Source organism: Dipodomys merriami, unplaced genomic scaffold (genome assembly GCF_024711535.1).
Source record: "Dipodomys merriami isolate MVZ:Mamm:240054 unplaced genomic scaffold, mDipMer1.0.p SCAF_9, whole genome shotgun sequence".
Classification (NCBI taxonomy): domain Eukaryota; kingdom Metazoa; phylum Chordata; class Mammalia; order Rodentia; family Heteromyidae; genus Dipodomys; species Dipodomys merriami.
The window spans coordinates 61287586-61431764 of NW_027206512.1; the positions used below are offsets into that span (position 1 = coordinate 61287586).

At 40.0% G+C, this 144179-nt stretch overlaps 1 long non-coding RNA gene and 1 pseudogene across 1 annotated transcript; both read right to left on the reverse strand.

Annotated features, from left to right (window-relative positions):
- LOC138821084 (pre-mRNA-splicing factor SLU7 pseudogene) overlaps positions 1-1141 on the reverse strand; it is a 1457-nt pseudogene extending 316 nt beyond the window's left edge.
- A 28088-nt stretch (positions 1142-29229) lies between these two features.
- On the reverse strand, positions 29230-80634 carry LOC138820878 (uncharacterized). The gene is made up of 3 exons (XR_011370006.1): positions 80525-80634; positions 31974-32051; positions 29230-29311 (listed from the first exon to the last, which is right to left on the reverse strand). It is a non-coding gene; the product is annotated as an uncharacterized lncRNA (long non-coding RNA).
- Positions 80635-144179: the final 63545 nt, after the last annotated feature.

Here is a 144179-nt window from a genome sequence, read left to right on the forward strand (position 1 = left end):
TCGGGATTGCACTTAAGGTGCTTTTTCTTTCTGCTCTTGTCTCCCTTCAGGTTTTCTTGGTGCATATCCACAAGCATCCGTAGTTTCTTCCCCGACTCTCCTCCAGTCTCCTCATTCATCCTACACACTACTCAGAGCAGTCTCCTTCCCCTCTTCTTTAGTGCAACAGAAATACTTGACAAATGAGTGACAGCATTTGTATCCCCAACAGCCTTCTTTCCAGTAGGATCCAGAGCTGTGCGTGTGGTTGTGGATCTTCACATCTTCCTTGTATATGGAGCAGGCCATGGCCCGCTCCTGACCCCTGACGACAACCCCGTGCCTCAAATATTCCATGTCTGGGCTTCCATCAGGACCAAGAGCATCTCGGCTGGAGGATCCTCCAGGTGATCCTGGCCACCGTACTTCTGCAGGATGCTTGCTTTCTGCTGTTCTCTTCCTTTTTAACTTGGAAGGACTTACACAAAAGTTCTAGCTTCATTGGGATGGCCTGCAGGTGCCCCTCTGAGCCTTTGCCATAGGCCCCCCAGGCAAACACCCATGCCTGAGCCATGGCAATGGGATCTCCAGTGTACTGAATGAAGTTATCTCTCGCATAACTCACTTCATCTGGGCGCTTCCCCGCATTGGCATTAGGATTCTCCCTCATCGCTCGGGTGTTTGGACCATAGTAGGAAGAATCTGGATCTCAGTTTCTCAAATATTTCGCCGTATCCTCTTGAATCCGCGCCGTATCCTCTCAAATCCTCAGTTTCCGGATTGTCATTCGTCTCTTAAGACTCAACATTCCGCCCAGGCCCGTTGCTAGGGTCTGCGGGTTTATCTTCATCCTCATCTTCACCGCTGTGATCTTGATCCACGTGAGAGTCTGGCTCCTTTGCTCCCCCCACCGGTGTCTTGGGGAACGAGCTTGTCCCACTGGTTCTCCCGAGGCCGGATCTTCTCGACGTTTCTGGGCTTTCAGCATTCGTTTGGCCAGGCCCACAGTTTTCACGTGTTCCTCCGGATGGTAGCCATGGAGTGGGGTCCCTCCCCCCCCCGGCGTGGCCCGGCCTGTGTCCGCCCATGCCGACCGCATGGTGCACGGGCTTCCTGTGTGTTACAGCGGCCAAAGGGGCCAGGGTGGCCGGCCGGCTCTGCCTCACCCCGCGGACAGGAAGAACCCGCCCTCGACTTCCGCTGGCCTGCCCCGCGACTTCCGCTTCCCCTTCCGGGAGGGCGGGCCCTGGTGGGCGCAGGGCGTGGCTGGCTCCACCTTGAATCCCGGCTGCTCAGGGGCTGAGATCGGAGGATGGAGGGCCCCAGATCCCCAGACAGCTGGGACAGGATCGTCCACGCCAAGCAGCCGGAAGTGGTACTGTGCTCAAGTGGTAGGGTGCTAGCCTTGAGCAAACCGGCTTAGGGCCAGTGCCCAGGCCCTGATTGCAAGTTCTCAGACAGACAGACAGACAGACAGACAGACAGTGCAAGGAGTTTCCCATAGGGAGCCCTGGGTCAGCCGTGCTCTGGCTGAGAGCAGCCCTGGGGACCGCAGGGACCCTGGGGCAGCCGACCCAACTCACCTACACAAGGCTGGCTCTGCAGAAATCCAGAAACTTCCCCTCCCGCCTCGCACCCACAGATCTCTCAGGCTTCAAGTGCCAGCCCCAGGGAGGAAATTGACGAGTACTGTTCAGTTGTTTGAGCCCCCCTCCTTTAATAAAAACCAGTTGTATAAAATAGGGGATCCACATGCACAAGAATCAAAGATATCTTGATCTTTGAGATCTCTCATCCCCGGGGAAAATGTGATTCCTATCATATGAAATAGTATAACAAAATAAGAACTTCTCACACACGGAGACTCCTGGACAGTTGGGAGGTATCTGAAAGGAGCCGGTTGGTTGGCTTATATGCGTTATCTTGTATGGCCTTCTAGGATTCTGCAAATCGAACATTAGTCCCCCACTTTGTACAGGTGAGAAGAAGGCAAATCATATTGCTTGAGTGTTAAAGTGTTAAGGGCTTGCATGGTGGACACAGGATTAAAGAAATAATTCTGTCAAAATATAAAACTTGGGCTGTCCTTGCAGGACTGACTCCCCAGGTGCATCGAAGCACCAGACACATCCTCACCTGCTTGCCTGCAGGCCCGCATTACATATTCCTCCCTGAGCTCAGCCCAGAAAGTCCCCATCACCCTACGCAGAGCATTCCACTCTGGGCCTGAACAAGGACACCACCCTGGACCCTCAAGAGACCAGCGCTCACGTTTTATTTTCTTTTTCCTTGTCAAAACCTACATAGACCCTCCCCAAATCCAGTCCCTTGCACAACCTCCCCTTGGGGAGGTCTGTGCCCCTCCCTGGCAATGAACAGTCCTAACCTGTACAAGTCCAGCCTGTTCCTTGTCCTTTCTCCTCCATTTTCTTAACAGTCCTAAATAGAGCATGCTATTGGTTGTTCAGAACATTCATTCTTGCTGTATATATTACTGTGGTAATAGTGTATGATAAAGAATATACTATATTCTATGGTAGTTCTTAGTCTTTAACCTAAGTACTGTCCTAGTCAGGGTGTTCACTGGGTGCAACTTCTGAACCAGCCCTTCTGGGGTACAGAAGGTTGTGCAGTTGTATCAAGAATTGCAGTGATACCAATGCCTTAGAGGCTGCTGGTCAGGTGACCTCATTTGAGGTGTAAAGGCTTAGAGCATGTCATCCCAACACAGAAGTAGACTCTTAGCTCTTTTAGATACAGTGCTTGAGAGTATTTGCATTAAATAGCAAAAGTGAGTTCTCAGGATCTATGAGTTTGGGGTCATTGTTAATGACAGTGTCTAAATTTATATCCCCAGGAGGCACATTTAATTTCACTTTACTGAACCTATCAACAGAGTTTCAATGGCTGTCTACAAAAATATTCATAGCTGACATTTGTCAGGTGCTTTATACCTTAAATGTCTTTTCATGTGTGATCTTATTCAGTTCTCACAAAATGTGTGAATAAAACTAAGAAGGCACCATTGCTAATGTGATTTTAAGGTAATAGAGGATTAAGGTTAAGAGACATAAGGTGCCATGTAGCTCACTGCTCTGTGACATGGACTGTATTAAGATATTAGGTTGTTCTGACTTTAAATATCACACCAAGGCATAATTTGCAAGTCCTTCACATTAGCAGCCTAGTGCCTTCTGAGGTGGTAAAGAAAAAAATGCTGAATTCCTACCTCCAAAGTTCTGGGAATTTGCTGGGTCTGTGTGTGTGTGTGTGTGTGTGTGTGTGTGTGTGTGTGTGTGTGTGTGTGTGTGTGTGTGTGTGTGTGTGTGTGTGTGTGTGTGTGTGTGTGTGTGTGTCCTTGTTGATATTTCAGTTTGATTGCTGCCTTTTTGTTTATATGGTATTCATTCTCTGTTCATGTCTGCTGTGTCCAGGTTTTTCTTATTGTAAGAGTACCAGTCCTATGGGTTGGGCTCATCCTTTCCCAGGATGATCCCATCTCATCTAATTACATCTACAACAACCTTGTTGCCACCGTATAAGGCCACATTCTGATTATAGCAGGTTAGGACTTCAACAGGAGAATGTTGAGGGAACACAGTTCCACTCCTAGCAGCATATCCCCGGGCTAGCAAGTACATCAGTACACCTAGGTGAATCATCACCCACAATGGAAAGACCATTTCCAGTGAGTCTTGACCATTCCAGAGAATGAGACAAGATCCCTGGGTCTGCCACAACAGCTCTGGCCAGAGTTATTGACTACCCTCATTATCTGTGGGCTATGAGCAAATCTAGGAAAGATGAAAAACTCAAGAATTTTCTTTGCATCAAGAGGACTGTTTTGTCAAAATTAGAAAAACAGTCCCTAAATCTGTTCTGACAACAGTCAATGGACATTTCTTGTAAAGCATAAAAGGAGAAATCAAAGTTAGAAATCAAAGTTACTATCAGGGAAAATTTGAGCACTCTTAATGTGACAATCTGAAATCTAAAATGTTCCCCAATCCAGAAATATCTAAGTTGCCAAAGGAAAATTCTACACTTGAGGTCACATGACAATGGAACTCAAACTTTGGGTGAACTAAATATAGTGAAGAAAGTGGTTTTCCACTAGGTACATAGGAGTGTGAACGGCACACTAATTTTGTTCTTAGATTGATTCTCATTTCTAAGATACCCTGTTAGGCACAGGTGAATATTCCAAACTTAAAAAGAAACTCCAAATCTTAAATACTTCTTGTAACACTTGGGAAACTTGTCAGATCAGGAATACTCCATTTGCAATGCTATTTCTGTTATCATTTCTAGAGTTAAAAGTTAACCCATTTCAAAGTCTAGCCTTAGTTTATAAAACTTACTAGTATTAAATAACATTATCTTTGATTCTGTTTTTGGCAAAATATCATAATAATATTTATTTTTGGATATTTATAAAAATACCCGAACATTTGCTAATGTATTAATGTTTGCATAAAATAGGACACTAAGTGTTTAAAAACCAACTCCAATGTGAAACAAGAAATAATAATTGTGATTATTGTATTTTAAAATCTAGGTAACCTTACTTTTGCACTGGAAGATTAAAGCACATCTTTGGTTAGACTAAAGTAAACTGAGTCCTTGTTTACCGGCCTGGGTATGTCTTTCGGGGGCAGGTCATCATTTTAATTGACAGAGGGGTGTGCTGATCTGTCAAGAGGATTTGTTTAAACTCCTCTGGACTGTCTCAGAACTTACTGTGCAATGTGTGAAAACAACTCTTTCTCAGTTAGGAGAATGACATCTTTGGGGAGTTGTCTTTGAAAGGATGCAGTCACAATATTCACACCCTGAATAGGGATTATCTCACAAGATAAATAGCTATGGCTTGGTTCAGACAGAAAAGCATTTTGACAAGGTCAAAGACTCTCTTCTTGTTCCTGAGGCTCCCGTTCCCTGGGACACATAGGTTCCTTGTCTGAGTGTAACAGCTAAGGGACTGGAGGAGAGACAACTCATTAATTTTGTCAATAGCCAATTCCTTTCCATCTCAGCTTTTATAGACTGTCTTGAGCAAAAAAAAATGAGCTCTTCTGTATTTTCTTATTCCAGTCTCAGAGTGATTTAAATATGGACCTTTCTATTTTCAGCTAATTCCTTTCTCTTTGTATGACATGCACAGACCCTTTGAATCATCCCCCTCTTTTTCCTCCCAATGTCTAATCATTTTTCTTCCCAGCTTGGAGCATCACCTATAATCAAATCAGTTATAGATCTCCCTCACCCTCAGCACAGTGTCCTTTCTTGCCTTTTTGCAGTTCTTATTTGTTTCTTCTTGATTGACAGCTCTCTCCTCAGTCTCTGCCTGCATCCTTATACATTTCCCCCACCCCTCATCCCAGAAGAGGATGGAGAGTGTCCAGCCCATGACCCATCCATACCATCATGTGGCCCCAGCAGCAGACGTTACAAGAACACCTAGCATTCCATTCTGCTGAGTTTAGAGAGATGTCAACAGGATCTTTTATTTTCATTAACACAATTCTCTAGGTAAAGATTTTTGCTTTGACAGAAAGATACAAGAGAAAGAATAGCGAAGGTGAGTGTGGAGGTTAGGATGATAAATGTGAATACCCTCTGTAGGACACTGGGGGAGACATTATAGGTAGAAGTGAGCACAGATTCCTGTGGGACACAATGAGCAACCCAGAGCTAAACCAAAAGACAGGAGTCAGAATCTCTGCTTTGGATTCAGGCATCAGCTGCATGTTTAACTTTTCATTATGTATGAAATAGAGTTCCCTATTTAAAGACTCCGGTACCCCTCCCAGCAACTTGATGGAATGATTTTGCTCCAGTTTTGTAGAGAAGGGGCCTTATGTCCCACATAATTAAATTATGTGGCCCAGTTTGCGAGAGGTGAACTGAATGTTGTGTCCTCTCTGCCGTCCTAGTATCAGAAAGTATAAGCAGTCAGCAGTTGAGAAGAATCTCCTGGTTTCTCGCAAAAGCTTGTCAGACTTTTTGCTGACATATTGAGACTTTTGTTTGTTGTTCATGGTCTGAAGTGTTTCAAGAAATCTGTAGTTGAATTAGCTAAACTTGAATCATGTTCTTGAGAGAAATGAAGAAGAGTGATCATTTATGATGAGATATTCATATCAATCTGGCATTCTCTGTCTCTCTGTGTATCTCTCTCTGTCTCTGTCTCTCTCTGTCTCTCTCTGTCTCTCTCTGTCTCTGTTTCTGTCTCTCTCTCTCTGTCTCTCTCTGTCTTTCTCTCTCTGTCTCTCTCTGTCTCTCTCTCTCTTTGTCTCTCTCTGTCTCTCTCTGTCTCTCTCTGTCTCTCTGTCTCTGTCTCTGTCTCTGTCTCTGTCTCTGTCTCTGTCTCTGTCTCTGTCTCTGTCTCTCTCTCTCTCTCTCTCTCTCTCTCTCTCTCTCTCTCTCTCTCTCTCTCTCTCTCTCTCTCTCTCTCTCGGGGTACCAGAGTTTGAACACACAGGGCCTTATCTGCCAAGGATGCCTGCAAACCTTCTAGCTCTCTTCTCTTCCTGAATTACAGATCCAGGGAACATGTTCTTAACTATAGAAACTGGTTTACTGTGGGTCAGATCTTAAGGTCAGATATTATTGCAATTTTTGGAAGTACAAATGTTTGCTCACATGTAGACAAGTCTGTAGAAACCCATGCATATGTTTAGACCAACTTCATCCAATAAGCTTTTCTAGTTTCAATAATTCTTTTTTTTCCTTTACTAGAACAGGGAAGTTTGATATAAAGTTTCATAAATTGTTTAAATAGGGATATAGATTGACCCATTGCAACAATGAGATGTACAAGACGCTATGTCAAAAAACGAACTTTACAATTTAAGTGGGGGGGGATAAGGAGGCATAGGTGTGGAGGTGGGAGGGAAGGGATGCTAGGGGAAAAACAAAGGAGGAGGCAACAATGCTGGATACGAAATGTACTCACTGCCTTACCCATGTAACTGTAACCCCTTTGTACAGCATTTTCACAATAAAAAACTTAATTAAAAAACTTCAGTACACTATTCAATCATATTCTTTCCTGCTGATGATTGCAATATTTTCTTTTTTAGATATAATTCCCTTTTTGACATATATTGCTGTACAAGTTGGGGTTCTATTGTGATACTTTCATATCTGCATGCAAATTTACCCATCCTATTACTTTCCTTCATCCTCCTCCCCTTCTTAAAATATTTTAACAGTTTTCGTTATTCAAATATCATATTTGCATGTGAAATACTCTGACTATATGCATCCTCATTCACTCTCTCCATTTGCCACCCTCTCTAGTGCCACCCCAACAGAATCTACTACATATTCTTGTCCTTCATTTTCTTCAGAGCGCTTTAATTGTACACAGGGATTTCACCGTGATATTTCACAAATGCAGGTATTATGCTTCGAATCAGCCCTCTCTGTTACTCTCTCTATTCAAGTTCCTTTCACACTTCTATGTTTCAACAGCTTTCTGTAAGATCCTTCATGCCATCTGCATGCATACACATTTATTATTACTCACTCTTCAACATTCTAATATCCTCTCCCCTTTGTTCCACATCTATCATAAATCAAGCCATATTACAATCACATCCTATACACACACACACACACACACACACACACACACACACACACACACACACACATGCATATACTTCTGTATGGATATATCTTTTGGTGCTAGATGCTTTATATAAGAGAAAACATGTGGCCTTCTACACTTAGCTTATTTGACACAGAGACCTACAGATCCATGTATTTTCCTGCAAATGTCATAATTTCATTCTTCTTTATGGTTAAGTAATTCATAACTCTGTGTGTGTGTGTGTGTGTGTGTGTGTGTGTGTGTGTGTGTGTGTGTGTGTGTGTGTGTACTGGATTCATTGATCCATTCATTAGTTGTAGGATATCTAGGCCTTTAAATTGGCAGCTGTGAATAATGCTTCAAGAACACAGTTTGCAGATGTCTCTATTATATCCTGTTATATTATCTTCTTGAGCATCAATTTCTAAAAAGAGACTTACTAAAACATCCAGAGAAAATCAGAAGCCTCCACTTCGCTTGCTGAGAGAGAAGGTCCAGACTGTGCATATGTTATTCTGTCACTTAATAAGTATGTATTGTTTGCCTGTATAGCTCAAGCATTATTCTATGTTTTCAGAATACAAGAAAGAACATTAGGCATAGCCTTATAATCCAAAAAAGCAAGACAGATAACAAAACACTGACCTAGTGAATATATCCCACGTATTAGGGAATAATGTACAGGTTGAAAGAAAGGACAGGTTGACCAAGATCAGCAAAGCTGGGGTGTGAAGCTTTCTTCCCAGTTTGAAACAAGTAGTCTGGATAATCTGTCCTGAGATGCTAAGTGCTGTCTTGAAGCTCATTTGAATTAAGATGCTTGGGAACAAACAGTTCCTCTCATAAGGAAGGGTGAACTGAGTCAAACCTAAGAGGCACAGATCTGGGTTGAGAAATGGATTCTGAGAGGAAACCAATTAATGGACAAGTGGCTGGAATGGTAGCACAGAAGGAGTTGGTCATATAAAAAGTATAAATAAGCACATTGAAATGGAAAAAGTGAAGTCAAAAGTAGAAAAAGGAGCCAGGTGTTGGTGGCTCATACCTATAATCCTAGCTACTCAGGAAGCTGAGATCTGAGGACCATGGCTCAAAGCCAACCTGGGCAGGAAAGTCCATGAGACTCTTATCTCCAATTAACCACCAGAAAAGCAGAAGTGTCGCTATAGCTTAAGTGGTAGAGCACTAGCCTTGAGCTGAAGAGCTCAGGGATAGCACCCAGGCCCAGAGTTCAGGCCCCATCACTGACAAAAAAGAATATAAAAAGGAGTCAAAGGCAACTATGTATGTACTTCTTGAGGAACAGTAACAAGTTCCATGGCTAAAAAGAAACCTGGTGATTCTATGTGTTCCTATTTTGGGGAGCAATAGTAAGAACTGACTGACTTACTGACTTTTACTTTCTTAGGTAGGTACCCCAGACCTTTTAGCTTTAGTTTGTCTTTCAGATAGAGTATTGTGCATATTTTATGGGTTGGACTTGAACTATGACCCACAACCTTCCTACCTCACCCTTCCAAGTAGTTGGATCACAGGCATGCGCTGCCACATCTGTGTTGTTCTCCTATGATAGCGTCTTGCAAACTGATTTCCCAGGCAGATCTCCAACTGTGTTCTCCCCATCCTCTCTTTGTCACCTGACTGTATTTGTCTGTAAGAAAGGACTACAAACAAAGGCTGGAACAGACACTTTCCCTCAGTCATGGAGGCTGCAGGTGTAAAGTTAAGGTGTTGTCAGCTTCGGGCTCTTCCCAGGCCTCCTTGACCTTGATGACAGCCCTCTTTTTGGTGTCCTCACATCCTCACCCTTAGTGTACTCTGGGTATCAGTATTTCCTTTCCCTCCAGCACAGTTGATCTTGCCTATAATTTGGGCATTCCAAAGAGATGGTGGAGATCAGGGTTTGAGGGCCAGACCAGGAAGAAAGTAGAAAAGACCCTACCTCAATCAATAAGTTAGCTATGGTGACACCCAACTGTAATTCCAACTTTACAGAAGGTATAATAGGAGGCTCACTAGCTAAAAATTTACTCAAGCTAAACAGGCTGAGATAAAGTCACTTGGGTAGTAAAGTTATTGGCTAGCAAGCATAAGGCCCGGAATTCAAATCCCAGTGGCATCAAAAAAAATCATCCTCATGAGGATGTAGCTCCCTGTCATAACTCCCATTTTACTTATTCATGTTTGTAAGGCCCTTATCTCCAAATACAGTCACATTCAGAACCTTGACCCAAACTATGGCCATGAAGGGATGGATATATTTTAGTCTCTTGACACTGTTTTAAATAGTAACAAATGAGACAATCCATTGTCTGGTTCAGATGTTAATCAATAGCAAAATAAGCACAGAGACCATAATTTTAATTGAACGAAGCCAGAATCACAAAGGCAATTGTCACACATTTTCTCTCATATGCAGAATCTAGATTTTTTTTAAATCACATGAAAATAGAAGAGAGATTATTTGAGAAGAGGAATAAAACCAGTGGAAATGGTGAGATGGGCAAGAGAGGAAAATGAGAGACAAACATGAAAAAAAGAAAGTCATGAACATGTGACAATGTCACAGTGAAAACTGTTACTTTATACTGCTATATTATTATATCATTATATTATATGAGAATATTATATTAATATTCTGACAGTCTTTTTATTGAAAAATATGCAAATGATATGGACTACAGAAATAAGAGGGACAGGAAAGAGAAGATGAGGAGGTAGAGGATAAGAAAGTAAAGGAGGACGAAGAACAGCCCATTATCTAGAAGAACAGATTTAGAAGCAGAAGCAATGGCTTGACCATTTACTTCTTCTTCTAGTAGAAATACTATGATTTCCATTTTCATATAAACACACAGCCAAGGCTCAAAGTACGTAGTTGAATATAATTAAAGAATGCTGATTTTTCTTGCAGGATAGCAAAACTGAACTGAAGTGGTAGTAAAATTCTTGAACTCTCTAGCTCAGTAGTGCTATAATTATTTACTGAGCACTTGAGGTAAACCACCAGCATAGTTGGTATAAAATATCAGGAAAACAGGATCCCTAAAGACTGTGTAGAGCGGTGAGAAACTTGGACATTTAAATGGAGGAACCATGCTCAGACTTGGAGGATACAAGGTTCTTGGAATGCTAAGAGGGATCAGAGTAAATTAGCAGCATCCTGGTTGCTAAAAAAAGAGCTCTGGCTCCTGCCTGTGTTGCTGTGCTATTATTAGAGTTCCCTCTCATTCTCATTGTGTCTCAGTATGGATAATAAATGATGTGTCCCCTTAGCTCAGATGTGTCCCATCCCATAGCATGACTCATGACCATTGGCTGGTGTGGGGCTCACTGAAAGGAATAATTATGCACCTTCTGACTTAGCACCCTGTTACTGCTTACATTAGAGGAGGAGATAGAGCAATTTGATGTCCCCTGATTCCTAAATGGGCAAGGTTCTTTGGTTATCTGTGACGTATCTGCGAACAGACTCTTCTATGTCTAAAGATTGAGTCAGGAAGAATTACCTTCTCAGGAATGTCTCTCGCATGAAATACAGTGAAAGCATGGGTTATACCATGGGGGAGGGACACACAAAGCAACATCGAAATCATCTTATAAATATGTTAGAAACCATTGCATGAAAGGAAAAAAAACAAAAAAACATTTGCATACTTATCTTGGGGTTCAGGGGTGGGGGGAGGACCAGGAAGGGGAAGGGGGGAGTATGGGAAGGGATGGGAAGGGGAAACAAAGAAGAGGCAACAATGCTTGATAAGAAATGTACTCGTTATCTTGCCCATGTAATTGTAACCCCTTTGTATGGTATTCTCACAATAAAATAAAAAAGAGAAGACAGAACTGACAACCACACATCCCTAGTGTAAAATGGGATGAGAAAAATTCGTATTTTTATGTACAAAGTAGGTTTAATACCTAAGACAAAAGTAATTTTCTTCATTTCTGTTTTAAAAATGCTTGTATTCATGGAGTCAGAATGATCAGGTGTAAAACTGGCCACAGCACTTACCGTTTGTATTGAGCATTTTTAAAACTGTCCAAATCTCAATTTCCTCACAAGTAAAATGTGGATAATATAGCACCTAACATTTCTTTTTTTTGGGGGGGGGGTCCAGTCATGGGGCCTGAACTCTGGCCTGGGCGCTGTCCCTCAGCTCTTCAGCTCAAGGCTAGCGCTCTACCACTTGAGCCACAGCGCCACTTCCGGCTTTTTGCTTTTTGCTTATGTGGTGCTGAGGAATCGAACCCAGGGCCTCAGGCATGCAAGGCAAGCACTCTACCACTGAGCCACCTTCCCAGCCCCACATTTCTTTTTTTTTATTATGAAAATACTGTACAGAGGGGTAACAATCACATGGGCAAGATCATGAGTACATTTTTTATCAAGAATTGTAGCCTCCTCCTTTGTTTCCCCTTCCCATCCCTTTCCATCCTCCCCCCACCCCCCAGCACCTAATAGTTCTTATAACATCAAAAGTAAATGAGATAATTTACTTGTCTAAGAAAATAAAGCCTGACACAAAAAATAAAAAAAGGAATGTCTCCCGTGTCCTCTTGTAGTCCCCTCTCTTTGCAAGTTCAAAGATTTATAATGCTGGCTGTAGGAACTAATTGCAACATTTTCTCCTCCTCAGGATCACACTATCGATTGTAAATTTTACCAAAACTTGTGCGATTGTGGGGGAGGGTCGTCACCCATGCAGTTTTCACTCTTGTACTCATTACACTCACTTGTCTGTTCCTATCCATTGACTTTAAAATAAGCAAATGTTATTAATTTCATGACATCAGTTGTACTGATAAAATACATGTCCTTTTTCTCTTACTCATTGGGGTTCTTTTCGTTGTAAAGCAAGAAGTTCTACTGCTATGTTTCAAATGTCTCACACACACACACACACACAATATCCTAATTTTATTATTTCAAACATGCGGAACAGCATGAGATGGTCTGACTTCCATAAGTACTGTAGTCAAACATATTTTAAGTAGGTTCCCAGAGGAAACTGTTTTGGTTTCCCCTTCTTTCCTTTTTATTTTGTTTTGAAAAGAATTCTTTGCTTATTTACACTTCCTGAGAAAATCATTAGCATTTTGTATTTTTCTTTATTGGGGGTAGGCTTTTCTTCCTCCCTGAGAATTATTTTACATCTGAAAGGATATTGTTTCATTATTCCTCAATGAATAATGAGAAAGACTTCAGGAAAGCCTTCCCCTTTAGTCCTGCTCCCTCCCTTCCTTCCCAACCCACAAATGCATAGAACCTGTGACTGGAGGCCAAGGAGTTACTGGTGCATTTCATTTCTGACTTTTTATTCCAGAATAAGAGCTATTTCTTCCTGTCATGGCTTCAAAAGATGGCCATTGTCTTCGACTCCAAACACCAACATGGCAACTTTTATTAAAGTACCATTCTTGAAGTGGATGTAATTGAATATGTAAATTGGATTTACACACTCCAGTTTTGAGAACCGTGACTATAAACAGTCTAAATCTCACAAAATTATGCAGGGCTGTACATACAAAGCATCTCTCGCTGAGTCTTTGAAAATAAGATCACACTTCTTCAGGATTTACCGCACAGTCCACTCTACCCTGGATAGTGTGAACAAATCATTGTCATTGTCATTGAGCTTAGCTATCTATCTACCTATCTATCCATCTAGCTATCTATTAATGTATGTATATATGTATATAAATAGAAAATATAAATATACAATGTCCACAGGATTTGGTCTTCTTCCTAATAAGACAGGAGTATTTTTTGCAGGTAATGTATTTACAGAGTGTTTAAAATGTGATGCAAATGAGAGCCCTACACTTTTCTCCCATTGGTGTTGTACTCTGTATAAATCACACCCTTTTGGCATTTGCATGGATACAACAAGAACATACCATGCGGCACAAATAACCTCATTTCCATAAAACAGCCTTTTAAAATTAGAAAATGTATAATTCATTTGGGGTGGCTATTACTGCTTTGGGGAGGGATTTAGACTTGTATTTAAATGCAAATAGCAGCATTTTTTTCTCCTCTCAGTTACACATAGGAAGCACAAAATTTAGAAACTCCAAGCTCTACCATTATTTTTAACTATGACGTCCAAATTGTAATAACGGCAACAAAATATATTTTGTTTGGGCCATTACTGCTTGCAGCCGACTTTTCTCATCTTAAATTTGGCTCTCCACACTCCTCAGGGAGCCTGACCACTTTCCACATGAGCAAACTGAGGCCCAAGTTGAATGATTTCTCAGCTTCACACTTCAGGAGGCCACAGAGTCGGGATATGGACACTGATAGGAAGACAGACTAGACAGTGTAGTCATCTGAACATGCTCAGTACTGAGTACTGAGGTCATCAGAAAAGGGTTAGAAATGAGAAAAGACAGAAGAAGAATTGAGAAAGGCAAGCAACGTGGTGGCAAACTCTCAGACAGAGATATTCTCCTTTCTTCCTTTTCCTTTTCCAGGCTCTTTTTTTTTTTCCAGTTCCAAACAATGAGGGAGTATAAGGAAGCAGACACTTGTGATCGTCCATGACCCTAGAATCCCTTCTAACTAGGCTGTTGTTTCTCTCTTATTTGGGAAGGTTCTTTATCTTGTGCTCATCTAGGTCATGGAACCTGTCTGGAAGCCCTTCCTGAAAGACGAAGCTCATGTCTGAGGCAAAAGCTCTAGCCCCACAAAGGAGCCTTGTTCCTGGCTCCTGGCTCTTGGCACATCCTCTGAAGTTCGCATTAATCCTCGCACCAGTTCCTCACTAGCCTCCTTCTTCCTTCCCTTGGACAATTCTTCAAGACTACATTAATGCAGGAGTTCTCTGGGAAGCCTTTCCTAAGAGAACTTCCATCACCAACCATTCTAGATAATACCATCACTTTCTAAGCCCAGTTATTCAGTGAACACTAAATTGATCTCATCTTCTGCTTCATACCAGCATTTCCCATTGGGCTAGAGCTCTAGACACAAGGCTCCCTCCTTCTGCATCTGTATATCTCCAATTGCTGTCACCTAAAGCAACATACAGCAAGAGTTATGTAACCATTTGTTGAACCCCATGTCTGCTGGTATTACTTGCATGACTTTGAACACTCAGTGAACTTGTGCAGGTTTCAGCTTGCTTCTCTGAATAATGGAGCTGTAGTACAGATAGAATTCAGAATACACACACTAGTAAAGGGTATATGCCCAGGACATAAGATGACCTCAAGAAATGACAGATACTATGGTCACAATTGCTAATGATAAATTAATAAATGCTAGTTTCAATAGTAGACAAGCCTTCCTCCAACTTTCCAGGCTCTGGGTATTACTGGAGAAATCCACTAAAATCCTTTCTGTGAAACATGTCTCTTGACTCCAGACCTAATCAGTTCACTGTTACCAGGATAGAACCAGGACTGAACCACACGGTTACCCAGGATATCAACCAGAACCATGCAGTTCTTAGTGTTAACATTCTGTAGCCAGCCACTTCTCTAGGTTTTCTTTTGATTGGAAATGCGACAGAGTGATCAGTACTTTCCTAGAGAGTGCATGGACTCTCCAAGTCAACTTTTCCCTGATTCTGCTTTTCACCTTGACCAATAAGGAAATTGGCGGGGAGGGGGGGGGGATAGAATCTTATTTCCTTACAATTCAAACTTGACATCCTCAAGGGATGGATGAGCTGCATCAGGGACTGGGGAATGTTTGGTGTAGGTGAGGGGATGGAAAAGCCTCCAGATTCAAGAATGAGGACTGACAGCAGAAATACCTCTGGCAACAAGAGGTTTCCTTTCTCTGCAACTTCTCTCATCTTCTAAAACCTAAGGAGCAGGAAGCTGTATGATCATCACATGTGCCTACTCTGGTCTCAGGCCCGTGTGGGGGTGACACTAGTGACAGGTACATTTGCAGTGGGTGAGCCAAGACCTGGAGCCAAGACTATCCGGGTGGAAGCTGCCACCACCACCACCATTTAAATATCCCTCAAAAAGATTCCAGGTTTTGTATTCTGCGAAAAGCTAATGGAAACAATAGTTGTGCAAGGTACATTTGTACTCAGGAGAGTTTTCAGGTTGGCTGGGCCCTGACTTTTCCCACAGAGCACAAAACTCTGAATATACTTGAAATTCTGCGCTTGATCTATATCAAAAAGTACCAACATTTTCTTCTTTTAAGCGCTTGGTTTCCAGAACATGTTCTGTACCCTCATTTCCTGTAACCTCTCCCTCCGGAGCCCAGATCAAAGCCACATCTCATCTCAGAGCTCCAACCGCCAGAAAAGCGAGCCAAAAGCGCATCTACCGAGGACTCATTCGGGATTTGTATTCTTTCGTTGGGCTGCTGGTATCCTGTGCTAGAAAGAAGGGGAAAGAGGGACTGCTTCCATGTCTGGAATTGCTAATTCTCATGATTATGCAGTTATTCAAAACAAAGAAGAGCATATAGATTGCATTTCTGAGTATCTTTTCTTTGCCAGGCATTGTTCTCAAAGCTTTACAGACATTCAGTATGAGGACTTCACTAGTTACAGGCTATTTCTTACCTTCAGATTAAGGAAATAAGTTTTAATGAGGAATATATATTTATAACCAAGCTGCACAAAAAGCAGTGATGGGTTTAAGTTTACATACACAGAAAATTAATTTTTTTTCATTCCATGTTCAGTGAGATTTACAAAAGTTGAGGAGAAATTGATGACCTCAATGAAGACCAAAGCTTGAGCCGGGTCTTGTGTTGCATATCTGTAATCTGAGCTCCTTAGCAGGTAAAGATCAGCAGGAATAAACTTTGCTAGAGTCCATCTCAACCAATAACCCAAATGAGGTCCATGACTGTTATCCTAGCTACATGGGAGGCGAAAGTTAAAAAAAACTAAAGCATACAGTAAAAGGTTGGATGTGTGGCTAAAGAGGCAGAGCCCCTGCCTAGCAAGTACGAAGCCATAGTACTACGAGAGAGAGAGAGAGAGAGAGAGAGAGAGAGAGAGAGAGAGAGAGAGAGAGTAAAATTTTCTCCTATTCATTCTATAGGTGTTGTAAAAGTGTATAGCTCATTTTTATTACATTTGATACTGCCACAGACTTTTGAAAGTTTAAATACTTTAATACATCTTTAACCACAGATCATCCAAATGCCCTGAGTCGCAGCAGACTGCAGACTCAACCAGCTATATTCATGTACATATTTACCCAACAGATGGAGGCATTCTGCTGTGATTCCTGACAGCCTTGCTCAGCCCAAACAGCACTTGGCACTGGAGGTTGCCTGGTCCAGAATGGTGACCCTGAGCCAGGGCCTGGGCCATTCAGTGGCAAAACACTGGCTCAGGAGCAGCTAGCTGAAGTGCGCAGTGTTGAAGTATTCTCACTGCCCTATGCTCTTTGCCTCTTGTCTCCTCCTGATGAGATTGGATGGATATTGTCTCCTCCTCTGCCCTCTCTCCATCTGCTCTCAGGCAGCAAAATGTGGCTCCCACTTTTGACTACTTGCAGAGGAATTGCTAAAGGACACTTGACAAACATGAAACATTGTAGTGAGCAAGCACCAAGTTCAGAAATCATTCAGTAAAGGAAATCCCATTATTCTCTCCATTTGCAGAAATGAAAGCATGAACAGCACCCCCCCCACCCACACACACAAGATAACAGTTAGTCAATGATAGGCTCAGAACTATAAACCAAACTTGACACCATTACATAGTCTTGAAAGCAGGAGGACAGAATTCAAGAAAGAAAAGCAAAGGAGACAGTGTGTCACAGAACTAATTGGAATTTCAGAATTAAGTTCTCATTCTTCTATCAAGTTACCTTCAAAAATGCATAAAAAGGCCAAGGACATTCAAATGTGTGATTACTAATTCCTGCTATGCTCAGTAGATATTACGTATTAATTATTGTGATTTATAACATTAACAAAACATAATGTGTAATAAAAAATGTATACTAATATATAAATATATTTTACATATTAAATATAAATACATAAAGGTGTGTAATTTACCATATATCAGATAAAATCTAGATATAAATGTATGTTCTTATTATATAACATTACAATCATGTATTGTTTTACAATCATAGATAAAGTGTCATCTATGATTATTTTTAAATCCTAAATGCTCAACATTTATTTTTAGGCAAAATCCCAATGTTTCTCTACCATCAAAATTCTGTTAAAATCCTATACAACCCCATTGCTTTTACTTGGGCATCATGCAAACATCTGTTTGCACTTTTCAATTTTCTTCTTTCCTTCTGACTATAGTACTATCACGTAGGAGCAATGCCAATTTAGGAGCATCCATCCAGAAAATACCATGGTGATGTCTGACTTTCCAATGAAAGCAGGGTTCACACTATTCCTGTGAATTAGTGACACGGGAGCCTGGTTGATGTTTCTCACACACACACACACACATGGGCAGGAAAGAGGCTCAATGCAACTAGGGTGTTGTCTTTGGGTTATTGAAAGAAAGCTATGACTAATTAGCCATCACTGCTCTAAGGTGGATACTTCTGGTTCAGCTCACCTTCCTTCTTCCTAGAAAGAAGGAGCCATACTGAGCTCCTCGCTTGGAGGAGTGCTGGGGTAATCAAAGTAGCCTAGTAGTACTCATCCATGGTCTGTGTCTCTTCTTTTCTTGTCCACGTATGAATGGTAATCGTTCCATTTTGGAGCATCCCAGAGGTATGCCAAAGCCACTTTCTGGGACAGAGATTGGATTTCATCAAGGTTGAGGTGGATGACTCAGAAGGATTTTTGACACATCCATTAGCCTTACTAAGTCTCAACTTCCTTCTTCGTGACTCGGTATCAAGTGCATAATCCATAGTTGTTTTGGAGTATTTGATGAGGTCATGCTGACAGTTACCTCAAGGTGATGTAGCTTCAGTATGACTGTCACTCCCCTACCCCCCCCCCAAAAAAATGAGTAGTAATGGCTTATGTCTAAAGCATAACCAGGAGAAATAAGGTGATATTAGGCACTGCCAATGTAAATGACTGAGCAGGAAAAGGTCAGTGAGAGTGATGGTTAGAGCTTGGGCCATTCAGTTAGCTCCAAGGATCAGATGTTAAAAGTTGTGCTGACCAGCAGACTGGAGAACAAAGGGTAACTGAAGTATACAGAAGTGAAGAGCGCAGGATCATGGGCTATGAAACAAAACAAAATCCCAAACCCAACACCAAGAAGCCTATGAAGAAAGAACCAGTCTCGGTGGGTAATAAACACAGAAAAACAGATTGATGCTCAAGATTTTAAAGGAGCGTCCTAATTTGATGACGCTTTACAAACCAAAGGACGGCTTTCCTGCCCACAAGTTTCCCTTACAGGGTTTAATCACACATCTGCATATTACACTTAGGCAAATGGAACCTTAGCTCAGCAAAAAGTTTCATGAATAGCCGAACATAGATCAAAATGGATATGAATCATCTTTTATCATTGACCCACATTAATCTGCTGAGAAGGCTCTAAATAATTCAAAGGTAATTTTCCTGGGACCAAGTTCAATGAGCCAAGTGCTCTGTCCTATCTTAATGTCTACTCATTTTGTCTACTCAAGAACACAACTAGCAATTGTACCATTTCTTTCCTCCATCATTAATGTCCCCTTTCATTCTGGATCAGACTGATTGAAATTGCACATGATGTATTTTTCCATTAGAAAAACCTTCCTTAATTCTTCATCTTAACCTCTAGTGATGACTGTGACTTTTGTCCTCTATTGCAGTTAAATTCTTCAAAGAATGGTCACCATTTGTTCTCTCAAAACTCTTTCTCAAGCAATTTTTTTTCCTGATTCATTCAGTCAGATTTTCCATGTTTCTTCTTCATTTATAATTCATCTGTCTGTCTTGTCTTTTTCCACTTGATCTTGACACCAGATCTCCCCCTGTTTCTGGTATAGTTTCCTTCTTTGACTTCCTGGACTATGCATCCTCCTGATTTCTTTCAGAGTAGGCTTTTTTGCAATTGTTTCCTTATTCTTCCTCATCCCTAAGACCACTAAAATGTCTTGAATTTCCATCACACAGACATCTTTTCCAGGCAATAATATCCAAAATGCATGGGGTCATGTATAATCCCAGTGCTGGCAAATCTCAGTTGCCCATCTCCCCCCAGGATCACTCTTGGACACTAACGTGGAGGTCCAACTGCTATTTGACATCTCCAACTGGAGGCTGAAGGGACACTTCAGAAACTGTTTTCCCACAATGCACTCCACTTCTGCCAACTCAAAGGTCTCCATTGCAGTGGTGATGTGATTTCTCCACGTGGCCAAGATGAACACTTTAGAGCCTTTCGTGACTCTCTTCCCTCCCTCTTCAGATACCATGCAATCTACTAGAAGCTCTTGTTCATTTCCTTTCTTCACACCATTTCTCACCAATTCTTCTCTGTGACGCAAGAAACTGTGCTATCTATTCAAATTACTGCATTAACTCAATAATTGGGAATCACTTCATTTCACAGAAGAACCAGGAATATATGTTAGAAAGAAGAGATATTCTCAAAACAGGTAAATCAGGTCACACTATTCTATAGCATGAAGACTTTATGCTTTTTGCAGTATAAAAACCAAATCACATAGACTGGCCTGTGTGCACTTCCATGAAACGAACTGGCCTCCTCGCTTCTGACCTTCACCATCCTTCCCTTGCTTTTCTAGCTGTTACTGTGCTGTGGACGCTGAAATAATGCTGTTGATTGACATGTTCTTTATTCTCCGCGCTCCTCCAGGAGGGCGGTCCTTCCCAAGCTGTCATGGCTGCCTTTTCACCGGCATCTTTCCTCGATGGCACACAACTTCCCATGCACCTTGGCAAAAACAGATGCAGCATTCCACACCCTTGCACTCACCTCCACCCTTCCATGCTGTTGTTTCTATGTATAGGCATATTTCCACTTCTCCTTGTTCATTTCTGTGAACTACTACATGATAAATTCGATGAAAGAGGAATCCCCACACACATTCACTTTTGCTCTCTTGAACTGACCATGAGCCCACAATAAGACCGGTGCTTCAAATCACATCCAGTGACCTGGAAGCTACAGAGAAGGAAACCTGCAAGTGTGGCCTGTTTCCCAGAGAATCTTGGCTATTATCAAGCACTGAGCAGAGATAAGACCCTTGGAACTAACAAGCCCAAAACTCTCTTACCTTTTTCTATCAACTTTTCTTGCTGGTGCATTCCATTAGCCAAACCCAACAGAAAACCAGAGGGTGTCCACTGGTGCCCATGATTCACAAGAGGTTAATCAAGGAGGATACTTATTAGAACAGACATGGTGAGCCACAAATCCAGGGCGGGCATACAGGATGCAGCGAGTACTCACAAAATAATCGGCAAAGCAGAATGGTAAGCACTTTAATGATACATTGCTTTGTGTTTTCTTCATCTGAATGAATTATAGATATTCCTCTGGTGATGAAGAGAACTTGGGGGAAAAGACCTTTAGATGGAGAAGAGTGTTGGTTTTAATTATTCTCACCAATGACTGTCACAGTAGAGGATGTGTATTTGATCTGGAACATCTGTTCTGAAAGGTATTCTCAGAGCTTGTCTATGTGCATGAAGTGGAACAGCTGAAGAATGATTGGCATTGGAGGTGTGCAGTGCACGTGGACAGAGAAGGACTGGGGAGAGGGAGGTCTTCCCTGGAGTCCTGCTGGGCAGAACATCTCTAGGTCAAAGTCTGGGCATCTCTCCAGACAACATCAGCCTCCAGAAGGGAGAATCTCCCAGCCTCTGTTTGCCTTGTAATCAGAGCCATCTGGAACCCTGGCCCCCAGCAGTCTGTAGCTGGTTGTGGGTGGTAACCGATATTTTACGACCCTGACTGAGTTTTAACAAGATGTTTCTGATCCCACCAGACAGTAGTATGCTACCATAAACTATATCCTAAAGCAATTTAAATGTATGTATTAAACCAAAACTTAGCCTTTCTCCCACCTTACGTTTCCTTTATTTAACAGCTTTGAATAAATCCAAATGGCCTACAATTATTGGGTGCCAGTTAACCTTCACTGACTTAATATCTGCTTAAACAAAGAAATCAACAGTTAAGTGGCCATTTCTAAGGATATCTTTTGAAAGTGATAGCTATGGATACATATCATCAACACTCAAGGACTTTGGATTGTCTAAATCTTTATTGAATGAGAAAAATTACAGTAACTTGAAAAGAAGAGCAATTGATAATAATGTGTTCCCATTCACATTTTTTTTCACTAAATGTTGCATAGATTTTAAGTGTTGCTCCCTCAGTGCTTATTATTGAACGCTGTGAATGCATGTGTAGAACAGGGTAAACTGCAAGACATGGGTAAGCTGTAGAAGTGTTCAGGCCTCTTTTCCCATGTTTAAAAGGAGCATAATAATCTGGGCACTAGGGGCTCACGCCTGTAATCCTAGCTACTCAGGGGGCTGAGATCTGAGGATAAGAGTTCAAAGCCACCTGGGCAGGAAAGTCCATAAGACTCTTACCTCCAATAAACCACCAGAAAAGTGGAAGTGGCACTGTGGCTCAAGTGGTAGAGTGGTAGGTTTGAGCTGATGACCTTAAGAACAGTGCCCAGGCCTAGAGTTCAAGTCCCATGACTGAAAAGAAAAAAAAAAAAACAAGGAGCACAATAACACTACCTCTTGGTACACTGTCACAAGAGAATGATATAGGTGAACATCTGAATGCTTAGACTAATGATGAAATGGAATAAGCTATATATAAATGCTTATATATTTAATTTTTCAATCTCTCAGCATTCACCTCATACCTGTTTCCCATTGATTCTGCTAAGTTTTGTTTAAAATTTAGTAATGGATTTTGAGACTAACACAGTACTTTTATGAGGATGCTAATATTCCTGCCATATGATTTGCTTTCCTTTCAGATATTTTCATTATATTTTACTTACGAATAACTTAGGCCATGTTATAATCAATAGAAAATAATGCCCTCCAACCTGCAAGCAAAGAGAAAGCTGCACACCACTGTCTTTGAACATGTGAGGAAAGTCAAATCTTGAGACAGGGAGATGGTCCTGAATTATGCAGGTGTGCCAAACCTAAAGGGGGAGACATTTTCCAAGCTGTTGTCAGAATGAGACTGTGCTAGGATGCTCAGAAAGATGTAGTCCCACTTTCTTAGAAGGTGGAGAAAGGCAGCCATGAGTCAAGACATGTGGGCAGTCTCTCAGTGACTATGCAGGTAAGGAAACTCCATCTTCTCCAGAGCCCGCAGAGGTATTAGGATTTTAGTTCAGTGAGTCCCTGGACAGTTTGTGAAACATAAGTCAAAGATACTAAGTATTGTATTACTCTAATTTACCACATCTGTGGTGATTTTTTGGTACTATCAAAAACAAAACACAATGAACCTCATATCACTAGTTTGTCAAGGTATTTTCATTTCATGTCATGTTTCCAGCAGTACTTGTACAGTTCTGTGAACTGAGGTTTATTAAGCAATGTCTTGTGATCTTTTAAATAATAAGTGTGTCCGATCCAAATTTCATCTGCCCTTATAAATGTGATAAAGAGACATTCCATGGAATAATCAGAACAGGATGGGCTTTGGAGTTTGTGACATCTGGACTTAAATTTGTCAGAGTCACAAAATAGTTAGATTTTTTTTTTCACCGTGAGCTGTAACCATATAATAACGGCAATGTACATATAGAACAAGATAGATTTGTTACTTTTCTGAAACTCAAATGTAATAGATTGACTGTATCTTATCTGGCAGTTCTACCTGGATGGAGTACTAGCTGTCACACATAAAAGTGGTCCCCAGACAAGTTACTCTCAAAGTTGTTAATGTCCTGCGACGCCTTTCCAGTGATTTAATGATAAGTATGACAGGGGAATAAGAATGCTCCAGATAGCTAAAGTAACTCCCTGTGTATAAGTAATGATCGAAAGTAATTCTCTAACCACATCATACGTCAGAATCGCCCAGAAACTTTGTGATTATTCAGACTCCTGGTTTCATCCCAAGAGATTCTGAGTCAGTAGCATTGGAAGATTCAGAAGGTTTTTAATATGCATTTTAAGTGATTTGTATGAAGAATCTGTGACTCATACTTCAGATTCCTGCATTAGTGCTATGACCTGTGATAGTGCTAAGCAAAACTCAATACATTCTTCTTGGGTACACCTGCTATAAAAGTTCATTTAATATACTTTCCAAAAGCAGATTCATCTTATTTTGTCTCTTCTTCTTCTTCCTCTTCTTCTTCTTCTTCTTCTTCTTCTTCTTCTTCTTCTTCTTCTTCTTCTTCTTCTTCTTCTTCTTCCTCTTCCTCTTCCTCTTCCTCTTCCTCTTCCTCTTCCTCTTCCTCTTCCTCTTCCTCTTCCTCTTCCTCTTCCTCTTCTTCTTCTTCTTCTTCTTCTTCTTCTTCTTCTTCTTCTTCTTCTTCTTCTTCTACTTCTTCTTCTTCTTCTTCTTCTTCTTCTTCTTCTTCTTCTTCTTCTTCTTCTTCTTCTTCTTCTTCTTCTTCTTCTTCTTCTTCTTCTTCTTCTTCTTCTTCTTCTTCTTCTCTCTCCTCCTGTTTCCCTTCTCCCCCACTTCCTTAATCCTGTAATTTTTTTTATTAGATTTCTATTTCTATTTCTATCTTCTTCTTCTTCCTTCAATTTCCACCATTACCCTGAAAGCTTTCTTAATTTTTTTAGTTGTTTTGAGTCACAACTCACACTTCTATCTTCCCATAGGAGCAAGAAGGAACTTTCTACATGATGTCAAATGAAACATCATCTTCAATTGCTCCTCCTGATTTTGTGATTATCAATCCTGCCTTCCTGATGTGTCCTGAGTTTTGTGGTTTCTCACTGGCAAAAGGAAGTAAGGATAGTTATTTTTTCTGCTTAATCACTCTAATGAGCTGAAAGTTTGGTATATATGCCTCCATTGTCCAATATAATGTCGTATCTCCATACTTATTTCTCATTAGATCTCTGAAATTTCAAAAAAAATATTCATAGCCAAAGTAGACACGCTCAGCTTTGTGTTTCTTTGAGACTTGGTCCAAAGTATTTTCTATAGCACAGCCCATCACTACACATGACAAAGCAGGTACAGATCCTCTGTCCAAAACTTTGTGACTCCCTCCCCCTCCCCACACACACCTAACCACAGCTCAACTCTCCCTGGAAGCTCCCTGTGGAGTAGCTGTCATGACCTATTTGCATTCGCTGAATGACTGTCACCTTATAGAAAACACTGAGCAGGAAGAGAGACTTTGTCCTCCTCTTCCTTGATTCTTGGCACCCTCTCTCTCACAATTCCTGCTTGGAAGGACATGAATCCTAGTAAGCAGGCATCAGGCCTCCGATCCCAGGGCCACCTGGGGTTTGTCTGAATGGCCTGGGCCCACTGGGCTTGAGAGTCAGGAAATTGCTGACTGCTGGGTCAACCAGGCCATTTGTGGAAAAATAGCTCACATTGTTCACACGATGGGGAATAATATCCACAAATAACCTAATGCTTCTTGAGAGAACAATAGTAGCACAAATTACCCACTTCCCCAGCCTCTACCCTGCCAGACTGGGCGTCCCATGGTGTGCGAAGACTAAAGTGTTTCAATGGCTGCAAGGAATAAGTAACAAGTGGAACAGCACACAGTCTTGGATGCGTGGCTTCAGCCTCCCCATCAGCTTAGGCTGATGTGCCCTGGGCCTGGGCAAGGCAGAGACTTTGGATTTACAAACATGAGTCTTGCTTGTCAGGTGTAAGTGTGTCGTGTATTAACCCACCTTGAGGTGGTATGATCAGAGTGCACTGTAGTAGGTGTAACACAGGGTCTTTGGTTTGTAACCAAGAACTATGCGATCTTGAGGGGTGCATTTCCATTACTCCTGGTGAAGAAACACCGTGGTTCTCCGGACTCCGTCAGGATGGCCCACACGTGACTGAATGTCTATAGGTATGTGAGACAAGAGGTGACTTTTACTGACACGTGACATTTACTGACACCCTAAGGAAAGCGAGGCTGGATAGCACAGGCACAGGTACTGCTGATCTACTCAAAAACTACAGTGCACTTACAGTGAACCTCTGGTTTAGTCATTTTGCAAGAACTAGAAGTGTGTCAGCCAGTGTTCATGCCAGCTGAGGTGGCTTCCTTGTCACTAGGAGAGCGCCCTGCAAAGAGAAAGGGCTTTTTTCAATGGTCATGTAGGAGTGGTGCAGGCTATTGATAGTTTTGCAGTGAATGGGATGGTGGGGGATGTTTAGAGGAGAGATACCGATCTCCACCCCAGAGGAGATGAATCTTGAGACAGGGAACTCTAGGCAAACAGGCAGCTCAGCTCACATTGAAGTGTGGTTTATTCCCTGCATTGAGGATTTACTTCAATTCCACATTTTAATGATCTCAAATAAGTAATGTCGACCTCGCCAGATGGCTGCTATAAAGTGTGTGACATTTTCATTAGTCATTAAGGTTTTCTCCAAACCTTTCTATTGTAGAAATTTTATGGGCTGGTTGTGAACAGAGATAGGATTATTGGACAGGGCCTGACCTATATTGGTAATAAGACAGGCTGATCTCAGTTTTCTTCTTTGTGGAATAGTAATGTGATTGGGACATTCTTGCTAAATATTACATGGGACAGGCTCTACACACTTCTTATAAAGGAGATAGGATGCTAAGGTTTTTTTGTTTGTTGCATTATTATTTGCTGTTTCATTTTATATCATTCTTATTGCATCCCCAGAGATAAGAATTCAAACACTGAAGAAGATGGCTACCATTTTTAGTGACAGTCTGAATGTCTTGTTGCACCAGAAGATAGATCTAGTAAGAATCTGGTATCGATAAGTGACTTCACTGTGACTCATCAGGTAACTCTCAGAGAAAGCAGGAGAAAAGACGTTGGCTTAACAACTTCATCAAAACAGTCAGGGACCTGTCCACAATTCCTATCCCTTTTCGCTGACCACCTGGCTCAGGCAAACCAGGCCGGATAAGCAATGACCAAGTGTCAGAAGAACCAACATATCAATCATCCAATCCTTGCATTACACTGAGTTCCTAATGGAAGGCTGACCCCAAGGTTCTCAGAGGGGCGCGTGGCAATCACCCTTTCTCAGTCTGGCCATCCTCAGAAACTATAACAAGTAAGGGTAGTAAGATGTCACATTGTTCTTTTAATCAGGTGAGTGTGAATCTCTTTAAGGAGTAACACAATCTGAGCTTCCTGTTGAAAAACTCCTATTCAAGTCCTTAGTTCAATTATCAGTCAACATGTAACAAAGTTGTACTATTACCATCATGTGACATTTACATGAAACAGCTTAGAAAGCCACAGAAGCAACACACAAGAACAAGAGACAAATGCAAAAAAGTTCACTAGTTCAACTACTTTTTAAGTGTCCAGTTCTAGATACTGGTGAAATAGTTTCACAGTTCTATAGGGTCTTGTATATGTGGAAAGAATAAGTAAGACAAGAAAGGAGTTTACAGAATTACAAGTTACAGGGTTTACTTTCTACTGAATTGGATAGAGGACAGAAATAAATTATAAATTCAGATAGGGATGAGATATGCAAAGACACAAACACCAGAACAAAATGATAAGGAGATCATGTTGGGGAAATTTGTTTTATAAATGACTGACAAAGAAGGTCTCTGAGGATGTGCTAATCCCAAAATTACACAACAGAAAGCTCTGTAGAAGCCAGCATCTTGAGGATTCACAGAACAACAACAACAAAAATTATAAAGCTCTGGAGACTGAAATGTTCTAGAAGTAATAAAGGGACAATATAACTGAAGATGACTGAGAAATGTTTGAAGAAAAAATAAGACAATCAAACAAGATAGGCTAACGGATGAGCACACGGGGCTTTTGAAAAGGGTAAGAGTTGGTATAATTTGTGAAGGTGCTGAAAACTTTTGGAAGTTTGTAGAATGGCGTGACGTGGTCTGATTTCCACGAGCAAAAGATTACTGTGATTGTGTGGTGAGGCTGCCACGTTGTGGTACCACCAACCAGGATCTCAAAGGATGGATTTTTTTTTGCACAGTTCTGGAAGCAGAAGATCTCAGAATAGGCTGCTAGCGACTTCTCCCGCCTCAGCTAGAGGTGCTTCTCTTCTCCCTAAGTCTTCACATGGTCTTCCTTTTGTGCACCTGTGTCTTCACTGACTTTCTGTAAGGGCCCTATGAGTTAAGGAACATACTGGAGAACTCGATTCATTACCTCAATAGTCACTTTAAGACAGCCACATTCAGAAGAAGTAGGAAGTTATCCTTTTAATATGTTTTGCAGGGACATAATTCAACCTGCAACAATTGCTCCTGCTATTGTAGAGAGAATAATCGGGTTCAGGAGGCACTGGTCAGGGGCTATTTTAACTTTGTAAGTATAAGATAATAAGATCTTCAATGAGATAGGAGCAAAAAAAGTGGTTAAAAGTGGTCAAATTAGTGCTATATTTTGAAGATTTCATTAATAAAACATACTCATAGATAGTGCAATGCAGGGAAAATAGAACAGTTGAGTTGATAGTGTCAGCATTTACCGATATGTGGAAGTCTAGAAAAAGAATTTTGAAACATAATGGTTATAAATTTTCATTTTGGACATGGTAAGTTTGATATGGTTATTACAGGTCAATGGGAGATACTGAACTGGAAATCAACAGAAAATGCCAGAGTTCAAGTTGCTGTAAGTCTCTAGCATACAAGGTCTGTGAGGCTCTGGACTTGGATACAGACCCCCAAGATGAAAATCTAGATAAAAAGAGGGGATGGCCACAGCTCTGTAGAATCTTTCAGGGAGAAACAAGAAAAGAGAATAAGAAAACAGGAACAAAGCAAAGATGACAGAGAAGATGGAGGAAGGGAGAGAGCAAGGGACCTTGAAGCCAAGTGAGGAAAAATTTAAAGAAAGGATTGCAAGTGTATAATACTGAGAAGCTGCTGACATTGTAATTCCAAAGAGAGCTGGTGACTTGACCTTTGAATCTGGCATGATGGAGATTGTTAGCGACCTTTAAAGATCGGCTTCAAACAACAGTGGGAGTGAGAAGAAAAAAAAAGAGAGGTTGGCAAATGAGAAAATGAATTAAGCAAATAAATTTGTTGAAGACCTTTGCTATAAAACAAGGCAGAGCGATGGGGCAGCCATTGGAGAAAGTTGTAAATGGCAAATAAAAAGTTTAGGGAGTACTTTGCTTTTGAAGGTGAGATATACTAAAACATGTTAACAACTTATTAAGAATCAAATAACAACAACAACAAACCTTAACTGAAAATTCAAATGGAAGCTGAGGGACAAGTATTAGTTTCTGGTCAGATGAAGGACAGCTCATATCCTGATGAAGGTATGGGATATGAAATGTATGGACAACTTCATGCAGGCTGAAACTTAACCACATGTATAGATAAGAGTACATGTGGTTTAAAAAAAATTCCTTTCTAGGTGTAAATAGAACACTCCAAATTTCTCAAAGTCAGTGTACAGAACTCATAAGTAGCTAATAATTAGCAACTTGTACAACCTAAGAATTAGTTCTTAGAAGATATTGACCTCTCTCTGTTGTTCTAAAAATTGTCCATCAGTTCCTTTCTTTGTCAGCTACATTTTATTTTAGCTATAAATCTTCCTGGTAGGATTTTATTGTGAAGAAAATAATGAAAGCTTACCAATGCCAGCCACCATTTGAAGACTATAGTCAAAATCTCCAGAGACCAGGGTAAAATGGTCATGGTGAACTATGAACAGCCCTGGAAAAGACAGTAAGGAGAAGTCCCTAAGAGAAAGCCTTTGATGCTGACCCTGTCCTGAAACACAGTTCTTGAGGAATTCACTTGGTAATGAGCACAAATATTCTTTTGAAAAGACCCCATGCTTTAGAGGAAAAGACCAGTGTGTAGATCCAGCTCAGCCTTCCTAATCTACAGGTCAATGATTTAGACTGTCCCTGAGTGAATTTCCACCAGCAAATATCAGGAGGAGGTGCTTGCAAATTAAAAACATCCCTAAATAGAAGTTTGGGCCAAACCTAGTGCTCAAAGTTCATTTCTTTTGAATATCTTTATCTGTTTTACATTAATTATCCTTTGACCCATTACCAGATTGGTTAAGAAACCACTTCAGAAGGTGCTTAACTGAACTTCAGATCAGTAGTTTCAAGATACTCTGAGTGATATATTAATTAGGTAAGTATTCCTATCTTCCAAGAATTTATCACATTCAGGCAATAAGTGCTTGCAAATTAAAAACATCCCTAAATAGAAGTTTGGGCCAAACGTAGTGCTCAAAGTTCATTTCTTTTGAATATCTGTATCTGTTTTACATTAATTATCATTTGACCCATTACCAGATTGGTTAAGAAACCACTTCAGAAGGTGCTTAACTGAATTTCAGATTGGTAGTTTCATGATACTCTGAGTGATATATTAATTAGGTAAGTATTCCTATCTTCCAAGAATTTATTACATTCAGGCAATAAGTTGATGATGGGTAACTATATATTCATTGTAACCACACTGAGGTTCTGGTACAGATAATGCCATTATCATAGCATTTTCCTGTACACAGGCTGTAGGAGAGAAACTGCATTACTTCTGCTCTCAGTCAATTGTATAGAAGATATTTTGGGGATAGAAATTCCTATTAATTAGTCTATCATGATATATGTGAGATGAGGGTCTCTCTGCTTGCATAGAAATAATGTAACCAGAACTCCCAAGTCTGATGTTTCTCTCTAGGAAGAGTCCATTTCACAGTCTTAGGTTTTCAAATATACTTGTCCTATCTACCTTATACACTGTCCTTTCTTTTCATTCTTTAATAGATAAAAACATAACAAAGAATCTCAGAAAAACATACATTAAGCCATTCAGCATTTTCTTGGTGCTGAGGTATAGTGGTATCAAAGAGAATAGAAACATGTCCCTTCTCTCTTTGATGCTATATACTAAAGGAAAAGGTAGATTTCCTTAACAACTAAACATAAAATCCATAGAATTAAATAGATATGGCAAAATATAAGGAGAGGTGGGCTTTAGGAAGCTTTTATATAATTCCAAACCTGATAAGTTTCCACTGTGGCAACAACCAACCAACCAACCACTTTCTGCAGCATATATCCACTGTAGAGCTTCACTTTATTCATCAGTTTATTTATACACAGTCATGTCTGTTTGGGTGCTTCTCAGCTACAACATCATAGTTAAGTAGATGTGAGAGAGGACGAAAGAGTCGCAAAGCCACCACAGTTTACTGTGTGGTTCTTCCATGTTCCTGGCCCCTATATAATATCTGGACACAGTACAACCAGAGCTTTACAACCACTTACATCATTGAAGCCATTTGTGACTACTAGGTGCAAGGAATTCCAAATGAAAAAATGAAAAAAACTAGGTATTTTCAGAAACCTGGAAGTTAGCATTAGTAGTGCGCCCCAGAGTGAGTAAATTTTGCAGCCAAATGTCATCAACTAGAGCATGCATTCTTTCTTCTTCCTGGTACCCCTTGATGGTGGCCTATTTTCCTTAGTCCAGCATGGAGATCCAGTTCTTCCCTGATTGCATATGAAATAATGAGTGATGTCTAGATGGGAAACTTCCCAAGTATCCACTTTAAGAATAAGACACAGAGGCCAGGTGCCAGTGGCTCATGCTTGTAATCCTAGCTACTCAGGAGGCTGAGATCTGAGTATCACAATTCAAAGCCAGCCTGGGCAGGAAAGTGTGTGAGACCCTTATCTCCAATAAACCACTAGAAAACTGGAAGTGCAACTGTGGCTTAAGTGATAGAGCACTAGCCTTGAGCTGAAGAGCTGAGGGACAGTGCCCAGGCCCAGAGTTCAAGTCCCATGACAGACAAAAAAAAAAAAAAGACTAAGACACAGAGTATGTACAGAGTATTACTACAGAAGGATATTCTTAGGAGAGGATCACAAAGGCACAATAACTGTATGCATGAGATCATATAAAATATTTATTGAAATGAACTCATAGAAATGGAAAATAGAGTTGTTTTTTTTTGTTGCTGTTTTTGTTTTCTTTTCTTTGTGTCTTGTTTGTTCATCAGTCTATCTTTGGGAGAATAAGGGTGCAAAGAAATGGAGGGACAAAAGGTGAACAAATGCAGCAGTGGTACTCACTGATACTGTTGAAAATGAAAGATACAACTTGTATGTGAAGATGGGAGGGAAAAACTGGAAGAGAACAAGGGAGGGGGTGATATTTTCTAAAAAGAAATGTACTCTATCTGACTTAGGTAACTATAACCCCTCTGTAAATCACCTTTACAATAACAATAAATATTTGTTTTTAATGAATGAGAGAAACCTTCCCAGATCCCAACCTAATCTGTTATTGCTTGTGGAGTCATTGGCCAGCACTGTGCAATACATCCATTCTTAAACCAATCACTTACCAGAAAGATAAGATCAGCAGGACTGGGATAATGGAATTCTGATTCTCTCCCTGAGGCTGAACAAAGATCCTCTTTCCTCTGAAAGAGAAGATAACCCCCAGGAGATAAAAATCAGGAGACTCTTTTCTAAATGAGAACAAAAACAGTATGGACTAGTATAAATGATAACATAGAATACCAATACTATGTAGTACAATCTGTTGAGGTAGTAATACACAGACTTTTATTCTTTTAAAACTATTAGAGAAATGTATTCACTACCTTACTATATACCCATAACCCCCTGTTCATCACCTTTAAAATAAATAAATAAATAGAAGAATGGGGCTAACATTCAAATACAAGTTGAACAAATAATAAAATGTAAGCTCCAACAGCATTGAAATATTTTTTGTCTTTTTGTTCCCAGTAACATCAGAGAAATTAAGACTAACTATTGTTTCAACAGTTCTTTCACCTTTGGTTTACCTAGTAAGTTTCTAAGGGAATTTCATATTCATTGAAAACAGGAAGAAGGAAAAGAGAAGTTTAACAAAGCCTGTCTTGATTTTGAAAAGTAGGCCCTCAAGCCAGGCACAGGTGGCTCACACTTATAATCCTAGCTACTCAGGAGGCTGAGATCTGAGGATTGCAGTTCAAAGCTAGCCGGTGCAGTAAAGTCTGTGAGACTCTTATCTCAAATAAACCTCTAGAAAACTGGAAGTGGTGCTGTGGCTCAAGTGGTAGAGTGTTATGAAGAGCTGAGGGACAGCACCCAGGCCCAGAGTTCAAGTCCCACAACTGGCAAAAAAAAAAAAAAAAAAAAAAAAAAGGAAAGAAAAGTAGGCCCTCAAAATTTCAAGAAGCAGCAAGGGGAGTGTAATTGAAAGGCCTTTAAACAAATCCATAATGCAATGCAGACTTCGGCCTTAATTAGCTCAACCCACACCCAAGATAAAGAGAAAAGAGCACAGGCAAAACAAAGTTCTTAGTGAGAATGATAATCTAGCTATGGTGTTCCCCAGGCCAGTTAGATCCTTTTGAATCAGGACAGATATCATCCACAACTACCTAAAAGGAGTATTAATTTCTTATGATGGTTTCTTATTTATTCTTCTACTGTGAACAGCTTAGGAAAAGCACAATACCACCCCCCTCCATATAAAGAAACAATTACAAATGAACTATTTTCAATGGTATTTGCCTTGGCTAGCCAGCTCTGTGCCGTTTGTGTACAGAGTAAAGAATTAAATAATTCAACAACGTGAAAGCTTTTACTGCACATTTTCACCATCTGTGAGATATTGAACTAGGCCTGAGGATAAAGGGGTGAACAAAGAGACATGCTCCTTAACCTTAGGAAGCTCAGAACACAGCATGAAGCAAAGGTGCTTGGGGAGTTTCTTCTGGTAAAGGTTAGGGCAGAGCAACCGGGAAGCTGGCCAAGGTAAAAAGGGTGGAGGAGTGAGTCAGGCAGGCAGAGCCTGGCACTCCAGCTCAGAAAGGGGAGCAGGAGTCTCAACACATGTACTCTGCATCTGTATTTGGAGTCAGGAAACTCAGAGATGAGACTCAGCTTCTTCATTCACTCACTCATGCATCGTTTCTCTGAGGCACCTAAGTTATTCTTTGATTTATTTGTGGTACCAGGGTTTGAACTTTAGATCTTGGACTTGCTGGACAAGTATTCTAACATTTGAGCCACTTGCTCAGCTCAAACTTAATTTTGTTTTGATGCTTCTGATAAGCAAACTCTGAAACAAGCATTCAAAAATATTGCTAGGTAAGAATGACTCCTTTTGCATGAAAACATGTTAGTAGGATAATACCTTTAACATGAGGTGTGTGAGAAAAACTTTTTGGGTCACTACAGCAAAAGTAAGTGAGAAAATAGTATTAAGTCTGCCAGGAAGAACAGCCCCTCCTTCTTGTCTCTTCCTGAAGGACAGCAAGTAACCTTACTAGAAATCACCTGCCTGAAAACAGTAATCACCTGTCAATCACCTGACTGAGTCAGCAAAGGACCCCAGGCTCTGAGGTCACTTCCTGAACCACCCCATCCAACTTCCCTCAGAGAAGTGAAAGATTCCCCAGGCTCTGAGATCACTTCTGCATCCGCTGTGGACCTGCCTCCTGCCTTTTCCTATATGATCCGGCTCAACACAAATCCCTTCCTCTTTTTCCTTCCCTGCTCTCTCCTGCAGGCCTCCATCTTGTGGAGGTCAGCAGTTTGCTCTCCCTCTCTCCCCCCATAAACTCTTTTCTGCCTGAACCACATGCCAGTCTCCTTTCAGCGAACCTTATAAATAGATCATAGCTTTAAATTTTCATGAGAAACTTCTTCCCCCAACTCTGTATCTTTGTATGTTATTGCTTATATAATTTAATTCACAGGATACAGTGAAGGTCAAATTTGAGGAAATTGCTCATTGTAAGATTGAAACTTAATAGTCTGACTGGTAGAACCCAGTGCATTCATTAATAACAAGTACTTCTTGTTAGGTCTGCTGGAAGAACATCCCCCTGAAACATAATCACCTGACTGTCAATCACCTGACTGGGTATCAGCAAAAGGACCCCAGGCTCTGAGGTCACTTCCTCACTCTCTCTGGTCATGTCTCCTTCAGACAGTGAGATCCCCAGGCCCCGAGACCATTTCTACATCCACTGCAGCCACACCTCCTCCTGGTCCCCCACTATCTAATCTCTCTCCACCATGAATTCTCTATCTGCACGCCTACATCTGGTGTACACTGGTGGTTTGGGTCTCCTAAAAATCTCTCTTCTGCCTGAACCATGAGAAGGTCTCCTTTCTACAACCTTTACACTATTTATGAGAAGAAGAACTGAAAAAGCTGGCTATGGAGACAATGATGGGAAAAATATATTCATTTGCCTCAATGGCCCTGGAAGTCCCAGACTGAAGACAAATGTTAAATAAATGTAAATAATATGTGAAGAGCTTGAAGGAGACATAATCTCTCTAGGTCTCGATTTCTATATTTATAAAGAAAAGAGAGTAAGCAAAATGCACTCTTTAATCAACCCTGAGGTTCAAAGTGCAGCGTTAATTAGTCTATGGAGACAAATCTGCTCAAAGCAAAGTGGATGAAAGGCAGATGGTGACATGAAGCATCAGAGAGAGGGAGAGAATGCTAGGAAACACATGGTAGAGCCAGGATCCTCTGTTACAGCCCCACAAAGTCCACAGAAGGGAGACAGAGAAGAGAAATGGTAGAAATCTCCACCAACATCCTATTTGGAGAGCTCTACAAGCCAGAGGAATTTTGGAGTCATTCTTTGTACCACCTAATACCATGGATGAAAAAATCACAGGAAAAACTGAGAAAGAGTTTAACACACCTATGATACATGGTAAACCAGTTGGACGTGAATCCTAAGAATGACAATCTAGAGAGCTTTGTCAACCCCTTGTTTTCCAGAAATGCGGTTTTGGTGAGTCAGAAAGGTCATTCTGCAGCTCAAGCAACACTTCACTGTAAGTAAATGTGCAAATAAGCCTTAATCTTCATCCTGAGAACTGGAAACTTAGCCCAGAGAGATGGATGTGTTCGTTCAATGAATAATGTATGCACTCAACAAATACTGGAAAAGGGAAGGGTTTTGGAGAAGAAATAAGAGAACACTAGATTATTCCTGGAACAGGGGACAACCTGTATGACCTAAAAGAAATGTCATTAGTACAGAGAATTCTGAACTGAGTTTTTCTCCTGAGATATAATTCTACCCAGTAAGGGCCAAAACATCTGTATTGTTTTGCTGTGGCCTTCTTCTCAGTAGTTTTCTCTGGACTCTTGAGTTGGTTTTTTTTTCTGCTAAATCTGGGAACCATTGGTTAGCATTTTTCTTTACTATTGAGTCTGGAGATTGTGTGAGAATTCCTCACTTTATTTACATTGCTCATTCAATAGCACTAGTTAGCACAAAAACAGGGGCCTAAAATGTTGATTTTACTTAGGAAACTGGGGCCCAGTGTTCCCAAATTAGTTACTCCCTGAAACATATGTCCTAAGCATAGAAGATAGGAAAGCTGTCAACATGACATGGTATAGTAAAAGCTCTGCTGCTCATTACAGTGCTGTTGATTACAAAGAAATAAGTTATTTTAAAACTGGATGAATAACACAAACTCAAAAACTATCACATGCAAGCCATCTCTAATTACAAAAAAAAGCACACAATCCCATTTAAAGCTAACCTAATTCCAGTGATTTAACAGAATTGAAAACCCAGAGGTAGTATGAGCTGAACATTTAATACTGTAAATATTATGTATTTTTCTAAGTCCATAAGGTTCTTGAGGTAAATATTATTTTATTAACTTCTGTGTGGAAGATCAATAACTTGATAACTGCATTAAAGGATTTATTTACAAGAAGGAAAAAATATACCTTTGTTATATTAAACCTGCAATACCAATTGGGTATGAATGAGTCTGTGGGAAGGATTTTGATGCTGTCCCCAGGGGGAGAATGCCAGAAAACAATGAGTCTAAACACCACTGAATGGAAATCTTCACTAAGCTACTTGCTGGTGTTTGTAGAAATTCCATAATACCACTTAGCGAGCGGCCTCAGTTTCTTCATTTCTCAAATGAGGACAATACTTCCCTTAAGGAAACACAGTAAAGATGAAATGGGTCATATTTAATACTTTCAGCTGTTTAACAGGAGCTTGGTCTCTGGCATGGAATCCCATTGGCAGCAATATCATCAAAATCCTCTCCAGCTTCATTCTGTGAAAAGCAATGGTTTGATTATCTACTCAGCTCCTAAAAGGAGATTGTACTTAAACAAATCACCAATGACTTTTGAGCTCTAGATTTTCCTCTCTGTATAAAGAACAAAAGATGTAAAGGAAACAAATGGATATTATAATTTCAATGACCTCAATTATCTTCTGAGGTTCATTATTATATAATTTAGGTGTGTGTGTCCCTGTTTTCACATGTGAAATGTATTGGATGGGGAGGGAAAAGAAGAGGGGGAAGAAGAAGGAGGACAGAGAGAGGGGGAAGAGAGAGAGAGAGCACACATACTGTGCTTTATGGAGGTCCAGATTCCCTTTCACATCAGAGAAAATTATTTCTGACAGGAACTGGACTGGTTAGCTTATCTCTGGAGGTGGAAAGACATAGTGTTGATAAATGTCTTGAAAAATACCTAAGTACATTATAGCCAAAAAGGGCAGGAAGACAGCATATAGGAACAGTCCTAGATGAGATATAATGCTTAAATAAGAGAGTAAATAAGGATGAAATAGTGGAAGGAATACACACACTCATATACAAATACATATATATACATATATATATATATATATATGGAGAGAGAGAAAGAGAGATTATACATAAATAAAAGTAGAGATTCAAAATGCTAGAGAAGCCTGGAAATAATTACCCAATTTGTCCTACCCAAACATTAGCAGAGACTTCTCAGATAGAAACTTCAGGACAAGAGGGAATGGAAGTTGTAAAGCAGGATGAGTTGTGTAAAATTCTAATTTAGTTACTGGTTATATATTCCCAGTTTCAAGTCTTCCAATGAAATCTTCTTCATCAGCTTTATGCAGAGCTGAAAGTTAGACAGTTAAGAAAGCTGGTTAAACTATGGAACACACACACACAAATATCATAAAACTATCTAATAAAATTAGGCAAGGGTACAGTCATGGATGGGTGTGAGGCGGGAGAGTTCAGGGTTTAAGTCTATTCCCAGCCGTGGATGAGGGAGGTCAGGTGTAAGTGTACTCTTCCCAATGATCCAGGAACCCTAAATGAAAACAGTTCCTCACCAGGAACCACTGCCTGAGAAGTAGAAGAGCCTGTAGGGGCAGCAGTGAGGATCCCATGGCTAGCTCTTGATGCCTCTCATCAGCTCTGCCCACTGTGTGACAGGTAGGTCTGCCCTGTGACCACAGGTCTCCATTCAAGTATGTGAATCAGATCCATACGACTGCAGACATCTTGAGTTGTCACTACCATAATTGCCCCAGAGTAACCCCAGTGGGTTTTCTTTATAATTTCTGCTGCACAAATTATAAGTGGATAAGACCATTAGAGAGACATGTGACACTTTACCCTGGATCCTGGAGCCACAAATGTGTGTGACTCTTGGACATTAAGACAAACTAGACACATTCTGGCGTGGATGAAGTCACTTCTGTTCTAACCAAAATATACCCTTCTTTCTCACCCAAACTATCTCAAGAATAAGTACTCAATGCATTGCTATCTGCGATTCTGGATCTAGCTGCCTCTTTCCTTCTGCCTCCCCCAAGTCCCAGGGCTACTTCTTATATGCAAGGAGTGGATTCTTGAGAATTACATGGTTGAGGGAAGCCAATGGTCTGGCTTTGTGACCAGAAAGAAGAGGAGCTGATAATGTTCCAATAGCAGATTGCCCAGGGTAGAAGGAGGTTGTGAGGAAAAGTTCAGAAAGGCTGTGCATAGAATCAGGTGAGGAAATGTCTTTTATGCCGGGCATCTTATCTAATCAGGGAGTCCTCCATGTATGTAAAAGCGACGGAAAGCATAAAAGGAGATTGGCTTACAACTAAGAATACTCAAGCAAAAATTTCACAAAATAAATAGGAAAGATATTGAAACCAAAGGATGTTTGGTTGATTGATTTAAGATACCCTCCTTGAATAGCCCATAGAGGTTCAATAAAACCATAGAAGATGAAGTTAGAATACGTCTTTCTCAATCACAAATGAAATGCTTCATTAGGTTTTCAGGAGAACCAGAGAGAACTTCATTTTCTCCTCAGTCCTGTAAGTTTCCATCCCTGCACCTGTCTTTGGTGAATTATGCCAGATTATTTGATTACGTCCTCCTTCCCCTGCAATGGAATCACTAGGCAGGAACTGTTTCTGGCCTACCAAACCTACAGAGCAGTGCAATTAACACTAATTGACTAATTAATATGAAATGATTAATGTCAATATTATTGAGTTGCAATTAATATCTGCTAAACATATTGTATAGACTGGAAGTCTAAAATGGTGACTAAGTAAGCTCATTAGATGTGAACCTGTAACAGACTTCCTAAGCTGGGAAGATACAGTAAGACTATTTCATTCTGTTCAGTTTTGCTCCATTAACAATGGCTGTTATCAAAAAGGCAAACAATAATAGGGGCTAATTAGGGTGAAAAGAAAAAGGGACACTTAGACACTGCTGTGGGAATGCAACTTGGCAAGATCAGTGTACAACTCCCCTCCCCCCCCAATTAAAATCAATACTACCATATGATCCAAAAATCTCACAAACAATTGTACATTCATTAGAAACAATATCACTATATCAAGACATCTGTATATTCACATTTATTGTAGCATATTCAGAGTAGACAAGACATGAAGTCAACAAAGTATCAAATAATGAATGGATGAAGAAAATATGGTACCTACGTACAATGGAATACTATTCAGTCATTAAAAGGAACAAAGTCCTGTCTTTTAAGACTATGTGAATGCAACTGAAAATCATTAAGTATGTCCAAAAAAATCACAATACCTCCATCAAGATGAATGATTTGTACGTTTTCTATGTACTAGCTAAAATTGTTATTTAAATTTAAAAATAATACTTGAAATAGTGTAATAAATAGCTAAGTCTAAAGCCACTATACTATGAAGGCCTAGCTAAACCAAGAGATTTCTGAAGATAGCACAGCAAATGTCAGAACAAATTTAAAATACAATGCTTTCATGCCTGCAGTGTTACAAACTAGTAAGAATGACATGGACAAGTTGGACATTTGCATACTTACTGTTAAAAACTGTATTATTGATTACTTCTCCCATGGGAACCATCACTGCACCATTCTCATCAGGCAGTGTAACATGGTGATTCTTCCTTAAACAATGCTACAAGTCTACCATGGAATACAAATATGGAAAGTATGTTCCAAAAAGAAGGACAGATTAACATGCAGCAGCTTAGCAAGCTTGACTAAACTAAATTAGTACTGCTTCTTTATTCTCAATCACAAAATTGAGGAAGCCCATGAATATCGAGAAATAAATGCAGATATTTCTGGATCCCTCTAATAAGGTTCTGGAAGAAGTTCAATATTTTGCAAGTTCAAAGAATATACAACAGTAATTTTTATTTTACTTAGAAAACTATCATGATTTTCAAAAGAGAATGATTTAATACAAAATTCAGAAGTTACAAGGAAATCAACCCTTACAATGTATTATGTCCATATGTATCAAAGATCTATTTGCTTATTCTTTGCATTTTTTGCTTTTTATCTTGAGATTGCTATTTCTAGAGATTGATCTTAAGGAAATAATCATGCCTGAATAATATGCACCTATAAAAATGCTAAATTTGTGTGTGCAGACATAACTCTATGTGTATATACATGTGCATACGTGATGTGTGTGCATGTGTATGTGTGTGTGTGTGTGTGTGTGTGTGTGTGTGTGTGTGTGTGTGTGTGTGTGTGCTGTTGCAAGAGCTAGAATTCAGGGCCTGGGAATGTCCCTGAGCTAATGCTTTACTACTTGAAGCACAGCTACAGTTGCAGCTTTTTGGTGGTTAACCTGGCATAAGAGTATCACAGTTTTCCTGCCCTGGCTGGCTTCAAACCTTGATCCTCATTTTTCAGCATCCTGATTATCTAGGATTAGAGGCATGAGTCACTGGTGCCTAACATATATACAATTCTTATCTTCATAAATATGCATTCCTATGATAAAACTACTGAAGCTGTATTATATACGAGCATGCAGGAATGCCCATGACGAGTCTCTAAGAACAATATTGAAAAGCTATTCCCACAGAACGAAATCTAAAATAACATACACGGGGACAGAGGGCTAGGCTTTGTTCAAAGTAGTACTGGAGTTTTAATCTCATTTCAGATATAATTACATCTCAAAGTTCTTAAAGACTGAGGCAATTCTGTAATTTAGAGAAACAAAGACCCTTCTTTGCTCGATTCCTCTCCTGGTGTGGATAACAATAAAGCGGGAAAGACGGTGCTTTTAAACAAACATTGACACGGCAACATGGTTGGGAGCAAATGTGGAGAAAATTACAGCAAAGGGAGTTGTGTTGAGTGGAGGAATGAGCTCCATGTGCAGAGCCCCCATCTCCTCATTTGAAAAGTGAGTAGGGTTGGCACTTTTCAATGATATTTAGTCTACAGAAACTTTTAAAATTATTCTTTATTCATAGAACACAAAAGGCATGTCATGTAAAGCAATTCATACTTTTGATGTATAAATACTCATTTAATCAAGGTTACAAAGAAACATTTTTCTTAGGATTATAGCTTAATCGGCACAGCATTGAATAAAGGGAAATCATGAGAAGAGAGGTTTAATCTGACCTATGACTAGCTCCTATGTCGTGACGCTCACTGCTGGGTGACATTCTGTGTTTGTAAGATGATGGCTTTTGTTAAAGACAGATTATCACCCAAAACAAGAATTTCTGTCTTCATATTTTCTGTCTTCTTATCTTCTTACATTAATTTTGAAATATGTATAAACATGCATATGTATATAAACATGTATGTGTCTCTTTCTATATATATATATATATTTACAAGAAAAAATATTTTTACTAATGATGTTTTTTTCTGCTAAATTCTACAAAGAACTCTTGGAAAGCAGCTGAACCGGGACAGGTTTGCAATGCTGCTTTTCAAAATCCCTAATTTCCTTTCCATTCTAAAATCGCAGGAGGCAGAGCCTAGAAAAAATTTTAAAGATCTTGAGTTCCTAAGTGGAAAATTCTATTCACTGGTCAGAGGGATTTATCTTTTCATGCATGTAGACCTGAGCCTTTCCAAGCAAATCTATCAGAAAGCAAATGTTTATTGAGACCGCACAAAGTGCAAATCCTATTCTCTATTTGGGGCTATAAAGTGTGACAACTAGAACTTGGTTCTCAGGGTATACACCCCCTAGGGAAATAATCCCATAACTGTATAATCACAGATTGAAGGAAGGATTATGAAGAGAATACTAAAAGGAACTGGAAGAATGTACAGCAGGGAAACAAAGGTCCCCTCTAGAGTTTAGAGGAGAGTTGTTTGTTTAAGCTGAGCTAGGAAGGACAGAATAGCCAGGCATTCCTTCTACCCTGGGTCGGCTGGTCTACCTGAGGGTTGTCACAAACAGCTTGCTTTAGGGAACTTCCTGTCTAGCCTTCTGCCTGCAATGCTGTGAACCAGAAATACATGCATACGTGTGTGTGTGTGTGTGTGTGTGTGTGTGCGCGCGCGCGCACACACACACTTGACTCTATTCCCCTTTCAAATGATGATTTCCCAACAGGCATCCCTCTGTAGGATGTAGGATGTCTGTCTGCAAAAAGGTGTTCTGTGGCACCAAATCCGTGACACTCTAAAATGTATTTTAACCTTCTTTTTTTTCCTGTTATCTGTGATTTTCTTACAGGAATTTTTTCTGCTTTCTAAAAAAGATGGGTATACTCAATGTATTGAGAAGAGTTTGAATATAAAATAAAATTATGCCACCTAATTAAATTGAATTAATTAATTGTACTGAGTTATGGTAAATGCATAATTGTTTTAATTTATGATGTTCAAGGTTCAAATGCTGCTTCAATGATTAGAGGATATTATATTACATTTATTATATATTATAGGTCAAGCAGGGGTAGTTAGCTACTTTGGAGACCATGCAATAGAGTGACAAGGAAGTGAAAGGACAGAACAAAAAGTCAGAAAGACAAGAGAGACAAAGACAGAAAACCACAGAGGGAGAAAGCCGTAAGCCAATACTTTCATTAGGTCCATGGGTTTATCATAAGTAATTTTAATTCTTAAGAGCTCCAGGCACTTACTTATTGTGGTGGTCAGAATATGTTGCATCCCTGTAATGTCTATGAGGGTCAGCGGAGCTAGTCGATAAGGCTGCATATCGGCAGCATACAGCTATGCTACAGGGAGTTGGTCACTAAGAGAAAATTGTAGAAAGCAAAGATATTGGAACCAGCCACATTAAGGAAGAGGAAAGAATACAGAAGAAGAAACTATGATGAGTGGCTGAGAGTGTTTCCAATAAATAAAAAAAAAGAATCACCTTATATTCAAAACAATTGCTGAGGAACAGGTATTCACTACCAGCAGTTAAAACCATACCCAGAGGATAAGTTATAGCATTAAATAAATGTGTTAAAAGGAAAAGAGTTAAAATCAATTATCTTTATTTTCATATAAATAAAACGAAAGTAAATATATTGATACAATCAGGCTGGGCCTATAGCCCAATGTAAAGTGCTTGCCTAGCGTACAAGAATCTTATTATCTCCAGCGTCAAATAAAGAGAAAAAAAGACAGATGGGAGAGGGGAGGAGATGAGAGAGAGAGGCAGAAACAGAGACAGGAAAACAGAGGCAGAGGTAGAGATACAGGAAGAGACAGAAAAAGAGAAAGAAGGACACAGAAAGACAGAGAAAGAGACTCAGAAAAAGCAAAAGTTATTTTCTGGAAAATACCAGTAACACTGATAAATTCATGGTGAACATTATCAAAATGGAACAAAAGAACCAAAGGTTCCACAATTAACAATATCAAGATTTTTAAGAATGTCTATTACAGCTTCTGACCATAATAAAGAAATATTGTGAAAAAATTTAAATAAATATTTAAATTTAATTTTTTAAAATCAAATATAAAAAAACTTTAAGTCAATAAAGTCAATGCCTTGAGGAAAATAATTTCCTTTCCAAACTATTAAGATGGAAAAACGAAAAACAGAAAAATCCATGGGTCCCTACATATGTTAAGGAAAGTGTAAAGTAAAATAAAACCTGTATACAAAGCTCTTGCACTTGATGTTCAATTAAGCATTTGAGAAAGAATTAACACCAATCTTACACAATGCTTCCCACTTCAATGTGAGAGATAGAGTATGACTGTAAATCTACTCACCAATCCTAATCCATATCCCCGCACCTTGACATACATATTTTAGTTTAGAACTCACAGAACTCTTATGGGGTCCAGAGACTTTGTGGATATAACTGAAGAAGAGATCTTGAGATAGGAAGGGTTACCTTGAGATTATCGAGGAGTTCAACTTGCTCAGAAACGTTTCCATGGTAGACAGAAAGAAGGGATACCGGAGAGCCAATCAGAAAAGAAATGGACAATGGAGACCACCAACCAAAGGAGGTGAGCAGTTCTGGGAGCTTGGGAAGACAAGAAAAAAAGACCATCCCAAATGTTAGGCCAGATCAAGCAGATGAAAGGAAAGGAAGAAGACAGAAGCGTGAACAGATCGGAGCAGCCTCAAAGCATCGCTGAAGAGAGGTACCAAGTAACAATGACCAGAGTCAGAGATACAGGACCAGGGAGGGAAAGGGGCCTGAGGTCTAAGAATAGTAAAACAAGGAAGATGTTAGGTTGTACAATCGAGCAGCTTCCCCAGACAGTCCCACCAGGGGCAATGTGCTCTTCCAGAAAGGGCTGAGGACCCAGGGGGTGGGGTGGGTCAGTGGGCCATGAAGGCAGTGTGGGCTTATGAGAACAATGCAGTTGCCTATCATTGGAGACCCTTGGTGGGGCATCAAACGTTGAAGGGTAATATGGTATTTTCCAGCTACTACCTGCTGACATGGGGTCTGTGTGGGGTAGAGGAGAGAAGAAAAGGGGAGGGAGTTTTGTGGGTCTCAGGTCATTCTTGGGAAGAGAATTTTGCAAGTTCTCAATCTCACTCCATCCAAGGTCCAGTGGGCGAGATTGCTGGGAAGAACCTTGCCTTAATCTGGTCTAGGGCTGCTGCAGGAGAAATGGCTATTATTTGATCAGCCTGGAATCTTTGGACAAAATTAGCAAAACATGGAAGAAATGATAGAATTAGTAAGATATGGGTAGTAGCCAATTGGGGATGCCCAGGTCCAGATAGCCTTCTGTTGATTGAGCTTTTACTTTTGAGGCTACATCTCATAGTCATTGGGTGCTATCCCTGACTAGATTGCAACTGTTAGTAAAGAAAGCAGGGGTATCTGTGGGTCTGGCTGTACTGGGGGCAAGGTCTTCACTCTCGGGGACAGTCCATTTTCTAGTGTCCCCATGCACCACAAAGTGGTCAAGGGTCAAGGAGGGGGACATGGTTTATTTAGCTCTTGCCCAGTCTCCATCTTTGCCCCAATAGAAGCAGGCACCAGGAGGAAAGGGTGAGCCAGAGGTCTCAAATGCGCATGTCCTGGCATATGGTGATCTATTTGGGGCCTGCACGGAAGACGATATCTCTCATTCTCTTTTTCTGCCATTTCATCCTGATGGTTAAAGATGTTGATCTTGTGGACTAGGCTTACCCCTTGTCACTCATGTGAGGTTTTAGATCAACATTGTCATTCTACAACACAAAAGAATTGTATTAGGTCAATATTTTTCAAATAACAAGATAGCATATTAGGTGAACATGTTATTTTATATTTATGACCACATATACATTTTTATTTTCCAGAATCAGGTGAGCGATGCTGGTATTTCAGGTAAAAATGCATCTTAAATTTTCTTTTAAAAACATCTTCAGTTTATGTAGATACAGTGTGTGCTCTGATATGACTAAAATTGTAATGGTGGTACAGGATAAACTTAAGTTTAGAAAACAGTGAGATTAAGTCAAACATCTTGTTTCTCTCCACTTATCCAATCAGTAATCAATTTACTCATTCATTTATTCATTCATTAAATCTATGAATATTTATGAGTATTTTCACATGCAAGACTACAAATAAGAGCACACTAGGAACAAAATAATTAAAGCAATACAGTCCCTGACCTGAAATACCCTTGAGTCCAACAGGAAAGAAAAACACAAGTTTAGAATTTGAACAGGGCTTTATATGTGGTTCTGCCAACTTCTACTTTTAGAATTTCCCATTTCTCCTGAAATTCATCCTTTTCATAAGCTTCCAGAATAATCAATTTAAAACACAAGATTTCACATAACATTTCTCTTTTTAAAGTAGTTCTTGACAATGTTCTCAAGACAAATCCATGCCACCATCTCTTTTGGAAACATTCACAGGCACACAACCATGCATATCCATTGAATGATGACCTGCGGTTGTTTCTATGCTCCAAGGCAGAAAGAAATAGTTGGAAGAGATGTTTGAAGAGACATTGGATGAGAAATATTGGCTACCTGATCTTTAATAGCAAAAACAAGTCTTTCCTATAGAATCCTCCTTGTGATCAACTGAGATTACAATGTCTTATTGTCCAATAGGCATACTTTAATCTCGCATCTTATATGTTTCACTGAATTTCCATAACCTGAAAACTAGACCTGCCAAGAGCTTCCTTCCTGTTCTGTGTGGACGATTTTGACTCAACTCTTAACATACAAATGGAGTGAACTTCCTCTGAGAAGCTCCCACCGAGGTTTTAAAGCACAGACACTATGATTTCATCATTTTTGGTTTCACAATAACCTGTGCCCACTCATCATGTAACATCACTCCCATATAACAATACAATACTACTTTGGCTACAATGATATAGTCATTGGAAAAATAACAGGAAAAAAATTGAAGAAAAAAATAAGAGATGAAAACCAAAAATCACCTTAAATAATATAACTGAGAAATGTTTTCCACTAGCACTGCATGGCATCATTTGTCCAGCATCACAGATTATATATGTGTGTATATGTGTATGTATATGTAAAAGAGCAAATAAAAGTAATTTTTCCAAAGTGCAAATGAATAACCATTATATTTTAATTAAAAGTATTACTTATTATTTTGTCCATGGTTAGCCAAATTTAGGGAAGAAAAACAGAAGTGAAGGTGCATCAGACAAGGGCTTTATATCTAAAATATACTTAGAGAGCAAAAAATTAAACCTCCCAAAAACAAATCTGCCAAGAAACAACAACCCAATTAATAACATCGGCTGAAGACTTAAAGAGAGACTTCTCCAAAGAAGAAGTTAAGAATGGCCAATAGACACATAACGAGAGATACTCAACATCTCTGGACATAAAGGAAATGCAAAACAGAGCAACATTGAGATCGCACCTCATTCCAGTTAGCATTCATTAGTCTTAAAAGATCATTTTCCACTGGGCACCAGTATAATCCTAACTGCTAAGGATACTGAAATCTGAGGATCACAGTTCAAAGCCAGCATGGGCAGGAAAGTCTGTGAGATTCTTTGATTAACTACCACAAAGCTAGAAGTAGAACTGTGGTTCAAGTGATACAGTACTAGTCTTGAGCAAAAAACTCAGAGACAGTGGACAGGATTTGTGTTCAAGCCCCAGAACCAGCACACATATGCACACACACACACACACACACACAAAGTGATCGTTTTCCATTTTAAAGTTGATTATCAAATACTAAAAGAGTTTAGGGTGTCTATTCTGGGGTCAAGACGGCCACTCAAAATTTCTGTGTGAAAACTTTACCTCTTGATACCTCAGGATGGGATTCTCTTTCTAGACTGGGCCATAAAAAGTGACTGAGTGAAAATCCACTCTTCTTGTTTAGTGCTCTATTGGACAAATGCCCAGGAGTGGAATTTCAAGTTCATAAGGAAGCTCCATGCTTAGTTTTTTGAGAAAACTCCATGCTGTTTTCCAGAGTGGTTGAACAAGCTTACATTCCTATCAACAGTACCCTTTGGTCATGTCCCTACCAGCATTTATTACTGTTAATTTTCTTGATATTGACCATTCTAACTGAAGTGAAGTAGAAACTCAGTGATGTTCTGATTTGCATTTCCTTTATGGCCAGAGATGTTAAACATTTCTTCATGTGTCCAATATCCATTTTTATTCTTCTGCAGAGAAGTCTCTCTTTAAATCATTAACCCACTAATTAATCATGGTGTTGTTCCCTTGGGGGTTGATTTTTGAAGGTTTGGGGGATTTATCCAATAAAGCACAAACAAGGCTGCACTAAAGCTACTAAAACAACTATGTCCATTTCAGCATTATTTACCATAGCCAAGATAAGGAATCATCCCAGATGCCCCTCAGTGGATGGATGGAAAGACTTGGAAAAAAATTACATGTAACAAAGTAAGCCAGACTCAGAGTAACATAGGATTCATGGTTTCACTCATTTGTGGTAGCTAGAATGTGCCTCTAAATCTACAAGTAAGCACACTGTGTGGTATGCAAGGGGTACACTGGGTGGTATGCAAGGGGTTACAAATGAATTAACTAAAGTGTAGTAGACTCAATGGAAACCACAAATAGTATAACTGTTTAAAAAAGACTAAGTCAAAGCTGAGCAAGAGAAGTATCGGAAAATGGGTCCTTGCTAGAATGGAGGGTGGCCAAGGGGAGAGAGGTAGAGAATGAAGGGAGGAAAAGGGGGAAATGCAGGCAAGAATTCATTGTTTTTCCCCAGAACTGAGAAGCATCAGGTAAGGAGTGGGTTGCAGAGGGTTAAAGATGTTACGGTGGTGATGCATTGTATGCATAAGTTGCTTTTTTCCGATGGTAAAAATAATCAATATATAAAATAAAATTAAGATAAGTAAGAGAAGCGGTAGGTGGGAAAGTGGGGTGAGAATGTTAAAGAGGTGGCGTTGATATTCATAAACTGTTTGGTGAATGGCAACTCCTTTGTACAACTACTTCCAAATGATAAAAAAAAATGTTCCCAAAAAGGAGAAAGAAGATCCAATCTCCCTGAAATTGTATACACAAAGAGCAAGCATGCAAGCCTAGAAGAAAGACTGGAACTAGGCTTAGACAGCAGACAAGGAGAGAGGACTTAGAAGAAACACAACCAGTAAACACGTTGGCCTTGGACTTCCAGCCTCCATTTCTATGAAAAAAATAAATTTTTATAAGCTCCATTACAAGAAGGAAGTCCTGAAGAATAATACAATGTAGTTACAGTGTTTTAACGTCAGATTTCACCTACCTCTTCTATAAAACAACCTCCCCAAATTTCCTGAGTTGTGTTCCTGCTGTTGAGATTTTTAGGTGAACACACAGATCTAAACCACAAATTATCTCTCTGTCTAGATATTTTTTCAGTATTTACAATCTTCCCATCAGCCATTTGGCCATGTGATCTCCTTTGGAGATTTTTGTTGTAACGTGTCTCTTCCATTCTTACATTTTTCTAAGAAGGCTCTCAGGACTTTATCCCCTGAAGTTTTCATGATTTTTCATTAGAAGTTCCCTTTGCATTAAAAAAAATGGTAGCGTCACAATTTCTTTCCCTTCTTTTGCGTACACACCACAGGTTAAACAATTTCTCCCATTAGAGTGCTGAATTTGGAGGTTTCTGGATTTGTCTATTTCATTCTATGTGCCCTAGCCCAATGGTAGAATAAAAGGATTCCCTTTCATCTTTGTAATAAAATCATAGGTTTTATTTATTTCTTTATTTCTGTGGCTGTTGTTTCAGGCAGTTGCACAGAGCAAATCACAGTGTTCTTCCCTCCTGACTCAACACGTGGCCTTGGAAAACAACCTTCCCCTTCAGAGAGGTTTCTCTGTAAGTCTTTAGCCCACTTATTTATTGGCAGAGGATTTGTTGTTGGGGGATTTAAGTTTTTGAGTTCCAGGTATATTTTAGATATGAGACCCTTATCTATTGTATAACTAGTGAAGATCTTCTCCCAATTCGTGGGCTTTCTATTGATCTTGCTAGCTATGTCCTCTGCCATGCAGAAGCTCTGCAGCTTCATGCAATCCCACTTGTCCAACCTTTCTTTGATTTGTTGTGTTGCTGGATCTCTATTAAGAAAATTTCAGCCTGTGCCAAGGAGACCTAGCTTCTCCCCCATAGTATAATCCCTGTTTTCACTGTATTTGATGTCGGTGCCCTGCATCTTGTATATATACACTTCTCTAATTTGGGGAGGGAAAGGGAAAAAACAAAATGCTTAAAAAGGGATACAGGTTGACCCATTGTAACAATGAGATGCACAAGACACTATGTTAAAAACAAACTTTACAATTTAGGTGGCGAGGGGGGTAGGACTGGGAGGGAGTGTAGTTGGGGAGGTGGGGAGGGAAGGGATTGGGAGGGGAAAAGCAGAGGAGGTAACAATGCTTAATAGGAAATGTACTCATTACCTTGTTCATGTAACTGTAACCCTTCTGTACAGTATTTTTACAATAAAAAGTATTTTTAAAAAAGTACTTTCCCTCCCTGTATCCGACTTTCTCTCATCTGCAAAAGAGAATCTGTCTCACAGAGTTGTTGTGAGAGTTAAATGAATTAGCAACTATAACAAGTGCTACACAGTATTAGTTGTAATTACAATTTTATATGTTAATCTTTGCTTAACCCCCATACCTCCAATGTTTGCACTAATATTTAATAATGTTATTTTCTACTTCATTGTGTGTGATTTCCTTAAGCTTGGTTGATTGTTTCTAGTCATGTTCACTCGTCCAATAAAAATCCCTTAATTAGAATTTCTGTGCTGCAAAAGTTTTCCTTCTACCCTTATTCATCTCCAGCGTACTTCCATGAGTATGCCTTGGAACACTTAAGAGTTGGCAACTTTTATTTTTAAGAGACCAAGAGTGATAAATATTTTAGTTATGGATGTATACAGACTGTTTGATATTCTTTTACAGTGTTTTAAAACTACTCAGACATGCAAAAAACATTCTAAGCTCAAACGTGTTATATAAATAGATGGATCATATAAGAAGTAGTTTACTCACTGGGGGGAAGTCTTATACACTGATGTATTTATGCCTGAGTATATGTGTGATGTGTGATGTGTGTGTGCATGTGGGTGTTTTATATCTATATATGTGTATATAGATAGGTTTGATATGTGTGTCTGTGTATGCAAGGGTGGTGGTATGTATCTGTGTATATATCTGTGTGTGTGTGTGTGTGTGTGTGTGCATATGTATGTGTGTTCCTTTCACTCTAAAGTGCCTTTTCTGCAGACCCATGCCATGCACTTGGCTTCCCTTAGCATATGCCCCATTTCATTCTCTGATTCTTTTGTCTTGATCATCTCAGAGGATTGCTCTGGGCTTCAGGACTCTGTGACATGCGTTTGGGAAGAAAATATCCTGCCAAACAACTCAGGAAATAAATGCTGGTGGGCCTCCTGTCCAATTTTTTCCATGCATAGCTCATGTTCATCACAATTTTTATTCCTTTGGGGTAGTTACTTCCTTCTACTGAAGAAGCTATCTCTTTTCATTTATGTTTGTTGCTGCTGATTACAAATATCAAAACAAGACACCCCCTCCCCCCCCCAAAAAGAATATAATCCTCAGCTACCATCAAAAAAACACAAATAGCATGACCAGGTCTTTCAAATCTCTATGCCAAATAAATATCTTGCGTTTAAAGAAAACCTAAATCTGACATCTTAGTGCTCCATAAATTGTGGTTTCATAAATTAATGCACAAATCACCATCATCTCTGAATCAGCTAAGGAGTGAAATATGTTGATATATATATATATATATATATATATATATATATATATATATATATAATCTAGAAAATCCTAACCACTCATCTGACCCGATATTGCTGATAGCTTTTGAAGTCAAACCGGCTCCTGCCTGTTCTCCAGTGATGGCCCCTCCCGTAGCCGGCCCTCCTCCCCCCGTGACTGGCTCCTTCCTTGCTGGGCTTTGGATGCCAGCAGCCAAGTGGAGCCTGAGAGGGGAACTTAGGGCTCCAGGGGGAAGATGATGGCTCCAGAGATTCCACCAGTAGAACTTCACACTGGGTCACGGGGCCTGTGGGACATGTAGGAGACACAGCTCTGCCAAAGCCACGGCATCCAGCCCTGTGGGCGAGCTGGCTTTTCATCTATGTTTTAAAACCTCGTTCTTCTCTGTCTCTCAAATATGGTAGTGTGCGGAGCTCGAGTTTTAAAATGGATAATGACTTAGAACCTTATGCTAAAATTATGGGATAGTACTTAGCACTTAATGAGTCCACTCTAGCAAGCTATGCAAATTTCAGGAAGAATTGTGGAGAAGGATTACTCTCTCAAGAGAAGGAAAATACTACTTTCTGACTGAGGAAAAGAAAGTGACAAAACTACTATCTCCTACAGACACAGGATTATAAACGTTGTGGGTTATCACTTTCCTTTTTAATCCATTCTACTTTCTGTCTATGTGTGTTCTGTTCTGCTCTCTATGTGTTTGTGTGCATGCAGGTCTCAAATAGCTCATATTTTCTCCTGGAGATTCAGGATTTAGTTCATTACTTCCCCCAAATGAGAGATTAAAAATACCTGGAAAGCTGGCAAATGAATGAGCGTGTAACTATCAGAGAGAGAGAGAGAGTGGTAGCTCAGAGGCAACAATTGGCAAAGACTAATGGAAAATTTCATCCCACATAGATTTATTTTTTGGGGGGTGGGGGTCCGATCATGGGGCCTGAACTCTGGGCCTGGGCGCTGTCCCTCAGCTCTTCAGCTCAAGGCTAGCGCTCTACCATTTGAACCACAGCACCACTTCTGGCTTTTTTCTTTTTGCTTATGTGGTGCTGAGGAATTGAACCTAGGGCCTCAGGCATGCAAGGCAAGTGTTCTACCACTGAGCCACCTTTCCAGTCCCCCACATAGATTTTGATGCTAGAATATTCTGCAAACGTGGCTACAAGATCTGAGGTCTGTGGACCCAGAGCCAGTTTTATATGAAGTATTTTGTGAGTGTCACACAAATGACTGAGGGAGATTTTGGACAGAAGTGTTACTGTCACTCTCTGTGTAGCCTTTTGAGGATCTTCTATGAAATATTAAATCTTACCATCAGGGATAGGCAGGAGCTGTAGATCCTTTCCCTCCAACTCGAGAATGAGAAATTGTGGACAATAGAAACAAAGTTAAGGCAAAGCTCTTCTAAGCATTCAAAAATTGATGATCAAAACACAAAAGCAGTTCAAAATATTCTTACAAAGATTTATGGTACTCTAACAAGCACCTTCCAAAAGTAAATATTTTAAAGATGACACATCAATACTGTGATAAAAGACAAAGCTCTCTTTCTGATCTGATCAGTCAAGAAAGACCTGCAGTAGGTGGAGAGACCAGAAAGAGCTCTGGGCTACCCCTGATGAAGTGCAGTGGCCAGAAGCTGCTGCTTTTCATCTTCTCTTCGTGCAAGAGCTGTGCAGCTCATACATAACATCACCATGCCCATAATGTGAGAAGTATCCATTTCATCAACAAAAACTTGGCTCCCAACATACACTGTGCTAAATTTTGATGATATCTGAAGCACTTCTCAGTCCTGACTCAGCACTCCAAATGCAATTTAAGTCCCACTAAACTATAAATTACAGCCAATTTGCATATGCATATATGCAATGAGTGTGTATGCACCCATTTATACTAAAGAATGTTAAAGTAAAACACCATACAAATGATGCAAGATATTATAATCCAGGACAACAGGAAAACGTCCATTCTGAAGCAAAGTGCTGTATTTGACTTAATAATTACTTCAATATTCATTCATACTTTCTTTTCTCCAGCAAGCATCAATTCTGTTTCAGCACAACTTACACATTTACACTAATAATATGTATATCTTTGAATGAGACATATTGAGGGCAGTATCCTTAAATTCATGCTTTAGTATTTTGATTAACACATTTTATAAAAAAGAAACAATTATATTAAATTTAATTCAAATAATTACATTTCAAGGGCCATAAAAATCTCTTTTCTAGTCATTAGGCAAAATTATGTTATTGTTTCTTAGTTGCAATACATTGGTTGGAGTATATGATCATGTCATTGGATTCCAGAAAAATCATAATCGGAAAGATCTAACTTGTTGGGTGACTGTTGTCTATTTGCCTCTATTATTTCTGTTCATCTCCTGAGCAAAGCCATAAACTTTATTTCAGAAAATCATTTCCAGCAATTTTGGGTTAAAAGTAAACATCTGCTTGCTTACTCTGCTGATAAACTGCTACATAAGCCATACATTTAGTCCAGCTTTTTGCTAGTTATTTTGGAGATGGAGCTTCAGGGTCATTTCTACCTAGAATAGCTTTGAACCATGTTTGTCCAGATCTCAGCCTCTGAGTAGCTAGGACTACATGTGTGAGTTACTGACACCCAGAAATAATTTCTTCGTTAGCACAATTTTGTTTTTTAAAAAAGTCTTCCTGAAGCTCTTTTATGTAAGAATTGATTTTTCTAATCTCTGTGTAATGTACCCTACTTTGTGTTTAAGAAGGCTTGGGGAACTCGAACAAAAATATTATTCTACTGTGGACACTGTCTACCATCTGACCCAAGAATGCTGTGTTTTCTGATATCATCCATGGCTGGCAAATTTGTTTGTAAAAGGCATAAAATCAAATACCTCCCATAGATCTTAGCAGAGTCTTGCCCAAGCCATCCCAAATAATAACAAAATAGACATATTAATTACTAACACTTCAAATGCCAAATTTAAGGTTAAAAAAAAAACCTGGAGAACTTACTGCAATTTAGTTCTTCAGATATCAGCCTCCTAGGTAGCTAAGATTACAGATATGAGCCATTAGAGTCCTTGATACCACCAACTGAGGTATTCTTAATGTCTAGACTTCTCACATGAAATGATGTAATTCCTTCTCAGATTAGGCAGTTCAAGTTATACTTTTTTTTGCCAGTTGTGGGGCCTGAACTTTGGGCCTGGGCACTGTCCCTCAGCTCTTCAGCTCAAGGCTAGTACTCCACCACTTGAGCCACAATGCCACTTCAGGCTTTATTCTGCTTTATGTGGTGCTGAGGAATCAAACCCAGGGCCTCATGCATTCAAGGCAAGCACTCTACCACTGAGCCACCTTCCCAGTCCAAGTTATATTTTTTGATACTTTTGATAACACAATCCTATTACACATACACTATACATGTATCAGTGTACACATACAGTGTATCATTTGTATCTGCAATTAATGTATATATTATTATCATGCTATGCATCTGCATATACAAATGTACTAATTATACAACTGTAAATCCTGAAATGTGGTTTCTTTAGCTATTATAGTTATATATTTTCCTGTTTATCTGTTTTAAACAAGAAAACAATTGTCTTCCAACCAAGCTTTAAGGTGCTTGAGTATCAGCAGGAGACTCTGTATTCTATAATATGCAGAGCTATCCATATGGCTGATACTCTATAACACTGATTCTGTTTTAGCACCTACCACTCAACTTGGTAATTATTGATTATATTCTGGTATTCCTCTGGCTGCTCCTGAAGTCGAGACATACAGCTTAATGCAGTAGTCATGGCACCAACCTCATAGAATGAAGTGAGCAATGCTGATCAAATGAATGAAAGACTAGTTGCTTATTATTTACCATAGCTAAGATATGGAACCAACCCAGATGCCCCTCAGTAGATGAATGGATCAAGAAAATGTGGTATATATACACAATGGAATTCTATGCCTCCATCAGAAAGAATGACATTTCCCCATTTGTTAGGAAATGGAAAGGTTTGGAAAAAATTATGTTAAGTGAAGTAAGCCAGGCCCAAAGAAACATAGGTCCCATGGTTTCCCTTATTTGCAATATCTAGTATAGGTATGAGTCAAGCGGAAAAGGTCAGATAATGTGATGTTAGGAAAATGAACCCTTAAATATGTATTTTAATGTTTTTGTTTCTTTCATGCATGTGTTTCTAACGCATTTATAAGATTATTTCTTTGTTGCTTTGTATGTCCCTCCCCCACAGTGTAACCCCCGCTTTCACTATATTTGATGTCAGTATAACATGTGGAGGAGATGGGGACAAACAAGTCGTTTAAGGATTCAGGTGGACCTGTTGCAACAATGAGAAGTACAAAATGTCATGTCAAACCAGCTTTACAATGTCGGTGTGGAGGGGAGAGGGGGGTATGATTGGGTGGGGGGGAGGGGGGAGGCTGGGAAGGGATGTGAAGGGTAAACAAAGGAGGAGGCTGCAATGCTTGGTAAGAAATGTATGCATTATCCTGCCCATGTAATTGTAACCCCTCTGTACAGTATGTTCTCAAATAAAATAAAATTAAATTAAAAAAAAAACTAGTTGCTTAAAATACTGCTAGCCATCTCTCCTCTATTTTTGTAAATCTCCAGTATACCTTCTGTCCATTATTCACAATGGCAAAAATAATAATGAAAAGCCCCATTTATTTCTCGCATTCTTATTCCTCAGAATTTCAGGTAGACTCCAGGTTAAAATAACTATCAAAGGTTCTCTCTGTGTTCATGTTAATGACATTCATGGCAAAAAAATGGACTTTTCCCATGAAAAAAAGAGACAATTTCCTCTTTTTGAGTTTGATAAATGGTCAGTTTTGAATTTGCTCTTGGCTCTACTGTGAACTATTACGCAGCCTGTTGTGCTTTTCAGAACATGATTCAAACCTTACCATGTGTTGCCAGATGTTCTCTGTTAGGTGTCATACTAATTCTTGGTGTTTAGAACAAAGAATTGAGTGCAACAATCAATAATAATGAGAGAGAAGTTCAGGTTTATTAAGTGAAAATAGGCCAAGGAATGATGCCTGGAACCATTTAGGGCTGCTTTGGACTAAGGGAAAGGTGATGGGGTCATTTCCACAGGAGAGGTCTTTAAGAAGGACAGTTTTCAGTGGCAAGTCATGGCTTTAAACAGCTTTCTCAACTGCCCACATCCATTCCCACAATGCATTCTGTTATACTGATGTTAATGATAAGCAGTGCATAAACATGAAGCCTTAATTAGAGATTTCTCTCAGAAGTTCACTTAAGGACAGCTAAATGCAGCACTGTGCATGCACTATTTAAGGAGAATCGTATTCTGCTGAGCAAGCGTCATTTTTATCTGGATGTGATGCTCATTTCTCTAGTCTTGGGAGATGTATGGTACTTTTTGATGGTCACGAGGCCCAGATTTCCATAGGGTCTTTGGGCTATCTTCAGGCAGGGGCCACACGGTTGGGTATTCCCACAAGTGACCAGGACAGCCACAGATGGTGTTTTAGCTTCCTCCCTCAACAGCACACTAGGTCCATTGGAGTCTTGACAGCTTGGAACCTCTGGTTTTCTCATCTCTTTTTATTCTTCAGAGCCTGTCATCTTAGCTGGCATCAGACTTCATTGGCTTTAGCATCAGAACTCCTTTGTCCTTCATGAAGAGGCCAGCTTTGACCATCCTCTACCCTACTTGCTAAGGTGATTTTCCTTTACTTTGGTCCTGATGCTTCAAAGAAATGAACATAACACTTACTTCTTTTGGCACAAGATTTGCATACAGTTTTAATAAGCTGATATGTTAATGACTAAATAAAAGCATTAGGACATGGGAGTTTTGGATCAGAAAGAAGTAGATTGATATCTTCCTTAAGTCATTTAAGATGATGGTGCTGCTCCTATGCATTCTCCGTATTGGTTCCATCATGAGCCAAAAGGGAGGAAGAGAGGTACGAAAGAACTAAAGCATTGGCTTGTGATAGGACCAAGGCCAATCACTCCACCAGTCGCCTGTCTGTTATTTTACATGCACAGGCTGTACTGTGTTAATTATGGCAATTTCAGTATCTGGAAAATAAGAATGACTTCATAAATGTTTGTGTGTGATTACTATAATAACTTATGCAAAATGCCTAGAGCATAGTAGATGTTTGCTTCATGAAAGCTATTGTTAATGTTGTTATTATCATTAAAATAAATGAGAAGCATCATAAGTATCCACAATGTAGGAGTTGTTGTGCTCAGCCACAGGAGAGTCAGAGGAGATGTGAACCTGGGAAAAGTAAGGTGGTGCTTTCCGGTGATGGAGTTTCAGAGGTGTTCTTCCAGGACTAATGTTAGATCCCATGCAGAACATGAATTTCCATGAGCATGTTTGTACTTGAGGAGACAGAAATGATGATGAAAAACTTGCTCCAACTGGAACAATAAAATAAGTATGCTGAGAAGTCAGAGAATCAAGCGTCTCACGTTCACTTTGCAGTTGTGTCTGTGGTTAAACTATACCCTCAGGAGTTTCCTTACCCTTTCTGCCTTTCTGGTGTCAATTCTCTTATGTTAAAGACTTTGGTACTTGCTCTCACTTTATTATCTTTTACTAGTGCTAATAGCCAGGCACATTTTTCAGACACTGAAGTTCCTGGCGATGGGAAATTTGTCAGTGTGTGCTCCACTCACTATGCCTAAGCTTGTGCTTTTTACACATTTGTAGCATTTGAGTCAGAACCAACAGCCTCTAAAGCTCACATAGCAAGGCAACACAAAAGAAAACTTTCAAACCTCAAGAGAACAAAATAAGCCTTTTAAGTGTCTTTGAATACTTGCTCTGGGGGAGAGAGGAAATAAACTTCCTTGGTAGTGAACAAAGTTCCTGTTGTTAAGGTCAATTCATTCTCCATTTGTGTAAATAGTGAAAGTTCCTGGAGACCTGGAAGTCACTCCCAGCATGCCACACGTGTTGAAGTGAGCAGAGCACAGAGATGGGAGAGAACCATGGAGTCGGCATCCACTACCTGTCCATGTGATCAGGAGGCAACAGCCCAGAATGGCAGCAATTCTTAGGAATCTTTGTGTCTCCTGAAGTATGGTGTAGCCACAGAACGTAGCCCTCAATACGGCTGCAGTGCTGTTTGAAATGTTTTGGAGACAGGTAGCTCACTCAGCAAGTTCTACTTCATGAAAATGGGGAAAAGGAAAACTTGGGTAGTAGGTGATATCGTTGGGTTCTCAAAGGAGCAGTGATTTCCATGAGCCTCTGCCTTGTGCATATCCCTTTCCGTGGATATGTATTGAGCATCCTCGGGGAAGAAGATTGGGTGCTGGAGGACACAAACACAGACAACACACGGGAGTTTTACTTTTGTAGAGCCTATGTGGGAAAGTGGATGTTTATCCAATATTCCTTCAGAGAAAGTGTGAAAGAGCAAATGGGGATGGACGTGCCATAGAAAGTTGCACAGTTCCTATTTAAGCATTTTGTTTTTTTCTCTTCCTCCCTCCAAATTAGAGAAGTGTATATACAAGATGCAAGACATCAACCTCAAATACATTGAAAACAGGGGTTATACCATAGGGGAGGACCATACAAAGAAACAGAAAAATCACATGGTACATTATAAATATGTTAGAATCAATAGCAAGAAAGGAAAAAAAACCACTTGTGTCCCTATCTTGGGGTTGATTTCCCTTAACATCATCTTATCTGGTCATATGTACATAGCTTTTGACCTTTTCTGCTTGTCTCAGACATATACTAGTTATTACAAATAAGGGAAACCATGAGATCTATGTTTCTTTGGGCCTGGCTTACTTCACTTAATATAATTTTTTCCAAGTCTTTCCATTTCTTAACAAATGGGGCAGTATCATTCTTTCTGATGGAGGCATAGAATTCTAATATTTACATACACACACACACACACACACACACACACACACACCACACACACACACACACACACACACACACACACACACACACACACACACACACACACACACACACACACTGACCCATTTGTCAGAAACTGTGACCCTTTCCCGGGAATCTATATAAAGAGTGTCACCCGGACTCCCTCTGACAATTTTGGAGTAATGCTTATCACTTCCTTTTCCATTCTCTGTTCTTCATCATAACCAGTACTGAACCGTAGCCACCATTCTGACACATCGAACTTCTTTGGAGGGAAGAGAATTGATGTCCAGACTGAGCTGAGATACAGTAAAAGAGTAGAAGTGGAATTCATAGAGTACCAATTTTCACATTATCTTGATCCATTCATCTACTGAGGGGCATCTGGGTTGGTTCTATATCTTAGCTATGGTAAATAATGCTGCAATAAACATAGTTGTGCTGGTAGCTTCCATTATAACAATGAGATGTACAAGACACTATGTTGAAAAATGGACTTTACAATTTAGGCGGAGTGGGGGGGCAGGGAGTGTAGTGGAGGTGGGAGGGAAGGGATGGTAGGGGAAAACAAAGTAGGAGGCAACAATGCTTGAGAGTAAATATACTCATTACCTTGCTCATGAAACTGTAACCCCTCTGTACAGTATTTTTACAATGAAAAAATGTATTAAGTTTAAAACAAGAAAGTTACACAGTTCCTACAGCGGTTCTCTCAGTCTATGATTGCACAACACACTCCCCTACCTGCTCCTAAGAAAATCAGCCTGACTTGAGTCCCAAAACCTGACTCAGGATATGGTCAACTAAGAGGGGATGGGGGAATGAGGGCATTCTAAAGCTGAAGAAATAGTTATCAGAAATGACTTGAGCATGGACATGAATCTGAAAGTGTGGAGCTGAAAGAAGGCCAGTGTGGTTGGTCTGAGGAGCGAGGTAGGAAGAGGGCTGCAGGTGTGAGCAACAGGAGAGTAAGAAGGAGCTTGCCCATCATTTCAAGGAGTTGGGTCACTTAGGATACCGAGAAGATAAGCAAAGTTTTAAAGACAGGCACCATATAATTACAGTTACAGTTTAAACTTGAAATGATTGATACAGGATCCAAGGAGATAGCAGCAGACCATTAACGAGGCTGCACTCCTACTTAGACTTAGGACCTGGTGGTAGAAACCTTAAAAAATTGAATATAATTCTGAGAAAGAAATTTCTTTAACAAATTGAGTATGCTTTATAAATGCATTTCTTACAAGACCATACAAACTTTGAAGATCCTGAAGAAAAGCTCATGATGCAAACCAACATCCCAGAGCAAATCTCATGACATCGCCAGATCAATGGGAGGGGTGGCTGCTGCAGTTCCCTGTCATCCCTTCCTCTGGACAGACATGCTTTATTCAACATCTGTGCTGGTCCAGTGCTATGAAACATGAAGGGCAGATGTAGGTGCAGACAGCATGACACGATTTAACACTTGTACCTGAGGTTCTTTTCTCACGGGATCTAGTAAGTATTGACATCCAGCATCACAAGTCATCCATCAGAAAACTAGTCCAACCACCCCCTTTCTTCCATGGGCCAGAAAATTGCTTTAGAAATGTGAAGAGGGCTTAAGATAAAATAAGATATAATAAAAAAATACAATAAATCCAAAAATAAACGTAAAAATAGCACAAAATGGGATTCTCTGTGGCAAAAATTAACACCAGACTCTGGAATATTGCTGTATTGTCTTTGAAAAAATAAAATCAAGAAGCCTGTGTGGGCATCGTTGGAAGTGGCTCACATACCTTAAGATGGCCCAGATGGAGTCAAATGACTTTCCCAAACACCAGAAGGGAACACTTACAGAATCAGAGTGTCCAACAGGGTAGACTGTACCTTGAGTGTGTGTTCAGAGGCCTTGACAATCTGTTATTTCTGTGATGGGAATGTATGGTTCCATGCTTTCTTTCTCAGCGCAACATGGCCACACGTCCATTCAGATAAATTAGCACTCTACTCTCCGTTGACCCATTTGTCAGAAATGCCACAATGTGGCTTGACCTGTGTGACCCTTTCCCTGGAAATCTATATAAAGAGTGTCACCCGGACTCCCTCTGACAAGTTTGGAGTAATGCTTATCACTTCCTTTTAAATTCTCTGTTCTTCATCATAACCGGTACTGAACCGCAGCCATCATTCTGACACATGGAACTTCTTTGAAGGGAAGAGAATTGATGTCTAGACTCAGCTGAGATCATGGTAAAAGAGTAGAAGTGGAATTTATAGAGTACCTATTTTCTACTAAACTTCATGTATAAATCATTTTGTACAACATTCATAACCTCCTTTAAGCAAGAGAACTTTGAAGCAATTAACTTGCTTAGCTAACATGTTACAACCCAGAATCCCAAAGCCAGGCTTGTTACCCTCTGGGCCATTCTCCCATGTATCTGGGAGAAATCTAGCTAGCATCCTTCCCTGGAGATTTGTAAGTTCTCTCCAGGAATTCACTCTCTTTATCTTCCTCCCCACTGAGCAGCAACACATCTATACTTGTAGATACTTTATTTAGGATTTTTCGAGAGAAAAAAAAAACTGGGAGAAGCATTATTCACTTAAATAATTAACCAGAAGCTGAAATCTCTGCCTGAACTAAGCACAGTATTTTGGTATCAGGCCAAATTCCATCCCTAGTGGATGGCTGCAATGAACATGTAGACCTGAGAGAATTCAGAGTGGACACAAACCTCTGCCTAAGTATACCATATCGACTCAGAGTTATTCCGACTATGAAATATGCAAGAGACCCAAGGTTGAATCAAAGTACACTCCTTAATTTGCACCACACCAATTGAACAGTAAAATGTGATTTAATTTACTATATAATTTGCTTGTTCAACAAAGCTGAAAGATAACTCACTTAGTGCCACTTTGCTTCTACGTGAGCCCGTAACTGGTGGTGGTGTTCTTCCAGTGAATGGTTCTGTTGTTGATTGCCAGAGAAAGCTGTTTGAGTGGAAAAATATACAAAATGAAGGGTCTGCTGTGGTAGTATTTGCAATGCATCCCTTTTGTCCTCATCAAGTTTATTTCTGCACAGAAGCAATTATAGCCCTTTGTTTTTCTAGCTCGATGAAGTCACTATGTCTTGCTCAGTGGCACATAGCTAGGGGGGGAAAACTGCATTCAGCCAAATTTAGAACCATTTGGAACTCACGAGTTGTGAATTTTGAACCAAACTTGAATCTTTTAAAAGCTCATCTGTTCTGCAGAGCTTGTCAGCTCTTGCTCACAACTGCAGAGCTGTCCTCTGAGGGTTGAGCCTGGGGTCATGGGGTCCCTCTTCTCCTTACCACAGTGGGGTTTTCTGTAAAGCCGAAGCTTAGGTAGAATAAGAGAGTATACCACCCATACTGCAAGGACAGAGACATCCCAAAGGCAAAACAGAGAGTCTTTTTGTTTTGTCACCCTTTTTGGTGTTGCCTAAATTTGTCTCAAATGTCCTTATCATGTTATCTACTGAAGCCAGTGTCACGTAGACCTGCCTGGCTTTGTGCATAAGAGCTTCTGACCAGGCTCTCTTCTATCTGCAGCGGATCATGCATGTTCTCATCAGATCTGTTTCCCAGATCCTGCTCTGCTCCAAGCGCTGTTACTTATTTATGTCCTCCCTCGTTCATTCATTCATGAGCCTCTCTGGAGCTGCTCCTCTGCCTCACGCTGTCTTGGATGCTTTTGGAGATGGGCATCTTTGAGTAAAGGCAGGAAGAAGGAGCTGCCTTGGCTTGTGAAAGTCCACTGTGACTTTATCCACTGGAAGATTCTCTCCCTTGATGGAGACTTTGAGTCAAATGTGTAGGGAAAACAATGAAGAATGTCCAAAACATCCACCTGGGAGGAGTGGGTTTGTTCATGGAGAGACTGGACTGGGGAGGAAAACGGGCTGGCATGGTTGTCCCAGTGAAAGGAACAGACTATGCAAAGCCATGAAAGAAATAGAGCAAAAGCAGCTGGCATGCGCACTTCATACAAATGTGGGGGTGCATTGTGTTCGTCTAGGTGTTCACAAGTAGGAAAATGATCTAATGAAGCCCCACAGGAAGCAAGGATGGGAGTAAAGCCAGAAAGGCAAGCAATACCTAGTCTGTCAAGAACCTGGCTCAGCTGGTTAATGGATTAGGCCACCAGATCCTGGAAATAAGCGATCATGTTATCTGGATATTCAGCTTCTATGAATCTTTACTACTTGGAAAGCAAAGATTTGAAGGATTGTGATTTGAGGCTTGGAGGAGGGGGATTTAGGAGACCTCATCACAATCAATAAGCCAAGAGTGGTGGTGCAAACCTGTAATCCCAACTATATAGGATGCTATTGGTAAGGGGAGGTTGTGATCCAGGCTGGCTCTGAGCAAAAAGTTTTTGAAAGCAAATGTTACTTCCTAATATATAAACAAATGAAAACAAGGGGAAGCCAGATACAGTGGTTCATACCTGTAGTAGCAGCTACATAGGAGTGGAGAAAGGCAGAATCACAGTTCCAGACCAACCTTGGCATCTCAACCAATAATAAGCTGGGTGTCATGTCATACCTTGGCAGCTCAACCAATAATAAGCTGGGTATCATGTCATACCCAGCTACACAGAAAGGGGAAATATGAGAATTTTAGGTTAGGCTGGCCCTGGCACAAAAGTGAGTCCTTATCTCAAAAAGATGGAAAGCAAAGCAAAAAGGGCTAGGGGCATGGCTCAGGTGGTATTTCACCTCTTAGCAAGTATAAGGCCTTGAGTTCAAACCACAGGACTGAAAGAAGAAAAGGAGAGAGGACAATAAAGAAGAGAAGTCAGCTAAGAAGGAGCAGGAGGAGGAAGAAGAAGAACAGGGGGAGGTGAAGATGGAGGGAAAAGAGGAAGAAGAGGATGAAGAGGAAGAGGAAGGAGGAGATGACCCTAGGAGAGGGAAAAACACACAATGGGGCTGAATCGGAAAGCGCAGGGCGACGCGCAGAGCTGCTCTGACAGCAAAGGGAAGAGCGGAGCAGGAGGAGCAACGCGCAGCTTCCCAGACGAAGATGCTGGGGCGCTGGGGCGCAGTCCACGCGAGCCTGTGTGCTGGGCCCGCACCGCCTCACCTCACTGTGCTTTTAGCAAAAGAAGCTAACTTAAGCACGAGCTAATTTGGGAGCATGGAATCAGCTGTGGAGAAGAGACTTTTGTTTGGCTGTTCCCCCGAGGACTGAGAGGAGCATGTGGCTGTGACTGCAGTGACAGAACCACAGCTGCGGAACGACTCCATCTCCGGGCTCGCCTACCCTTTCTTCCCTCAAGGATTTACTTCCTCATGACGCTTTGTCTGATGAGTTGTTCTAGAGCCAGGATGATGTTTTTCCTATATGATATAAAAAGCAACTGGGGGGTGAGGTGGGAGGGGGTCCTGTGGAACCCCTAGACAGAAGCTAACTCCGTGTTAAGTCCCTCTGTCTCCACCAACTCCAGGTCCCGAGTCTAGATTCTCAGAGGGACAATCTTCCGTCTTCCCCAGCAGCTGCCTGCTACTCAAATATCCTCATTCTGAACTTTACTTTTATTTTCCAAAGCAATTGCTGGTACATGAAACCACCTTGCCCAGGAATTTAGTTGTGAAAGAGCTGTTCTATGCCTCGCAAGTTCCTGGGGAATTCAGTTCCTATTATATTTTCCAGCTTTGAAGGCTCTGAGGACACGTGCTTTTGTCATGCTTGGTTGAGGTCAGTAGAGTTTAAAATCACTTTCAGGTTATCCCATGGATTGGCACATCCATGGACCAGTTGGAGACAATGGTAATTTTTTGCAATGGAGAGAACCAAGGCCACAACAAAAGCAGTGAATGAGGAACGAGATAAGGCAACAGAGTGGAAAGCAGTAGGGTTGACTGGGTTAGTTCTTATCATGAGGCCATGAAGCCCTACTTCCTCCCCCTGGAATATGTGATTGGCACATGATGAGGATAACAATCATGACACATGCCAATGGCCAAAAGAACCTGCTCAGGATGGACCCAGGAAACCAATTTCCTTGGAATAACTCATGCAAAGAGAAACATACAAAGAGTACTAGGCTGCTAAACAGGCAATTACAGTTTTCTGAGTTGAAAATTGTGTTTGGGTATGTGGTGCACAATCTCTAAAATATAATTACTGAGGAACATAGTTTAATTTGTATCAGTCACAATTTACGGCTTGTCTATGTTTATAGAAATGATTATGGTTTGAAGTTTCTTGTGCCTTCCTTGATGCATGAAAAATGATTATTGAGCCTCCAGCAGCAGCCGCCTTTCCCTGAGAATTGGCAGCGATGGGCCCTTTAATCAGGAACAAGATCCTACCAAGTCAAGCCATGTAAATATGCAATCTCAGAACAACAGTTCACTCCTCATAATGAGAGGGCTGGAAAGAGCAGTAGTGAGCACCCACAGAAAGGGCCCACAGAGAAGATCACCAGTAATTAACCATTGCCCAACACAGAAGGCTGGACTCACACCTCCACAACTGTGCCACATCCAACACAACCCAGTTTTGGCTACTCACTTCTCATTTTAATATTGTACTCATTTCCAACAGACTATAATAATGATGGATGCCAGTCTTTTATTTTAAAAAAACTCACGAATCTAAGAGCCTAGGAGGCTTTCTACAGTTTTTTCATTAAGCCTAAACATTGCATTAACTCATTCAGGGACAGCACACAAGTCATTTGACTACACTGGGCTTAGGAATTATCCTCTGTATAAGGAAGAGCTTGAACATGGTGGTTTAAAAAGATCTTCTCTGCTCCAAGTGATATAGAATATGTGTGTGTGTGTGTGTGTGTATAAACACAAACATTTATATATGCAAATATTTATATATACATGCATACCACACATATATGTGTGTGCATATATATTCATGTATATTCACATATGCATACACACATATATAAATATATATACGAAGAGAAGTATGTGTTTCTTACAAAAGTCACCCAGCGTGGATATTCATGCGAGCACCACACACATCTGTGAGTATGGCCCTTCATAGAAATATCACCTCAAAGCAGTTTAATGGTCTGTCAGAAACTTCTATCTGGATGGATTCTGATGGAGAAGAGCACCTAGATCTGCCATCATAATGTGAACAGCTTCTTCACCCCTAGGAACAACACATTTTTCTGGTTGCCCAACAGGCTGCACACCCTGCTCTTTGTGAGCAGTTCGTGTTTTGTGCTTCACAAAGGTAAAAGCTATTGGAGGGATGCAGACTGATGTGTAAATGCACTTTGAAGGGTACTCTGCATTGAATACATTTTTATTATGAAGCATTTAGATAGCACTTCACAGGTACAAAGTTCTCACCAAATATCATGTTGTTTTATAAGAACTAAATGCTGTGGAATTTGTCATCCTAGGCCCCCAAAAGTGGGCTTAAAGTGGAAACTTTGCTAGAGGATGATTATATAAGAAATCACAACCCTAGTCAAGTTATAGAAATAGCCCAGATGGACTTGAATGAGCAAATGGAACAAGAAAATATGATACACACACATATACACACACAGGATAATTTTACTAATTTACTCATCCATCAAGAAGAATGGTCTTATGTCATTAGCAGGGAAAGTGATAAACCTGGAAAAAATTACATTAAACACCTAGTCAGGCTCAGAAAAACAAACTGAGAATGTTTTCTCTTATATATGGAAATTAGATCTAAATTATAAATATGTATGCAAACATATGTAGAGTCATACACACACATACACATGCACATAAACATATTCCTGAAGAATGGTATATGCAGGGAAAGAGTCCAATAATGTCATTTCTTTTAACAACAAGCATAAAGCTTAACAAAAAGAATGCCAGCAAGCTATAACATATGTTGCCGGGGTGGGAGGTAAGGCCAAAAGGAGGAGAGCAAAGATAGAAGAGAGGAAGGGCTGGAGAATGCAGATTATACTCAATGTATGTGAAAATGGAAACCGGGTAAGTTGAGGGGCTGGGAGGGTTTAGAGGTAAGAGGAACAATGATACAAGGGGTTACTTTGATCAGGATGTATTGTGCTCACAAACTGACAGGTTGAGTTGAATTTGCATAATTACCTAAAGATAATTTAAAAAATAAGTATAAAAATCATGTCCTTGTTAGCTCTGAATAATAATAATGAGAAGAAAGACTTCTTAGGGACTTCCTTTTTTTCTCCTTCCACAGGAGGCCTGAGAGCAAAAGCAGAAAATTGGGGTGGAAATTCAAATGCCCCTAGAAGGATCAGATAGTTGATCAAGATAGTGACTTCAGAACAAAGATGTGTAATAGAGGGAAGACTGGCATGAGGTTTCTAGGGCAAGCACAATCTAAGCAGTAGGAATATGTAAAGCAGAATGCAAACAAGAACCAACCTGGAGAGAACACCTGCACTGAGGAGGGTGGAACAGAGTAGTGGATAAAAATAAAGGGGAGATGTTGAAAGGAAAGTTGTACAGCATAGAACTTTGGGCACTTCAAGGATGCTGGCCTAAGATGAGGAGCTGCTGGAGCATTTAAGCCATGAGTGGTGTCATCTTAGAAAGGCTTGTTTCTTGCAGTCCAGTGTTAAGAACTATTGGTTAGGGAGGGCCAAAAGCGATGGACACCAGTCCAGGCAAAAGGGAATCAGTAGCCCAGATACACTGAGAAGAAGCAGAAAGGGTAATTCAGTTCTGGAAACACATTTTGAAGATAAAACCAGAAAGATTTCCTAATAGGTTTGAATGTGGAATTTGAGTTTACAAACATCTAAATGACTCCAAAATGATTAGACTGAGGAAAGAAAGAGAAGAATTGCCACCCACTAAAAGGTCAAGGATCAAGTGATGCTCACATAAATTTCAAGTGGACCTTTAGATGCAAAAGATCAGAGCTCTGGTATGCACTGAAATAATGTATTGTAAGCATACAAGTGACATTTAAAGACATAAAAGAGAACTCTTTATCTCAGTAACATATTTTCTAGATATACATCTAAAGAAAAGGAAACCAGCACTTCATAAGTGTAAGTGTATGAATACATGTGTGAATGTGCAGATGTATATGAATATATATAGTGTGTATATGTATATATGCCAATGTTCATTACAGAAATATTCACATTCACCTGGGCTAAGTTAGAGGTAAGTGTCCATCCACAGACAAATAAAGGACATTTTATCACATAAAGATAATAGGGTATTATTCTGTGTGAACAAATGAATCTGTGCCATTTACATAAAGGTTACCAACCTAGGGGATAGTATACTAAGGGAAATAAGTCAGACATAGAAAGAAAAATATTTCACAATTTTACTTGTAGAGGAACCTAAAACAAAGTGAAATGTTAGAAGAGACGGATGGCAAGGATAGGATGGTGATAGCAATGCCTGGGCAGATGGAAGGAATAAGACACAGCTCAGAAGGCAAAGAGCTGCAGTCATATAGAATGAAATGGTTTAGAGATCTCTAATAGCACAGGAATATATTTCATAGTTTGTGTTTGATATAAGAAATTTGTCACTAGGATAGATTGTAGGTGTCCTTACCCTATGTACTCTCTCTCTCTCTCGCTCTCTCTCTCTCTCTCTCTCTCTCTCTCTCTCTCTCGCTCTCGCTCTCTCTCTCTCTCTCTCTCTCTCTCTCTCTCTCTCTCTCTCTCTCTCTCACACACACACACACACACACACACACATAGTTATTAAGTAAAGCTATGGATGTTTGCTTAATTGTAGTAATCATTATTTCTCTCTTCTCTCTATATATATACATAAATATTAAAATATCATGAGATTTCAATCACAGCATTTACTTAAAATCTAAACAAAATACAGATAAGAAAAAAAGAAAGCCAATGCCATTAGAAACAATGAGTACACCACTGGAGTGACTGTGGAAAAAGAACAAAATATCCGGCTGGGGCTCTGGAGCCTTGAGGGTCAAGGTGTCAGGGAGAAGTTATCAGTAAAGTGCACTGTGAAAGATGTCACTGAAAGAGAGGCCACTGAAACAGAGCAAAAAGACAGAAGAGGGCAGCCTTGAAAGCAAGGAAGGGTCTCCAGGGAGAGGGAGCATTTGTGGTTAAATAGGAAGATGCTGAGAACTGATGATTATTGGTTCCGATTAAGCACTGTGTTTGTCAGGAAGAGTAGCATGGTGAACCAAAGGGAACATAATGGGGAATGAGGGGAATCAGATACAAGAAGCAAACACAATGCTTTCCAGTAGTTTGCTGCAAAAGGACAAGGAGTGGTAGTTGTTAGGGAGAATGAGGTCAGAATTGAGGAGGGGGGTTGGTTTTAGTTTAAAATAAATGACATCATATCTGGAAGTTGATGAGAATGACAAGGATGGGGGAGATGGAATATTATGTGTTTAGAGAGGGACTAGCTGGCAAAAGAACACGTGGTAACAGCACTGGAAAGCCATGACACCCAGCTGTGCAGATGGGGTTGGCCTTGGCTAACCAACCATGCATCCATGCTCCGCGCTGCCTCACTCTGTGTACTATTCTACTTCGTCCAATCCCAGAACGTTCTATGACAGTTGGAGGTAGTTAAGTGAGGGAAAAGACAATCCTTAAATCTGGGTATATTTTCTAGAGTCACCATTAAGTATGTTTTTAACTTTTGTTGTAACGGTGAGGTACAGAGGGATTACAGTTATGTAAGTCAGGGATTGAGTACGTTTCCTTTTGAACAGTGAGTGTCGCCACCTCCCTCCTTTTTCTCCCAGGGTTGCCCCCCCCAGACTCCCCACCCTACAAATTGTATGGTTCATTTTGAACACTGTGACTTGTGAGCATCATGCTGAATGAGTTCACCTTTGTCCACCATTTCCGTGCTTCTCCTTCCACTCCACAAATCAGGTAAATTTACATACAAGACAAATGGCATAGAAATCAAAAACAACAACGAAAGGAGAAAAAAGAAGACATAAAACACAAAAAGTAAAATAAGAAACCTCTTGTTCCCATTTCTTGAAGTTCATTTCAATCAGCATCATTTTAAATGATCATATGCACATAGCTATTGAGCCCTTATGATCCTTTCCTAAGATTATCCTCCTGTGGTCTTTCTGTGTGAATGTTTAGAGTCCTGTTTAATTTATCATGTCCAAGTGTAATTTTTTTTGTCTTTTGACTATCCATTGGGTTTATTTATAGATTTATAGGTACATTTTAATTATTACAAATGAGGGAAAACATGCTGCCTGTGTTTCTTTGGGTCTGGATTACTTTGTTCTCTAGGCAGAGAAAAACATGGAAGTCTTCATCTCTCCTTTCCCCAGACTGTCTCTTCTGGTCTTAGAGTAACAGCCTAAAGACAGCACAGGGAAATCCAGATTTCTGTCACTTGTGGTAGAAGTGATCATTAGAGTGTGGGAACCACAGTAACTGGGACAAGTGTTTTGGGTATCAAGAGCATCTGGATCCTCATTCTGGTGGTGGCTAAATCATCCTCTATGTGCTAAATAATAGGCTCCATAGAAAATTATATCAAAGGACATTAATTGCATCATATGATAACTGAAATGAAATTTTTAAGAGAAGAAATAGTAGGAAGAATGATGCCTCTAAAAGAATGAGGTATAAAGGAGTTTTGTGTAGAACAATAAAAGCACTGGCTCTTCTGAAAGTTTACTTCAAGCATTAAGCATTCCAAGTATTTCCTCTGACTCCCTAGGTAGAAGGCCTACAATGTTTGTGTCATCAGTTACAATCAAACAGGAGTCATGATTTGACTTTTGCAGGTATTTCTCTGAGGAAAAAAAGCAGTGAAAAGATCAATCTTTTCACCTTGATTACTTTCAAGTAGGATGTATTTACACTTGCCATATTCAACTGCAAACATTTCCCATATTCATACTTCGATTAAATCTGTTAGCTAAATATTAAATCTTACACATGCATAATCACCAAGAAGTGTAGAAGGAATTTAAATATTGTGATAAGAAGATATGAAATTTCCATAGCAATTTTGGAGTTACATCAATGCAAAGTATGATTGCTACTTGCTCATTTTGCAAAGACCAAAGTCAAAAGAAACTTGGTTTGGAACCCAGGAGATTTAATCCTTTCATTGGGATCCTGTTATGGAGACTAGAAATGAAGTTGTCATAAACCAACAAACCAATGTGGATCACTTAAGAACAACATTGATCTTCCTTATAAAATGATAATCAGGTGTTATCACAAGTTACCCAACAGTTCTAATTCCTGACTCTTATTTCTGCAGAAAAAAATAGACTTGGATAAACCAACTTTACCATTTTTTTTATCATTTGTAGTTCTCAATAATCACTGAAGAACATGCTGAGTTGTAACACATTCAGGTAGCAAGGGACCTAAATTTCCCAATCTCCATTTGAGATCCCCTAATGCTTTTCATAGAAAGCCATGTTCCTTCATGGTAGCACTCAGGATGAGCTGATTTCTAGGATCTTGCAGCTATGGTGAAAGTGGGACATGTTAAGAGACCAGTTCCCAGTGCATTCCACACTGCCATCATCTCTTTATGTCTAACAGTAAGTGATGAAATGTGTACTTGTTGGAGGGCTGCCTGTCCACTGGACTGAAACAAGTTGGTAATTGGAACCTGGAGGCCTCCTTCTCAATTGCACCTTTCCCTCCATCATGAATCTATGATGCTGGAAACTGCTTCCAACCACTGAGGATGCTAGAATCCTTGTGGTAGAAAGTTCAGTCCTTCCAGGCAAAATGGCACATGCCTAAAACAGAGCTTTGCAGTTCAAGGCCAACTGAGGAGAAAAGTTAATGAGAAGTTATCTCAGCCAATAAAAAGCTGAGTGTGGTATATATTCATCCCTGCACCTATCCTGTAAGGGCAAATAGGATGTTCATGTTCCAGGCCAGTCTGGACAAAAAGTGAGACATTATTTGAAAAGAAACTTAAGCAGAAGAAGGCTGAGGCACAGGTCAAGTGGGAAAGTGCTTTTCGGGAAAGCGCAAAGCCCTGAATTCAAATTCCAGTTTTACCACCACCAACAGAAATAACCTAGTTCTTGGGAATCTGAAGGTTTTATACTAAATTGAAAGGAAGGGTCCCTTCCAAGGTTCACTAGTTCTCTAACCATCTGCTTCACTTTGCCACCTGGCACTCACTCCAGGAAATTTCCCTTCAAATCCTTTACAGACAGTGTCTCTTTGCAGATTTGTTTGATTGGAAGGGAAAAACACATGAGCAGAAGAGCTGTTGATGGAGGTGATCCTTAAGATTTCTCTTGATGGAGGTGATCCTTAAGAGCTACAGAGATACTTACATGCCACTCGGTTTCCGTCAGCACCTTGGCTTAAGATTCTACCGTCTTTAACAATTTCCCCGAGAGTCTTTTTTATACCTTCTCCTACCACAAGACTATGATTTTTTCCCAGAAATCTTCACACTTAATGTCAATAATGTAAAGACAGAAAACTAGCTTTCCAAGGGCAGTATTTAGAAGGTCTGGCTACAGGTGAGAACCTATGGAATCTTCAGTGGTGTCTGAGGTCTAGCTGGAGGAAGTGAAGGCATTCCTTCTGCAAATGAGGACAACCAGACATCAGCTTAAGCCTCCAAGTAGAAGTTAGGAATTTGTTTTATATTCCCTGATATGAATTAATGATGCACTGTGTATCACTAGGGCTATATCAAGGCTCTGTGCAGATTCAGGAGATCATTACTTCTGTCCTCCTGAGTTAAGAAACAAGCATTCAAAAAACACAGGAAGAAAAGTAAAAATTCAAGTAATCAGCTTTGTAGCTACCTAACCAACTTTGGAGCAAATCTATAGTCATGTGAGGTTGCAAACATCTTCCCTCTGAATTAGGCAGACTCGGCAATACAGCCACGGACACAGATGGATCACTCCAGGTCTCACCCAAAGGGATATGGTATAATGCAGAACAGAATGCACAAGTTCACAATGCCCTGAGGATGCTCAGCTCCATCTAACAAATGCACCATTGGAAGAGGGCCCCTTCTCTCATGGGGGAGTTATGAGTGAAGGAAGGAAGAGAAGTCAGGAATTACATGAGCTGAAAGCCCACTATGGCTAAAGCAGGACAGGGAATGCAAAAAAAGACTGATTTTTACTAACCAACTAAGCCAATAAGCTAAGCCAAATATTTTTCAGGAAAGTGACACAAAGCAAATGTCATTTAGGTTAACGAAGAACATTAGCTTTGAAGGATAGCCTTGCTATGCTGGGGAATGGCAGGGATGGGAAGGAATAGACAGACAGACAGACAGACAGACAGACAGACAGACAGACAGACAGACAGACAGACAGACAGACAGACAGATAGATAGATAGATAGATAGATAGATAGATAGATAGATAGATAGATAGATAGATAGATATGACTATTGAGAATTTGATAATTAATTCTGGAGAGTCCATGATTTATTCCATGATATCATGATGGGACTGTCATGATCTTAGCAGCAAGCAAGTAGAAATCATCTGTCTACACTACCACATGCTGAAGGATGAAGGTCATTGCTGTTTGGGTAAGCTGTTTGGTGTAGGGGTAATATGAAAAGTAGCCCAGGACCTACACTAGATGTCCATCATCCGTCCACCAGTCTGCCCTATGAAAGATTTTGGTAGCCCCTTTGAGCAGGTCCATGTAAACTTTTCCACCAAAACTCAGATCAGACCAACTGGAGGCTGAAGGGTAGCAGCCATGGATTTAGCCTTACAAAGCTTGCCATAGGATGTCATTCCTTTGAAGTCTCTCATGTTTTCTATTTTAAAAATTCATGAAATTTTAACACTCTTACACAATACTTCCATTTTTGCTTTGATATAGAAATGGGACTTAAATTACCTACCATTAAGAAAAATGCGTGCTCTGTGGGGAGAGATGGCTTGCTTTGCCCTTGGTCATATGTATTCCTGGTAGGTTGTTCAGTAACCGGAGGCCTTATTCCCTTGTATGCATACCCAGGTTTGAGAATCATTGCTAATATGCAATATTTCTTCGCCCATCCACCCAACAAATATTTACTGAGCAAGAATGGTTTGTAAGACCTTCTATATATATGACAGAGTGAAGGTCTCAAGGGGTTAAACATTTGAATGGAGGGGTTTACCATTTTCATTTCTAATGAGAATCTGAATGTCAAGTGCCTATTCCAATGATTGGTACCTACTGGGCCTGGTTAAAAGGTATTTTACATCATTACAATTGTTTTTATGATAATCCTGAAAATGCATGGAGAACTAAAGCAAATTATATTGACTTTCTGCTTGAAAAGAAAGGAGACTCTTCAAAGGCTTAGTCATCAAATGAAACAAAATAATAATATCAGAAGAAACTCTCTGGTGCTTTGCTACACTGACCTTCATTCTGTTTAAGACCCTTTAGTTTAAAAACTTCCAGTTTCACATCAAATACTGCTTGCATGAATAATATATCATGCTTGGCATGTGGTTATGAATGACTGTATTTATTTACTGATGTTACCTAAAGAAGACTATTATAAGTAACTTAAATCAGCAATTGTTCTCTACAAGTTCTTCTTAATATAAATGCAACATGAGTCAGGTGTAGTTTTAAGATTTCTGATAGTCATATCTAAAACTAGTGACAAGAAATAGGATTTGAAAATACAATATTTCCAAAATATTGCCATTTCAGTGTGAAGCCAATGTAAAATTGTGAATGAGGTAGTTTACATTCATTCTAATAGTTCATCAAAATCCAATATATATTGTGTATTCTCAGCCCAAACCAACACTGATCCAATTACACTCCACTCTCATGTGGTTTGTGGCTACCATGAACTCTGCTTAAAGTCCAAGAACACCTTTAAAGAAGTCATCAGCATGGGCTTCTTGAATTGGTGCATTAATTGTGTGTACTGCTAAAAATGAGCAGAAGATATAGATTTTTTTCCAAATAGTATATGTCATGTGTTTCTTAAACAGGTTAAATTTTACTGTTTACATTTTGGATGACAGAGCACTAGTTGAAAACATTAAAAAGGAAAGGTCTGTGGTAGGTAGATCTTTGTCCTTATCCTGGTGTATTATTAGGATTACTTTCTTCTTATTCTGGCACTTGATGGCCAAGGTTGATTTTCTGTCTCTATCATTATCAGTACAGTACAATTTTAACTTACTGCATTTAACACACACATACATGCACACACATACTTTAACTCATGTAGAAAATGTTAAAATGTGGCTACAAGTAAACATAGATATAACGCCCTCTTGGAGTAAGGGACTGAGATATTCTCACAGGAATAAAAGTGCGTTTAGGAATTTCTTGTTCCTTCAGCTCACCTTAGGATAGAAGCAGAAGTCATGTGAAATTGTCTCAGGTGAAAAATTATTGAATTACTTTACTCAATTGTCTACTTATTTTGGTGCATCATAGCTTTAAAATAGGGCTGTTTAAAATCTCACAAAAACTGTCCATGTTTATAAGCCATTTGACTCATAAGTGTATTTAATTATTTCTCATATATTAATTACACTTTCGATACAGAATGGGCCTGGGGATCCATCTACAGTTGGATTTTTTTCAGAAATAAAATACACACAAAGGTATTTGGTCCTTTTCTGAGAATTTTCTCACAACATATCACTAACAATGTAACTAACTGTAAAGAAAATTGCCAATAGGGGATGGGAGGTAGAGTGTTTGTCTTGCATGCATGAGGCCCTGGGTTCAATTTCTCAGCATCACATAAACAGAAAAAGCCAGAAGTGGCACTGTGACTCAAGTGGTAGAACGCTAGCCTTGAGCTGAAGAGCTCAGGGAGAGCACCCAGCCTCAGAGTTCAAGCCCCACAACTGATGAAAAAAGAAAGAAAGAAAAAGAAAACTTCCAAGAATCAAAGTAGCTGTCTTTTGTATACCTCTCAGCATGTAAGTGAATAAAAGCCATACAGCATTAGTAATGGGATTGTACCTGCGCTAATAAACATAACAGGGTAACAGAATACCATGACATAACATGTATTTGTTCTATTTCTAATGCATATAGTAATATGTTACAGAACACTAACTTAACTAGAATATGTGAATCACTCTGTGTAGTCCAGGTACATAGGTTACAGGTGCATAGGTTACAGCCATTAAGTTATCTAGTTCTCATATTGACGGATCCTTAGCATTTTCACTTAAGGTTGGCACTCTACCACTTGAGCCACTGCTCCATTTCTGGATCCATGGTGGTTAATTGGAGGTGTGAATCTCAAGGACTTTCCTGCAAGGCTGGCATCCATCCAGGTTAGGGATGCTTCAGTTTAATATTAGCAATCAGTTCATAATATATATCTGCAATCAAAACATTCCATGACAAATCTTAGATGTATACAATCCTTGCCTATCAGTTAAATCTCAATGCCACAGGGTGGGGGGGGGGAGGAATGATTTTTATATTCATCATTAATGTAACTCTTTTCCATCCAGGTGTCTGTGCAGAGTCTATGAACTCTAAGAATAAGGATCCCAAAGGATGCTTAGAAACCATCACCCTGGCTATTTTCCCAGCCCCATTCTGTGGACCATCTGTTTCTCCTCATATTCTGAAAATGCTATATTTATTTGCCTCGATTTGTAAATTCCCTGGCCTATTCTTTGATTATACTGTCCTAGGAATGCATTGGCCCAGTTGCCTTCTATATTCTCTCAATAGATATTCAGAAAGATGGTCTTCAAATCCATTTCTTTTTTTTAACCAGTCTTAGGGCATGAACTCTGGCTCTGGGCACTGTCCCTGGCTCTTTTTGCTCAAGGAGAGCACTCTACAGCAACACTTACAGCATTTTCTGTTATTAATTAGAAATAAGAGTCTCACAGACTTTCCTGCCTGGACTGGCTTTGAACCATGATCCTCAGATCTCAGCCTCCTGAGTAGCCAGTATTACAGGTATGAGCCACCAGCATCTGGCTTAAGTCTATCTCTGACACTTCAGTCTGCACTTGAGGGTAGCAGGTAACTGAGAATGTCTCTTCACCAGTGTACGGAGAAAACAGTGCTTACAAAGACTGGCTTTGTTACACAAAGGAATTAATGAAGTTTTTTCTTATTTATTCACTTTGCAAACTCTACAGCACTTTCAAGTTCATGACTGTCATGTTTCTATATCATTCAGTGTCTTAACTGTGACTAAATTCCTTCATCTTTATTCAACAATCAAAATTCATCAGTCCTTCAAGACTGGTATAATCGAGTTGATTTTCCCCATTCAAAGCTACAATCATCCATCACAGGCATAATCGACACCTGTCATCCACTGATCAGCAGGAGCCCAGTACTCCTGAGTGGGGGGCCGGTTCAGAGGCACTGGCTTCCACACGGGCCAGACTCCCACTGACATAGGGAGCCATTGCTAATGTGTCATGAACTGTTGAGCAGATACTTTAGTTGTTGGGGCCCCCATCTGCCAGATACATGAAACACTGTATTTAGATGCACTACAGATAGCACCTTGATAATGAGGTCAAACGGCCAACCATAAAAATGTAGAAACAATGAAAAGAAGACTAAAATGAAGAGCATGCCGTCATCTCCCTGAGTTCCCTACTCTCAGCCATTCATTGTCCTCATTGGTTTTCCCACTTCCCACACCTAATAGATCAGCCCGTCTCCTCTGTTTCCTCCCATCAGGACAGTTAGTGTAACCAATTCTCAGTCCCTCCCTTACTGGGCCTTCAGCTGTAGCTACTATCAACTCACATTGGCTCCTGCAGTATTCTGCATATTTGCTTTCATTTTTAGTATTTAAATCAGATCATGCCACTCCCCTGCTCAAAACACAGAGACAATCTTCAGTCACATTGTAAGCAAAATTTAAACTCCATTGCTATGGATGCAGCCTGTACTTCCAATGTCATTTCATACCACATCACCTGCTCAGCGCTCTCTGATGCCTGGCCTCACTGTTCTCCCTGTAACTGGCTAGTGCTTCCTTACTGGGGAGGTCACTTCACTCCTTCCTCTGCCAGTCTCCTCTGCTTCATTTTCTAGGTTTCCACTCTTACTTCTGAGAGATGGGCTCAATGATTTCTGTCTGTGAGAGGCTCTGTTCCCTGTGACAAGTAAAGGGGGGCAGCATCTTCCATCATCTTTCCAGCCTGTACTTCCCTTCATTTCTCTTCCCAGTGCCTACCTCCAAATACAATTACATTCGTTATCTATTGGCTTGTTTACTGCTTGTTTGCCATGCTAACATAAATAAGCTCTATGAGCATAATCATTGTATCATCTGAATGCTGTTAACATGGGCTCATCATAGGAGCTCCATAAATATTTCTTAAGTAAAAATGTTATAAACAAATGTAAGCCAACAATATCCACAATACACAATATCCACAATACACATTGATAGAATGGATCCAAATTTATGAGAGTTATCTATTTTAAGGTCTGTATTCCTCCTTGTCGAGAAGGGTCTGTGGCTTATTCATCTCCAGTGCCTTATGTAGTTTGTGGCATACAGTAGATCATCAGGAAATATTTAATAGGTAATGTTTAATGAAATTTACTGATTGTCATACGTGTGTCATTCCAGTCTCAGCAAGAGTCAGGGAAGTTGCTATCATTTCTCTTCTGCTACAGAAGAAAAATATTAAGAAAAAAGAACTATTTAACATATAACCATATATAAAATAAAAGGCAGAAAGAGATATAAGCTGTAGCCAGATGGAAAAGTGTTTTGAATAAACATGCCTGGGAATTTGGACCTGGTCCTATATTATATTGCCAAACAGTAGTACAAATTACCAACATAATAATCACATTGGTTTCTTACATAGTACAACATTTCTGAGCTTTATCATTTATGACATGCAAATAATCTATTCAACTGAAGAATTAGCAAATCTCTCCTCTGCAGCGTGTGGCCAGCCAAATATTCCCTCCATTTAATTTACATGAAATGCTCAGTGGGCAAGGCCTAAAAGATGAACTCAGTCAAATATACCCTCTTTGATTAACACCTACTGATCATTTGCCTATTCATATATTCTTATATACATAGATCTATTTTATTGATATTCATAACTATTGAGCACTATTAGATGCCAGAAAGTGGGCTAGAAGTCAAATATTTAGCTTAAAAATTGCTTTTTATAAATATGTGTAGGTGTGCGAATGTTTGTATATGTGTGTGTTGACTATTTCAGGGAGGTGGAAATGTTTATTCAATACAACCATCACTCTTGATGGGTTAGTTATGACCCATTGTTTCATAAGTCCCAACCTTTTCTGAATATTTTTTGTAAAGTAGTAACTTTTTGTTTACATAAATTCCCATAAGATGCCTGATATGAGAAAGAACTAGATGTGAAAGGTAAGCAGAGAAGCCCTGACTTACAGGAGCAGTGGATCTGTGATGGTGGAATAGGAACGGAAGATGTGCAAAGCATAGGTTTTAGAACAAGCAGCCTGCATAGCATCCTCTGTACAGACAGTTCTCTGTCCTCCCCCACTGTAATGATGAAGACCTTGAATGTCTCAGGCTCAGCAGGAGGCTGAAGGCCACACAATTCATAAGTGGCAACACCAGAATATGATTTACTGATTCTAAAACCTATTCAGTTTTTTTTCTTTTTTCTTTCCCTTCGTGAATAATTCAATTATGAAGCTAATTGAGTGTCATAGAGGAAGACAGTCATGTGTATTTGGTTGGGTAGAGCCAGAATGACCCAAAACAGTGATGCAAAATGTGCTGTAGCAAGACTTTGCTCTGCTCTTTGGTATTTGAGCAAGAAACAACAACAACAAAATAGGCTGCAAATGCAGTCAAGCATGATAGCTCATTCTTGTAATCCTAGATACTTGAGGTGTAGAGATGGGAAGGTTAGTGTTTTGAGAGAAACTTGATCAGAATGTCAGTGAGTCCCCATTTCAACCAATAAGCTGCCCAGCATCCAGGCTTGTGGTCCCAGCTACAGTAGAGGCTGAGGTAGGCAGATCCTCGTTTGAGGCATGTCATAGGCAAAACTTAAGACCCTTGTTGAAAAATAATTCTAAAAAAGTAAATAAAAGGGGAGCCTGGGCTAGCTGGATTCCATGGATAAAGTTTCAAGCACAGCAGGAGTCGTCTGAGATCTTTTATGGCCTAACATTGGAAAATCCGTAAGCTTAGTCCTGCCTTCGTCAGAGACTTACCATGTCACAGGAAAATAACTCAAATCCTACCCCTCAATAAGGAGAGGATCAAGGACTTGTCAGAAAATCACACTTCATGGAAGACCCTTACCAAGTCAGAGAATGCATGCTGCCTTAGTTGCGATGAGAACACAGAGTCACGTTTGAGATCTTCTTCTGAGAAGGCATCTGAGAAGCACATTTGACACTGCTCAGCAGCAGATACAAAAAACCTGGCGAGAGAACAGGTACTTTCAGAAAGAATGATGACTGGTTCCAAGAGGAAGCAGGTTAAGGTCATACAACTACAAATAGCAAGATGTGATTCTGAATTGGCTGCTTTTCACTGTGAAGGATATAATTGGGATTTTTAGAAAACATTTAAGTAAACACTTACCTATTACTTTGCAAAATAGAACCTAATACATTTCTGGACTTACAAAGTGATGGTTCATAAGTCACCCATTATTTATAAGTGATGGTTTTGAATATTGACTAACCGTCATGGGTATTAACAGTGACTCTGTGAAACATATAAATATGCATAACTGTTTGTAATACCATAGCAAGTGAAAAAAAAAAAAACCGGCGAGGATACTGAACAACTTCTAAGAGTATGTTTGATATACACAAGAACCGAGGAAAAAGATATAAAAATGGGTGAGTTAAATGGAGATTTAAAAATTATTCTTGTTGGGTGCCAGTGGAGCACATCTGTAATTCTAGCTATGTAGGAGGCTGAGATCTGAGGATCACAGTTCAAAGCCAGCCCAGGCAGGAAAGTCCATGAGACTCTTTTCTCCAATAAACCCAGAAAACCAGAAGTGGTGCTGTGGCTCAAGTGGTAGAGCCCTACCCTTGAACCGAAGAGCTGTGGGACAGAGCCCAGGTTCAGAGTTCAAGCCCCAAGATCAACAACAACAACAACAAAAATATTTTCTTCTTATTGTCTTCTAAGTTCAATTCTCCACATAGTTTTCTTCTTTTATAAAGGTTGACTAGTAACTATTGTGAATTTGCAACCACAAATAATTTAATCCACAGTTACTAATGAGGCTTAGCCATAGTAACAGGTGATATTTTTGGTGCTGAGAAGGGCTAAGCATAGTTCTCATCTGAATAGCAATATTTGCAGGTGGAGCATGATGCAAAAGACAAAGAAGCTGAAACCTCCTGACTCCATGTACTCCTTCAGCAAGGCTCTATTAGGATATGTTCTGGATTGATTATTCGAAACCACCTGCTGTGATCTTAAGTCAATACAGCATGTAAATTATTGAGGAGACAGGTTTTGTTCTTTCTTTCAGAAGCACAAGGCAGATTCTTGCTTCCTCTCAAGTGAATATGTTGTTCTATTTCCCTGGAATTCATCCAAACTTAACAGATTCTTAGTAAATCTTGTTCAAAACCATGAAGTTAAGATCTTCAATCAAAGGTTGAAATTTTCTTTCAAATCAGCTACAATGAGACAAAAGATATGCTTTGCTTCATATACATGAATGCATCCTAACATATCCGTTGCTAATTTTATTATTAGGAATGACCACATGAAAATGCAGACTTCCAGACTCTTAAACCAATGAAGAAAATCAGACACAGGAAGATCAACGTTAAAGGTACTGAGTCCTCCTTTGCCGCAGCCTTCACCATTTCCCTCTACACATTCAGATACTTTTAGTTAAATAATTTATTCATGTATTTATTTTGTAATACTGGGGCTTGATCTCAGATTTTGGCATTGTTGTTCAACCACTTGAGTCACCACTTACAACGTTTTGGTGGTTAATTGAAGCTAGAGTCTCACAAACTTTCCTGCCCAGGCTAAGTTCAATCTTTAGCTGTCAGCCTCCTGAGTAGCTAAAATTACAGATGTGAGCCGTCACACCCAGAACTCAGGCACTTTTATTAATTTATATTTTTTGCCTAGTGTATGAACATGTTGGTGCAATGTTTGTGTGAACCTTTCTGGTATTTTCGAGCTTTTGACAAGGAAGAAATCTAGTTTTGCTCTCTTGAAGTTGAAACCAGTGGCTCAGGCCTATAATCCTAACTCAGGAGGCTGAGATCTGATGAGCACAGTTCAAAGCCAGGGCAGGAAAGTCAGTGAGACTCTTATCTCCAATAAACAACCAGAAAACTGGAAGTGACACTGTGGCTCAAGTGGTAGAGCACTAGTCTTGAGCTGAATTGCTGAAGGACAGTGTCCAGGCCCAGAGTTCAAGCCCCATGACTGACAAAAAAAAACCCCACTGGCACTAGAATGGCCCCACAGCTCCCAGATAACCTGAGTGCCACAGGTGAGTGACTCATCAAATGCTTTCTGCCTTCCCTTAGTCACCCAAGGGTCAAGGCTTCAAGGTGTGCCTTCTACCAACAATTTGAGTCACTTCCTTGTATGTGGTTACCACATCATCTAGTAAATAATTTATTACTTTCACTCTGTAAAATTCCCCTACTTAACATTTTCCTTTTAATGTCTCTTGAGTTCTACTTGGAAATCTTTAAGCCATTCCCAGGATCAAAACTACACTTCAATCCATTTTTAATTTTTTCAAATCTTCGATCTTCAAACTATCACGCAACCATCTTGTATGAACACAAAAGATAAAGGGGATCTTGGCTGAACATATTGCTTCCATTGATGACTAGGCACTAATGGCTCTCAGGTGTGTGCTTTTCATCAGGACCACCAATACACCAACACATACATGTCCAAGGCATTACTTCTAATTTCTATTGGAAGAACCAAATGACAGCTGACAACCTCTCAAAATGGTCCCTCCTATGATCTCTCCTCATTTAGGTGGTAACTTTATTCTCCAAGCTAAGTCATTCCCCATATCTAGCATTAGAAAATTCTCTGGCTATATTTTCTCAATGTATGCAGAATTTTACCACACATCTCCCATCTCCATTCCTATACCTGGTCCAAGCCAGTCCTGTCTCTTGAAGCATGGAAGATCCTCCATACTAATCTCTTACTTCTAACTTTTCCCGCCCAACTCCATCACAATGCATTTGCGCTACAGTAACCAAAGTGGTTCTTTTGACATATAAAATGGTGGGACAGGTGCAGGAGAAGCATGGCTAGTCCAACAGGGACAAATAGAAATCCCTGACAGAGAGGGAGTCCTCGTCTCAAAACTTCTCACAACTTTTATGCAGCCCTCCCTACAGCTTTCTCAGCCGCAGCTTACGAGGCCTCGTTCTTGGCAACACTTTTCTATTTGGTAAGCTTTCTGTCGCTGTAACAACAGCTGAGATGATCAGTTTATTGAGAGAAAAGGTTTATTTGGGTTTTTAGTTCTGGAGACTCTGATCCATAATTATCTTTTCCCATTGATTTTGGACCTAGAGTGAGGCAGCATAATCATGGCGAGAATCCCATGTTTGATAGAGCAAAGCTTTTCATCTCTTAGATGGGAAGAAAAGGAATTGAGAATAAAGGGTTATGTCACACAGTCCCCTTCAGAACTACATTACCAATGACCAAAAGACCTCCCATCAGGTTCTCCTCTCAGACGCTCCCTTAGCTCACGAGAGGCCCAAGCTGGAGACCAAAACATGGACCAGTAGGGAGCATTTTAGACCCACCTAATAGTATACCACATGGATGACAAAATAGTTTCAGGTTTTGGATTTTGTACCTCAGATTGTTAGATTAGGGATACTCAAATCACATTCTTAATACTCTGATTTAATGATTCAGGCTTAACTACTTGCTATACATTTTACTTATTCATATATTTTGCTATATGTATTTACTTACATATTAAATATGCTTTTTTTCTGCCTCATGTTCCAGAATAAACAAAATTGACAAGGGCAGAAATCTGTGTCAATTGTGCCTCCTCCTAAATCCTCATGGTTAAGGATGGTTCCTAGCACTATAGAGGCTCTGGAAGATCAAATTACTCACTACCTCCACACTTCATTGGTCAGAACCCAGTCACGTGGGTTCCAATGTAGCTGCAAGAGACTCTGGGAAACATCAGAGGAACCAAGGGTTAAGTGAGAACCCCAGCCATCTACTCATCCAGTGTATTTCAATAAACAGCACTGGTGGAGACCCTTTTGTGCAATCTATGCTGCATGCCCAAAGCTCATCTGCAATATCCTGTTTGTGTTGTACCTCATTCTTTCTAGATACACACAACTTTCTTTAAAAACAAAATTATTAGCCAGGCACCAATGGCTCATGTCTATAATCCTAGCTACACAGGAAGTTAAACATCCGAGGATAGTGATTCCAATCTAGCTGGTACAGGAAAGTCTGTGAGATTCTTATCTCCAATAGATTACCAAAAAAAACCAGAAATGCAGCTGTGACACAAGTGGTAGTCCACTAGACTTGAGCAAAAGAAACTTAGGGACAGTGCTTAGACCCTGAGTTCAAGCCCCAAGACTGGCGATAGATAGATAGATAGATAGATAGATAGATAGATAGATAGATAGATAGATAGATAGATAGATAGATAGATAGATAAAGTAGTTGTACAAAGCTACTTCAGTTCCATAATTATGAGTGCAGTACATCTTGCTCAATGTCATCCCTTCCATAATTTTCTATGCTGTCTTTTTACTGATGTGGGAGAAACTCAAGGCTAGACTTGTGTTTGTCATTTTGTGTTCTTCACCCTAGCTACTTCCCGACAGAGGAGTGGTGCTGGTAATCCAAGCCCAAAGAGCTAGCTCTCCTTCTATTGTGTGAGAAGGTGCTGTTTCCCTCTTTAAATAAAAGCAGGTTTATTTCTTAGTAGAAATTTGGCAGCTTCCCAAGGGTTCCCACAAATGAAATGCTTTGCAGTGCTCTGTATGCCCCTCCCACCTGGAACTTCTTAAAGTCTAAAGCTACCTGAATCTACTTCCTGGTTTAAACATAATAGACTTGCCTGAAGCACACCGAACTTGAAATTCACCTGTAGAGCATTGTACAGACATTAAGAAACAAAAGACTTCAAAATTGACAGAGCGCTCATATAAAAAGAAGTGGAAGAAGGAAAAATTCATAATTCCCTGCCCATACTCATTACATTCCCATGATTCCAAGTCACAGGAGGCAATGATCACGCCCTGACTATGATAAAAGGAAGAAAGAGTGTGGTACCTGGGACTTAATGCATTCTTGTTCAATGACTGAACTGAACACTGATCTCCGAGGGTGATTCTATAAATGCATACTCAGATTCTCTGTGAATCAACCTTACCAATTAGGGGTCTTATTTTACATTTCACAGATAAGAAAACAGGGATTCCCAGAGGTAGAGTCACTGGCTCAATATTACAGAGGGAACAGGAATGGAAGCCAACATTCTTATTCTTTCCATGACATTCCACTGTTCAGTTAGAGTGTACTGCTGGCTGAGACTCATGAGAGAGTTTTCATAGAGGCAGCCAGCAAAGAGATAGATCAGTCACAGATACCATGAATTGTTCTAGACTAATACAGTTGTTCAGAGTTAGAATGCCCGCCCCCATACCTTCACACTGAATATGGGAAGAAAGACCTATAATCCTTCCTTTTATTCCTTATAGCCATCTGACCATTACTGCCATAGATTTATATCTGCTTATCTTTGGAGAGATTAATAATCCCCCAATTTTAACCTATCCCTTCGTGCATGCTTATGTCAATCTTTTGTCAAATTCTATCATCTCCACTTTTGAGTGGCCATTAAATTACTTGCTGATGGTCATACTTACCAAGACATTCAAGCAGGAGCATAAAGTCTGATAAAACTGTCCACTGTTAAGTTTGGAAACCATGACAGAGAGACAGAAATGTAAGCAAAGAGACAGATAACTTACACCTAGCAATGAATCTTTGGAGTTACTCAGCAGATTTCAGGATGAAATTTCACTGGTTCCAATTCCCCATCTCACTCTCAAAAGAATGCCTAGAAAACCACTAACAGAGCTATGTCAGGGAAGAAAGAGCATTGCAGGACACAAATCATGATAGTTCCTTTGTGCTCTTTGACTAACACAATTTGCACTGATTCCTGTATATCCATTTATTTATTAATGGTCTTATTTTTTTTGGTTCCCAGTCATAGGAATTTACAAATAAATTAAGATTTACTCAACATCCATTGTTACCTGAAGATCACCTAGAAGAGCTTGTCAAAGGCTCGTACTGAAGAGTAAAAGGAACTGAAGGCCAGGAAGCAATTTCATGGAAGTCACCTGTCCAGAAAATGTCAAAAGAGAAAGAGAACCCAGGTATGTTGACTCTGGGACCTTACTTTGTAGAACTTGTTAGCTCTCCTGCAAAAATAAAGATTAATGAACCATGCAGACTGTGAGCAGGGTCAAGAGGGAGAAACCAGTGGAAAATGAAGGAAAGGGTAACAATGTCCAAAACAGAAATGAACTCATTACCTGACTTGTGAAATGATAACCACTCTGTATCATGCCTTAATACTAACAATGAAACTATATTTAAAAAAAAAAAAACCTTAAATGACTAAAAGCAGGCACCATCTGTATTATAGCACTGCTAAAGCTTTTGACCTAAGTTTTTCACCTATCTCCAAAATTCCCCACAGTGATCCTTGTTTGGGAAATAGTAAGGAAGGGGATTGAGTTACCATAGTCAATAATAAACATCACAGGACAGGAATGTGGCAGAACCAGAATTCAAACCCAGCCAAGCTGATCCCAATATCCAGATTCTGATGCATTATGATAGGCTTCTCCCAGATTTACCTTTGTGAAGCAGCTGGGACAATAGCCTGCTGTACAAAGGGATTAGTTCAAAGAAACTCTTACCTACATCAAAGGGCTGTTCCTCTGGCCTCAAACAACAATCATATCCTACAAAATATTTCTGGGTCCATATCTGGTTTTTGCATCCAAATTAAATAAACTTTGCATAAGTGTTTTGGACTTTAGGGTTGTTTGCTGTTTTTTTTTCTTTTTTTTTTTGGCAGTTGTGGGGCTTGAACTCTGGAGCTGAGCAGTGCCTCTGAGCTTCTTTTGCTCAAGGTAAGCACTCTACCACTTGAGCCATAGCACTGCTTCTGGATTTTTTGAGTAGTTTATTGGAGATAAGAGTCTCACAGACTTTCCTGCCTGGGCTGGAATCGAACCCTGATCCTCTGATCTCAGCTTCCTGAGTAGCTAGAATTAACAAGTGCGGGCCACTACTGCCTGGCTGGAATAAAGAACTTTTAAGGAGAAAGGTACAATGGCTATTCCACAAGAAAGATTTTGTAAATTACCACTAAGCTTACCTTGGGTACAGTCGCTTAACAGTTTTTATGTGAATTTTGGGTTGTAGCAAGTCTGAGTTGCTCTAGGATATACTATATCATCTAAATAGCTTTTTGTTCCATTTTTGCTATATGTTTGCTTCATGATGAATGTGTATATTCTTTAACTTCTTATTGAGAGTCAAAGACTTGTTTAACCATGATAATAATTCCCTATCACTGTGAGGAGTAGGTTTTTTGTTTTGTTTTTTCTTTTTGTTTACTTGTTTGCTTTTTTGCACTCTAAGGACTATGTAAGAGATACCTCCAAGGAGAGAAGCCTAAGAGAGGTCAACCCTGGAATGCAGAAAATTGAGGACAGATTGCTGGTAGATTCATCCAAGTGAAACTTTCCCAAGAAAGTGAAGACAAAAATGAGTGTAGACAAAAGCAAGGTCAAAAATAAAGGGGAAGAACAGTATTTGAATACAAAACACTACAGAGCTGTGGAGATCAAGAGCTCTGTTTATCTCATGACAGTGAGCATTGTAGGACATAATCAGAGCAATGTGAAAGGCACTGAGAGAAAGGAAGTGGTACAAACAATAACAGTGGAGCAGTGAGGTGTCTTAGAGAATCAGAGATGAGGTAGATCAGAGTCCATGCAGCTGCTAAGGTGAGAAAACACAGAAGGATGCAGGTGGGCGATGTGCACAGTTTGCTTCAACTTAGAACTGCCAAACCCTGGGGTGAATTCAGTGTGTTTTTGAGCTGGAAGCCATTTTCACAATTTCTCCTCAGAGAGTCCATCCTGGATGACAGAGATGGGAAAACCAGTCGAAGGTGGGCAAAGAAAGCCGAGAGAGGAAAGAGGGAGACAGGTTTACCCAGCCCTGTGCAGTCAAGCGTTGTTTTCTTAGCCCAACAAAGCCGAACTTACTGTGCTCAAGGAAAATTTACAACCTTTGGTAGAGAAGGGCCAATCCGTTACCTTAGCTATCTCTTTGATCTGAACAAGCTTCTTTTCAAGTTACAGGACCTAAATTAATAATTACCAGAATCATGCATAGCTCTGTCTAATTCAATGATTGTATAGCTTTGCTGATAAGACGCACCATTGGTTTAATCTTTAAATTAAAATTAATTTTTAAATTAAAAAAGTCTTACCTTTCTGACATAAAAGAGCTTGTTAGTTATAAGCATTGGCCTTAGGAGATAAGTTTCCATTCAGTTATTTAGAGAAAGTAATTCTTCCTTTCTTAGCACAAGTATTTTCCTTTGTCAAATAAGCCCACAAATATCATATCTGTGATCTATATCAGGGATTAAGATATGTGACATGACAAAGGCACAGCATGGCATCTGACATAGTAAGCCTGAACCAATGATAAAGAGGTTATTCATAGTATACAACTGTATTGAAAATGACACTGCAGACACTTGGTGCTGTTGTTGAAGAGGCTGGCTGGTTTGTTTGCTTTCTTTTATACACTGGGTCAAAGTTATAGCCAGTTGTCTAATAGGAATCAACAATAATGACAAATTCATACATGGTACTTCTGAGTTTACTTAATACATCTAATTTTTAAACCATCTCAAGAAGATTTCTTTACCTAAGTCTGTACCTCCCAGAATGCCATTTCTGTAGCACAGCCCAAGGACCCAGCTTTACATAACAATCAATGTTTTCCCCTGAAATTGGAAGTGATTTACATAAGCCTGTGTATAAATATGAAACTGTCTAATCGAGCTATAAAACAATCCTGACATACCATTCTATATTATATGATGTTCCAAAATAGAATAAATGTTCATTTCTTACATGTTTGCTGTTCCCATTCCCAAAGTGCTTCATTTACACAATAATTATATGAGTGCATACATCATAGGTTTTGTAATTGGTATGTGTTAGATGAATCAGTTTGAAATACACACACCATATCACAAAAGACCCAAAGCCAACAAAAATAAATGTTGGGCAACAAGGAAAGAGTTCAATGTTGTTGGAGTAATCTAGGGCAAACATATTCTACAATATAGTGTAGATTCTCATTCCCAGAAATGAAAGTGATATTGTAGATTTATCTAAAACCATTTCCAACTGAGAATTCCTGTAGGAATAAAGAATGACGTAGCTCAAAGCACAATTAGCAGAAGTGAGCATGGAACTCCACTCTGCTATTGATTGTTTTTTGGCATGTGTGAAAATATTTGACAAATGGGAGGACTGGGCTGTAGCAATGCATCTCTGTGCTGTTTTTAGTATTCAATGAATTGCTATGTGACCTTATAATAAGTAGTTATTGTGTAACACTGCATAAAGTAAAGATTCATCCTAAGGATAAGAAACAGTGCACAGAAAGATGACCTCCAGATAGGAATTGAAAATAACTCTGTCATCAACACCAACTACAAAATCAAGACTTAGACCCAAGAGAACCGAGGGCAGCTGAGACTTCTGAATCTGAACGTGTCCAAGTCTCTCATGTTTGGCATGTCCTGGAAAACCCAGGCACACTCTAAAACTTCAGCTTCAACAAGTCCTAGCAGGAGATCCATCTAGAAATAAATTGACGAGATACATATGCATCAACAGAGGTTTTATTTTTGGAAAATCATGTTGAAAAAAATAAAGCTAATTGTAGAAAAAATAAGCATCAGATGGTAACATGGGTATAAAGTATTTAAACATTCATTTTGTTGTTCATGAATCAAAGCTTGAATACTAGATGGATCAATTATAAACCAAACCTGTCCAATAGCTGTCTTTTGATAAGGAGAAGATTAAAAATATAAGAGAACTGAGCACTGGACTTCAAACTTACTGTAATTTCATTATCCAAGGTAAGTAAAACAAGCATAAAATGTTAATACCTGTTAATTATAAATGGCAGGTACACAGATGGCTGTTAAATTATTCTTTTTGCTTCTATTTGTTTCCATTTTTTGCATTTTTAAAGCATCAAAACCTATCTGTTTAGAAAATTCACATTGAGAGTCAAGCACACCTGTTCTGGAATCCTTGGTACAATACAGAGGTGACATTGGAAGCTGTTTCTCCACCTGTTGCAAGCTTGACAGCTTTGGCTACTCTATAGTTTAGTGACATCTTCAGGAAACTCCTCAGTGTCTGAAGAGGGGGAGGTAGTGAGAATTATGTCACAGCTGAAGAATAGATCTGGAAATCTTCTGAGGCTGGTCTATTGGGAAGCCTAGAACTACTTCTGGGAAAATTCAAGTTAACACGGGTTGGGTTTCTGGTCTGGCTACATCATCATCAGGCATGACATGTTCAGAAAACTTCCTTTAGTAAACATCTAATAACTATCAGATAAGGATTGTTCTAACTTACAAGTTGGACATTTGGCAACCCATTAGTAAATTCTTCAGTGGAATCCCAGATTTCCTTGGGTCGGTACTCTGTGTATCTTGTCAGGAGAAATAGAAATCGCATGTTGAGAAACTGAAATTCTTCAGGAATTATGAACTTGTTTGAAGATAACTGGTTTGCAGGGCAAGAATTTCCTGTTTTGTAACACGAATGATACATAACTCTGAACCATGTGGATATGTTTGAGGAGACCTCCTTGAACCTCACACAGTCTCCATCAGCAAGGGAGCTCACCTGTGCTTATGTGCTCACCTCTGGGAAGCCCAGCTTTCTCTGACCAGTCTCAAGATTTGGCTAGAGGACCCTAACCTCTATGTATAACTCCTTCATATTTATCAGATGATGCATGTTTTCTGTTGGCAATGGATATCTCCAGGAAGAGAAACATTTTTACCTTTTGAATATTAGTGAATTTCCCCAAAGTTGATAGTAATAGTATACCTATGTCAATTTTATGACCTTATCTTATATATCGTTATAGGAAATCTACCTTTCGTGATATGTTGCACTGATGTAGTTACAAAAATCCTTGCTTGCCAGAATCATTCCCATCTAAATTGGTGTCTCATAATCTCAGTCATCCAGAGGCTCTGGCTGATTGGTCCAGAGCGGGTCGGCTGACAAAAACACATCCTATGCTTGGGATAGTATTTGGTCTAACAGGCAGAACCAACGCGAAGAGCAGCCTTTCTTTTGGCTCCATATATTCTACATAAACTATATGTTGTCTGATTTATTTTTACCAATAGCCCAATGGTCAGAAAAATTATAATAGTCTCTATAAGACTATGAGAAAATAGAGTTGTTGGGAATCTAGTAACTTAAGATCATAGGTTAAATAAATGTTGGAGCTAAGGTTTTCTCTAAAATCTGTGGTATTAAGAAATGTTAGCATTTACGGCCTGGTATGAAAAGGATGAGTCTTGATAACATATTCCTCCCTCACAAATGTAGAATTAGGCAGTATGGGGTGAATGCAGCCATTTTAGTACTGTCAGAGATCTTAGGACTGTCAGAGATCAAAGCACACCTTGAGGTAAAAACACATGCGATGAGGAACTGAGGAATCTGGAGAGGGGAGGGAGTCCAGACAAGCACAGAGGTTGATGGCAAAGAGACGAATTAAGGAGATGTACAGGTGGGAGAACATGATGAAGATCCATGAGTTCCCTCAACTGAGGAACCTGGGACGGTTTTAGGATGTTTCCCAGTACCGATTTTCATGAGAATCTAGCCTTGACTTTATCTAAAATTGTATGTGTGTGTCTTATACACATATGAAACAGTAGCTATATCTATATCTAAATCAATATCTGATTATCTATATTATATCATTCCCCCAAAGTTATCTTTAAATAGATCTAAAGTGACATGTTGGAAATACATGCGTCACTGAAGACAATATTTTCATGTCCAAGAGATGACCTCCACATATCATTGTTTTGTAATCCAGGCAAATGAGTCTGAGCAAACAGCATTTGCTGAAGGTCATAGGTCTGATTTTGAAACACTTTTTATGTATAAATATATCTGTGCAATGATACATGAATATGCATGTGTGTTTTCAAAAATAATCTCTAAAAAATCTGACTATGAAAACCTATACAAAAGCAAAATGAAAACTACCTCTCAGCTAGAGATTTGGCCTAAACCTACATTCCCATCACTATGCTTTTGCCAGGATCTGAGCCTAGATTAGATGCAAGAATTGCTTATTTCACCAACCTTGAGCTTTCCAGGGCTTTTAATCTTTTTATTGAGATGTTTAATTGTAAAGAATCAAACATATTTCTAGCAATCTCTCATGAACTTCTAACACACTTAATTATACTTATACTAGTAACACACAGACACACAAACACACACACATTCTGTGGCACACACAATTCTTTTTTTGGGAGGGGTTCTGGTCATGGGGCCTGAACTCTGGGCCTGGGCGCTGTCCCTCAGCTCTTCAGCTCAAAGCTAACGCTCTACCACTTGAGCCACAGCACCATATCCAGCTTTTTTCTTTTTGCTTATGTGGTGCTGAGGAATCGAACCCAGGGCCTCAGGCATGCAAGGCAAGCGCTCTATCACTGAACCACCTTCCCAGCCCCACTCACACCATTCTTTAGCTTATCTAATTGTATTTGACCCACAAAACAAATTTATGGAGGTGTTTTAAAGTTTCAGGGACTGAAGTCCAGTATCACTGGCTGTCTGTGGCAATGAGATTGGTTCAGGATGAATTCTAGCAGAATTCTAAATCAGGTTCCATTTCTTCTGGGCCTTTATTCTTGGAAATAGCCACTCCCCTCTCTCCCATTTCTTGCCAAATTTTCTCATATTTTACTTATTCCCTTCCCAGCCGACTCTTCTGCTCTTCATTATTTTGTTTCTGTCCATGAATTTTATGTTTTTTTTTGGGGGGGGCAATGTCCAGCTTTCTGGCCTTCAGTGAGAGAGTCTCTCTCACCTCTCACTGTTTCACTGTGGAACACAGACAAGCTTGAGTCCTGGGTTCCCTCCTGCTCTGCAATGCTGCCCCGGGAGCTATGGTTCTTTAAGCAGAGCAATGCTCCTCCAATGAGTAATTCACACAATGCCATCTGCAAGGAAGATTCTCAGGGACCCCCTCATGGTGCTGGGTCATTTTATTACATCATCACTTCAAAATGCATACACATGAGCTCATTATAAAAACCTTATGCTTATAGCTCTTATACCACATATAACCTAAAAATACTTCCAAAGTAACCACTTAAAAATAATAATAGAACAATTGTAATCAAAATGATCAACATCTGACTCACATGATGTTCAATATCATTTTACTGAAAAGTAATATTAGATAGGTGAGAAAAAAGTAAAACTGATAAAACATGTGTATGTGCATTTAATATGTGTGTGTGTGTGTGTGTGTGTGTATGTGTGTGTGTGTGTGTGTGTGTGTAATCTTTATTATTGGGTGTGGATTATTAGTTCCATTCCTCTAACATTTTCTTCTATTAAACTTGTTACTGTCAGTTCATTTCCTCCATCCTTTGACTCTCTGTGCTCCTTACTACTTAGGATAAGTTTTTATTTGAAGTAAATGTGATTTTCATATTAAGTTTGACGTTGGTTTTTTCCCACCTTGACGGTAATGCTACCTGCTGGCAGAACAATGGAAACCACAGAGGCATGAGGAAGGAAATCACTGGCAGTGAGTATTCATGAGCTAATCCTCAAACTCTCTACAATAGACTCAAGGTAATTTTTACAGATGATCTCAACTGCTTATAAAATATTATTTTTAAAATCCTCCACCATATCTGAAAAACAGCACTTGAATTAAAATATTTTTAAAAGCCAGGCAAGGGATAAAACTATCCCAAAAATGCACTCATCACCTGACCTATATACCTGTAAGCCCTCTGTATATAATAACAATTAAAAATAAAAATAAACGGCTCCAAGGAGGTGAAGATTGAGCTGTGGATATTCTTACGCCCTAAGACAATTTGTAAAATGAGATGGAGACCACAGAGGGTCCATTCCAAGAATAATCATAGCTAATTCCCAAAGCAACCCTGTGCCCGAACTACCCCTACCTCCACCTGCATGTCAGTTCCACATTACATCACCAGGAATGCAAATAACAAACGTGGGGTGAGAGCTAGTTCCCTTGGAGTGTAGTATGTATGAAGTAGCTGCTGCATGAGGGGAGAAAGATTTCCCTGGGAACCTGTAAGCTGACTGGGGAAACTGACCAAAGACATGGAAGAACTCCTTCAAACAGCAATAGTTTAGACCTCAGATAGACTTCTGAGATAATCTGTTCCTCTTCTACCTGCCCAGATAATGTTTACTCATCCCATGACTAACATCTCAAAAATCTCTTCTTTCACAAACTCTTTTGTATTAATTTCCCGTGTTTGATGTCAGAAGTACACACTAAATTCATTGTCTTATAGACTGGGAGGCAGGAAAAGCTGCTTTTGCAGGGGAGAATTCAAATGGTGTAATTCCTTAGAAAACTGAACTCACACCCCAACAGCATGAATATCAGGAAACTGGCATGTGGAAGGTGTAGGGAAGGGCAAAGAGAGGGTAGAGGGGAAGAGGGGATGCAAGGATGATATTCAATGCATGTTCAATGAAACAAGGAAAAACTAGGAGGGATAAGAGTTATAGGAAAATTACTAATGTGTGACATTGACCAAGATGCACTGCACTTATAAACAGATTTGTTAAATGCTAACCTCTTCATACAACTACTTGAAGATAATAATATATAATTTGAAAAAATACCAAATGGGAGTTTTAACTCCCATTTCCTGCCCAAAGAACAGGAGATATTTCTTCATCTTCTCCCTGTTTCTCTACCCGAATACTGTTTTACTCAAATAAACCCTTGCCAAAAGTTTCAAAGAGACAGAAAAGAAAAGAAAAACAGCCATAAAATATTCTTTTGTTAATTACAATGTCATTCTGTTGTACCGCTATTGGAATCTGGTATGTAGTTTCTGTTGTTGTTCTTTGTTGAAAATTCATTCCAAAATCAGTATTGATTTTTTGAGAGGCCATAAATTTTTTTAATTTATTTACCAAGTTTGTTACCAAATTGACCTTTACTGGACCCAAAGCTACATAATCAGAAAAATGGGGTAGATACATACATTTCCTACCAGAGTCACGCAATCAAGAACCCCAAAACATCCATTTGTGGGTGGTTACTGTTCCCTGTAACATATTTGGCACCACAAGCTATGAATTGAAAATGACTTTGCCACAGTGCAAGTACTCCACAGGGGTCAATACACATTCCCTCAGTTCTTCCCACAGCCCTAAGCCAATCTCATTATTTCATAAGACTCTTTACCATAAAGAACCTGGCTAGTATCACAAAAAGCCGGGTATATCTGGAATTTAGGTGTTTAAATCCAGGCATTGCATTTACACTCTGCTGGGTGAAGTAGAGAGCTGATCCTAGGCCTCATGTGTGATGAGGTAGTGTTAAAGACTCACAAAATCTGTATACATGCCAGTACATAATATCCAGATCACTCCAGTATATTACAGAATACATGAAAAAATAGGACAGCTATTTTTTTAAATGACTCAGAAAACATCTAACCATAAATAAAAGTAAGATGAAATATCTGATACGACTTAAATTTAATGTCAACTATCTTCATGATTGATTATTGCTATAATAAAGCAAGTCCAAAACTCACTTCATTTTATGACTATAGTCTTTAGAATTGATCTCTAATAAGCTTGGATACAGCCTTGCATATCCTTAATGTCACTATGATACCTAACAAAACTATCAGCAGTTCCTCAACTGATCTGTGAAGCATTATCAAATTTTCTGCTTATCTCCATAATGTCTTTTTGTGATTGTTTTATAAAATTTTTTCCACAAAATCAAAGGTAATGTTCATTCATACATTTGTCTGCTAATCTCTCCTTTTTTGCTCTACCTTATTGTTTTCTGGAAACATATATAAAAGATCAGTTGTGGGCTGGGAAGGTGGCTCAGTGGTAGAGCGCTTGCCTTGCATGCCTGAGGCCCTTGGTTCGATTCCTCAGCACCACATAAGCAAAAAGAAAAAAAGCTGGACATGGTGCTGTGGCTCAAGTGGTAGAGCGCTAGCCTTGAGCTGAAGAGCTGAGGGACAGCTCCCAGGCCCAGAGTTCAGGCCCCACGACCGGACCCAAAAAAAAATTTTTTTTTTAAAAGATCAGTTGTCCTTTAGGATACTCATGTTCTAAAACAATAAAATGTCTTAGATGGCCTAGGACATAATTGTTTCTGCCTTTCACCACAGATGAAAATTTATTAGCCTCTTGTTTTAATCAAGACAATTCTGGATCTATTGGCATGTTCACCAGGTATTTTGACTTTTGGAATGATATTCTACTGTCTTCAAATCTTCTTAGTTCTTATAAATATTAATTAATTTAAAAATCTGATTAGTTTGGGACCCAACTGCTTTTTGCCTGGTGGTGATGTTCCCTTGGTGTGGCCCCCATAATGGGGACAGGGATCAAATTCAGTGTTGCTCATATTGAGTGGGATCAGGTTAACAATGCTACATTCCTTCCCCATGTAAGTTCCCTTAACATTTCATTCAGTGGTTTCATCTTGAGTCATTGCAGTTTCCAAATACTAATTTTTCTAATTCTATGATTTTATATCCATTCGGCTTGAATGCTTCTCTGAAGAACTCTCCTTTGGCCAGGAAGAACTACTGCATTATACTCAGATACAAATCCATAGAGTAAAAGTTGGGTAAATTCTTAATTATCTTTTTCCATCATCAATTTTCTACATAAGTGTTTGGAAATTCCTTATAGCAGTATAAAACAAGAAGAATTTTCTCTTTTTGAATTTTTTTGTTTTTTGGGTTGGGGAATGGATGATGTTAGGAAACAGATTTCTTGTAGTTTTCCATTTTTGAATAGAGAAAAGTGTTATAATGAGCTGGTGTTTTAACTACTCAAAGTTTCAATCATTTGCATGCATTCTTCTATTGAATGTTCCAGGTATTCAAGCTTCTACCAGTGGAACTCTTCAGAGTGGAATTTGTTGTCCTTAGGATAGTTTTTTGATTTCTGATACTATAAAAATATCCTAGGCTTGTCCTAAATATGGCAACTATTACTCCACTGCTAGGTACTTTTAATAAGAAAAGGTGAGAGAGAGGAGAGAGAGAGAGAGAGAGAGAGAGAGAGAGAGAGAGAGAGAGAGAGAGAGAGAGAGAGAGAGTGCAATGTAAGCAGCAAGAGAGGTGATTGAGGCCCAGGGTGTTTCAGTTTCAGAGCTTCTTCAGTTCGTTCTTTAAAGAAGAAAGAATATGTGTTTATTCTTATACTCCAATTATAAGATTTCTTTTCTTCTCTAATTTTAGCTTGATACCTCTTTTCTTTTACTTGGAAAATTATGGCAACCAACAGCATTAAGGTAATTACTATGCATTATTGTAAAATATATTGGTCAGTTTTATACTAGCAATAACAATGTTACTGCTGAAATTGGATAGGTGTGTTCCTTTAAAAATTTATTTGCCACTCTCCATGTCCTTGGGTTGTATTTTTGTAAGTATGTCAAGATACTTACAAAGTATCTTTGTAGGTATGTCAAGTATGTCACTATATATATATATATGATATACTATGTATCACCATATATAGTTATATAGTTAATATATATCACCCTGTATATAAGATTTTATATATATATACATATATATGTAGTGATATATATCAATGACATATATATATATATATATATATATACCAAGCCATATATATAAGTATATATGTATAGTGATATGCATCACTATATATGAAGAATGTACTAAGAATTGTGAGTGGAGCCCATGCTCAGTTCAAGAAAATCTCATTTGTCCTGCAGGTCAGGTATTGGACTCCCAGGGTTTGGAGTGAATTCTAACGGATCCCACGGCATCACTTTTCCTTTGGTTCTATTTATCTTTGCTACAGAGAAAAAGCAAACTGAAAACCTGAAGTAATAAATCACACCAACCTGTGACCCTGGTTGTGGTATAACCATCAATAATAGGTTCAAAACCATGTATTTTGCCTGTTAATTTTTCAGAAAAAAAAGGAGCTGCCAAAGATATTTCCAGAGTAAATGTAAGAGAGATTTCGAAAGCAAAGTATACCCTGGCTACCACAGAAAGCAGGGAGTTGTGGGCCAGTGTAGAGGAAGAAGTTGGAAGATCTTGGGTACAAATATTTGTGTTAATGTGCAATCTTTGATCGCTTAGAGGCGTTCAGTTTCCTCAAGTTCAAGTGGCGATAATAACATAACTATTTCCATGGGAACTTGTTAGAATCTACAAAAATGATGCACACAGCTAAGCCTTTGAAGTTGCATCAATTCTATCAATCAAGTTTATTCCATATCTCTCACCAAATTATAATCCTTTGCTTATTATATGTCTTAGTTAGAAAGGAAGGATGGCAGGGAGGAAGAGAGAAGGGAAGGAAGGACAAGATGAGGAGAAATGGAGGGTGGAAGTGAGGAGGAAAAGTCAGATAAGTTGATGTTAGGGAAATGAACCCGAGATAAGTATTCAAATGTTTTTACTTTCATGGATTGTTTCTAACATATTTATAAGATTATTTCTTTGTTGCTTTGTATGTCCCTCTCCCACCGTATAACCTCTGCTTTCACTGTATTTGATGTTGGTATAATTTGTGGAGGGGAAAGGAAAAAAAAATCGTTTAAATAGGGATACAGGTGGACCCATTGCAACAATGAGACGTACAAGTCGTTATGTCAAAAAACAAACTTTACAACTTTGGGGGGGTGGGTAGGAGGGGCGGTGGGGAGGCGGGAAGATAGGAAGGGATGGGAAGGGGAAACAAAGGAGTTGGCAACAATGCATGATAAGAAATGTACTCATTATCTTGCCCATGTAATTGTAACCCCTCTGTATGGTATTTTCACAATAAAAAAAGAAAAGAAAAATAAATAAATAGCAGCAAGTACAGGAAGAAGGGAAATCAGTGAATTTGTACAAGAGAAACTTTGCCAAATCCTTTTGACATTGTGAGCAAGGTTAACATCGGGAGTGATGTCATGGTGGTAGCATGACCCCTTGATAGAATGAAAAGGAAAGGACAGATCACCTCCATAAAATATTCTTCCCTCATGGCCATAAATCTGGTCCAATCATGAGGAAAACGTATGACAAACTTACCTCAAAGATGTACTGCACAAAATCTAACCAGTCACCTTCAAGACAGTCAAAATCACAAAAGACAAGGAAAGAGAGAAACTTCCAGGGAATAGCAGACATTAGGAAATATGACAACTTAGTAGAATGTGATTTCCTGGATTGGTTTCTGGAACAGAAATGGAAGAATTTGTACTACGTGGATGAAGTGTGGCTTATCAGTGCATCCATAGAGTGATTTATCAGTAGTGTTAATATAAGAGGTTCAAAATGGAAATCTCTGGAGAAAACACAAGAGATCTCTTTGCAGAACCTCTGTAACTGTTGTGTCAAATAAAAATTATTCCAAAATGAAAATATGACTTTATTAAAAAGTTTATACATTTGATCCAACAATTCTAAATCTATCGATTTTGAAGGAATTATCAGAGGTGTTACCAGAGATTTTCTTTCACTTTATTGTAATTTGTTTAAAGGGAAAAAAAATTGAATAATTTATATCCAATAGTCAGTAAGCATCTATCTAATTGTAGTGTAATACTTAATATTATCTGGCTAGTCATTAAAACTCAGCCTGTGGGAACAGATAAGGGTGGCCTGGGCCTGGTTTAACTACAGTGGAGTCAAGATAGGAGCTTCTGGGTGATGGAAATGTTCCACACCCTGGTTGCGTTCACGGTGTGTGAGCAGCCATCGTGACTAGGCTCTCCAAGTGAGGTGCATTTTATCGCATGTCAATTACAGTTTAGTAAATATTCATTTTTTTTAGAATTCAGATTAAAATAAGTACAAGGATGTCTATATGTATGCAGAAGTTTGTGTGGGTTTCTTTTGACTGAAAATAAGATGATTGTTCAGGCGCCAGCCTCATATACATGCAGGAATAAGCCATGCTCTCGGTGCCGTGAGTAAGAACATGACAATGCTCCTGGGAAAGTGCTCTGTGAGTTGTAAGACTATAATATGCACACAGCTACATCACCCTTCTCACCCAAATAAGACACTCATTTTGCACAGTTACATTTGTTCTTGACAGTAACAGTATCAGAAGATGATGGATAAATATGAAGACGATGGTAAGAATGAATGCTTAGACATCAAAAAACCTGTGTTGAAATCCTGCCTCTATCATCCATTGGGTAAGAAATTTTAGAAAAGGAGGTCTAGCTTCTGTGTACCTAAATTTTCTTATCAATACAATGTAAAATTAAACAAAATAGAATGTACTTAAATATGTTCAATGCTATAGCATAAACTCTGAACTCATTACACATGAGATAGCGTGGTTACTCCTAATGATATATTAGAAATTTTACTACTTCTATTCACAAGAGACACACACACTACACAAGGGATTTTCACTAATTATGTATTCCACTGACAAAAGTTCCAAACCTATTCTAATGCTAATGAAACAGTCAGCCTAGGCTCAGACCCTGAGAAAATGGTCCATTTGTTCTTCTTTTCTATTTTTTTCTGTTTTATTTAACTACAATTGATGAACAATACAATGCATGTATTCTTCTTCCCTCTCTTCTCCATCCTCCTATCACTGGCTTAGAGCGAGGATCTCTCTCTAGTCCCATGTTTCTCGGTCTGGCCAAGAATTTTACCTCTTTCCTTTTTATGGTACATCTCAGAAGAGTTCTGCCTGAATATACAACTTAATATTTAAGCCACTATGTCTAATGGTACTCCCATGCTTAAAACATCCAGTGTGTTTGATCAATGAACTGTTCTTTGAAGGGTCAAAGATGGACTTTGAAGACCAGAGGAACTCAGCTCAACATGCCACACTGCCGTGTAAGAGCAATATACTTTGAGATGTTGCTTCGTGTTCTTTTGACATCTTCCTTGTATTTATATTCTCTCAAAAATTAAATGAATGTGTTTATTCTCTCCAAATAGCTACACAGAGGGATTTGCTTCAACATGTCAATTTGGTTGATGTCAATTAATTGATTTGATGCATCTCAATCACTGTCACCCCTTCCATCAACCTCCCATCTCCCCCATTCCTCCATTCCCTCAGGTTACCAGATTCCAGTTTCTCTTCAGTATAGTGAGTATTATGAGGGCCAAAAATCATTCTGTGGCTGCTTTCTCACAAATAACCAGAAGGTGCATCAAGGAGTTTGTTCAGAGACCTGTGTTGCACCTACAAAGCCCCCTGCTACACCTGTGCATCTCACAGTGCCAGGAAGACAGGAATAGAGCGTCAGGAGCCCCTACGCACCTGGGGCTGTACATAACTCATTCTAGAAACATGGCCATTTGGAGTATCAATGTTTCCTTGACCGTGTGTGTGTGTGTGTGTGTGTGTGTGTGTGTGTGTGTGTGTGTGTGTGTGTGTGTGAGAGAGAGAGAGAGAGAGAGAGAGAGAGAGAGAGAGAGAGAGAGAAGAGAAAGAGAGAGAGAGCTAGAAAATAAGGAATGTGGTCATGTTCATTATACTCCTGCTTTTTCTCTAATGGGGTAGCCAGTCTGCAGCAGAGAGCATGGTATACCTAATATTTCCAGTTTCCATGTTTGCACACACGTAGTAGAACCATATTCTTTTCCCCTTCCAGCCCATATACCCATATACCCAAATCAGACATATACCCAATTCTATGCCTCATCATTAGACTTCAGGCAAACAGAATGCTTTTTAACTCAAGGAAGATCAATTTTCATAGGAGACATTGGAACCACATTGAAAATAATTGGCATTTCGTATGAATACAAAAATGCATTCACCTTCCTACTCCATCCTTGAGCTCCACCTACTCCTAAAACTTGACTTCATTGTAACTGCATAGATCCTTAATGAGAAAATGTTCAGTATTTAACACTCATTTTGAACATTGTTTGCTTATATCTATACAATAAATGAAGGCTGCAGCAATGAATAACCTCAGCAGTGATGGGGGAGGGAGATAGATAATAAATTAAGAAAAATGTAATTAGTGTGTCATGTCAGATTCCAAGTGACTTTCTGGGGGCGGAGCAGAGGGCATTAAGGAGATCACAAGGAGAGCTGAAGATGGGCAGAGGCTGTTGTAATAGTAAGAGGCAACGCATATACAATGCAGAATACCCAGCAGTACCTCAGCATCCCTGAAGGGAGCAAGCATTTAACCACAGCAATGAAAGCATGGACACAATTATTACTGTGGGCAAGCTCTGGTCTAAGCACCTTGTATGTATTCATTCATGTAATCAATAAGAAAACACTAGGAATACCAAACTGATTCCCATCTCTCTTCTTGCCGTTTTATAGAACGTCAACTGAAGCCTAAAAAGAAGAATCAATATACTACATATATCAAAATTGGTCCCTGCTATTCAAAAGGCCAGGATGTTCAGTTCTTACAGCCTATGAAAAATGCTCTCCTTCTCATCTCTGTCCATGCAAATTTTGATTAAATGTGTCACTCCCAAGTAGGGAACAAATACAGATTACACATGCTTTTTTGCATAAATTTCTATTGATTTTTATGTATGATGACTAGGCTTATCATAACCAAGTGATACAGACTGTTTACTTCAACAATGGAATTTTCATTTCTTGTAGTCTGGAGAGTAGGAGTTCAGGATGTCTCAATGAGTCATTCTCCTTTTTAGGGCTGTGGTTCCTAGGTCTGTGAAGGAAGAGTCCATTCAAGGTCTCTCTCCTTGGCTTACAAAGGCTCCTTTCCTCTGTTTTCCCAGAATTCTCCCTGCAGACATCTTTATATATGAATTACTTCTCTAAAAGCCACCACTCACACAGAATCAAAACCACCCTACTGAATCCATCTGTGAAGACCATATTGCCAAATATAGTCCTGTTCAGGACTGATGACTTAGCGAATGAATTATTGAAATAGACACAATTCGATCAATATAATTGTTAATACATATAACTTTTATTGCAGGTTTGGCTTTCACAGCCCAAAGTTATATACAAACTAATCTCTGTTATTTCAGTATTTGTCACTCAACCAAGTAAAAAGGAAAAAAAAACTTTGTGGGCATTACAAGGCAAGAATCCTAGAAGGAGATAATTATTGTGGATTCTCAGGTGGATGAAAGGTAAATAAAGTCTCTAAGGTAAAGATGGAGCAGGGAATCCAAGTCAGAGAAGCTGGAAAGATATTTGAAGATGTACATCTCTAGATTTCAGTTGATCAAGAACCAATGAATAAAACAGCCCCAGAAGTGATTAAAGGCAAGAGATAGATCCTCCCCTAGATGTTCCAGGAGGAGCTGATGTCTGACCTCCAGAACCACAAGAAAATAAAGGTGTGGTCTTAGAAGTCACTTCAGTGGTGATAACATTTTGTTAATCTCCACTACAGGAAACTCATACACAAGCAATACTTTCCACCAGACTAACAGCATCTGACTACAGGCTTTCTGCAGTTCCACAGCTGGAGAAGAAGTATGCCAGATGTGTGGCCAGGAAAGTGAAATGGCCACAGTCCCTTTGCACGGTGGCCATTCTTTCACACAGAGCAGTACATTACATATAAATGGGCTATGTGTAAAACTTGTCTTACTTCTAGAGAATTTAGAAGAAGGATTGGTTAGCACTGGGGAAAGGAAAATTGGCCAGGCCTGAACACCTGTGTGTTACAGCTCTCTAAGATTGAGAGGAGGGAGCTGTTCCTATACCATCAATTACAGAAATGGGGTGAAAAGACATTATTTCAATAAAACCACGAAGCCTGGGTTAGGTGCTTTTGGAGGCAGACCATAATAGTAATGGTTATTCATTTTTTTACCTTCCTAGGTGCTTGAGTAGTGTCTGCATGTGTTTGGGTGACCTGAGTATTTCACCATCAGATCAGCTCCTGCCAGCTTTTCAGAGAAATACAGTGATGTCAAGTTTGGAAATAGCATGGCCATGTCCAGAGCTAGAGACAAGGATCTTCAAAAGGACACGAATGTGCACGCAAGTTGATTGCTAAGGAGAAAAGGGGTAAGGAGACACCAGAGAGAATCTGTCATGTCCCCTGTCCATGGAAGGACACCCTGCCCCCACCCCCTGATGCCTGTGCACATCTTTCTTCTCACCCGAATGCCACCTCTTTTCTACTCTGTTGACTCCTGCCAGCTGTGCCCCGAGTTTCCCTTTACAATTGTCTGCTGGCTGATGCCATGTGTAACCTTCAAAAAGCTAATTAAACTCTATATCTCAATTTCCTTGATTGGCCTAAATAGCAGTTAATTGATCAGAGGTTTCTGGAGATTAAAGAAAACTACCCATTAGTCACAAGGAAAAGACTCCGTGATTAGTTTGATAGCAGGAACCTTTCTAAATGTAACACACGACTCAGGTCCCTGACAGTCTTCCTGTCAGGCACCAAAGCCGGCCTGTTGCCTTGGTGGATCTGTCTGGGGCCTGATTTATGCTGACAGCCCTAAGCGGGAAGCAGTTTGAATAGGGAGGTGTCCCTGTGGTGTGTCACTTAGAAGACAAGGTCTCTGTTTTCATGACTCATTATTTCACCACTGATCACAGACTCAAGGAAAAGATTCCCTTCCTGGCTTCTCTACTCTTTTTTATTTGTTCTTCTGAATAGCCTCTTGCCTACATCAACCCAGGACTTGCCAGCTGGGTGAGGAACTACAGGACATATTAGATGCCTCACGTTGTAGATCATTCTGCATGGAAAGATACCAGACTCCTGACACTGACAGACCATGGCACTAGCAACGAGACGAGCCAGGATGAAACAAAGGTTTGTTGTTGTTGTTGTTGTTGTTTGTTTTCATAAAAGACATGCAAAGAAATTTTACTTTGGTTAAGAAGCTGGCATTAAAGGAAACCCACCCACCATATTCAGGTCAAATAATCCCCTATGATACAGCTCCTTATTCATCTCCATGAGGGTAAATAGTCACCGTAATCTGAATATGCCAGTTCTACAACTCCCCTTTTGTGTGCTAATTTTTGTTTCTTTTTGGCATTACTGGAGTTTGAACTTGGAGCTTTGTGCTTGGTAAGCAAGCACTCTTCTCCTCTGAGCTGCTGTTCCAGCCCTTTCCTGCACTGGTTATTTTTTGATAGTCTCTCAGATGTTTCCCAGACACATGCCTGGACTTCTGCCCTCCAATTTCAGGCTTTCTGTGGTAGGTGGGATGCAGATGTGGTTCACCACACCAGATTAAGAACATGTCCTTTGAGCTTTCTGACTGGGCTGGTCTTAAACCACAATCCTCCCAATTTTAGCCTCCTGAGTAGCTAGGATTTTAACCATGAGCCACTGGTGCCTGACTCATACAATATCCTTTTCTTATCTTCACTCAATTCTCCTGGACTGTATTAATCCCTCAGTAAGCCAGTGACAAAACTTGCATTTGATGAAGCTAAGGAACTCAGGGTCACATTGCTGACAGGAAGTGGATTTTGAAACCTTTTCTGTGTGGTACTGAATTCCAGTTCTTTCCACCACATCAATCGACCTCTAAATCACTATGGGTCTGAGACAGGAGTTTGCTAGGAAGAAGGAAATTACCAGAACAGGAAGCACTGGATCATGGCTTAAATCACAAGCAATTCAATGGATCATAAGCCATTCTTACATAAAATTCCAGGTTGTTCTCAAATCAACTCTGTGACAAAGACATCGACCTTCTCCTTTGAGCTGGAGGAAGTAGAGGTCAAAGAATGTAGATCATTCATAGGCAGAGGTGGTAAGGGTGGTAAGTCTAAGACTGGGATTTTACCTCACTTGTATGCATGTTTTTCTACCTTTTTGGTTGTACATTTTAGGACACTTGGTCGATTGTTATAATCAATGAAATTCGATCAGTCCTTTGTGCCTTAGAATTTCCTCACATCCATTGGCCCCACTGAGAAAGTATGTGAGGCCTGGAGCAGAGGCCTGCGACCCTAGAACCAGGCCCCGTCAGCTCAGCACCCATCTTCTCCTAAGTCAAGTGTGTTTTTTTTTCTCCCAGATCTTCATACATCATATTCCTAACTCCCACAAACGGAAAAAGGCATGTGGCAAGTAAGAACAGTCTTCAGTTACTTTTTCCAGTTGAACAAAAACGTGGGGGCTGGATAGGAACATGGACAGCATAAGCCTGAACTGGAAGCTACACCTAGTGCAAAATGGTTTATGACTCACCAGAGTGACACAACAGCTCTCACTAATTCACTCCAAACTCCAACTTCCACGACGGGTAACATAACGATTACTGTCACTGTCCTTTGGTGATTTCTTTCCAGCCCAGGTTCTCGAGGGGAAGGAAGCCAACTTCTAGTGATAGCCTTGAGCTAGAGATTCACGAAGTTGATTTTACTTAAGTCTCACAGAAGAAGTCTCAAAGGAAAGAGAATCTCATTCACAGATTACAAAAATGGAGACTAAGATGGAGGAAAGTAAAGGCTTTGTTCATACATACTACAGGACACACTGGCACTCAAACATGATGCCATCTTCCTCATCCATGGGTGGGGAACTTATAACAACATCATTCATTGGCCACACAAAATGATCAGCACAGGAAGATGGCCACAAAGGAGGATTTGAAAAGCATGCATTTCTTGGGTTGGGAAGGTGGCTCAGTGGTAGAGCACTTGCCTTGCATGCATGAGGCCCTGGGTTCGATTCCTCAGCACCACATAAGCAGAAAAAAAGCCGGAAGTGGCGCTGTGGCTCAAGTGGTAGAGCGTTGGCCTTGAGCCAGAGCTGAGGGACAGCGCCCAGGCCCAGAGTTTAGGCCCCACAACCAGACCCCCCCCAAAAAACCAAAAAAGCATACATTTCTGTCTTGTTATGTACTAAATGATTTGTGGGGCCTTGTAGAATACTTGGGCTAGATGTTCATCAACCTGGTCCCCTTGATCTGCAAACACAAACAAACAGCTTTTGGTTCAAATCCATAAAGAATGATTTAATGTTATTAATGACCACCCTCAAGACAGAGGCTTTTGCAGTTTACCCAGCTTTTTGACACTCATTATCTTGTAACTCCTGGAACAGGTTCACACTCTCCCTGCCTTTCATTTTCACAGCCAGGTACAAAATGTGATAAATATCCTGAACAAGGAAACATTTAGCCTAAGCTAACTATTATCGGCAGCATCTGTGACGAATGACTTAATATAACCCTGAAAAGCCCAACATGATGAGTAATTTGTGGTTAAAGGTAGTTGGAAATTTACTTTGTAAGAAATTACATGGAAGTAACTCAATTATCTTTGAAAGAGAAAGAGAGAGAGGAAAAAAGTCAACAGAAACACACACATAATGATTTACTCCTCCTTGTAGGGGTAGCAATAAAGATAAGAATTACAACCTCAAGTGCAGTCAGAGAGGAAAGGAACATGTTTCATTTTGCAGAGGAGGAGCAGAAAATGGATTGGCAACAAGACATATAAAAAGAAAAGCTCTGGAATCCAGGGGCCAAGGACAATCCGGTTTTAGATAGGAAACCTTCTGCTGTCTAGGCTAGTCTTTCCAGGTAATTGTTAGGAAAACAGAGGTATTCGAAGGATAAGAGATTTGGAGTCCCTGATGCAGGCTCTTTGTAATAGAAGGGGAGAGAAACATACAGGGCATCAAGAAGGAAGGACACAGCTTTAGGGACCCTGCCAGCCTGGGCTTGTTGTCTTTTTGCTAAATGATGTGGGATAAAACAAGAGACTTCTTTGAGACTCAGATTCTTCATATAAAGAATAAGAATAATGCCACCTTCCCAATGTTATGGGAATAAGTAGCTTAGTGTATTTAAAGGGCTAATGCATTTCCCAGCATACAAAGTTTTCTTATCACTGTGACCTTCACGGAGGTTATAAGCGACATATGAGCTCTCCTTCCCCACACTTCCCAGAAAGTCTAACCATAGGATTGACACAGACTCCAAGGGGGAAGGATGGAAAAGACTTGTTGAGAATTAGATTTCTACTTGTATTCTGTGTCTTCTACCAAAGTATTGTAAGCTAGGTGTTTGCAATCATGTAATTTTTCTTCTAATAGTACTGGATCTAAGAGTCTGGGATCAAAGTGCAGTCAGGTTTCATTTCTTCTTCTGTCTCTTTTCTTGGTTTAGTGATGGATGGAGTTGGCCACTCACATCTTCACCAGTGTCTCTCCTCTGTGTATATTTAACCATAATGTCTCTCTCACAAGGATACCGCACATATTTGATTAGGGTCAACCCTAAGGACCTCATTTTAGCTTACATTTCAGAGGCATCATTCCGGAATAGGTGTCATATTCTGAGGTTCTATGAATTTGGGGGAGATTAATTTCAGCCCTTCAGATTTTAGTTCAAAGAATATTTCTTGGCTGAGGTGTTTGTTGTTATAACAAATGAAGTCATACTTTCATCTTTTCGCCTTTGATAGCATCCTATACCTCATTTGTGATATTTAGAATGGTGTTAGTACCAGAATAGATGGTTATCCCATTATGTCTGTCTTTTCCTAACAATTGTGTGGGGATTTTTCTCCACATTCACAGCTCTAGGGCCTGATGTTTGCTTCCACTTATTCACTCCTTTTTTTAAGGTTTTCTTTGTGACTTCTGGGATATTCCATGTTATCCTTAATGTTTTTGTATTGTATATTCTTTGGGTTCTTTTTCCCTCCATTTCTCTTGATCTTCCTCTTAAATGTTATTTGTCTAAGATAAAATCTTTTCACTCTCTTTTCTTGCTCAGTGTTCTTTGTCTTCAAGATGGTTAACACTCAAAAGGCTTTAGTAAATGTCATATCCTGTTGATGATATCTAAGATATTTCTCTAGTTATTTCCCATCTCCTTTGTCCCATATCTATATACTTCCACAAGTTGTTTCTAGATTTACAAATCCTTCCAAAACATATTCATCAGAGACATTTCCTTTAAGTATGCTGCATTTTTATTCCTTAGCTCATTGAGGAGTTTACACATCATTTCATATGAGCCCATTGTGCATATAAAGTCTAAAAGATAAATATTATTTGGGTCCTGCTGCTACCCACACCTAAAACCCAACTGACTCCTCTGTGTGTCCTGTCATTCACTAGTTTTCCCTCCATTCCTTATCCTTACTTCAGAAACCCATTCTTTCTCTATAGCCAAGAGTATATTTAGTAATAAGAACTAAGATCAATCCTCTTTCTAAAACCTTCCACTTTTGCACATCCCAACATGATACAAATCCCCCTATTTATCATGACACATAGTACATTGCATGAAGAGATTCATCCATCTCTTGGGACAAATTTATACTAATGATCCTCACTTCTCTGTAGATCAGAAATCCAGATGAGCGTAAGTGGGTATCTGCTTATTACTATGGATAGAACATATCCTTCAAAATCTGGGTGTCAAAGATTTGCTCTCCACTACAGCAAAGCTGACAGGTAGGGTCTTTGAGAAGTATTGGATTGGAAGGGGTCTTCCATGGTAAAGAGATTAAACAAGAGGGTTTTTGGATTCTGATTTTTTTTTATTTTTTATGCACTGTGTGAAGTTATTTTTCTTTCATTTTCTCCCCTTTGTTTCTCCCCTGTTGTCACTGTTTTTGATTTTGCACCCTATGTATTGCCTCTATGTTTAATTTATCTGAATTGGAGAAGGGAAGGGGAATAACAATGCAACTTGGGGGGAGGGAGAGAGGAAAGTGGGAGAAAATAAGGGAGGAAGAAACAATGTGAGACAAAAAATGTACTCATGGGCTGGGAAGGTGGCTCAGTGGAAGAGTGCTCGCCTTGCATGCATGAGGCCCTGAGTTCAATTCCTCAACACCACATAAGCAGAAAAAGTTAGAAGGGGTGCTGTGGCTCAAGTGGTAGAGCGCTAGCCTTGAGCTGAAGAGCTGAGGGGTGTCCAGGCCCACAGTTCAAGCCCCACAACCGACCAAAAGAAAAAAGAAAAAAAGGAAAAGAAAGAAATGTACTCATTTACCTTATTTATGTAACTGTAACCCCTCTGTACAGCACCCTTACAATAAAATAAAATAAAAACTTAATGGAAGAGTTCTTGTGGGTGTGGCTTTGTTTTAGAAGCAAACTCTTTTCAGTGCACTTGCTCTCATTGCATGATGGCTGCCATCATCTCCTGATGCCGCACAAAGGCAGTCAACATATATTAAGAAAATGCTGAGTATTCGATACCATGATACAGAAGTCAAGGCATTTGACAACATGGCTCTTCACTAGAAGCTTTGGGAAGAATCTCATCCAACCCACTCAAATTGTTGGCAGAGTCCAGTTCACAGTGTTTATGGGATGGAGTTCTCCATTTCCTCATTATCTTCAGAGGTTCTCTGTCTTCTTAGAAACTACAAATATTCTATTTCACATGGCTTTTTCCAGCCATCAGTAATGCATCCACATCTTATTCTGTGAAACTCCCTAATTTCCAATGCTGATTTTTTTTCCTTCCAACTAGAGAATGTTTTTTGCTTTCTAACCCTCATGATTAAAGGAGGCTCATTAGAATATTGTCCCTCTTTTATGATAACCTGTGTAGTTTACTGTAACCATGAAATACAACTGGCAGTCTCAGCAAGAGTTGCCAGAAATTACAGCATAGATTCCTTGTGGTTGACCTAGGATTCTACCTTCTAGAACATCTTATTCTTTGAGTATATCCCTCAGTATCCAGCAGAACATCCAATATGAAAGATATTGATGCTTGCATTAATTGTCAAGTTGACCTGAATTCAAGTTATATTATTTGGTCTTAGATGCATACATAACCAAAAAAGCCAGACAAAAGCAAAGTACATCCAAAAGCCTCAAATAGCAAAAAGGAAAGTAAGATTAATTGGATAATGAACATTTAGCCATAGAAAAAGACATGAAAAATACAAGTGAGATGTCACACAATGAAAAGAAAACCCTTTGGACAATGGATTCTGCAATCTTGAGTATTTTATAGCTAAATCTATGAAATATTAAAGCCCAAGAAACAAATGTTTGTTGTATGTGACTGAAGTTGTCTTAGAATACAATACTTTGATTAGATGATCTGCTGCTGTTGGAGTTTTTTGCTCACCAGTGACCTGGCCATTTTGATTTGGAGATGGGATTATTTACAGGCCTCTACCTGTGTATTTGTTCATGTAAATCACTGCAGTGTCTTCAAGATTGCTTTCTTCCTGCAAACACATAGATGAATCCAACACTTTTTGTGATTACAACCTCCCTCCTTCTTGCTGATTGCAGCCTGTGTTTTGTTTTGAGCTCAGACATACAAAGTGATGACAAAGGTGGACAATTACTTCTGGCTACAACTCACCCACATAAAACCATTTGAGTTGATTCAGAGCACTGAAGTCAGCCTATACTTCTTGACACCACATTTTTCCCCACGAATAGTAAATCACTGTGTTTCTACCAATAGCCTCTTTCTCCCCCAACGTTCTCTTTTCTTCTACCATTATTCATGGTAGGCCATCTCACCACTTATCACTTGGAAAACTTCCGCAAAGCTTTCCACCCAGATGAAGATGGATATGGTTTCACCGAGGTTGGGAGCTCACCTGTCTCTACCTGAGCCTACAACCTACCACTTGTAACCATTCTGAAAGTATTTTTTTACTGCTTTGATGTATTATAGTGTGTTCTTCCTTGCTGTGGATTTTCAAATATTTCAAGCATTCAACTTGTAAATTCAAGTACAGTAGATAACCTGTCTTAAAAATACTTATAGACCACCATAATGAATGTCCAAACCAATGAATGAATAGAATGTGTACTTTAAGACCACTGTAATGGAAGTTGTTCCTAATGTAGTTCAGTCTAGAACTTCTCCTCCAAAGCATTAACCACAACTCATATGTTGATGTAAATTTAAATTTGCAATAATTAGCATAATATTGTAACTAATGAAGTCAATTCCTTAATTAGACTAGCTCCATTTCATGCAACATTTCATGCAATGGATAACTTCATGCACTTAGTGGCCCCTGGACAAGTAAACATTTCCATAATTTCACTAGATATAATTGAATAATGCCAATATGGAGGGCCAGAATGCTTGTATAGCAAGTAGTTTTTGAGTTCAGATTTGAAGACCAGATAAACATTTCTAGACCAAGTAGTAGAGGCAGGAGATCCTAGGCAGAGGAAATAGCAATGCCAAGGCAGGAAGATCACATGAGGAGACAGATTTCCTAGTGTTTACAAAAGAGGCCAGAGCCATTTTCAATATGTAAAGAGCGCCAGTTGAGAATACCATGTGGGTCAACTGGAAAGCATGAGGTGAACATCTACTCCCTTTATGACATGGGCCAGGACATGTATGCCATGGGATGCAATTTAGATTTTTCTCCTAGGGATCAATAATGTCAAGTGTTTTCAGTTCAAAACTGTTACCTTTCAAGCAAGTTAGTTCAAACTCCAATACAGAAGGCAAATGCCACTATAACTTCTCTTTCTAAAACAGGATGGAGTTCTTTCCTTTCAGGGCTCTTAAGATGTCTTCATTGCTTCCTAGGCCTCTCAGGAGCTCACAGACTCCAGAGATCCACTGATTAATTGTAAGCATGCCACAGTAATTGAGAATGGGACTGGGAAGGTCAGCCTGACCCCTGGGGAAGGCCGGTAGGTGGACTGAGACAGAAGCAGTGATGGTGAGTACAAGGGCTGGAAGGAGATGAAGAAAAATACATGAGTACCACCTTTCAACTAGAAGAAGAAAGCACAGACTCGGGTCTGAAGGGATGTGGGAAAGAAGAAAGCATCTTACCCTCAGGTAAGTTTTTTGTGGAGGGGGAAGTTGGGTGACTGTTGGTATTTTTTTTCATCATATGAAATTTTAAGGGAATATTTTACTGATTAGGTGAATGGCTTATGTCTCTAGTTTTCTAAAACTAGCAGAATGGGGAGGGTTATGGTGTTCAAATAGGCCTTTAGTGACTGTTCTGTCATTCTGTGGGAGCCTGAGGGACTATCACAAAATTCCTACTCTTCACTTCAGTGAATAATGTATGTCTCATTCCTTTACTCTTCACCATTGCAGATGCCAATCAGAAGCATCTAAAGCAAACAGATCCCAGAAAACTAGAAACAAAACTGGTATTTTGTCAACTGATTAGATAGCAGTTAGTTTAATGCTAACATTAATCAAGGTCTGATTGCTCCATTGTGAGGAACAAGTACTATGCACAGAGATAAATACACACAAGATGTGGTTCAGAATGCTTCTAGAAAAACCCCCACACAGTAATTAAGAAGAACACAAAATGAAGGTTATTGATCCGTTGTGTTATTGAGAAACAACATAATTGATATTTCAGATCTTAATTGTTGGTTCCAAAGTAAAGAGACAGTTTGTACAGATCATTAGTAACAAGGTCTTTATTTTGTTTTGTTCTTATCATTTAAACCAAAATATTGAGTTCAAATGTTAACCTGCTTCACATAAACACCGACTTAATTGTCAAGAAATTCTTATTTTAAGTGTTTAAAATGATCATTCTCTGGATCAGTCTGAGGCAGCCAAATTTAGAGTCAGGCAGATTCCACTCATGAGCTTTGTGGAATTAGGCTTGTCATGCAATGTGTCTAGTCCTAGAGTTTTCTGCTATAAAGTGGCAATAATAATGCCCACCTCACAGATTTGTTACAGATGTTCAGGGAGAAAGTTTAGGGGAAAAGTAACATGAATGACAATCAAGTCAATTACTACTATAATTGTCCAATTACTACTATAATTGTTTTAAGAAGTGCTAATACAACCAACATCATGGACAAACCCAAGGAATATTATGTTAAGTGAAAGAAGTATGTCACAAGTCTATATACCTTTGACCTCACATTCTGAAAATGACAGAGTAATAGAAACAGAATATGGTCAGTTGATTCTAGGGACTACAGATGTAGAAATGAAGGCTGAAGAGCATGCCAAAGGTAAATATGAACAAAGAATGTTACATATGTGTATAAAAATAACACAATAAGAGCTGTTATAGAGTACACACACACACACACACACACACACACACACACACACACACACACACACACACACACACATATATATTCTCATAGGGTAGATTCATCTCTCTGTGAATTCCTTGTCAATGAACTTGAATGCAGAAAAAATGAATAGCTCACTAAGTGCTAAAGGAATATGATATTTGTAAAAAATCTGTAGTAGATATATCATTAAGATACTTTAAAATATCAACTGATAAATAATGTCCATGGACATTATAAAGAAGAAGAAAGACGAAGGGAAGAAGAAAGAAGAAGAGTACTAGAGATTGAAGGAAGAGGAGGAAGGAGGAAGAAGTGGAAGAAGAGGAGGAGGAAGAAGAGAGGAAGAAGAAGGAGGAGGAGGAGGAGAAGAAGGAGGAGGAGGATGAGGAGGAGGAGGACGAGGAGGAGGAGGAGGAGGAGAAGGAGGAGGAGGAGGAAGAGGAGGAGGAGGAGGAGGAGAAGAAGGAGAAGGAGGAGAAGGAGAAGGAGGAGAAGGAGAAGGAGGAGAAGGAGAAGAAGAAGAAAGAAGAAGAAGAAGAAGAAGAAGAAGAAGAAGAAGAAGAAGAAGAAGAAGAAGAAGAAGAGGAAGAAGAAGAGGAAGAAGAAGAGGAAGAAGAAGAGGAAGAAGAAGAGGAGGAGGAAGAGGAGGAGGAAGAGGAGGAGGAAGAGGAGGAGGAAGAGGAGGAGGAAGAGGAGGAGGAAGAGGAGGAAGAAGAGGAGGAAGAAGAAGAAGAAGAAGAAGAAGAAGAAGAAGAAGAAGAAGAAGAAGAAGAAGAAGAAGAAGAAGAAGAAGAAGAAGAAGAAGAAGAAGAGAAAGAAGAAAGAAGAAAGAAGAAGAGAAAGAAGAGGAAGAAGAGGAAGAGGAGGAAGAGGAGGAAGAGGAAGAGGAGGAAGAGGAGGAAGAGGAGGAAGAGGAAGAAGAGGAAGAAGAAGAAGAAGAAGAAGAAGAAGAAGAAGAAGAAGAAGAAGAAGAAGAAGAAGAAGAAGAAGAAGAAGAAGAAGGAAGAGGAAGAGGAAGAGGAAGAAGAAGAAGAAGAAGAAGAAGAAGAAGAAGAAGAAGAAGAAGAAGAAGAAGAAGAAGAAGAAGAAGAAGAAGAAGAAGAAGAAGAAGAAGAAGAAGAAGAGGAAGAAGAAGGAGAAGAAGGAGAAGAAGGAGAGAAAGGAGAGGAAGAAGAGGAAGAAGAGGAAGAAGAAGGGGAAGAGGAAGAAGAAGGAGAAGAAGGAGAAGAAGAAGAGGAAGAAGAGGAAGAAGAGAAGAGAAGAAGAGGAAGAAGAAGAAGAAGAAGAAGAAGAAGAAGAAGAAGAAGAAGAAGAAGAAGAAGAAGAAGAAGAAGAAGAAGAAGAAGAGGAAGAGGAAGAGGAAGAGGAAGAGGAAGAGGAAGAGGAAGAGGAAGAAGAAGAAGAAGAAGAAGAAGAAGAGGAAGAAGGGAAGAGGAAGAAGAGGAAGAGAAGAGGAAGAGGAGGAAGAAGAAGAGGAAGAAGAAGAGGAAGAAGAAGAAGAAATAATGATGATGATGATGATGATGATGATGATGATGATGATGATGATGATATACAAAGAAATAAATTCCAGGGCATACTAGACATACTAGGTCCCAGGAGATGAATTTCGGAATTGAGAGGAAAAGTTATTTTCTAACCCAGAACAAGACAGGTAGAGATGAATGCACTTCCTGCATGCCATTTAATGAAATTATTGAGGAATATCTTCCAGTGAAAATGAAAAAATAGCAAGAATGACATGTTCACCACTACGTGGTCAGTTCAATGTAAAATAATCAGACCATTTCTCAGAACAATAGCCCCCAAAGTGGATTCAAAGAATGAAAGGAAGTATCTACGGAGAGAAATATTCGTCAAAGTTTGATAGCTTGACCGAACATGAAGAAAGATGTGGCATAAAAATAAAATAGGAGAAGACAATCGTAAAGAAACAAAAACAACCCAAACTTACCCCAAACTCAAAGTGCCCAGGAAGTTGTGGTCCAAGTGTGCATCCACCCTGTTGGAGAACGCTTCAGGAAGCACTCTGGAGCACACTGCCATGCATGTCAGGACTGAAGAGGCTTGCTTGCTGACAGACCAACACTGAGGCTGAAATCCTAAAGCAAACTTCAAACTCACTGAGAGCGCTCAATGCAATTGGAAACAGAATCTGGCAAAATTACTGGCTTGTGAAATGAAGCTCAAATTTGAGCACTTGCTATAGAAAATGGCTCTGATGTGTAGGAATAAATTTTAGAGGGAATGCCTTCCTCCCGTTATTAAAATGCAAACAAGGCACAGAAAGTAAAGCCTGGCTTTTCTCAGCCCTGTCTTCCCCTGCACACATTGCATCATGGCACGTGGGGTCACAGTACGAGACACTCACATTAACAATGTCTTTATTTTCTCCCATGACTCTTTGCCTGCTAACTCTGATTGTGTGAGTACACTGGCTCTTTTATTTAAAAAATAAATACCAGCTAGATTTTCAAAACATTATATTGTTCTACCAAGAGAAATATTATTTGAGGTCAGAAGGAGGTTGCTGTTCTTTATTGATTTCCCTACGAGAGATTTATTTTTCATACATTTGTTTAATATAGTCATTGCCTCAGCAGGAAAACCTAGTTGTACCCTTTCACCCTTTGTATAGTTAAAGTTTCCTTTCTTCTTGTGATTATCTGTGAGAGATCTGGTCTGTTTTTCAACCCACTAACCACAAACCAGGCATACCACATAGTAACTGGCCACACGCAATAAAACATAATGGCAAACCTTAGTCATGCAAATGAGTTTGTTGGTTCATAGCAACTGACTTTTTTGAAACTTTCCAGTTGACAACCCCCACAAGAAAACCTAAAGCTAATGTCAGTGGCTCTTTGTAAGTGTACAGTCCTATAAATCAATCTCTCTCTCTCTCTTTTTCTCTTTCTCTCTCACTTTGGCTGAGCCCCCTGACTAACTCTAGACTTCCTATCTGCACAGTAGAACCCTTCATCTACCTGGGACTCGTAATTTTTATTAATTTTGTGCTTTATATTTTCATATCCTGAAATACACACTAAAGGCCATATTCCTCATCAAGGCTTTCCAACAGAGTATCTCTCTTTGCTTATAGAGTTCCTCCAGAGAAAGCCCTCAAAATGCAACTTAGAAAGAAATCCTAACAATGCAAATCACAGTACTTTGGGATTTAAATTCTTAACTGAGGTAAGTACCCAATGAAGTAAGTGGAAAATGAAATTCTTCCTGAAGCAAATACACTTGTTGGTCCATGGAACCTTCTGCCTGTGTTTAAATCTCATATATTTTGTCCCTAAGTCTACTTGAGGATTGTGCAAGTCAGTATTCACATATTTTGTCCCTAAGTCTACTTGAGGATTGTGCAAGTCAGTATTCACCTCACATGAGAGAAGTAAAAGTAAAATTTGCTTCACTTTCACAGACTCACACCATCAGCCACTCATTGGTCATTTAGTGATAAGTCATGAATATCTGGCAGGTGTCAGGCCCAGTGCTTTGATGCTGTGCTGTAGAGGCACAATCATGAGCAGATGTTATGACTCTGTGCTTGGAAGATCTCACAACTGGCTGCCAGATGAATGGATTTGAAGGTGAAAGGACACACATCACAAGGCAAGTAGATGCCTTGTTAATGGGCAATGGAATTATGCAAAACTCACAAGACCTGACAACATTTGGAGAGAGGAAGATGTCAAAGATGGCTTTCAGGTATCTAAATTCTTAAGTAGATGATTCTCTAAAGAGAGATTCTTGTGATTATTGTGTTGGGCCACTGAAGAAGATTCCTTTTCTGGAAATTCCTGGAAAGCCTCTCATCAGGATGGGATATTGCCACAGGCACTTGGCTTATCTTAAGACTTTGCACACTCCTAAATTCATTCAACTTTAAGACTCGCTCATTACAACCTCAAATTTTAAGCCTATTATGGGAAAATTCAAACCACACGGTGTTTGTCTACAGGCCAAAATTTACTCAAGATAGGCAGTAATAATAACTTAAAGTCTAGTGGCTCTTGCACATGTTTAAACTTCAATGATTTAAAGGAATAGCAAGCTAATAAACATCTCAAAGTTCTTTCTAGATGGAAAAAAAAGATTTTCTTGTTCTTCTTACCTCTTAAACTTGACATTGTTTGGCAGAAGTGGTCAAACTAAATGTGCCATACCTCAAAGGAGCCAGTGCATAAGAAACCAGATAACAACAAGAAGAATCCACGTGTCCCAGCAGATACAAGCTTTGAGCACAGATGTTCAAGAAATGAAGGGTGGGCACTTGTGACAATGGATTGCATCATTTCTTTGACCTCAAGATAAAAGCAAACAATGGAAGTAAAACGTGCCACTCACAAAACTATAAAAACGAATCTTGCCACAAGACTCTGATCTATTGCACGAATTCTATCTTTGGCAAAAAAAAAAAAAAGATGGAATATTGGAATATTCACATAAGAATCCCAGCTATTCCTTATCTGACAGACACTTCTTCGCAAAAGAGGAATGTGGATAGGAAATAGAAGAGAAGGATTTCAAGTCTAATTTAAATTAGCTGATCCATCGGGCAAAAAGTATTGAACACTTCCAGCTGTCTCAGAGGGCAAGAAAGAGCAAAACTGCAAAATGCCCCAGAACTCTGGATAATTATCTGAACATTCTCCTCCTGGCAACTCTGTAAGGATGTGATTTCTGTCTTCATTTGTAGATAAGGAGACCAGTCTTTAACAAGGTTACCTAATTTTCTCCAAGGTAGCAAAGATTTAGTAACACAGGACCAAATTTCAAAAGTGTTTCTGGAGCTCATGTGCTCAAGAGCTATATTCTTCAAGCTCTAAAAGTGATTACACTGTAAAATACAAAACTGTATGACAATAACAAATATAAGGAAAATAAGATCCCCCCAAAAAAAGAAAAAGAAAAGAGGGCTGGATTTGATTCCTGCTTGTAATCCCAGTGACTCTGGCAACAAAATGGGAGGATTGCGGGTTTGAGGTCAAACTCTGGCAAAAAGAAAAAAAAAAGTTAGGAAGCATTTATCTGTAAGAAAAAAAGAAAAAAGTAAAGAGGAAGAATAACTCCAGCTACTTAGGAGGAAAAGGTCGGAGGATAGTGATCAGAGATCAACCCTGGCAAAACCGAAAAGAAACACAAGATGCTATCTGAAAAATTTAGTGCATGAATCAAGTGTGAGAACCTTTGTCTAGCAAAAAAAAAAATCCCCAAAATTGAATCTTAATACCTCCAGAAAAAATGAAGGAAGGTAGGAAAGGAGGAAGGAGGAAAAAGGAAGAAGAGGAAGGAGAGAAAAAAAACCATACAAGATAGCTTACATTTGAAGAGGAATTAATAAGATGCTCCCAGGAAAACTAAGATTTCAGAGATGGGAACCCAAAAATGTGAAGTGAAAGTCCTGTACTTTGGGGACTAGACAGATCCTAGTATATTTCATACTCATGCTATTTGCTGTGCAATCTTGAACTGGCTGCACCATGTCATCTAAACATGGCGTTTCCTCCATGATGTAGTTTTTTAGGGCAAATGAGAATCAGTGGTTAAATTATCTGAATGGCACAGTGTCTGCCCCCAGAAATGCCAACTTCCTGCCTCTTCAAATAACAGATAACCTGAGATGGAGAATCTGTAGGTGTATTCATTAACCCAAGTAGTATCTTAGTGTCAAGTAGAGAGAGTTCTGCTGATTATTTATAATCCTATATGGTACACTATATGCATATGGATACACAGTCACATATTTGAGTTTTAGTTAGAAAACAAGATCATCCCAAAGCCTTATGATAATTGCTTCCATGAGAGACATAGTTATCTGATACTCTACCCAAAAAAAATGTTAAATTGCTATTAGTGTAACTGGCAGGGTGGTGAAACACACGCACAGATTTCCAGCCTGACTCTCAGGAAGAATAATTCTAAGCAATTGATAGAGCATTTCACCAGGCTCCAAACTCCTATCTGTCATTCTTAGGATCACAACACCAACATTAAGGCATGGTTTGACAGAGCAAGAAGTCATTTCTGGTTAAGTAAACACTGCTTCCCATAACGAAAGTGATAAATTATAAATTATATAAAATTTAGAATGTATCTAAAAAACAGTAAATAAAGGACACAGGTGTCCCCCTCCTAGTGATATTTGCTCCTCCCCTGCAGTGGTTTTGCAGTGTGTTGGAGCCGCTATAATCTAGCTGCAAATACCCTGCAATTTTATCTTGGCTTTGTCTTCACCATCTCGTGTCTTTGTTAGCAGAGTGGCTAATGTCTGCAGAGACGGTGGAACCCCAACTTCCCCATATATCCAACTCTTACATTCCAAGGGATAACACCAGCAGTTGCTGGACTGTGTAAGCATAAAGTAAGATCACCCAGGTGAAACTCTGAGGAGAGTGCTGGTAGAGAGAGTAAGGACTCAGTAGAGCTATGATGACTTCTAACTGCTAGGGTTCTTCTCAACTGCAAATAACAAGAGGAAACTCTAATGAATCTCAGCAAACGGGAGCACGCTTCCTTTCAAAAATGGAAAGTCCAGATATGAATGTGTCCAGAAGCCCAACTCATAGGGGTAATTCTTGCTCAGAGACAAGTTCTGCCCATCTGTGGTGACACTGGTGACCAAGATACCCCACATCCACGTACTCAGGTGCGGTAGAGACAGCTCCGTCTCGAAGCCCTTTTAGACTCCCAGCTTCTCCAAAACAATATGTGGTCCTGGAGGAATCTGCTTTCTTTGTTTGGCTAATTATGGTAACTGGCACCAAAGAAGCTCAGACTCTAATTCTCAGAATCTATGGGAAAGAGGAGTTGGCAACTGTGATTGCATTGTAGATTTTGAGATGGTAAGACTGTGATGGATTAGCTGGGGAGGACCTCTGTACTTATAAGTGCCCTTATGAAAGGAAAGTAGAAGTGTCAGAGGTCAGAATGCAGAAGGCTTGGTGACAACTGGAACAGAGATTAGAACGATGCGGCCACAAAACAAGGAATTCTAACAGCTTGTAAAAGCAAGAACTCAAAAGGAATCTCTTATTCCAAAAGGAGCTAGTTCCTGCCTGCTGACACCCTGAGTTTAGTTCCAGAAGGAGCATTTGGGACTGGAAAGCTTGTCCACTAAAACTCCAAGTCAATCAAATTTGCAGTAATTTGACCAAGTGGCACCAAGGCAATTAATGCACCAGTCTTAGGTCATGCCATTCATCTACGGGATTCTCCAACTCCATGGATGAGAGGGGTGGAGTTATAATTCTCCAAGTAATCACGGGACTCGATTACTGGATGGGAATCCACACTGAGGGGAGGGAAGCCCACAGCATCCAGCATGCTAGTGTAGACTTGGCTGCTGAAAGCATTTGCCATTCTTTCTATAAACTCTACATAAACAACAAATGTATGCTTAAGTTGCTTTGCTGTATTCTATTTGCTTACTCTGTACTTGTGTGCTGAATTCTTGAAAGCAAGGATCTTTCTTTGTTTATCCTAGATCTGCATGATATTGGGATAACAATAAAAGAAGGAGAAATCTGTATGGCTAGAGTGACAGAAGACCTTTTTAAAAAAAATTAATAGTGCTCTCATCATGAAGAAGGTCTTAAGGCATATGGCCACAAAACAGACCCAACTGTGCAACAGACATCAGGCTTTCTTCTACTTGAGCACCTTGAAGACCACATTTTCTTCTTTGGGTCATGATTTCAGAGTCTGTTGTGAAGCAGCAGGAGTTGGGAAAGCCAAGTGAGCTCTGAGCTATCTTCCAGTTCCTTGGTAGTATCATTAATTATATGGGATCTATAGGTATAGAAGGCCAAGGGAAGACAGGAAGATTGAAAAGAGGGAGTTGGAGGGTTCTAGACACAGGAAAGTGAGGACAATATTAAGAAATGATCAAGAGATCAGAAGCGCTACCTTGACCACTACCTTGCTTTCTCTTCTGTGTCATGCAGCAAATATCCTTGAATCCTTGAACAGCATAGTAGAGGAGGTTTGGGGTGAGACCATAAACCGTGGAAAGGGCTTATATTTCAAAGGGTGGTAGTAATCGCTGGGTATTGAAATCATCCAGGAGATCTTTTAAGTGTTCACAGAATTTCCACAGAACTCCCACCGTTCACATTCACTGTACATTCTCCTGAAGAGGGGCTTTGATAGTCTGATAAAAGCCTCACAGGTGATTTTGATTCATCCCTATTCCACGCCATGGGAGCCCTATCTGTACACGTTGAAAACCAATAACTGGGTTATATTTCTCTTCCTTCACAGTTCGCTATCTTGGTTCTGAATGCCACACTATGTACCATTTTTCTATGATGGATGCTGGAGCGAAATGAGAAACAGCCCCCTCCCCCCACATCAAGTCATCTGGGCCAGAGTGCAGGCCACATGTGGAGCTACGCGCATATCCAAATTTCACAGCCCATTCCAGCCAGAGAAGACTCAGCATGGTGAACCACAGAGGCCCCATTAGTTCCCCAGAAACACATACAAAATGTTAAAAAAAAAAAAAAAAAACACTCTGCAGCCACAACCTGCCATCTCTCCTAGTGAGATCCTGACAGCCACAAAACATGGCAGGTTCAGAAACTCAGTTTTCTCTGACAATTTAGCATTAGACCCTGACAGGACAAGTGTGGCAAAGAGGGAGAATGTCAGGGAGTCAATGGTAGGAGATGCTTCATCTAGGGAAATACTTATCATCTAGTGTCATGTCAGACCATTATCAAGTCATTTCCAGGACTGCTCTACAGACACCTTGCTAGACATATGAAGCACTCTGCAGACGGAGGTAGGAGGATCGTGAGACAGATAGTAGCCTGGAGAATGCAGCAAGACCCTGTTTGTAAAAGAAATAAAGGTCATCTTTTTGATACGATGCTAGTGCTACTGTTTACTTCCCAAACTAAACATCTGCATTGTGGGACCTTGAGCAAATTAACAAATGCAAGGAGACTAAGAAGCTAAGAAATAGGACAACTGGGGAAAGAACATATCTTTTTGTAATCAAGGAAATTAAGTGTTAGAATAAAGAGTCATTTAGGATTTAGAAGTCTACATCATGGTTTTAAAAGACAGGCAAGGCTCAGAAGGGTTATATTCAAGTGATGACTTCAGAGGCACTAAACTATGTACTTTGCATTCACGACTTAATCTTCACAGCAAAACAGACTGTGCTGGATTTGTAATCTAAAAAAAAAAGAAGAAGAAGGAAAAACCTAGAACGCAGTGAACAATATTGCTTTCCAAATTCTTCTAGGTTATCAGTGAGAAAGTTCTTTCCTGGTGGAGGCAGGGCACAGCTCTTGGTTTAAACAACAGTTAGACTGCAAGTGGACAGAGCTCAGCTTATAGCAGTGTCCAGGACAAAACTCTCCTCACAGCCAGAAGCCACTGTCCACTTGGCCAATAATATTGCCAATACATAATCGCAGTCAAATGGGAATTGAGTGTGTGCATTGTGGGGTGCATGGCAACTGACTAACATAATGAGGGAGCTGTAGGTTTGGGGTGTTATTTTTTTTTAACAAAACTGGAGCTAAGGGCTCAAAAAAGCTCCCAGAACACACATCCTGCCTCTGTCCCTCCTCGGTTGGATGTTCTCCACCCAGCCTTGTTCCGTATAGAGGGAAACATGTCTTCTGATTCCTGGCGCATTGCTGGTTCACATGAACCTGCGCATAGCGGTCTCTCATGTTGAGTGCCCACTGATGCACCCTTTCTGACAACACAAACAGAGAGGAGAGAACGTTCCAGAACAGAGGAGTTGTTTGGCCTACAAGACCAGGGGACACTGTGAAAGAGCACAGCACAAGCAAAGAGGAATGTCTGGGTACACCAACATGATCATTGCAACAGCCCAGGAACTCCATTACTCTTTCACACTTGAAGCAGGGGATTGCCTACATCTCAGGGCTGGAGTCTGGGAAGACTATCATTTGGCAGCATTTGGGGGCAAAATGTTAAAGAGATTCCATCTCAATGAACAAGCCTGGATAGTGAGATGTGCCTGTAATTCCAAGAAATAGGTAGCCAGGAGGACCACAGACTGAGACTGATCCTGAGCAAAAAAAAAAAAAATTAAAAAATAAATAATAAATAAAAATAACAAGAGCTGGGGACAGGGCTATGTTGTAGCGCATCTGACTAGCAATCACAAAAACCTCGTATAATCCAAAAGAAAAAAAATCCTCAGTGCATGCATATACTTATTTCTTTATTCCTGAGACAGTCAGTGGTGTGCAAATAGAAAGAAAGGTATAAAAGAAGCATGATTCCTTACCTTCACAGTTTACTGCTTATCAGAGAAAAAAGGAAGTATACTCAAGATATCAGAATTGTGAGCAGAGGATATTGAGGAAGGTCCTAGAGGACAGTGTTTTTTGGTTTTTTCCATGTTGTGAGACCCGTTGGAAGGTCCATTGACTGTGTGGCAGGCAATACTTAGAAAAAGAAATGAGTAGGATGCTTCCCTGTGCTTTGCCCAGCCGTGAAAGTGTTCGGGCTAAGTGAAACACTTGTGCTTCCATTCCGTGGGTGTGCTGTGCATGTGGGTGTGTGCAGCAATTCATGCTGTAAAGTATATTTCTCTCCTTGAAGCATCCTAGAAAAACATCTTTGAAAGACACCAACACAGTGTGAGTGGGAAAGAAAGGAGCAACATCCAGGTGTCATTTGAGGAAGCAGAAGAGGAAACGATTTCCAAAAATGGATCCTCAAGCTAAATCAAAGGGGAAATAACTCTAAGAGAAAGAGAAGGAATGGGAAATCAAGGCTGACCCCTGACTGCACGGGCAGGAGGGCTGGAGTCCCGGAAGCTATCATCCCATTACAGTTTGGTTCATGTGTTCACCGCGTTGGTGGCTGGCTGATGTTTAGAGCAGTGCTAGATCATGAGGTCTCTGGCTTCCTCCATGGATGAATGTAGTCCACCATTTGATTATATTATTGGGGAGATGATGGACACTTAGAAACCTGTTGGGCTATTAAATTAATAAGTTGGTAATTAATTAATCTTTCCTTGGAGCAGGAAAGTTCGCTTCTAAGCATTTAAGAAGACATGTAAAGGTATGGTAGTAAGGATTTTGTCCTTATAATAGCTGGGTAAATCAACACAGAGGAAGAGAATGTCAGGGTAGAGACAGAGGCAAAAGAAGCAGGAAGGGGAGAAGCGAAGGATTATAGAATTTTGCAGTTGGCAATGCCGGGCTCTAAAGAAACTCCCTTCTACCCCTGAGTTCAGCTTATATGTCTAATCTCATTCATTTATCCAAATGGGGACATGGCAATTTCAACACTTAGAATTTCACAAACTTTGGGAATACAATTTTAAATCAAATCAAGGAAACAAAAGCTATTTAAAGAAGAAAAGGGTAAATCATTATCTTCAGCCAATTTTTTATAATTCTAGCTATTTAAGTTGGAGGCTCAAGAAATTACATGTTTAAGTGCATAAGTAGTTTTCAGTTGACTTTTAATTAACCTCTTTTGCCATTTCTCTTTGAGGGAAATTGAAAAAACTGTATTTTTACAGTACAACAAAAATACTTTGTAAAAGAATCACACCAATTTGAAAGTCACTTACAGTCATCTTTGAAAGCATGTAATGTTTGTAGCTGAATACAGGCAAGTTTTATTTAGTCCTTATCAGTCTTAGTTATCCGGGCATTGCTGTCTTATTAATAAGATTCAGACAAACACTCACGTTCTGTTACAAAGTAAAAACCCACACTGATTTAAAAAATGATTTTCAGGCTACATCTCATTAGTTATAATTCCTTTCTTTTAGATTCTTTCATTGCTGATATATTTTGTGTGTGGTTGGGGGAGGATTTTATGTTAACAATGTCCTTCTGAGTGGCACCTACTTCTTACAATTTATTCCTCCCCTGTCTGTCTGAACTGGAGAAAAGATCTTGTTCAATTGATTTAACTTAAATTTTAGTAAACAAAAGGAAGTGTTCTGTTTATTTTTTAGCCCTTCTCTTATTTCTGAAAAAAAAAAGACTAAGGGTGATTTGACTAAAAATAGTTATAGAGGCCCTGCTCTTCAATTTTCATGTTAACGATGGCAAAGGAAGTCTCTTGGTTTTCTTGACAATCAGACTAAGGAAGCTCTTTGTATATCCCAAGCTAATAAGGGAGATAGAGATTAAAAAACCAAAATGGCAGGCATATCACCAGGCAGAGACATGGTTGACCATGGTGCTTCTTATTCCCATAATGCCTTGGGTTCCTCCTCAAAATTCTGTATCGGTGGTGAGGTAAGGATACTTCCTGCACAATTGAGCATGACCAATCAAATCCACACCCATCCTTGTGTGCCACAGAGCATGGGCAATTGAATTGGCTCCTATGATCATGCGCTCTGTGGGGGAAACCAATGAAGGAACCAAGGAAACACATAGGTCCTAGCAGACCAGTCAGGTCCTGGAATGGGAGAAGAGTCAACAAAGCATGGAGGTCCCTTCCGTGCAGGACTTGATCAGACGCCCATCTCCAGGGCTCCTTTCTATGGAGAGTCTGTACTCTCTCACTTCGAAGAACAATTTGCTGCATGAGGATACTTCACTACTCCTCTGTCTCTTAATATTTTTAACTTGGCAGAGAAAGAGACTCCTACTCCTAGACAGCATTCATCACTGGTCACTGGGAAAAAAAAATTCACATTTGTATTAGTTAGATCTGGCTAGGTTGTGCTTCAGTAGCAAACTTTATCATCAAGATGGCCTATCACAACAGAGAGAGATTTCTTCCGCACATAAAAGTCTAATGCTATTTGCCTGGACACTCCTTCGTCTAGTGACTCAGGGATCCAAAAATGCTCTTTATCTTATAAATACCTGACCGTGCTCATTCTAAAGTCACTTCCTCAGAGGGAGAAAGGAAAGAAGTAGATCAGCTTATAACTGTCTCCACCCATCAGAAATATGTATCAATATATATCGCTTTACTTAATACGGAGTCATCTGACCTCAGCCTAATGGCACAGGAAAGTGGGAAGTGGAAGGTAACACATGGAATATTTGGTGAGCACTAACTACCTGGCTCAACTGCATCCTTGAACACGTTGCATTCTTTTTTTTGGGGGGAGGGGGGGTCTGGTCGTGGGGCCTGAACTCGGCCTGGGCGATGTCCCTCAGCTCTTCAGCTCAAGGCTAGAGCTCTACCACTTGAGCCACAGCACCACTTCCGGCTTTTTTTTCTTTTTGCTTATGTGGTGCTGAGGAATCGAACCCAGGGCCTCATGCATGCAAGGCAAGCGCTCTACCACTGAGCCACCTTCCCAGTCCGAACACGTTGCGTTCTGTGTAAAGCAAGTTCAGAAGTGCATGGCACACTTGGTATTTGGGTCTTATTGAAATCACTGTCAAGAACTCACCTTAGTATAAAGTCTATCTGCTTTGGAGACAGAAGACTGAACTTCCTGGCTTTCCAGCCCTGAGAACTTTGCAGGTCACGTGGACACTCTGAGCCTCAGATCCTCATCTAAGAAGCAGTGAGTAGACCATCGCAGCAAGGCAGTAAGGGTGAGTAGTAGGAAGTACAACAAAAGTCTATCAATGGCAGACTGCTTCTAGCATGTACAAGGACCTGCGCTCAAACCTTAGAACTACAAAAAAGAAAAACAATGTGTAAAACTTAAGTCAAGTATAGTGACTCGTGCAGGGGCTTGAATCCAGCCCTGGGTACAGTGTGAGTTCAAGGCCAGCCTGCCACTTGAGCTAAAACACGGGAAGAAAGCATTTCAGAGGAGCTAACCAAGTGCCCAGCAAGCACTAAGTACCTAATTTTGAAGGTAGCAATTATTTTTATATCTCAGTGATAATAATACAGTGAGCTATCATTATCATCATAGAAAATAATTAATTAGTTTTGTTATATTTAGTTCATCCAAAATAATGAAAACAATTTGGAAATAGAAGCATCTTTGAGACCTCCCAGTTGAGTTCAGAAGCAGCTTCGACCCTGCATTTAATTGACTTTTAATAGAAAATGTAGTATATTATTACCTTTACAATTTCTCATTTCAGATGAAAAAAATGGAGCTTTTAGAGTAATTGCAAAAATTTTAAAGAGGCCTCCGTGAAAGCAGAGAGGTGCGTTTCCATGGCGACGTCTCAACAACATAAAAGGAAGGGAGCATTTAATAAATACTTACACTGTGCTAAGCAGTGTGCTGGGCACTTCCTATCCAACATCAGCCTAAAACACAGGAAAAGGCTGCAAATCCAGGATGCTAACCATTTTATAGATGGGCCAACAGACTCAAAGGACTTCCATGATTAGCCATTTACAGTGAGCCCCAAGTGGGGCCTGACTGGTCTTGGGGCGCAAGCTCAGCCTCAGTTGTCTTCCTCCTCCTCCCATCATCCTCTCATAATGAGGACTTTGCTTCCCTGGTCATGGTCATGGATTTGTTCCTGGTTTTGCTTTGGAGGGGGAGTGGGAGGGGGGGACAGTTCTAGTGTGAACACAAATGTCTCTGTGTAATGGAGTTTAAGAGAAAGTTCCTGTGGATTACATGCAAAAGTATTAATAAGTAAAAGAGTAGTGTTGTGTATATGGCTTGCAAATGTTTCAGAAGAGCAATTAAAAGTTGTAGAGGGCTGGGGTGGAGCTCACTGTTGAAGCACTTGCTTAGGATACAACGAAAGAGAGCACTCCTTGAATGCGTATCTGTATGTCTGTGTCTCTATCTCTGTCTCTACCATCTCTATCTCTATCACCTCTATCATCGTCTCTGTCATCCTTCTCTATACCTTCCATCTCTACCTCTATCATCTCTATCGCCATCATCCATCTCCACCTCTATCATATCTCTATCTTCTCTATGCCTATCTCTACTATCTCTATCACCTCCATCTCTAACATCTCTACCTCTATCATCTCTATCTCGGATCACCATCTCTATCTATCACTCTATCTCTATCTCTATATAGGATGGACTCTCTGGAATATGCTCTTCCCTTCTCTCCCTTCTCCTGTTGCTAAGTCCCTTTTACTGGCCACCTGGCATCTGCTTAGAGCCGCACATCTGGCTCCATGAAGATGGTAAAGCTGCCACTTTTACCTGCCTGAGCCTCACCTTCCTCCTCCAGGGATTTGGGTGGGATCCGCAGCTCACCTCCATCTCTTCAGCTTCCTGCCTTCTTATGACAAAATAAGGAGCAGCATTCACCTAGTCTGGAATGACTACAAGTTTACACATGAAGCCTCACGGAAGCCATGAGTAGGAACACCCTCCTTCAAGGAAAACGGAAAAAGCCCAGGCTCAAGGTGCTCTAGGTTGCATGCCAGGGAGCATGGAGACTCTCGAAGTCGGCCTCAGAGAGATGAAACAAGCTGCAAAGGGCAGGCTTCCTCTGGGGAAATGGAGCCAATGGGACATACACCTATGTAAAGAAAGAGAAAGGGGAGAAAAGAGAGACAGAGAGACTCCTCGAGGCTTCTAGAACATATTGCTTCATAGGATTGTGAAGGCTAAGTCCCAGGGTCTGCCAACACAAGCTGGAGACCCAGGAAAGCAGAGGGGGAACTCAGGCTGAGTCCTGAGCGGCCCTAAAGATCAAAGCTGGAGACCTGGGGACCGCAAATTCCATTTCCTCTCAATCATGTCCTGCAGACCTCCTGTAGGCCACCAGATGGGCCAGCTGCATGCCACCTGAGGGTGCTGGGCTTGTGCAGGCCAGGCAGGGACTACGGCTGAACAGGTAACCCCAGGACGTCTGCCGTGAGCCACCCCTGGAATTCCTTGTAAGCAAAAGCAAAACAACCATAGCATTTTTGAATTCACTTTTTCATATTGGTGAAAAGGATGGTGTCTTCTAGCTTTTTCACTTCCCATGATGTTATTGAATAGTGAGAGAGAGAGAGAGAATCTTTTCCTTCCCTTCCTCTTTCTGTCCTCTCAGTTCTCAATCTCTCTCCCTCCCTCCCTGCCTCCATCTCTCTCTCTCTTTCCCTCCCTCCAACAATAGTATTTTTCCTGTTCAGTCCCTCCAGAGAACACTGTGGACATCTATTCTGGAAAAAAATGACAGCAGTAAAATTACTGTAAACTATAAAAAGTGGTTAAAACACGAAAAGCTTGAAATACTGATGTGCCAATAAAATTATACTAATTCCATAGATGCTAGACTTGAGCATTGCCTTCCTCTGTCACGAAAATAAAATGTTTATCTTTTCTCTTCTTTTAAAAAAGTGGGTGGTTTATCAGCATTTATGAGGTGTGTAGCCTGTTCACTTTCTTTTGAAGATAGAGTGTTTATTTTCATAGTCATAAAAGAAATTAAGGAAGATCTACTCAATTTTTACAGCTCAGGACATATACTCATATTCCCAGTTGTTGTTTGTTTTCTTTTTTCTCTCTCTCTCTTTTCTGAGCAGCTGAGGAAAAGAGATAAAAAGAGTGGTCCCACCCCAGTGGATCTGAGAGGATTTGGTTCCAGGAACTCTTGGGGTTAGCAAAATCTATGAATGATCCACTAATATAAAAATAAAAAGGATGTCATATTTGCGTATAACCTGTTCATCTCTACCCACACACTTGGCATTGTTTCTGGATTACTTATACTACCTAACGCTATGTAAACACTACACATAGGAAATGATGATAGCATAAACCGTCTGTACGTTCCCAGTGTGGGTACCTTTTTCTTCTGAACACGTTCATTCTGCAATGGGTTGAATTCTGAAATGAATGTATTTCCTCTCTATTAGCCTGGATTTCCTCTCCCCACCTACTGAATCTTTGCTCATCTATGAGGAAGGATGGGTGGGAAGCCCTGCGGAAGGTAATGGCATAAGCAAAAGCAAACCCTGGAGGAAAGCTGGAGCAGGAGTGGAACTGGTAAATATTATGACTGAGTGTGCCGCAGGTCCACCGATGTAGGCCACTCTGGCAGCAACTTGTTACCGACCACCTTGCCTTCATAAGAAACACAGTCGCTACTGACACAATATTTTGCAGTGAGAATAATCACTTTCTTGTTCCCATGGTACTGGAGTTTGCCACGCTGGCATGAGGCTACTAAACCACCCTTCCAGCCCTGTTTTTCACTTACTGTTTTTCTAAGTCTCATTTTTCCACCGAGGCACATGATTGTGCCGCTTAGCCTGTATGTTAATATACTTTCCTATGATGTTCCTAGTTACAATGACCTCCTGAATACCAAAGGAAAGGATTACTGCAAATCAGCTCAGATGGTTGAGATCTTGCTGAAACACTGATTGTGAATCAGATCACCTGGCCTGGTTTACTAGTAAGGGTTTCTTACCTGGGTTCCTCTTTGGATCAAGACTGATTCATTGGGTAACTGAGACTATCCACAGATAGATGCTTGTTCCTCCCTCCAGGCTGAGATTACAGAATGGAACCACCACTTTCAGCTATTTAGATAAGAAGGGATCTTGCTTAACACTTATGCCCAGATTTGACTCTAACCCACAACCTTCCAGTCTCCACCTCCTGAGTCGCTGGGAGAGGAAGTATGTACCACTGCCCCCTGCCTCTTACAAATTGGCACTTCTGCTTCATCTCTTCCTTACATGTATGCCAAGGAGTTGGCAACATTTATATTTATATGTTTTATTTATACAATATTTCTATGTGTAACCCTTCAATCCTTCTGAGCTTGTGCTCAGATTTGGAGATGAATGCTGTTACATTCTGAGACAGTGGGAGTTAAGAGCTCACCACCGAGGCTGAGAGTTTAGCTGAGAGCTAGAGTGTTTGTCTCACATGTGCAAGCCACCAGCACCACCGCCAGAATCGAGCCTACAACACATAAATGTCGTGAGAGGTCATTACATGAAGAGGTAAAATCATTAGTGCATGCTCAAATCCAGTATGACTGTCGTTCTTATAAGAAGAGTACATTGGGAAAAGGACACACAGAGGGACGATGAGGTAAGGACACTAGACATGACGTCAGCTATGAGCTCTGGGAGAGGCCGCGTTGCCGCATGCCTCAGCCAAAGCTCTGGGGTGGATTATGTAAGCTTGTCTAGGTGGCAGCCCCAGCAAATGACCACAAGTTGGCTTCACTCAACTACCATTCAGCTCAGTTTGTAACTTCTATATCACAGTACAATTGTTTGAGTCTTCTCCCTCTTTGGTACTCTAGCAGTTAAAAGAGATTGACTCAGGTTTTCCTTCTGAATGTTAGCTACCACCACATGTCACCACCTAATTTCCGCCTTCCATCCCAGCAACCCTGAGCCCCTCCTGCTGCCAGAGCCGCACGATCTCCTTGCAGACCTCTTTGCTGTGCATCTCTGGAAGTCACAGGAAACATTCGAACACGCCCTCAAAAAGCAGAACGTCATTTGTGTCCATAGTCCCCTACTCCTTTTACTCAATTTAAAAATTGCATTCACTCTTGTTTTCTAATTATCATCTGATACCTTAACGCTTTTCCCCTTCCATAAGTGGCTTTCTTAGAGGCTCAAGTTGTTCCATCTAGCTATCGTGCATATTCTGTTTTGATGCTGGAATTTTGCCCACTCCACTGGTGGCATGTTCTACAGCTCTCTCCCCTGTACTTTCAACATAAATCAAATGTATTTGAGGCTTCCCTGCTTGGCTTCTGGGGGCCACTGAAGCTTAACGTTTCTCTATTCTCCAGCCATGGAATCAGTGGCTGTCTAGGGAACCTTGATGCTCTTTAGCTCACGCACAATCTCCTGTTGGGGAATGAGATGTAACTGCAAGATGTCCAGGAGCTCCAGGGAGAAGGGCACCGTGCTGGGCCCTCTGGGAACAGAGCTGAAGACTGTTTCTACCCAAGTCACAAAGTTCACCACTACACCCCTACTTTACAAGCAATTTAAATGAGTGTAGGCTTTTATAACTCCTCCTTCCAAATGTATGTGTAACTCCTTATACTTTTTCTTTCTTTGCTGTCTCATTGAGGAATATGACTTTGCAATCACTTAATTGACCCTAAAGAACTCAAAGCACATCATAAACAGCTTGTACTTGCTCTCGTTTAACTGTCAGCACAACTACAAAGCAAATCTGTGTCATGTAGGTGATGCTTAACTGTAACACCATCAAGTTCTATAAATTTACAGAGGCAGCTAGAAGCCTAATATATCAAGCAATGTGACTTTTACCTGCTATCTTCTCATTCCTGAACTTCACTTTAGTCACCTCTGATGTATTCGTTTAAAATGTGTAAAAAAAAATGGAAAGGATCGGGTTTAAGTTCCACAATTCAAAAATGAAAAGGGGCCTGGGCTGGTGGCTCATGCCTGCAACTCTAACTACTTAGGAGGAAGAGATGGGAATTTTCACAGTTGGAGATCAGTTTGGGCAAAACAATGATGAGAACGCAGTTAACAAGCAAGTGTGTTAACCTGTGTCCATCATCACAGCTCTTCAGGAGGCCCTAGGTCAGAGGATTACAGTCTGAGCCAAAATGCAAGACCCTATCTGCAAAGCAATGAAAATGAAGAAGGTCTGTGGGAATGGCTCAAATGTTACAACACTTACCCGCTACCAAAGAGAGAAAGAGACAGAGAGAGAAAGAGAAAGAGGGAGAAATGTGAAAAAGAGAGAAGAGAGAAATAAATAAGGCTAGGGGTGTGGAATGAACCAAAATCCTGGGTTCTACACCGAGCACTGTAAAATAACATGGTCCAGAATCAAGTCGGCTTGGTTGATTAAAAGGTCATTCACAGGAAAAATGTGGAAGAAAGGTCCATAAATCGGGGAGCTCTTCTAGTACTGTCCAAAATAAAATAAAATAAAAAGCCAACCTCAGCCATTCTTTTCCTATTGAAACCTGAAAACTACAAGGTTTAAATTGGGCAAAAGCACTTCAGCAACCTTGATCCTGGGTACGCATTGCCTGAGATTGTACTGTGCATGATCTGCTAGCATAATGGACAAGCCAATTTGAGTATTAAGCGGTGATGTGGTCCCTACGGCTTAGCAGCAAAGTCTTCAGTCAGAGCTCAAGCCACTGGGCTATGCAGCATTTCAGATAGGAACATGGATTCCATGGTGAAGAAGTGACCATGCAACCCGGAGCCAGGCTCTCATCTCTCTCTGCACAGCTGCCTGGAGAAGCTCCAACTGGAAAGACCTCACTTCCCTGAGATACAAACCATCTAGGAAGGCCTGGGCTGAGGACACCTGGCTCTTCCTCTGTGCAGCCCGGGTCTGCATGAAAGCTGCGAGTTACACAGGCCTTCCCGGGCTACTTTATTCACTCCACTTTCCAGCAATAACACTGCAGACTGTGCAGCAGAGACACACCTTTGTTTCCCTTCTGACATCACCAGAGGAAGCCTGCTCATGATGCAGCGGTCTAATTACAGTATGCAAATTTTTATGCTCCCATTCTCTCCTGTGTTTTACAGGTCGTGCTTTATTTACAGAAGAGGGAACTCAGCTCAGAGAAGAGTGCCCCATCCAAGGGGGAGAATGAAGACAGACAAAGCAAGCCATCTGTAGTTGCCCAGGGTAATGAGGTTGGAAGGGGATTGAGGGATGAAGGGCCACGAGCTCATTGTCACAATGGTCCTTATGTAACATCATCTGTTGCATTTAGCTTTGCTGAAGCCAGTGAGTTCTCTCTGATATGGCCAAATAGTGGAGAGGATACATTACCAACAGTAAATGATTTCAACAGATTTAGTTTCAATTTGCATATATTAAAATATACATTCTTGAAGCACAGTTGTTGGGTTTGGGGCAAACACTTAGAGTATAACCCAACACACATAACACTTGCTCTCATTTGTACCCAAGTACTTGCCTCTACCTTGAACCTGAACTCCAGCCACAATTGCCGGCTATTAACTCCTATAGCTTTGCCTTTGGCAGAAAGGCAAAGAAATGCAAGTAGAGTTTCACCAACAATGAGTGAATAGAGATTCATTTATGCCATTTTGTGTTATCAATAATTTTTTTCCCTTTGTTAATGAATCTGTTGGATTCTATACTGTGTAAATAAACCAGGGTTTGTTGATCCATTTGTGAATTAGAGGATATTTGAACATTCTTTAGGTTGGGATAATTAGCAATGAAACTGCTCTAAATGTTTAGATGCATGCTTTTGAGTGGCATATGTTTTCATAGGTAAATGCCTTGGAATAAGATTGTTGACTATGACAATGTTGACAGTTGAACTTTGTAAGAAACTGCCAGTGTTTTTCCAAAGTGACTGCCATTTTGCATTCCTATCTACAAGGTATGAGAGGACCAGTTGGTCTACAACCGCACCAGTACTTCAAAACACCTGCTTGGCTAGCCTTTATTATCTTTATTCTAATAGATTGTCCTGTCATCCCATTGTGGCTTTGGCTTGCATTGTCCTAATGACAAACGATGTTCGGCCTCCTGTCATTTGATTAGAAGTCATCATAATTATCTCGTGTAATATCTGTTCAAACATTTTCTCCCAAGTTTTAAATGGGTTACATTCTTCACATTGAATTCATTAAATGATTTCTAAGCTTGTTTGTTTTGTTGACTAGGTAAAAGCTGTATAGCCAGAATTATTATAAATGGACTTTGAATTAACAATAAAGGGAAACAAAGGAGGAGGCAACAATGCCTGGTAAGAAAGGTACTCATCACCTTGCTCATGTAATTGTAACCCCTCTGTAAGGTATTTTCACAATAATAAAAACGTATTAATAAAAACAATCACAACAGAAAGCTGTATTTAAAGACATCAAAAGTTTCATTGTTTTATAACAGTTTTTCTCAAAGTTTAGTGTTCAAGTAAATCACATGATGATCTTGTTAAAACTACAGATTCCTACTGAGAGATCTGGGATGGAGGCTGGGAGCCTGGTAGTGCTGGTCTTGTGATCTATGCATTGCATTTTACAAGCAAGTGACCAAAGCTACTCTCATTTAAACTCCATTAAAAAAACTCAAAATCAATCAACACTCTTTATGTAAACCCACTTTTCCTTTACTTCTGGAAGAAAAAGAAATATGACATTAATAAACAAATCAACATATTTATATCTGTCCCTCAGGACATAATATACTTAAACAACTATATCAAAAAGTCTTTGACATGTATCTTCTCAAAATTCTACTGCCTTGTTTAATTTTGCTAGTAAAGAACACATGGGAGTGTTTCCATGGAACATGTGCCAGGGACCCTCAGAATGATTATATTTTTGCCTCCAAAGTATTTTGTTCTCTAAACTCCTTCTGTCTTCCTTCCTTTAGTCAATGGTGTGGAGGTCAGGCAGACCTTACTTAAACCCTCATAAACTAGTCTTGAGTGATCGTTCCCACATCATAGTGGATAGAGGATACCTAAACCCAAGAACAGTACTTAACTCTCTCTCTCTCTCTCTCTCTCTCTCTATATATATATATATATATATATATACACATACATAATTTTTATTTTACGTATTTCTAAATGAAACTATAGTAAAGTTTCATTTATAAATTTAACCAAGGAAGAGATCAATGATAGTTAATAAGAAAACAGTTATAATTCACTGCAATGGAGTTTAGACTTACATAACTGTGCTTTCTCAGATTCTTGCCATAATTTGCTCGCTTTCCTTTCTCTGCCTCTCCTTAGATCATCCATGCCTCTGTAACAAAATGAATGAGGCAGGGCTGTACTTAAGGGTTACTTGATCACAAGCATTATAATGCTGCATGGGTAGTGTACATAGGTTGAATACACTGGACAAAAAAATCCCACAATGGTCCCAGGTAGGAAGTAATAGAACACTACAAGCCCCCACCACATTACTCACTATGGCTCACAACTCAAAATCTATGAATAATTCACCTGCGGGATTTCACACTCATACGTAATACAAGTGCCTGAAATCCGGGAAGCTGAAGCTTTGAATAAGGAGGAACTACCGTATTATGTAAAGGTTACTTAAGATCAGTTGTGAAATAAAATAGCATTAGAAAAATCCAAGAGACAAAAGTTACACGTTTTCTCTCATATGTGGAAGCTAGGATTCATTTACAAATATGTAAGTAAATATTTTGGCTGGTGTGCAAGTGTACACAAATGTAACAACTGAGATATGATAGATTTGGGAAAGAATATAAACCATAATGCCGTAGAAAGGCAAAGTCAAAGTTCAACAAAATGAACACCAGGGAAAAGGTACTTGGAAGGGAGAGCGGGGGAGGGTCAAGGGGAAGGAATCAGTTTCAATGGTATTCTGATGTAAAGCAGTTTCAATGGTATTCTGATGTAAAGATATGATGCCCACCCCATGTGAACAATACTGGAAATGCGAAATCTTCCAAAATATTTTTAAATCAATCAAGAAGCCTGTCATCAAAAGCCATCCCCAGCCAGGCACTGGTGGCTCATGCCTGTCATCCTAGCTATTCAGGAGGCTGAGATCTGAGGATCACGGTTCAAAGCCAGCCCAGGCAGGAAAGTCTGTGAGACTCTTATCTCTAATAAATCACTAGAAAACCCAAAGTGGCATTGTAGTTCAAGCAGTAGAGCATTCACCTTGAGCTGAAGAGCTGAAGGATAGTGCTGAAGCCCAGAGGTCAAGCCCCATGACTGACAAAAAAAGAAAAAAAAAAAAGCCATCCCCATAATCATGTTGTTTGTGTTGCTTTTGTGCTTTCTACCTCTGCAGATATTTGCACTTTTGTTCTATACAACTGTATTTTATGCAATGCCGTATGCACTGATTTTGTATTACAATTTTAACAGATATTTCCCAAAATTAAAATGACTTGAAAGCATTTGTGCCAAGAAGTTGGTCTACTACAGAGATAGCCATTCTGTTTAAAGGCTTTCCAATTTGAAAGCCATTACACATAAAGCTGAAATGAATGGTGTCTGCGTAAAACTTCTTTGGAAATTTTTGGATAATTTCATTAAAGGGAAATTTCTGAGTTGAATGTTAGAAGTACTCTCAAACTCCAGGGGCCTTTGAAAAGTAGAAACCTGTGTGCTGTAGGGTGGAGAAAACCCCCCAAAAAAACCCTCATAGTAGCTTTAATCCATCAACTCCCAGGAACAGAGCTCACTTTTATTCCCTTAGTGCTCTGAAAATAGGAATTAGAGATGTGTGGAGTGTTCTATGGAGAGGGAGAGGAGGAGAGGAGAGGGGAAAGGCCACTTGAAATTTCAAAAAAGCCTTTCAACAAAGAAAGTGTTGTGGAAATGGATGGCAAATCAAAGAAAGACGATGATAAAGAGACTTTTACCTAGACCTCACATTAATTTTAAGCAATAATTATACTGAATCGTAGATAGAACTGACACTTTTCACCAAATGCTTGAGTGTTAAAGGCTAGGTCCTGGCTCTCCAACAACCCATCTTTTCTTTTTATTATCCCAATCTCACTTCGGAGAAACTCCTAAACTACCATTTGGTAAGGGGCCCCTGCTGTTCCTTAAAAAATAAATTAAATTAAATTAAAAGACAGCCCATAGTTTTTCATGCCCTGCCTTCAGTCAACAGGAAGCTGGCACACAGATAAGGCTTATTAGGTTGACAGTCCGGTCTGGGTGTGCATCTTGAGTGATACATTACTGTAAGAACAGAGGTGGCTGCTTTCACCAACACACGGCTGAGCACCTCGGATGTAACCTTTGCCACAGTCCTGGGCACGCTGTTCTTCCTGGTGATGCCCCACTGCCTCTGGGGCCCAGAGAACCCTTCCCAGAATCTCCCTGTTCACCTGAGCTTGTGTGAGTCTGTTCAAGGTTACTGGCAGCAAATTCTCTTCCCAAGCCAGACTATCAGGCTTAATTTGAATGAAGGGTCTGGAGACTGCTCCATGGATTACAAGCTCTGCCAGCAAGGACTACTTGTCTGGGTGGTGGGAGACATAGTGCATGAGAATGGTAACTCGAACCTCTGTGTGTGAGATTGTGGGAGAGAGGGGAGCAGAAATAATGCTGTTTGGCGCGCTGATACCTAGGTTCAAAGCCATTCTCACTTTAAAATCATATGGATACTCAGGAAAACAAGGGAAGTGCAGCCAGAGATTGCACCTGTACCTGTCTGCAAGCACTCACAAGAGGGAAATCAAGACACCAGGAGGGACATTTCCTGCAGCTCTTATTCTTACAGAGCTTCATGTGGCTCATTTCCTCAGGACAGAAAGAATGAACAGTTTGGTAAAAATTTCTCCTCTAAATGTTTTCTGACCACCTAATATTCACCTGTAATATCATTCAAGGAACGCCAAATGCCACAACAAAGCTCCATCTCTCCTACCTGGTAAGATTCACTCCAGACTGACTGAAAAATCTGTGTTCTCAGGCCCTGTCCCTGGAGATTCTGACTCAGAAGTTCAGGGTTAGCACTTTGGAAAGCAGTCTGGAGGGTCTCAGAAAGCTAAATATTGACCTCCCTTATGACCCAGTCATACCACTTCTAGGCATCTATCCTGAACCAGAACTAGTATACAAGGACACATGCACCTCCGGGTTTATTGCAGCACTGTTCACAATAGCCAGGATATGGAAACAACCTAGATGCCCCACCAGAGATAAATGGATCCAAAAGTTATGGTATCTATATACAATGGAATATTATGCAGCCATTAGAAAGGACAAAATAACGGCATTTGCAGGGAAATGGATGGAGCTAGAAGAAATCATATTGAGTGAGGTAAGCCAAGAGCAAAGAGACAAACGGCACATGGTCTCCCTGATAAGTAGATGTTAAATCCAAAATGTAAGGTGATATGACAAAATTAACAAGACTTAAGAAACAAAGGACTTCCACTCATCTGGTCGAATCACTACTAAATAACCCCATGCTGCTGATCACATATATGGTTTATATGTGCACACTGGAGGGAAACCAGGAGGATGACACAGAACTAGAGGGAAACAGGGAAAAACATACAACAGCGGGACCCATCAGCTGCACTGGACATTGACCAAAACGAACTAAGCAACTCAATGGCAGCGATGGGAGGAAGGGAACAAGTGGGAAAGAGGGAACAGCTGATGCTATGCAAAACAAATGTACATATCACCCAATGTGGAAGAAATAACTATTGCAAAGCTCATAGAACTCATAAATGTTATAGACCACGATAGACAATTTGCCCCATGAAAGTTAGAATGTGTTTGTGACTTTAACTAAGCATCACTATCCCACAATACTATGAAATTGGGGAAATTATATAACTACTTAATCACAATTAAAAATTGAAAAAATATAAATAACAAAACCAAAAAAATGTAGGCAAATTTCAGTTGTGATTTTATTCAAGCAAGCAATAAAAGCAAAATGTTATTGATAAAAAACAAGTTCAGGGTTGGAACTAAGAATCTTCCCAGTGAGCAACGTCTGCATGTTCTGCAGAGGGCAGAGGTGAGGGAGGTTTTACTTGACATCATGACGGACACATCTAAGCCATGCATGGAGAAAGACCACAGGTTCTGTGCCTAGGAACTACCTTTCCAGAAGGGCTCCAAAAACGCCAATTATGGATTGCAAGAAGTGCTTTCCATTAACTTCCTTTCTTTCTCTTTTAGCCAATCCTGGGGCTTGAACTCAGGGCCTGCACTGTCCCCGAGCTTCTTTCGCTCAAGGGTAGTTCTGCCCCTTGAGCCAAAGCACCACTTCTGGCTTTACTTGTTGATGTGGTTCTGAGGAATCAAACCCAGGCCTTCATGCTTGCTAGGCAAGAAATCTACCACTAGACCACAACCCAAGAGCCATTAACTTCTTTAAAACACACACTAACCTTATGAGTAGACGTTCCTAATATTTCTTACACATTTGAAAGTGTTGTCACAGAAAAGTTAAGTGGCTTGGCCGAAGTCATAAGGCACATTTCAAATCTGGTCCGATTTTAAAGGTCACAACCTAACAGACCTGTTACTGCTTCTTGCTTAACATGATGCTTTTTTACATTTTTTCTTTTCTTTTCTTTCTCTCTTTTTCTTCTTTCTTCTTCCTCCCTTTCTTTCTATATTTCTTTCTTTCTTTTTACTTTCTTTTTCTCTTTTTTTCTTCCTACCTTGCTTGCTTTCTTTTTTCTTTCTTTCATCCTTTCTCCTTCTTTCATTCTGCTTATACCAGGGTTTGAGTTCAGAGAGCCATATGCTTGCTTGGTATTCTTGTTCAGCGGATTCAATATCATTTGACCCATACCTCCAGCCTACCTTTTTGTCAGTTATTTGGAGATAGAGTCTCACATTCCTTTAATTTACTTGCTCACAGATAGCTCTCTACTTCTTGAGCCATCCCTCCCTGCTGGCCTTTTCTTTGGGGTTAATTGTAGACAGAGTTATTATGAGAGTCTGTCTCACAGGCTTTCTGTCCAAATTGGCAGATGCTCCAAATCTCAGCATCCTGAGTAGCTAGGATTACAGGCAAGACGCATTGGAGCCTGGCATCAGAATGCATACTTCTTATGCAGCTAATACGGTTAAATCAATACTTTAAAAAACTGAAGTTGGGGATAAAGGAGGTGAATTGTATAAAGTGAAACTGATCATTTTCATGCCCTCAGATAGATTGTAATCTATTAGGGTGAATATTTATTCACAGATAACTCCAAGATAGGAAAGACATGCATGTCCAGGTAAAGGATACAGGACACAGAAGAGGGCATCAGGGGAAAATGATGGTTATGGCTTGGATATGTAGTATCTCTCTCATGTCTTGAAGGACTGGTTATCTAGGCAAACAAAGGTGGGGCTTTGTGGAAGTGATTGGATCATGGTGACTGTGATGTCATCAGTGGAGTAATCCACTGACAGGTTCATAATTTTATGTCATTATTGAGAGGTGATAGAATGGTAGATGCTAGGAGGCAGGGCTGAATTCGAGGAAGTGGATTACTGGGGTATCATTTTGAAGATTGCTCCCCCCTCAGGTATTATGAGATAAGGTGAGTTTTCTGGGATGCATACCTTCACTACCATGATAGTCTGCATCTTCTCAGGATGAGAAACGATGAATCCAGCCAACCATGGACTAAATCCTCTAAGAACAATTTTTAAGCACAGAACTGGTAATCAGGGGACAGAAGGGGGTGGGAAGATGAACAGTGAGAATGACTGCAGCTGGGTAAAAGAAGAACAATTAGATTAGGGGGACACACAGGAGGAAGTTGTCAGGGAGATTAGACCAGAAAGAAGGCTGCTGACACCAAGACCCAAAACAAGTATATTTTTTTCCTTTTAAATCATCCCTATCAGGTATTTATCTTCCGATGAGACATAATACCATCCTAAACCACAGGGCTTGATGACAAAAGGGACCTTGTGCTTGAGCCCTTAAGCAAATTGTAAGCAAAAGTTATGACCAATCTATCCAGAATCAGTGCCAGAAAGAGGGTTGTCTGGGAGAAAGAAACGCTAGATTCTGAAGCTCTGACCTCAGATTTTCCTTCACTTTGCATCTCGCTCTGACTCCAAGCCTCATCATGCTGCTGGCCTCAGAGGGTATAATCATCTTCCTCCAACACTCCAGCCAGCCAGAAAAGACCTTTCTATTACCTCCCCAGTGCAGAGCTGAGGCGAGGCTGGAATTAAAAATAATGAAAATCAATAGACCTTTTGCTAAATGCTGAAGAGCAGAAACGAAGAAATAAACAGTTCTATAATATCCATGCGTCATCCAGGAGTCCAGCTCTATTCACGTGGGAGCTTCAGGGAAATGGGGTCAAGTCTGACTCCTGGTCCTCCTAGGTCCTGTTCTCCCTTAACTTAGCAAATGCTATTTTCATCCTTGCCTGGTAGCTGGACGCCTCCAAGTCTAGACAAGAAGATAGAGAATGGTTCTTCCTGGATCAGGAGCCTGCCTTCTCAGCTCCAGCCTTGTGTTATAACTTATTTCTTCTCCTAACAAAGTGACTGACTTTACAATTTCTCCATGGCCTTACAAAAAAAAAGCCACCACCACCACCACACAAAAAAAACATAGCTACCTTGTCTGAGAGATCAAGCCTAGATGCTGCCATTAATTATCTGCGTGAATTTGTTCCATCCATTAAGCCTTTCTGAGTTCCACCTTCCTGTCATCAAAAGTAAGGATCTGTATGACCATTAACTTAGTCCTATCAGATGACTCCAAAGTCCTCAAGCCAGCCATTGGCATGACATGATGTTTTTGGGTTCATTAACTGAAAGGTCAAGTGTAGAAGGGGGCCCATATCACTAAGATTTCTTTTTTTTTTTAATCATAAAGATGTTTGGGGCCTAATTTCTCAGTTAATTTACATGTACAGTCTTCAAGTCCATTAGGACAAAAAGAATCTAGCAATTGCCTTTCTCTAATAAGCTCAGCTATGTATACACATAGATGGTTCAAATATAAAGAATGAGTCTTCAGCTCCTTCCTCAGGCCTCAGGGTCTATCAGAGATGACAAGCAGAATTTAAACTAGGTTTATGAAATTAAACATTTTCCCAGAACCTACCAATCATGGCCTGGGGTCATTCACCAAAGAAACATCAATACATATATGAAATTAACTCTAGACCAACCTCCAATATGAGTTCCATTTTTATATGGGCACTAAATTTTCCTAGGACAATAATGATCACGTTCAGTTGGAAAGAGAAAAAGAAAACCACACATGGTGTTATATACCTGTCATCCCAGCCTCTTGGGAGACAAAGGTGGGAAGGATCATAACCCAAACTCAG